We start from the raw sequence: 101,968 nt of genomic DNA, 5'->3' as shown, positions 1-101,968 counted from the left end.
GCATTCTTACCAGTTCTACAAGTCTGCAGACCACATGTGGTAGGCCATAGCCTGGGGATCTCTCCCATCTTCTCCCACACATCCAGCTACCTGGTGGTGACCCAACACCTGTTGGGTAGAGGGATTCCTCTTCTCAGGCTCCATGAACTCAAGCTGGAGTTGGGCTCCTGGGTCAGCTGTGGCCAGTCATTCAGCAAATACTGAGCACTAATTGAGAACCAGATGGAGAGCTGCCCCCAGGCAGCTGGTCTATTGGGGCAAGGTGGTGTCAGTTATAGCTGCTTATTGAGGGCTGCAAAAGCTAATAAGGGCTGGGGGTGTGGCTGAATGACAGCCTTTGCCTAGCATATGTGAGACGCTGGATTCCATCCCCGGCACCACAAAAAGGGAAAAATGGATACCAAGAGGAGCCAGGGGCTGCTGTGGAGTGTACTTCAGTAGGCCGAGGGACTGGCAAAGTCTCAGAGGCAATAGCAGAGCTGAGGCTGCTGTGAAACGCCATCCTGTTTCCCATCTTTGAGTTGGGTGTGACACTGGTGGGCGTAACCCAGGTGTTTGTTTATGGGGGCTGGCCAGAGCCCCAAGCACAGGTGTACCTCTCCGCAGCCAAAAATTCAGAAGACAGGACCTTGGGGCTTAGTTCTACACACCCTGTCACCCAAGTCACCTCTCCATTGAGTTCAGTAACCTGGAGGTTTGCCCGTGAGGGCATGGACTTTACCCTCAGGCAAGAAAGGAGAGAGGCCTCCAAACGCTGTTCGCGTGTGCAGGTACATAGGGTGCAAGGTCAGTCTCTGAGACAACTGGGCACAGACACTCCAAGCTCTGCAAAGGGAGGAGTAGGGTAGGGTGAAGGGCAGCCTTGAGTAGGAGTTACTGGCACCTGCCTTAAGAGGTAAGAACATGGGCTTAGGCTCAATGGCAGAGCACTTGCTCAGTGTGCCCAAGGCTCTGGGTTAGATCCTCAGCCTGGAAAGGGAGGTGAGAACTTAGGGTCCATCTGGCAGACAGCAGACAGGCCTGTGGAGTGTCTGCACTGCTAGAATTGGGAAAGTAGCCCTGGGAAAGCTGAACTTCACCCCATGCACAATGGGCACCTGGGGAGGGACGCTGAATCAGACTGGTAGCCTTGCTTAGACACCTTGGCTCTGGTTGGCACAAGGCCAGTGGGCAGCATGGAGAAGGGGCCCTGGCTGTCCAGGGGAGGGGCTGTGGGCTTCTTGGAGGCAAGACTCAGGCAGACACATCTCTCCATGCTATTTCCAATAGCCACAAGTACTCCACATGGGCAAGAACCTCAGACCAGTTGGAGGGAGTTACAGAAACAGGACTGCCTAATTTTCCTGACCTCAAACTGTGGCCCTCCATGTTCTGGTTCTCCCTACTTCATATCCCCCTGCCCAGCCCCCTCCAGCTGTTCAGAACCTTCCCACAGCCAGTTAGCTCCCTGCTTCCTCCCTCACAGCTGCCTCTGAAACCCACACTCCACCTTTCCCACTTTCCTCCCTCAGCCTCTCTGGCTTCCTTCCAGATGATCAGCTCCACGCTGGAACCCTCACTCTGCCTGCCAGGAACACTTCCCCGAACTGGCCTCACCTGGACCTTCTGATTTCAGCATCTGCTTCTTAAATCGTTTGCCTCCCACCTCTTTCCCCTGCTGGAAGGACCCAACCCATGTTTGCCTGCATTCAGACAGGCCCCAATCAAAACTTCATAACTGGACACGTTTAAATTTGTGGCCACTGAACACTCAAATCCAAGTGCACTGGTTGAGGGGATTCCTCAGTGCAACACAGGCGATGCTCGCTTGATCCTGGAATGGGGGTGGGGATGGTCTGAGGTATATGGGGCGTTAAAAAGGACCCCTTAGGACTGGGAATGGAGCTCAGTGGTAGGGCCTTTGTTAAGTATGCTTGAGGCCCTGGTCCCATTCCCAGTATCGCAAAAGTAACAAAACAACAAAAGGACCCCCTTCCAGGTCAAGATTGGGACGCCAGTGTTGGGACAAAGATGGCAGAAGTGCACCTCACCCCAGCTCAACTGATAGACGCCTGGAGAATGAATTCCCTTAGAACGAAGTGGCCGCCCCGGGATCTCTAGGACTCTGTCCCTGAACTCAGAGCAGAAATGTCTCGAAGTGCTGTGTTCCAGCCTTTGATAAAAGGGAAACTAAGGCTGGACAGCCGGGACTGCCCAGGGTCAGACCGGGGTGGGGGGTTCAGAGACCGACGGGCGAAGGGGCGGGGTAGCCGCAGGGGGCGGGGCTCCGGAGGCTCCCCGGGAAAGCGCTGCCTGCCCCGGACGCTGCGGGGGGCGACCTTTGTGCAGGGCGGGTCCCTGGCAACCCCTGGCCTAGACGCGCTGCCACTGAGGAGCCGAGCGCCCTGGAGGATACGCCAGGACCGACCCGGGTCCCGGCGCCGCCGCCATGGACATCCCGCCGCTGGCCGGCAAGATTGCGGCTCTGTCGCTCGGCGCCCTCCCGGTGTCCTACGTGCTCAACCACGTCTCAGCGCTCTCGCAGTGCGTGCGGGGAGTGCCTCCCGGGGAACACCGGGCGGAAGCGGGCGAGGAGAACCGGAGGGGGCTGGGGGGAGGATGCGCGGGCCGCGGGCTTGGCTCCCCCAGCCCCGCGCCCCGTTGCAGCTCGGAACCGGGAGTGATGGGGGCTGGGCCAGAATTACCCCCTCCAACCGGAAGTTCCCTTCCCTCCTTGCTGGAGGCTGGAGTGGGGACTCTCTGGGATGTTTGGGGTCTGAGGAGAAGGGATACCAAAGATCCGAACCCCACACACGGCAGGGTTTTGAAAGGTTTCTGGGGGTATTTCCAGCACCTAGCACAGGTTCTAAAGTCGCCAAGGGTCAAAGTATTGCCCCAGATAAGCTGATGACCCAGCTTTTGCTGCCACACACACCTGCTCCATGCCTCAGTGCAGGCCAAAGACTTTCTTTTTGTTCATGTCCTGCGCATCCTGACCTTAGACTGACATGCAGAGACTCTGTCTCTGAGGGTCCAGCAAGCCTTTCACACTCCCAAACCCAGTTCATCACAAACCGTGGGATAGATAGAATCTTGAGGATGGGTCTGACTCCCTGGGTACAAGTAATCTGTCTCTATCTCCTGGCACCCTGGGTGAAACAACTTGCCTTGCGGAACTTAGTTTTTTCATCTCTGTGATGGCATAATCTTAGATCTCACCCCATTGTTGTGGGTAGAGATTGCAAGTTGTGTGCAAAGACCCTGTTGTGGTCTCATCCAATTACTATAGTTGTCATTGTTAATAGATAGGGTCAGGAGATCCTAGGAGATAGAGGGGTTCATAAGAAGATAGGGACCTGGATGGTGTAGGGAATTGATGTTCAGAGTTTTGCTGTGTGACCCTGGACAGATCTCTCACCATCTCTGGACCTTGGTTTGCCCAGAGACCTGCCTTATCACTGCCTTATCACTCGCCTTGGGCAGATCTGGGCAGGGATAGAGTGGAATGAATGGAGGCATTTGGACTTCAACTGGGAGGGGTTGGAGTCTTCAGCTGAGAGGTCTGAGCCTGGCCACAGAGAGGCTTGGTGTTGTTGAATGATTGACTGAACAAATTGAATTGAACACACATCCATAAATGATGGAATAAATTGTACAGACAAAAGGGATTGGTGGATATCCCCTCTGTTCCTAGTTCAAGTTGGACAGTGATCCTTTCTTGGGAGTCAGGGAGGACTTCCTGGAGAAGGAGCAATTTAGACTGACCGTGAAGAATGAGAAGGAGTTTGCCAAGCAGAAAAGTGACATCAGGCCAGACTTGGTGGTACAGGCCTGTAATCTCAGTTACTCGGGAGACTGAGGCAAGAAGGTCCCAAGTTTGAGGCCAACATCAGGGAGGGAGGGGAAGAGAAAGAGAGAGAAGATTCTTCAGGAAGCAGTTTCTATGAGGGGGGAACAGCCCGAGCAAGAGTCTGCTGATGCAGGTGCTTCAGTCTCATCACCTGGTACTTCCTGGAGTCTACCTTTTCCCCACTGGGGAGGGTGGGGTGAGGCCTCAGCAATGAGCCTGGCTTCCCTGACTCGGTTTCCCTCTCAGCCCCCTGTGGGTGGCATTGATGAGCGCCTTGATCCTGGGTCTGCTCTTTGTGGCCATCTACGTCTTGTCTGGAGGCGAGATCTCCTATGATCCACTCTATGCTGGTGAGTCCCTGGGTGATTGTGAAGGAGAGAACTCTCTGGACCAGGGCCTCCATCCTCAGACTTGGGGCCATTGAAGGACCTCTTCCATCACCCTGGAGGCCTTTGATGGGCTCCCAATAGACTGGTGACCTCAAAAACACTAGGAAACCTTCATTAGATTGGTGAACCTCAAAAAGCTTCCTCCTTCAGATTTGGAACTCCTGAGAGAAGGGATTGTCTCTCCCCCATCAGATTGGGAGCCCCTGAAGTTCTGTGCCTCCCCATCATTCCTAGATCTCCTGAGGGCAGGGATGCTGCAGCTCCCATAAAATTGGGGACCCCCAAAGGTGGGGCTGTGTCTCTGTCCGACATGCAGAATGAGGCAGGCTTGTGGTCCAGCACCTGTGGTCCGGGAACAGGAACTGGGCCGGAGCCCCTGACTGGAACCTCATTCCTGACCTGCTACTTCCAGCCCCTATTTTATTCCTGACCTGAACCAGCCCATGCCCAAACCTATTGGCCCTAGCCCCGCTCACACGTGACATTGACCACGCCCATTATAAATCCCCACCCACACTGGCCCCGCCCACTCACTCTCCCCGCAGTCTTTGCAATCTTTGCCTTCACCTCCGTGGTGGACCTCATCATCGCTCTCCAGGAAGATGGCTATGTGGTGGGCTTCATGGAGTTCTATACAAAGGAGGTACGTGGAGGGTGGCCAGGGGTGTCCCATGCCTCACCTCTTGTTTGAGCCTCTCACTTGCCCCCACAGGGTGAGCCATACCTGCGCACATCGCATGGAATCTTCATCTGCTACTGGGATGGCACGGTTCACTACCTCCTCTACCTGGCCATGGCAGGTGCCATCCATAAAAGGTGCAGGGGGCAGGCTGGGTGGTTCCTGGGCCCTGAGAGAGAAACTGTGTGCTCAGGTAGGGTCCCAAGTCAGGGTGGAACCAGAAGTTCCTCTGGAGTGGGAATCAGAAGCCTCTCTAGGGCTGCAGCCAGGGATGGGGAAGAGAAGGTTCCAGAGAATGTCATCAGGTGTGAGTGGTGGTGGTGATTCTTGCCTTGTATCCACCTTGCCCCTTTGACAGAGTGGCTGACAGTTCAGTCCCCTATTCAACTCCCTGTTGTTCCTTCTATTCTGGGCAAAACAGAGAGACCTGGAGTTGGGAAGCCCAGAATGGTCTCTGGACCCTGACTGAGGCTCTGAAACCAGTGACCAGGTACCCACTACTCACTCCCACTCCTTCCCAGAAAGAGATACCGGAATCTTGGACTCTACTGGCTGGGTTCCTTCGCCATGAGCATCCTGGTGTTCCTCCCAGGAAACATTCTTGGTAAGGACTCAGTTTGGGGGAATTACAAAATTTGGCTGGGTTAGTGCCCTTCACCTGGAAGCCCCTGTGTTGGATCCTCCACCACTTCCCAGTGTTCACAGAGGCCCCTTCCTTCCTTATGCCTGTCCGTAGAAGAGCCTCAACCAGCAGCCTACCAGATTCCACTTGGAGCCCAAATTAATTCTGCTTCCTCCCCAGGCTACTGGTCCCTGACCTCCAGACTCCAGGGGTTTGGGCAGAATGCTTTGACACAGAAAGGGAATTTTTAGGGTGACAGAGTGACAGAGTGGAAGCTTTGTAAGTAGATCTTGAGATGTAGAGCGGAGATGATAGTCCAGATGTTGGTATGGCCTGACAAAGACCCAGCAAGGACAACACCCAAGGTGTATTCATGGGAAGGAAAGGATGGTTGGAATGTAGGATCTGTATCCAGAGGGTAAACGGAGGCAGGCCAGGCTGAGGAAAGGGGACATCATCTGATGGATGCAAGGAATCATGGAGGGTGTTGGAGCTAGAGTGAGATTAGCATTTGTGAACCAAGAAGTCCATCCAGAGCCGGGTTCAGTGGCACATGCCTGTAATCCCAGTGGCTCGGGAGGCTGAGACAGGAGGATCATGAGTTCAAAGCCAGCCTCAGCAAAAGCAAGGCACTGAGCAACTTAGTGAGACCCTGTCTCTAAATCAAATACAAAATAGGGCTGGTATGCGGCTCAGTGGCCCAGTGCCCTGAGTTCAGTCCCAGTTACCCCCCCCACACACACACACACACAGAAGTCCATCCAGGGCTCTGGCATGGCTCAACTAATGGGCCCAGCCAGGTCTGGGAGACCCTTGCTGACTGGCTTCCTCTCTCCTCCACCGTGGCAGGCAAATACAGCTCAGAGCTTAGACCCGCCTTCTTCCTTGCCATCCTCTACCTGCTGGTGCCGTGCTGGGCTGGGAGGAGGGTCTTCAGCCAGTCTCAGGCACCAACCTGCTGTACACCCAACATGGTGAGCGCCTCGCTCCCAGGCAGGCCTTGTCCCAGCCTGCCTGAAGGTCTCCACATGTGAATTCCTTTTAATCAAAGACTGTGTCTCCTTGAAAGGATCACCTTCTTTCATGCTGTCTCCAATTCTCTCCCCCGGGGCAGGTGCAGGAAGAGCAAAGAAAGGGCCTTCTGCAGCGCCCTGCTGACCTGGCCCTCGTCATATATCTCTTCCTTGCTGCATTTTTCACCCTTTTTCGGGGCTTGGTGAGTTTGCCCTGGCCAGCCTCCCCATTTCCTGCCTCTGGCCTCCCTTCCTGGTTCACCTCTCTCATATGTGTTCCTTTACTGGTGCAGAAAAACTATTGCTATTCTGTCCAATTATCCAAGGAAGTTCTTCTTCAAGTCTGACCTGAGTGTTCACTCCTCTTTCCTCTGGGAGAGAGCCAGAGCTAGGGATATGGACCCTGCTTGAGCGTTGTTGGTGTGGGAGGCTTCCAGCTTGAGGGACGCTTGAGGTCGGTGGATGGTTCCTCTGTCTGCCCTAGGTGGTGCTTGACTGCCCCACGGATGCCTGCTTTGTTTACATCTACCAGTATGAGCCATACCTGCGGGATCCTGTGGCCTATCCAAAGGTGCAGGTGAGAGGGCAGGTGGGAGGAGAGGGCCATTATCCTGCCTGAATCTCTTGGAATCCAGAGCCAGAAGCACAAGTTAAATTGACAGACACACATATGGGATGTGTTGTCTTATCAAAAAAGTAACAGATATGGTTTTCAGGTATGGCTGGATCCAGGAACTCAAGGATAACTGTCTCCAGGCTCTGCTTCCCTGGCATGGCTCTCTGTGGGGTGTCACAGGCAGCTCTAGGCTTCCATCCACCCTAGTCAGCCACCCCAGAGGAATATGATCCATTATTACCCCAAAACTTAAGTGCAAGTCTCAGGCAGGCTGTGATATGCCCACCCCTTATGAATCATTATAACCATTTGACTGGAGTGTTAGGATTGGCCAGGATCACTTGCCACTTTTGGAGACAGAGGAGTATATATAGGTGGTGGGGGAAAGAAGATCACTTTGCACAGGAGTGGGGGGTACAGGGAGCCCCATCCTGGGTGGGATCTGAGGCTGTCCAGACCTCTCTTCAGATGCCCCGTGTCTGGGGTCTCAGGAGACCAAGCTTATCTCATAGTCTGTGCCCTGTTACCCCCAGATGCTGATGTATATGTTCTACGTTCTGCCCTTCTACGGCCTGGCCACCTATGCCCTCACCTTCCCCGGTTGCTCCTGGCTGCCTGACTGGGCCTTGGTGTTTGCTGGAGCCATTGGCCAGGTGAGGGGGAGGTGGGTGATGGGTGGGGGCTGGTGGACAGGCATGCAGGGAAGGCGGTTTCTGCTTACCCATCAGCTGCTTCTGTGCTCAACCTGGGCAACATGATTATGGGCACCAAGAGGTCCCCGGCCCAGTACCTAGGAATTCACTAGTCTGGGGGAGAAAGAGCCAAAACACAGATACTCCCGGCCCCCTGGGGTCAGAGCTAGAGAGGAGGAAGGACAGGGACTGAGAGGGATTGGAAGGAAAGCACAGGAGCTGGGCTTTGATGAAAGAGAACAGGTTTCCAGGAAGGGAAGTGCATTTCAGGAATGGGAGCAACATAAGGACAGGTACAGAGGAGGACAATAATTTAGCAGGGCCATCATGTAGGTAAAGGCAGAAGCAAGAGAAACTGGCAGATAGATGCTGAAGACTGAACTCTGGCTTTGGGAACTGGTGCTGAGGATGACTGGGAGCCATGGGAGGTGTTTGAGCAATGGAGGGCCTAATCAGAATGGGGCCCTAGTTCTGAAAAGAAATACCTGGCCCCAGGCCAGGGCAGGAAGACCCAAGAAGATTTCCACGGGGGTAGAATTGACAAGATTTGGGTCAAAAGCAGCTGTCAAGGGTAGGGAAGACTAGGAGGAGGAGCTGGACTGGATCAGCTGTCAACAACATGAGGACAGGGACCCTCTGGGCTCTGCCTGACTATCTTCTGTAAGCATGCTGGGACTTCTGTCCCCTTCTGGTCCCTGACATCCATCCTTCCTGTCTGGTCACCAGGCACAGTTCTCACACATGGGCGCTTCCATGCACCTGCGCACACCCTTCACCTACCGTGTGCCAGAGGATGCCTGGGTCTGCGTCTTCCTGTGCAATCTACTGTATGCTCTGGGCCCTCACCTGCTGGCCTACCGCTGCCTGCGCTGGCCAGCCTTCTTCTTGCACCCACCACCCCCAGATGCCCTGGCCCACAAGAAGCAGCAATGAGAGGGCTGCGGGGCTCCCCGAGACTCTGTTTACATGCACAGCCAGCCCTGCCCTGGGAAGGGTGGGTTACCGGTTTTTACCAGCAGGAGACACACCTCTGGGGATCTTCAGAACTAGCTATGGTGGTTTCAGGCCAGGGGGTGGGATGGGAGACTAACAGCCAGGTGTTCTTACAAAGAGAACCTCACTCAACCATCAATCACTGTTCTCCCAGAGGAGCCTTCTGCTGTCCCAGAATTTACCCATCACCCCACCCGATGAGTCCTTTTAATAAAAACTCTTTTGGTGTCTAAAACATCACTGTCTGAGTGTTTCAGGGTGCCAGGGCAAGGAGCCCTTTTCTTGGATCCCACAGGGAACTCAATCCTCACTGCCATTGTGGCTGTCCAAAACCTAAGGCAGCAGGACAACAGAAGTCTGCCTCTGGTTGGTGCACAGCTCCAACTTCCAGATGGGGAAAACTGAGGCTCACAATGGATAAGAGACCTTCCTGATTTCACGATCAGGAGAAAATTCACTGCTCTGCCAATAAATTACAATATGAGTTATAATGTGGCACCATTAATAAGTACCAACTGTATACCATATCAAGTATCACATGCTGGATTTCACCCATATTCCAGATGGGGAAACAGAGGCTGTAGGAAGTGAAGGTCCTTGTCCTAGGTCATATGTCTTGGGCACAGCTGAGCTGGGGACTGAGCCCCACCAGGTGAGACCACAGAATCTATAATTGCTTCTATATAGTAGGTTTGGTCTCATTTTAGGGGAAATAGATCAGAGAGGCAGCCAAGAGGTTGCAGGGAGGACTTACCATTTCTTGGTTGTCATTTTTTAAATTGGGTTAAGGGCCAGGCTTAGGCCTCTGACTTAAACTCAAGGGAATCAGGGACTTGATCAGAGTCCCTTGCTCCTTGCCCCCTACCTGTACTACCAGGTGTGTAGAGCTATTGGATCTTTAAAGAACTAAATTGCCATTTCCCAGAGATGGAAACAGCTCAGAGAGGCCAAGGTCTCCTCCATGGTCCCACAGTGAGGAGCAGAGTTGGACTTGAACCTGTCGCTCAAGGTCCCTCTTCTAGTGTGTGATTATTGTGGGGCCTTCACCACTCCAGGGTGATCACCTAAAGGGCAGATGGGCAAACTGAGGCCTGTAGGTCAAGCCCCTTAACCAAGTCACTCACCAACTCTTGCCAAGGCATGGATCCCGGACTTCCTTGGGGTCCCATTCCACTTTAAAGATGATTAAACAGAAAGAAGCTCAAGAGTTTGAGGGACGGGGCAGGGACGTGGCTACGCACTCATTACGAAGAGCCAGTCCTTCCTCAGCCAGTGCCCAGGCCCACTTTTCCACCAAGCCGCGCAGATGCGTCGCCTTTAACAACCCCCCCCCCCCCGCCGGCCTCCCTCCTCCCCTTGCAGGCAGACTCCGGGATTGCGCCGCTCTGCGGGACTTGCCCAGTCCTTCCCTGGTGTGCGGGGAGCGCGCAGACCGGACGCGCGGGGGCCGCTCGGCTGGGGCCGCGCGGGCAGGATGGTGAGTGCGGCCACCGGAGCAGGTCCCAGGCTGGTAGTGTGTCCCTGATCCCCCGGTTTCTGGGCTTCTGTGTCCGATTCTGTCCCTTCAGTATTTCTCTTCCCAGTCTCTCTGTTCTCTTTCACCCTCTTGGATCTGTCCCTTTTTCTGCTCCCCTCTGTGCCTCCTTCTACCTTTCTCTCCCCTTTTTCCGGGGTGGGTGGTGATGTTCTCCCTGTCTCTTTTTCTGTCTCTCCCCCACCCTTGTCTCTCGTTCCTCATCTCTGTCTCTGCGCCTCTCGTGGTCTCTTCTCTTTTTCTTCCTCCATATCTGCCTCCGTCTCTCTCTCGGTTCTTTCTGTCCCTGTTCTCCCCAGCCCCCAGCCCCGTGTCGTTCCCTGTGTCTCCAGCCACCCCACCCCCGCGCTCCGGTCCCGGCCCCGTTTGCTGCAGTCTCCTGGCGCACGGATAACCTTGCTACCGCGGCTCCAGCTCCTCCCCTCCCCACTCCAGAGCCCGGCCCCAGAGAGGAGGAGGCGGGGCTCCGAGCCACCTGAGTTGGGGTAGGGGGTCAGGCGGGGTGCTGGGGCAGGTCTAAGGGAGATGAGTCCAGGGACTTGGACCTGGCTTAGCTCAGGAGCCAGGGTGCAGGGGAGGGGGCCTCCCAACACTCCCCTTGGGGGAGTCCTCTGGGACCCTGGCCGGAGTAGGAGCCTGGGCATTTGAGAAGTCCTCGCGGGGATGGCAGACAGTCCTCTAAAAGGCAAAGGCTGCTCGAAGCTGGCTTGAGCACCTTGTGTCCCCAGGTGTGCGCTCCGGCGGCCCTTGGGCGGGGCGTGCTCCCGGCCGCGGTTTGGGGGATACTGCTGCTAACCGCCTCGGTGGAGGCACAGCGCGGCCGGAAGAAGGTCGTGCACGTGCTGGGTGAGTCCGGGCCGCGGAAGCGGGTCTTGCCCCTGAGGAGCTATGGCTAAGTGTGATCACCGGCTGCGCAGACGCGGCCGCAGGGTAGCGCGTTGCTGACAGCCACGGTACCCCCATCCCCCCACCTGAGCCCCTGCCCCCTCCCTGAGCCCCTTTACCTTTCTGATCCCCTGACGCTCACCCAAGTCTTCTTCCTACACCCCCCCGCCCCGCTCCTAGACCCCTCCTCTCTGAACCTTGCTTGGTTGCCCTACAGAGGGTGAGTCGGGCTCAGTGGTGGTGCAGACGGCACCTGGGCAAGTGGTAAGCCACCGGGGTGGCACCATCGTCTTGCCCTGCCGCTATCACTACGAGGCAGCTGCTCACGGCCACGATGGCGTCCGCCTCAAGTGGACAAAGGTGGTGGATCCTTTAGCCTTCGCCGACGTCTTCGTGGCACTGGGTCCTCAGCACCGGGCCTTTGGCAGCTACCGCGGGCGCGCAGAGCTGCAGAACGACGGGCCGGGGGATGCCTCCCTGGTCCTCCGAAATGTCACCCTGCAGGACTATGGGCGCTACGAGTGCGAGGTCACCAATGAGCTGGAAGACGACGCTGGCATGGTCAAGCTGGACCTGGAAGGTGACCAGCACATGGACAGGATGGAGCTTACTACTAAGGGAGGAGAGAATGGGAGACTGCAAGGGATAGAATTCAAATCAAGTTGACTTGAAGAAATTTAGAGATTTTGTTGGGTTAGAGCAATGGTTCTGATGAGGGGGATTTGAGACATTTTAGGTTGCTATACTTGGAATGGGAGTGATACTGACAGCTAGTGGGGAGAAGCCAGGGACGCTACCTGACACAAGAGTTCCCCCAGAAAGGATAATTCAGTTAAAAAGTGTCAATAGGGAGGACACTGAGAATCCTGGGATAGTTAAGGTTCAGGTACAGTGAGATCCAAGTATTGGTACTAAGTCAGAAATTCATCTCATCTCTGCTTCCTGCATGGGCTTTGCTGGGTAGTTTTCCTGTTATGAAACCCAAAGGAACCCCAATCCTAATGCCAGGCTTCTACCCTCACCGCTTAGCAAGGGATTTCCTGGAAGACTCAGCTAGAGTCTCAGAGTTGTTTCTCATTGGACCGCCTTGAATCATGTGCCTATCTGTGAGCCAATCTCTGTGTCTAAGAGATGGGCCGCTCTGATTGGCTGACCATGGAGCTGAGAGATAGAGTTTATATCTGAAGAATTCCCCCACACACACCTGTTTACCTGATTCAGACCACTAGATTCTAGGAGAGATTTCAGGGACCCCGTACTTGCAGAACTTTCTAACAATAACAAATCCCAGCAGTAGCAGCAGCTCTCCTTTATTAGGCATTCTATGTGCCAGCCATTTAGTTGAAGAGCTCTCTGGAGTCTCTCATTTAATTTTCCCCAAACCCCAAGGGTGACAGCTATTACCAGCAGATGGGCCATCGGCTCAGCTAGGTTAGATAGAGCCTTGCCCAGGGCACATGCTTATGAGCGGCAGAGTCCAGATTCAATCTCTTGTCAGGCTCCAGGTCTTCTCTCTGGCCCCTGTCTGCCCTCTGGGTTTGCTTAAAGTATTCAACTCAACCAAGACCGAGCAAACACAAAGCACTTTTGAGCTGCATTGATTGTGAGTCCAATGAGGAACCGGTTCATAAGAACTGAAGGGGGAAGGGAAATTAATGGGTACTGTCTTGGACAACGCTGGTGAATCAAATGGGGGTTTCACCCTGAGTCAATCTTCCAGGCGCTCCCAGTCTTAGGGAATCCTGCAGTGGATACAGACATTCCTAGATCTGTGGGCTTGGGACTAGACCAGTGGGAAGGACTCAGTGCCTATGGGATGTCAGAGACATATAAGACCCAATAGAGGAGGGTTTGGGAGTTGGCTTTTGACCGAAGACTATGAGTCTGACAGGTGGAAAAGGGCGTTAAAATCATGAGAAACGGTCTCCAGCGGTGGGAGAGGGACAGACACAATTAAGTACGTTCGGGGGAGGGTTAAATAAATCCAAAATTTAAGGTTAAAGGAGCCATAATGGATGTGAGCTGGGGAAAGGTGTGGTGGGATCCGATCTGAGGCTAGAGAGGAGTGAACTTGAAGGTTCAGGTAAAATAGTCGGTCACAGGGCATCTGAGATGTCAGGTGGATGGGGCCTGCCAGGGGACCCTGGCTGAATCCCTGTGCCCTCCCCTAGGCGTGGTCTTCCCCTATCACCCCCGTGGAGGCCGCTACAAGCTGACTTTCGTGGAGGCACAGCGCGCGTGTGCAGAGCAGGACGGTATCCTGGCGTCTGCCGAGCAGCTGCACGCGGCCTGGCGCGATGGCCTGGACTGGTGCAACGCAGGCTGGTTGCGCGACGGCTCTGTGCAGTACCCGGTGAGCCAGCCTCGGGAACCCTGCGGCGGCCTGAACGGGGCCGGAAACGCCGGGGCGGGTGGCGGAGCCAACGGCGGCGGCGTGCGCAACTACGGTTATCGGCATAACGCTGAGGAACGCTATGACGCCTTCTGCTTCACGTCCAACCTCCCGGGTGCGTAGGCTCCGCCCCAAGCAATCTCGTCACTATCCAGCCCTCCGCTGTGGCAACTAGAGTACTCCTGTCCCGCGACAGTCAAAGGCCACCTGGCACCAACATTGCCCAGGCGGAGGCTGGGGTCCCTGGATACAGGGAATGTCCCTGGAGTCCCTCAGCTGCAGGAGGGTGGGATCCTGAACCCCAGGCGAGGACCCTGGAACCGTCCTAACATTGCACCTCCTATGTCACCCCCACAGGACGCGTGTTCTTCCTGAAGCCGTTGCGGCCTGTGCCTTTCGCCGGAGCAGCGCGTGCATGTGCGGCGCGCGGTGCATCAGTGGCCAAGGTGGGCCAGCTGTTCGCTGCGTGGAAGCTGCAATTGCTGGACCGCTGCACCGCGGGCTGGCTGGCCGACGGCAGCGCGCGCTACCCCATCGTGAACCCTCGTGCGCGCTGCGGAGGTCTCCGGCCTGGCGTGCGCAGCCTAGGCTTCCCAGATGCCTCCCGACGCCTCTTTGGCGTTTACTGCTACCGCGCACCGGGCGCACCGGATCCCGCTCCCGGGGGCTGGGGCTGGGGCTGGGCCGGCGGCGGTGGCTGGGCTGGAGGCGCACGCGACCCAGCTGCCTGGACCCCGCTGCGCGTCTAGGACCCAGGAGAGGGACGATTGGGGGGACTTGGCGAATGGCCGAGTGCCCTGATGTCCCCCGGACACTGGAGACGCCCCTGAAGTCCCTGAAGATGGGTTTTCCCCCTTGAGGTCCCTGAGATGGACCACACCCCCTTGAGGTTCCCTGGACAGTGGAGACAGCCCTGCAGTTCCCTGCAGTCTGACCAGGCCTCTTCCGGTCCTTGGACGTTAACCACACCCCTTGAGGTCTCCTGGAGACTGGCCACATTCCCTGTGGTCTCTTCTAACCACGCCCCTCAGGCCCCTTGAGACTGGCCAGTCCTCCGGAGATTAGCCAAACACTGCTTTCCTGGACAGTGGATTTTCCCTTTCCCCAACTTACATCAGGAGAAGTGCCACACTCCCTGAGGAAACTGGGAGGCCAACAGAACCCACGGTTTCCTGGAGACTGGCCATCCCTCTTTGGCCTCCTGAAAACAAACGGATGGCCCCCTTGGTTGCCTGGAGGCTGGACCCCCAGGATTATCTGAAGACTGGCCACACATTCTCAGCATTTCCCTGGAGACTGAAAACTGGTCCTTTGAGGTCATCTGTATACCAGATCCCCCCTCCCTCACCTGGAGAGAAAACAGAAACCTCAGGGTTCCCCAGGTGACCATGCTCCAGTGGACACATGGGCACTATGGGCTCAGGCATTTCCTCTCCCTGACTGTGACTCTGAGATTGGATATTTCCATTCTCTCCTTGTCCCCTGAGAACCCCCTAAAGTTTCTAGGGTAAACAGGCCATGTTCCTAGGTTACTGTGGAGGACAGTCCCACCTCTCCAGTGTCATGGGAGAACACTCTCATCTGTCATCACTATGACTGTCAATATATCCTGAGTGGTGGCCATGCCCCATCCCTCAGATATTTCTCTGGAGGGAGACCAAACCCATCTCAAAACCCACCCCAGACCCCTAATGGGCTGTCACCAAAGATTCTTGTCATTTTTTATGGAAACCAACTGTCTAAGTTCCCACTGTCACCAAGCAGATCCATCAGTCCAACTTATACCTGTCATCTAAAGTCACACCTCAGTCACTTACACCTATGGAGATGGTGCCTCCCTCCTCCAGCTGTAACCATGGATACAACACATTTCTCATCTCACTGGCCTGCACCCCAGAGACCTACAATTCTACTTCAGACTGTACTCACTCTGACCAACCACCATGGAGACCACCTCCCCCTAGTTGTCGCTGGGCTGTCGCAAATTTGGTTCTCTAGCTCTCACCATAGAAACAGGCTGCCCCTTTCCCAGGCTGCACCCTGCTCCTTATGGCCTTCTGAGCTCCACTCCAAGGCAGCTTGGACCTCACAGCTGTTGTCATGGAGACCAAACTCTGGTGTCTGAGGTAACAGAACACCTGTCCCCCTAGGCTTTCCCTCCACAACAGGGTTCTGCCCCACCAAGCTGTCACCCTAGAGACTGTCAATGTGGTCTCTATGACAACTGACCTCCCACCTCTCAGGAACTTCTCACCTTGGATGGGATGCCCTGGGTTCCTCCCACTGAGGCTCCTCCCATGTTCCAACAGGGGCCCCATGATTGCCCCTTCACCAGATAGGCCCAGGCCCAGAGAGGGCTGAACTTCTGGAATTGCTGTTCACCCTCCGTTCCCACGCTAACTATATGCCAGGCAGCAGCTGTGCATGAGACACCCTTGCAACACTGGGCTTTTGATTTCCGCCGTACAGAGGAGGAAACTGAGGCTGTGGAATGCCCTGGCCCTTTGAGCTGTGCAAGCACTGAGCTACCCTTTTGTTCTGAGACTCCATCACCATTCTCACCCAGTTTGCACTCCTTCCTGACCCCTGCCCACATTTCCCTCCTTAGAGATCCAGGAGGGTGGAATGTTTCTTAAACCTCAAAATCCACCAGGTTCTAAGGGGTGATTTGTGCTAAGAGATCAGCCAGACTCCCCAGTGCTGAGATCCAGGTCCTGGAGACGATCCATGGACAAGACCACCCCATTGTGGGATACTCCAGCTCTGAGCCTGCCTGGAATGACCCTGGCATCCCACCTGGAGGGCTTCTTACTGTCACTTCCATCTCTAGGAAACCCATCTCTGAGTTTTGGAGCCAGGTGGACTTGTGGTCGAATCCCACATCATCTTCTTGTTCACTGTGTGACCAAGTGACAAAACCCCTCGGAGCCTGTTTCCTTCTCTATACCAGGGTTGTTCTAAAATCCCTCCAGTGCAAAGCATACAGCAGGGGTTCAATAAATCTGTTTCTTTTGATGAATGAGAAAATGAAGCAGCTGGTGAGTAATTGCTTCAGAAATGCTCTTTGATCATCAAAATGTTTCCAGGCTGGAGAGGCTTGGTTTTCAGCTCTGGCACTGGGTTCAGGCACTGGGTTTGATCCATGTGGCAGAAGACATCTCTCCCTTCCCTTCCCTTCCCTGTCCACATGCTCTTCCTCTTCCTCGAGCCACCCTACACAGGGCTGCTGCTTCTTAACTGCCCTGATGGTCTTTGATAATACCCAGGACATTAAATGTTGAAGCTGATTTAAGTTCCTGTCCCAGGAAGGCAATAAAGTTGCAAAGTTTCCCAGGCATGGGAGTAGGGGGCAGGGAAGGGCTCAGAGAAGCCTGGAAATTTTCTAGGGCAAAGGCAAAGCCAGAAGTAAAACAAAAGTGTAAAAATCCTGATGTGGTTGTAAAATTGGGGTGGTCCATCTAACACATCCTTCAGACCTTCCAGAGACGCAGACCCCTCATCTTAGAATGAATAAATATATATATATATTTTAGTTGTAGATGGACACGATATGTTTATTTTATTTGTGTAAGGGGTGCTGAGGATCAAACCCAGAGCCTCACACCTGCTAGGCAAGCACTCTACCACTGAGCCCCAGCCCCACCCCAACCACTCTTAAGTAAGGGTCCAGCAACTTGATTATGTGGCTAGGGGTTCCAGCTGGGTCTTAGCTTCCTACAGTTGGGTAATGGTAAGGGACACGCTTCCAAAGATGATTACATGGGTTTGGTCTGCTTTTATGCCTCATTACTATTGGTGTCCCTTCTCCCATTCACACGTTGGAGCTTCCTCGTTTTCCCTTGAGTATGTAAATTTCCTTCTCATTCCAAGAAAGTTGCAAGTGGTTGACTTCATTTCCTTTGGGCTTGGCCTATGAATGGTATGACTCATCATTTGGGCAACCCTGATTGGTCTAGGAGTGGGGGCATGGACCTGTGCAAGCAAAAACTTAGTCCTGGGGAATTTTTTTTTTAATTTCTTAAATTTATTTTTTAGTTTTCCGGTGGACACAACATCTTTGTTTGTTTGTGGTGCTGAGGATTGAACCCGGGTCACACGCATGCCAGGCGAGCGCGCTACTGCTTGAGCCATATCCCCAGCCCCCGGGAAAATTTTTTAAAATATTTTTTTAGTTGTTTATGAACTTTTTATTTTATTTGCTTATTTATATGTGGTGCTAGGAATCGAACCCAGTGCCTTACACATATGAGGCAAGCACTCTACCACTGAGCTACAACTCCAGCCCCCGGGGGGATTTTGTTTTTTAATATTTTGTTTTAATTGTAGTTGGACACAATACCTTTATTATAATGTTATGTGGTGCTGAGGATCAAACCCAGTGCCCTGCACATGCTAGGTGAGCACTCTACTGCTGAGCCACAACCCCAACCCCAGTCCCAGGGATTTTGATGGACTGAATGGGCACAGGGAACCTTCCTTCTGCAGGGGTTTCTACGATGTTAAGGCACAGGTCTCAAGACTCCTCTAAGAAATGGCAGCCTGAATAGAAACCTTCCCGAAACCAGATATTGAGAAATACCTCTCTGTTGAGAGCCACAACTGAAGGGGCCCCAACAAACTTTCAGAATGCCAGCTGATGATTGGCTCACAGCGCCCAGCAACTTCTAGCTGATTGGCTCCTCTGCGGTGATGCTCATTGGGCTGTTTCCCCCGCCCTTTCAGACTAGGAGCTGCTCATTGGGGGACTTTTTTTGGCTCCACCCACACAACCCAGCCAATCAGGCCTCAAGAGCAGGAGGAGTGGGGGAGGTGGAGAGGCTTGTGGGAAGCCGGTGGTGGCAGTTGGGCTCTGAAGGTTTTCCTGAGGAGCTGTTTTGTTTGGCGTGTGTGGTTCTAAAAATAAAGTTTGTTTCTTTTGACAAGTGGCTCCTGAATTGTGCCCAGCCAGACTGCGGCATCTCTCTCCTGTTCTCTACTTCCCAGGTCATATCCTACAGACATCTGAAGTTTCTTGCATGTCCTTGCCAAATGTTTGTGCTCATTCCAGCAATCAAACAACCATGCATACACAGCCAACCCTTGGTATTCTCAGGGGATTGGTTCCAGGACTCCCTATGGATCCCAAAATCTGAAGACACTCAAGTTCTTTATACGAAATAGCATAATTTGCATAGAACCTACATAGTCTCTCATATAATTTAAAAACAGCTCTACATGACTTATAATACTGAGTACAATGTAAATTATATGAAAATAGTTATACTGAGTTTTTAGAGAACCATGACAAAAATAAAGTTGGGGCTCAGAGGTAGAGCACTAGCATGCAATGAGGCACTGGGTTCGAGCCTTAGCACCACATAAAGAATAAAATAAAGATATTGTGTCCACCTATAACTAAAAAATAATAAATATTTTTTTAAAAGTCTATACATACTTAGTATGATACAATTTGGGGGGGTATGGGTGATTGAACTCAGGGACCACATCCTACTGGGCCACATTCCAGCCCTATTTTGTATTTTATTTAGAGACGGTGTCTTCCTGAGTTGCGTAGTGTCTCACCATTGCTGAGACTGGCTTTGAACTTAAGATTCTCCTGCCTCTGCCTCGCGAGCCTCTGAGATTACAGGAGTGCGTCTATGACACAATTTTTGCCACAAATATTTTCTTTTTTTCCCCTTTTTGATACTGGGAATTGAACCCAGGGGCACTTAACCACTGAACCACATCCCCAGCCCATTTTTAAACTGTATTCTACTTATTTATTTTTATGTATGAATGAATGTATGTATTTTTATGGTGCTGAGGATTGAATCCAGTGCCTCACATGTGGTAGGCAAGCACTGGACCACTAAACTACAAACCCAGCACCCCCAGCAATTTTTATATTGTATTTGGAGACAGGGTGTTGCTAAGTTTCTTAGGGCCTCGCTAAATTGCTGAGGCTGGCTTTGAACTTGCAATCCTCCTGTCTCAGTCTCTAGAGCCACTGGGATTATAGGTGTGCACCACCATATTCGGCTGCTCCAAATATTTTCAGTCTACAGTTAGTTGAATCTTTGGGTATTGAGAGCTGACTGTGTCATTTCTTTTCCCCATTTTTACATGTGATAGTGTGCAACACATACTTTCTTCTATCGTGGCAAAATATACATAAAACTCACCATTTTAACAGAAAAACATAGCAACATAAAATTACATTAATATAACGACATAAAACATCAATACAAAACCACAAAATTATGTTGATATAATAAAATGACATAAGAACATAATATAAAGTTAATCATTTTAATCCAGGAGTGGTAATGCATGCCTATAATCTCAGCTCTGAGGGTGGAGGACTAAAGAAAGAGGATTATGAATTCAAGGTCAGCAACAGAGGGAGACTCTGTCTCAAGTTTTTTAAAAAAATAAATCAATAACATTTTAAAGTGAACAATTCAGGGATTGGCAATGTGGCTCAGTGACAGATTGCTTGCCTAGCCTGTTCAAGGCTCTGGGTTCCATCCCCAAAACTGGAAAAAAAATTGAAGTGATTGATTGACAAGCAGTTAGGATGTTTATGTATTGTGCAGCCATCTATTTCTACCTAGATCCAAGATATTTTCAAAGAAACCCCCTTACCCATTAAGCAGCTTCTCCTCATTCCTCCACCACATTGGCAACTGCTCATCTGCTCTCTGTCTCCATGGTCTGCCTATTCAGGATATCTCCTATTAATGGAATCATGCAACATATGGTCTTTTGTTTCTGGCTCCTTTCATTCTGCATAATATTTTCAAGGTTGGTCCACATGCTAGCACAGATCAACACTTCATTTCTCCTTATGAGTAATGTTTCCTGGTATGTGCTATGGTTGGATATATCCCACAAGGCCCATGTGCCTGGTCCCCAGCCTGTGACCTTGTGGGGAGGTGCTGGGACATTGAGGAGGTATGTCACATCTCATGACTAAACACTTTGGGTCACTCCAGGTGAATTGGGATGCATGAAATAATCACACAGAGACAGAGAAATACCTTTTACTTTGGGTCTTGTGACCCATCCCCCACCGACCTTAGGAGTCTGCAGAAAGAGAGAGAGCCACTGGAATTCTTTATTCTTACACAGGGAACACACAGGGGAGGTTCCAAGGAGCATTGTATTCCAAAAAGGGCAAAGGGGTAGGATTACAAAGTGACAGATGAGTGTAGCTCAACCCCTCTGGGTGTCACCTTCTCCTAGGGCCACGCCTTGTTAGTCTTGGGAAAAGGCTAATCCGAGGGAGAGAAAAGAAGGATCATGGCACTATGGCGCCAGACTGCAGTGATTTTTCAGGTCCCTGTGGTGCATCAGGACTTAAAGGTGCATGCATTTGGAGTGGCTCCCCACAGAGGTAGGGACCTAGTGGAAGGAAGTCAGGTCTTTGGGGGCCATGCTCTGGCAGGAGACAGGCTCTGGCCCCTCCTGTCTCTCGGTTTCCAAACCACTGGGAGGTGAGTGACCTCTTCCACCTTGCCATGATGTACTTACTGTGCCTCCACAAGCCCAAACACAAGGGCCAGGAGACTATCGGCTTGAAGGCACCAGTCAAAATAATTTTTTTCCCCATAAGTTGATTATTTCAGGTATTTTGAAACCGGAACCCAAAGCCAACACAGTTTATATATTCCGTGTGTGTGTGTGTGTGTGTGTGTGTGTGTGTGTGTTGAGGTTCAAACCCAGGGCTTCACACATGCTAGGCAAGCACTTTTACCATTGAGTCACATCCTGGACCCCTGTAGGTAGCACATGCTATTTATTCATTTGTTGATGGATATTTGAAATGTTCCCACTTTGGGCTATTGTGAATAATGCTGCTATGACCATAATGTGCTCTCTCTCTCTCTCTCTCTCTCTCTCTCTCTCTCTCACACACACACACACACACACACACACACACAAAACCAGGGACACTTTACCATAGAGCTACATCCCCAGTCCTTTGGTTTTTATTTCAAGACAGTGCTGGGTTGCTTAAGGCCTTGCTAAGTTGCTGAGGCTAGCCTTGAACTTGTGATCCTTTTGCCTCAGCCTTCTAAATTGCTGGGATTATAGGCATGCCTCATAGTGCTTGGCCCAATATATAATTTGTTTTTAAAATATTTTATTTTGGGCTGGGGATGTGGCTCAAGCGGTAGGGCGCTCGCCTGGCATGCGTGCAGCCCGGGTTCGATCCTCAGCACCACATACCAACAAAGATGTTGTGTCCGCCGAAAACTAAAAAATAAATATTAAAATCTCTCTCTCTCTCTCTCCTCTCTCACTCTCTCTTTAAAAAAAATATTTTATTTTTAAACATTTTTTATAACTTTATTTATTTATTAAATAGTGCTGAGGATCGAACCCAGTATCTCACATGTGCTAGGCAAGTGCTCTACCACTGAGCCACAACTCCCGCCCTACAAATTTTTGAGATAGTTTCCTGTCAACATATAAAGACCTCCTTCTTCCTTCCTTCCTTCCTTCCTTCCTTTCTCTCTCTCTCTCTCTCTCTCTCTCTCTCTCTCTCTCTCTCTCTTTCTTTCTTTCATGCTGGGGATGGAACCCACGGCCTTGGGCATACCAGGCAAGTGCTCTACCACTCAGCTACACCACCTGCTCTTATTTTATTTTGAGACCGAGTCTCACTGAGTTGCCCAGGCTGGCCTCAAACTTGCAATCTTCCTGCCTCAGACTCCTGGGCAGCTAGTATTACAGATGTGTACCACCACTTCTTTTGTTGTTGTTGTTAGTAATGAGCATTCACATCATCTCACACAAAGGCTGGAAGATCATCTCAGGAGTTGTTTGCTCAAGAGATCAAAGTTGTGTTTTTATATTGGTCTCTACTTCTTAAAAGATAGGATTAGTTGATGTTGTGCCATCAATGGACACTCACCTGTTTCACACATCCTTGCCAGCATTGTGTGTTGTCACTTTTTTTTTTTCTTGGAGACATGATCTGGTTATGTTGCTCAAGTGATCCTGGAATTCTGGGGCTTAAGTGATCCTCCTGCCTTGGCCTCCTGAGTAGCTTGAATTTCAGGCACACATCATTGTGCCTGGCTCTATTTTCACTTTTGACCTTGGCCAGTCTGTGAGGTGAAGATGATCTCTCAAATGTTGTCACTTGAGATTTTTCATGGGGAAACTATACATCCCACTACCACCCCTGATCTTGACCTTCAGTGCAGGCTATTGAGCAAATCATAAATGCTCAGCTTGGGCACACTGTTGTCACTGATCTATGCAAGGCCCTCTGGTTAGATTTGTTTATTCCTTTTTATTTATATGCCCTTTCTTTTATGTTTTGAAAAATGAGCATTATTTTGTGGAGCATTTGTTGTAGCTGAAGAGCTGGTATTTCCTGTTCTGTGAACTATTTGCTTATATATTTTGCCTGTTTGACTATTGGATTTTTGGTCTTTGCTTATTGATCTTTAGGTGCTCTATAAAGAAGGCAGTAAGACCTTTACCTCCGATTTGCAAAATTGTTTTCCAGGTTTTTCATTTGTCTTCTGACCTTGCTTATGGTGGATTTAAATTTATTTTTTCTTGCCACTATTGCCTTTATTTTTTAAGTTACTTTTAATAATTTTTTTGGTACCAGGAGTTGAAACCAGGGGCACTTAGTCACACAGCCACATCTCCAGCCCTCCCTATTTTAATATTTTTTTCCACAATATATTTATTCTATTTAGTTATTTTTATATGGTGCTGAGGATCCAACCAGGGACCTCACACATGCTACCACTGAACAATGGCCCCAGGCCTCTCCAGCCCTATTTTAAGATAGATACAATACTTTATTTTTATTTTATTTATTTATTTTTATGTGGTGCTGAGGATTGAACCCAGTGCCTCTCATATGCAAGACATGCACTCTACCACTGAGCTATAACCCCAACCCCTCTCCAGCCCTTTTTATATCTTATTTTGAAAGAGGGACTCACTGAGTTACTTAGCACCTCACTGTTGCTGAGGCTGGCTTTGAACTGGTGATCCTCCTGCCTCAGCCTCCTGGGTTACTGGGATCACAGACGTGCACCATCACATCCGACACCATTATTGCTTTTATAATTAAAGCCCAAATTCCTTCACATGACCCTGAATGGCTGACCCTTTGCCTCTGACCCTCTGACCTCTCTCTCTTCACTCTCTGCCTCTTTAACTCTGCTTCAGCCCTTATAAAAGCTCACTGCTGTTTTTCAGATGAGTTATGAACCCTTTTGTGCATTATATTATAAATATTAACTCCTATTAATTGTATACATTGAGTCTCACTGTGACGGTCCCATACATGCATATATCCTATCCATCCCACCACTGCCTTCTATGGCCCTTCCCTCTCCCCATCTCCGTGTCTCCTTTCCCTTCCCTAATGGTTTCTATCTATGAACATTTAAAAAATATATATTTACTTTTTAATTATAGGTGGACCCAATACCTTTATTTTATTTTTTTATGGGGTGCTGAGGATCGAACCCAGTGCCTTATGCATGCTAGGAAAGTGCTCTACCACTTGAGCCATATCCCTAGCCCCTATGAATATTTTTTAAAAGGGATTTTTGTCTTTATTCTTCCCTCTGATGAAATTCTCTTCCTTTTCTCCCCTCCTGGTCTAATTAATGCTACTCTTCCTTTAGATTCCGTCTATTTCCTCTAGGAAGCATTCCCCGATACCCACCCAGGGATCATATCTCTCCTATTTAGCACTATCTCCCCAGTACCTAGCACAGTACATGGCTCATAATAGCTGCTCAGCAAACACATGCTGAGTGAATGAATCAATTAAAGTGTCAGGAAATGAAAGGCAGGCTGAACTGTTAAAAAACTTTTATTAAAATGTCCAAGAAGTACATTAATGTCCACAGTGTCAGATATCACAGACCCACAGAACACTGTAGCTCACAGCAAAACCAGCAGAACCAAAGCTAGTCACACGCACACACATTCACACGTATGCCACGCATGTGGCACACGCAAACACACACGCACATCCCAAAGGTAAAGAGCAAAAGACAAGCCTTCCACTTTAGAAAAGACCAGAGCCCCCTTCCACCATGGAGCTGGGGGTGCAGAGGGCAAAGAGGCCCAAGGGTAGGGAGTACCAACGAGACCCCCAAGAAGTTGCATCCCCAGTCTCCCCAAACATAGGATAATTCTGTTGTGATGGGGGTGGCTGAAGATGTGTTGTTATTATTATTATAATCTTTTTTAAAACAAGAAGTGTTATTAAAGTAAGAAGACAAACTAGAGCTTTCTCAACAATAACGTTAAGAGGGAACAGTGACTAATGTCTGTAGCAGAGAAGGTTAGACTGTGGTCAAGGGTAAGGTCCAAATTATACTTCTCAACCATTTCTTAAATCTGAGTGTGTGTATGTGTGTGTGTGTAAACAGAGAGACAGCCAGGTGTGGTGATGCACACCTGTAATCCCAGTGGCTCAGGAGGCTGAGGCAGGAGGTTCATGAGTTCAAAGCCAGCCTCAGCAACTTAACGAGGCCTTAAGCAACTCAGCAAGAACTTGTCTCTAAATAAAATATTTAAAAAGGGCTGGCTCAGTGGTTAAGTGCCCCTGAGTTCAATCCCCAGTTCAGAGACAGAGAGACAGAGAATGTTTTCACTGTCTTTCCCCAAAGTAGAGAGCAGTATTTGAAGTCAGACAGAAGCAGGCTAAACCATTCTTTTGGTCTTGGCCATGACTTCAATTGTGTGCCTTTCCCTTGTATATAAGAACCTCAGTTTTGTCACATAAAATGAGAAAATAATGGTTTCTAAGTCACTGAGCTGTTGAGAAGAGTCAAGATAGTGTGTAAGTCCTTAGCATGGTTGCTCTTCCACAGCTGTCAACTCTGCTTATTACTTCCCAGGAGGGATATAGGCTCAGTTAACACATTTTATTTCTACTGAGCCCCTATGTAGACGATGCATTTTCTTATATTTCTTCCTTGAACAAGGCCCTTTTCCAATACATTAATCTGCAGATTTTTATCCAGACTGAAGGAATTGAAAGTGGACAATGGACATGGAGAAAAGTTGCAATCTTTCCTGCCAGAGATCAGGGAGCTGGGTCTTGCATCTGGCTTGGTGAGGCCTTTAAGAGGTTATGGATCTGAGGCCAGAAGGCTAGGTGAGTTCTTTCCCACTTAAAAAAAAAAAAATTAAAACTATGAGAGAAAAATGTGAGTATGTGTGTGTTTGTGTGTGTATGTGTGTTTCGGTCTTAACACCGTGCATCTCTCTACAATATGACTGTAGGTAGGTGTTAATACTTCAAGTTTTAAGCATTTCTATTCCACCAGGCAATGGATGGATATGGGGAAGAGGTCGGGAGGGTTGGGATCCAGGGCAGGGATACTACCAATGTCTGCTTGAGGGAAGGGTATTTGTGGGCACTGGGTTAGAAAACTTGGCACCTTCCTGGTCCAGGAAGGAGGTTCTTTGTCTCCCTGAGAGATGGAGGTGGAAGAAATCCGGGCTTATCTAGCCCTAAACATCCTCTCATTTGTGTGTGTGAGAGAAAGATTCATCACACATGCAAAACCACCAAATCTCAGCCCTGGACTAGACCTGGGAGGGTAAGCAATACACTTTCCCTCTGGCTCTACATATTGCTGTGAATATCCTCCCCCAAAACTCTGAGGGCATGGAGGGCGGTTTTTCTAAAAATACTTTTAAAGTTCAATACATGGGAATTCCACACTATGTTTACACACCAACACCAAAGACCGAACTTGGGCTGAAGTCCAAGGTGAAGGAAGAACAGTCATCCAGTTCAAGCAGTGTGCTTCTGTTTAGCCTTCTACTCCTAAAGCTGGTGACCTTAAGCAAAGGCCTCCCCCTGGATTTAGGACAACCAACCATTTACTAAGCCTGAATCTCTGGTGTGAAAAGCAATCCTTGAGCTCGAATCCAAACATACATTCTTGCACTCTCATCAAAGCCTTATTTCAACAACTGGCAATCAGCCCAACAAACAAAAGACTGAACCAAGGCAAAGAATGATCTTTGCCGATTACACTTCCCTCAGCTGGGAGATGCTCCCAGATTTCAGTCTGACAAAAATGGACTCTTCAGACACATGGCTACACCTGCCAAGAGGACCTTGTGTATGTACGAAAGAGGAGAGAGGAGCTTTTTACAAAGGATAATGTGTGGGGGGTGTGGCTTGGGGCTCAGGGACTTCCAGACCCTCTTGTTTCTCTCTGGGCTCTGTCTCCCCAGGTGAAGCTCCAGAGCAGGTGTGGGAAAGGGGGCTGTGCTTTCTTTTGCCTGGTTCTTCAGCAGAAATTCCCTTCATCCTTTTCCCAGTCCTCCGCTGGGTGTTTCTTGTGTTTTCTGCGCTCCTTGCGTGATTTGTGGTGGTGATGCTGGTGGTGATGCTGGTGGTGGTGATGGTGCCTCCGCATCCGATGTGACCGTCTGGCTGCAAGAGAGTGAAACAGAAATGGAAAAGAGCAAAAGCTGATGACAGCAGGGTGGCTGGAGGCAGTGGGTCTCCCAGATGGAGGACACGTTAGGTGGGCTGGTAAATTCCCACTTATCGGCAAGGCTATATTACCAGGCAGACATTACACCAGATCAGTGTGGGTAATAATGGGATGTTTTAATCCGACAACACAAACAGTTGTAAATCCATGTTGGGGGGGGGGGTCTCTGGAGGCAGCTACTTACGTTTGGTGCAGACAATCTGGGGCCGGTCCCACTTGCCATTGCTCCGACACCGGATGGTAGCCACATGGTGCTGGGCAAATCCTTCATCACACTGATAGCGTACAATGGCATGGACATTGTACTTGGCCTTGCGGGCACCCACAAGCGAGGCATTCTCCACTGCTGGAGGGGGACCGCACAGCACTGGGGACAGAGGAACCTCCAGTTAGGGAAGTGGCCAAGACTGGGGCTAACCTAGTTTTATGTGTTGTTGGGATTAATATTCCCCTCAGTGGGTCAACAGCTGTGATCTCACAGGGCTAGAAGGTGCCATGCCTGTCTCTGTCTCTTCCACCCCACCAGGAGCTCCTTAGGGGAGTTCATGATGAACCCTGCTCCCATTCTGATGCCAAGGACAGAGCATGACAGTAATGAAAGAGATGGAGACAGAATAATTATCTGAAACCAGGCATGGGGGCACATGCCTGTGATCCTAGCAGCTTGGAAGCCTGAGGCAGGAGGATTGTGAGGTCAAAGCCAGCCTCAGCAACTTCGTGAGGCCCTAAGCAACTTAGTGAGACTCTGTCTCAAAATAAAAAATAAACAAGGGGCGGCACGGGGGGTGGGGGGTGGGGGTGCGGGTATAGTGGCGGTAGAGTGCTCGCCTAGCACGTGCGAGGAGGCACTGGGTTCCAGCCTCAGCACCACATAAAAATAAATAAGTAAATAAATAAAGATTTTTTAAAAAGCAGGGGCTGGGGTGGTGGCTCATCGGTGGAGTGTTCGATTAACACATGTGGGGTGCTGGATTCGATCCTCAGCACCACATAAAAATAAAATAAAGGTATTGTGTCCAACTACAAGTAAAACAGAATATTTTTAAAAAGAGGGGGAACTGGTGCTGTGGCTCAGTGGTAGCACACTTGCCTGGCATGTGTGAGGCACTGGGTTTGATTCTCAGCACCGCGTATAAATAAATAAAATAAAAAGGTCTTGAACAACTAAAAAAAAAAAATATATATATATATATATATATATATATATATATAAATTTTTTTAAAGGACTGGGGGATGTAGCTCAGCAGTGAAGTGCCCCTGGGTTCAATCCCTTATACAAAAAAAATAAAAGATTTATTTGGTGCTGTACTGCTCAGTTGGCCTAGCACACATGAGTTCCTGGGTTTAACACCCAGTACTGGAAGAAAAAAAAAGAATAATTATCTGAGCAAATGAAAGAGGAAAAAGGACATGAAAACTGGCAAAGAAATGAAAGCAAGAAGAAACAAAAATATAAGAGAAAAGAAAAGAGAAGAATGTGTGCAAATGATTTCCTACATGTGTAAAGAGTTCTTAAAAACTGGGGCTGGGGTCGTGACTCAGTGGTAGAGTGCTCATCTAGCTCGGGTGAGGCACTGGGTTCGATCCTCAGCACCACATAAAAATAAATAAAATAAAGGCATTGTGTCCAACTAAAAAGACGTTTTTTGTTAGTTTAAACATTGTGTACAATTAAAAAAATTTTAATGTTCTTAAAAATCAATAAAACTGGGCTATGGATACAGCTCAGTGGTAGAGTGCTTGTGTAGTATGCATGAGATCCTGGATTCAATCCCCAGCATTGAAGAGAAAAGGAAAAAAGTGGAAAAAAAAAATCAAGGAAACCAACAAGCAACAGAAAATTAAGCAAAGGAGATGAACTGGCATTTGACAGGAAAAAAACACACAGAAATAACTTGTCAACATGCAAACAGTGGGTAATTCTCATCCTTAAAGATGCGCAAGGGGCTAGGGTCCTAGCTCAGTGTAGAAGAACATGTGCTTAGCAAGCAGGAGGCCCTGGATTCCATCCCCAGTGCCTCCCAAAAAAGACATGCAAACTGAGATAACAATGAGATACTATGTTTTACCACTTTGGTGAATAAAGAACAAAACATTTGAAAATGGGCAGAATCGGTGAAGATGGGAGGAAACAGGACTCCTCTCACTGCTGGCTCGTGAGAAGGGCGGGGGGGGGGCTGACATTCACTAACTTGAATAAAACAATAAACCAATGAGCACATGGGTGGAAGGAAGAGGGGGCGAGGTGTCAGGTACCTGTGCCTTTCTTGCAGACATAAGGGAGGTTATAGTTGCAGGGAACGTCATTCCAGCGACCACTCTCATGCGCCACCATCACCACACAGTCCTCGCCACCCGCGAAGAAGTTGTCTGGCTGATTCTCACGCCAGTTCTCATATTGCTTCAGGAAGAGGGAGCAGGGAATCGTTCAGTGTCCTGTGTCCCAGCTCAGGCTCCTGAAAGATTCCCTTGGCCAGACTCCTCAGACTTGCAGGGACTCAATGGTCTCATCTCTACAATGGGCCTTCCCCTGCCTATTGAGAGGGTGGCTGTCACTGTGACGTGAGCCACATCCCTCTGCTGAGAGCCTGCAGCGTCTCCCACTCTGATCTTCCGGCCTCCTGTTCACTGGCCCCTTCCCCTGCTTTCTCCATGAGTCACGGTTAGCTAAGTAGCTGAACAAAAGATGACCTCAGCCTGGAAGTCCAGGAGGGATTTTGAGGAGGCAACAGGAAAAGGGAAGACTCAAAGATGTAAAGAATCCAAATGGGGAAGGGTGTCCCAAACAAAGGGAACAACAACTGCAAAGGCTCAGAGGCAGAAACAGAATCGAGGCAGGGGGTGGGGGGGGGGCTGCATGCTGGAGTTAGGCTCTGGCCAGAGAATGGTAGTAGGGAGGAGGTGGACTTTTTAAGAAAACCACAATCTATATATAAAACTTACCATTCTAAACACTCTTACTTTTTAAGTTCATTGGCATTAATTACATTCACAATTTTGTGTAACTATCACCACCATCTATTACCAGACCTTTTTAATCACAACAAAGCAAAATTCTGCACCAGTTAAGGAAAAACATTTCCCTTGCCCCTAGCTGCTGGCAAACATGAACCTACTTTTTGTCTCTATAACTTTACCTCCTCTGGATGTCACCTAAAGGGAATCATGCAATACGTGGCCTTTTATATCAGGCTTATTTCACTTACTTATTACATATATATACACACACATATATGTGTGTGTGTGTGTGTGTGTGTGTGTATGTATGTGTGTGTGTGTGCCCAGGGGCACTTTACCACTGAGTTACACCCCCAGCCCTTTTTGAGACAGGGCCTCCCTAAGTTGCTGAGGGTCTTGTGAAGTTGCTGAGACTGGCCTTGAACTTAAAATTCACCTGTGCCCAGCTTCTCTGAAGTTTTTCAGGTTCATTCATGTTATAGTAAGTATCAGGAGTTTATTCTTCTTTATAGTTGAATACTATTCCATTATGTGGATGGACCCCATTTTATTTATGCATTCATTGGTTGATAGGCATTTGGGCTGTTCTCACTTGTTGGCTGCTGTGATGAGGGACACGGTGAACGTTCAGGTACCGGTGTGGATTTGAACATCTGTCTTTCAATTGTTTTCATCTTTGCATTGCTGGGGATGGAACCCAGGACCTTATGCTGGCTAAGCAAGTAATCTACCGCTGAGCCACACCCCCATCCCTGAAGTGTGATTCTTTAAAGGTTCCTGTGTGCAGGGTTTCCTTCTAGGGTGATGAATATGTTCTGGAACTAGATGGAGGTGGTGGTTATGATATTATGAATGTTACTAAAATGCCACTTTAACATGATCAGTTTTTTAAAAAAATTTTTAGTTGTTAATGGCCTTTATTTTATTTATCCATATGCAGTGCTGAGAATTGAACCCAGTGCCTTACACATGCTAGGCAAGTGCTCTACCACTGAGCTAAAACCCCAGCCCCCTAGTTCTTTGGTTTATAAATTTCACCTCAATTTTTTTTTTAAGGCTGCAGCCAGATATGCTTGCTTCACCTGGGTCCCAGCTACTCAGGAGGCCGAGGGGATCACCTGAGCCCAGGAATTCCAGACCAGTCTGGGCAATATAATGAGACCCGTCTTAAAACAAAAACCCAAAACAAAAAAGTTTGTTTTCCAGACTGCGGGGAGGGGCAGGTAGCAAATGGCTACGGAGACCGCTGCAGGGATCCAGGTTAGAGATTTTTCAAATTTTCCAAGGGAGAGGGATGTGGATAAAAGGTACTTTTTGAGTGACAACTGCTAGCAGACCAGGTTGAGAGACCAAGAGAAGAGAGACCCGGGTTTGCAGTTTCAGCAACTTGCGGGGGCGGGCCATTTCCTGGCTGGGGAAGTCTCGGTGAAGACGCGGGCTTCACTGAAGCCGCTTCGCCATTGCCAGCTTCTTAGAGTCCCTGGGGACCTTGGACGAACACTAGCAGTTACTTTGCCCAAGAGGGTAAACGGAGGGCACCGCCCAGGCTGCTCAGCCGCCGGAGGACAGGGACCGCCACTCACCAGCCCCGTGTTGTCCGTCCACTGGAAATCCCGTTCCACGATCCGGTCGTTCAGGCCGATCCACGTGTTTTCATGCCCAAAGCCTGCGTGGGGGTGGGTGTCGTGAGGGCTGGGGCGCGGAAAAGGACTTATGCCCTTCCCGGCCTGGAGGGGGCTGGACATGCAGGGGAAAGGGGATGGAGGTGGGGATGGTGGAGGCGCGAGTACAGGATCCAGGGGACCCAGGGGGACCCAGGGGGACCCGGGGCTCCTCCTTCAGCCTCCTCTGTGAGGGAGGGAAGGACCTCGCCTGGAGGTGCTGGTTCCCGGAGGTGAGCTGGACTTGAGTGGGGAAAAAGCGGAGAGAAGTGGGAGCTTATAGGGTGCAGGGAGTCCAGAGCCCCGCCCCCAGATCGGGGAGCGGGAGGGTCAGGACCCCCTCTCCGGCCTGGCTGTGGGCCAGAGGCGGCGTCCCCACCTCACTCTTAGCAGCCGCCCCTGGCTGCCCATGTACCCTGGGGTGGGGGCGGGGCACTCAAAGGGCTCTGATTAGGTTCCAGTTTGTTTTTTTTTTAGTACAGGGGCTTGAGCTCAAGGCACTCGACCACTGAGCCACATCCCCAGCCCTTTTTAAAAATTTTATTTAGAGACAAGGTCTTTTGTTGAGTTGCTTAGCGCCTCGCTTTTGCTGAGGCTGGCTTTGAACTTTCCATCCTCCTGCCTCAGCCTCCCGAGCCTCTGGGATTACAGGCGTGCGCCACCGCGCCCGGTTTAGGTTCCAGCTTTGTCACGATTTGTGGCATAAACAAGCAGGTCGAAGGCGGAATAAACACAGCACTGCCCCGTCTTTGCCGGGAGAGAGTGAGGAATAGGAGCCACCCTGAAGGAGGCAGCGCTGGACCCCGCCAGCGAGAAAGAGCAAGGCGGGGCCGCGGTGGATGAGCAGCTTGGCGCACAGGGAGGCCGGGGAGGAAGAGAGAGGGGCGGACCAGAGAATGAGCAATGTAAGAATCAACCCCGGACCGGAGGCGCGGAAATGTGAAGAAACAACGTGAAGGAACGGATGGATGAACAAATGGCAGAAGGGATAATGAATAAATCAATACGTGCCAAGCTTAATTAATGCAAAACTCTCTTCTCTCGGTCTCTGCAGAAATGGGTCCTCATTTCATCAGAGATGCACCCTCACGGTCCTCTATTACTTGGCCCTGTTATATTTATCTGTAGGACCCATTAAATTATAGCATAATAAATAGTGTAGAATATAATATAATAAAACATGGAGTGCTTAAATAAGTATGAAATTATATAATTTTATCTAATTAGATATTTACTTGTTCATCTCTACCTCACCCCCAAGAGCATCCTTCCCTGAAGACAGAATAGTGTCTCACTCACCGCTGGGCTGCACTGCCTGAACGGGTGCCCGGCACATAGCGCACGCTCCATGAATACGTGGCGAATGACAAAAGTGAGTTATGAATCCACAAATGAATCAGCAGGCGTGCGTATTAAGAGTGTTCCGGGTTTGCACTGATGATCACAGCTTTGGAGAAGTGATCTTTGGGACCCTGGGAGGATGCCCCGGCAAAGGGATAGGTGCCACCCCTGCTCATCATGATGGTGGGGGATCCCTCTCCCATTGTCCTTACTGTTAATGAAACTGTGCTCCTCAGCTGAGTGGACGCTGGTCAAGTGGCCAGCCCGCCGGCGGCAGTCCCTCTCTGCATCCTCCCATGCCCGCCGATGGGCAAAATAGCGGTAGCAGTGGCCCTGGAACTTGTGCCATCCACGGTCACAGCCTTCTGTATCTAGGAGGTGGGAAAGGAGTGTGAGGGGGACCTGGCCTTGGTCCAAGGTCTACCATCCATGAGCACAGCCCCCTCACACCAAGATAGGGCCCAACCTAAGGTCCCTGTGGGGCTAGATCATCCCTTACCCTTAAGGACAGGCCCCTCTTTACCCTTTCACCTCCCCACTTTCATAGTCATTTTTCTTTTGGCTCAGGTGTGACTCAGTGGTAGAGCGCTTGCCTAGCATGCCAGAGGCCCTGGGTTCCATCCCCAGCTCCATATACACAAAAAGGTTCTTTGGAAGACATTCAACTGAGAAATCATTGCACCCCCACCCCTTCTGGGGTCAAGGCTGACATCTCTTTTTCTAATTGTCAGGGTCACTCCCCCTGTGAACATGTGGACTCAGAAATGGTCCTGGGAAGGCCTAAAATTGCCCTTCTGGTGAAGGGCTTGAGCAGAATTTCTTCAAAAAAGATAAACAAATGGCCCACAAGCACATGAAAAGATGCTCAGCATCATTAGTCATTATGAAATGCAAATCAAAATCACAATGGCATACCACTTCATACCCATTAGGCTGACATCATAACAAAAAAAAAAAAAGGAAAAAGAAAATGTTGGGTGAACAACCAATAAAAAAAAAAAACTTTAAAAAAAAATGTTGGCAAGGCTGGATCCCTTATACATTGCTGGTAGGAATGTAAAATAGCACAGCTGCTGTGGAAAATAGTTAGCAGATCCAAATGTTAAATATAGAGTTACCACAGGACCCAGGAATTTCATTTCTGATCATATACCCAAAGAAAGGGAAAAACCAAGAATGGAAAATAGGTATCCAAGCAAAAACTTGCACATGTTCACAGCATTATTATTCACATTCGCTGTAAGGAGGCAGCAACCAAAGTATCCATCAAATAAGAAACATACAAACAAATTGTGGTATGTCCATAAATGGAGTATTATTCAGTCTTAAAAAGGAATGCAGAGGGGCTGGAGTTGTGGCTCAGTGGTAGAGTACTTGCCTAGCATGTGTGAGGCACTGGGTTCGATCCTCAGCACCACATAAAAAATAAACATAAGGGGCTGGGAATGTGGCTCAGGCGGTAGCGCACTCGCCTGGCATGCGTGCGGCCCGGGTTCGATCCTCAGCACCACATACCAACAAAGATGTTGTGTCCGCCGAGAACTAAGAAATAAATATTAAAAATTCTCTCTCTCTCTCTCTCTCTCTCTCTCTCTCTCTCTCTCTCTCTCTCACTCTCTCTTTAAAAAAATAAAAATAAAAAAATAAATAAACATAAAATAAAGGTATTGTGTCCATCTATAATGAAAAATATTTTTAAAAAATAGGAATGAAGAGTAGGGAAGGCAAAGAGGAATTACATTGGCCAAATTAGATTGTTACAATGTGGGCATGTAACAATGAATCCCACCATTAGGTATAGTCAAAAAAGGTCAATAAAAACATGGAATAAAACCTTAAAATTCAGATAAAAAAGGAATGAATACCTGATTTATGTTACAATGTGGATAAATCTTGAAAACATTATGGTAAGTTAAAGAAGCTAAACACAAAAAGACATGTATTGTATGATTTCTTTTACATGAAATGTCCATAACAGGCAAATCACAGAGACAGAAAGTAGATTAGTTGGGGATAGGATATGAGGAATGACTGCTAATAGGGACAGGGTTTCCTTTGGAGATATTGAAAGATTCTGGAACTAGACAGAGATAATGATTGCACAGCACTGTCAATGTACTCAATCCCACTGAATTAGACACTTTAAAATGTATGATTCTGGGCTGGGATTGTGGCTCAGCGGTAGAGCACTCATCTAGCACGCGTGAAGCCCTGGGTTTGATCCTCAGCACCATATAAAAATAAATAAAATAAAGGTATTGTGTCCAACTACTTCTAAAAAATAAATGTTTAAAAAAATGTCTGATTGGGGCTGGGGATGTGGCTCAAGCGGTAGCGCGCTCGCCTGGCAGGCGTGCGGCCCGGGTTCGATCCTCAGCACCACATACCAACAAAGATGTTGTGTCCACTGAGAACTAAAAAATAAATATTAAAAATTCTCTCTCTCTCTCTCTCTCTCTCCTCTCTCACTCTCTCTTTAAAAAAAAAAATGTCTGATTCTAACATGAATTGTAATGCATTCCGCTGTCATTTATTTAAAAAAATCAATAAAAATTCTGATTCTAAATTATGCAAATTTTATCTCAGGAAACCAATTAACAACCTGTGGGACTCAGCCATGGAAGCAGAGGCAGAGACCTGAAGCATGTGGGGGAAGCCTGTGACCAAGCACCAAACCCCACTGCTGGAAATATTTCCTGGTGCAAACTCACCTTTCTCACAGAGGCTGCCCCCATAGCTGGGGAGGCAAAGGCAGACAAAACCATTGACCTCATCGATACAGGTGCCTCCATTCTCACAGGGGCTGCAGATGCAGTCATCAATGTCTGGCAGGGAGAGAGAGGGGACCAGTCACAGTCAACATATCCTGGGCTCAGAGCCCCCATAGCAAACCAGGAAAAAGATGGATTCATAATTGTGCTGTCCATCCTAGGCCTGAGGCTCCACAGAAGGCCTGAGTCTCCACTCTGCAGCCTAGGGAGTGGAGCCTCACATAATTAACATAAATTGGCATTTATGAGAGAAGATGCCACTGTGTCAGCTGAATCAGGCCAAGATGTGAAGAACATTCCCTCTAACCCCAGAGGAGTAAAGGTTATACTCTTGCATTCAAGCCCAGCTGAAATTCAGCTGGAGCTAGAGTTTAGACATTTGCAAGGACTTGCAGAATCACAAAGCCATTTGCAGTAGAAGTAAATATTCACTTGACCTCCTCTTCTACCAATCTCTGCAGAGACAGTGCTTGAGGCATACAGGGCACTGGGAAAGTCACTTCCCATCTCTGAGATTGTTTCTCTTTTTTTCAGAGCAATAAAAATAATGGCACCTTCTTAGGGGTGTTCTAAATGAACAGCTAATGAAGCAGTTTAAGAAATTGTACCATTGATATTTATTGTTATGATTTTATACTTAGTAGTAATGTGAAGTTAAGGAGATGAGTTATAGAGCTCAAGAAATTATATCATTTACATTTATTGTTTTAAAAATGTTCATAATTTGTAGTATTTCCTTTGTTGGACTTGGGAATAACATCTAACGTTTCCAGTAGTGGTGCCTATATGCCTGCCCACCCTGGACAGGGTAAGATCCCCAAGGGCCCTTTGCTCAGAGGAATCTGCCAGAACCACACTCCCAGGATGAGGACCCAGCTGTATGAACTGGAGTCAGAGAGTAGGGAATGGAAAGGGGCTTTTTTTTTTTAGTGATCTCTTTTTGTGTGAGTCTCGAGGATGTGGCCACAGGGATAGACCCCCAGCCTCTGAGTCAAACAAATCCAGGTTCAACTGCTGCTCCTGGAGCACTCACCAATCTCACAGTTCTCCCCGGCGAATCCCTGGTCACAGCTACAGCCATACATGGTGCTGTTGGCGTTACACGTCCCCCCATGCAGGCAAGGGTTGTTTTCACATGGATCTGAGGGAGGTGCAGGATGGATGGGCAGTGTGAGGAGGGACTGGGCCACTAGGTCACAGAATTCCTGGAATTCCAGACCTCAGGTCCCTAAAGCCCTCCTCATCAAACTGTGAAGTACCCCCAGTAACCTCCCCAGCAGGTAGTCACCAACTTGGCCTTGTACACCCCCGGGATGAAGAGCTTACTCTTTTCAGGAACTGCCCCCCAAAGGCATCTGTGGGCTGCTCTACCTGTGGCAAATTCCCTCAGATGGAACTCACATGGGACACTCAGTGACCACTTCCATGAGATTATCTTTTGAAGTCTCCCAAAACATGGGTTTAAGTGCCCTCCTGGACTTGTCCCCCTCTTTTGGACATGCCCTGCTCATAACTGTGCTTCTCAAAATGGGCCACAGTGGACATAAGGTTCCAGATGGGGTGTGAATAGCACCAGAAATAATGAAGGAAGTTGAGGGCCACGCATGCAACTCCAGCTACTCAGGAGGCAGAGGCAGGAGGATGGCAAGTTCAACATCAGCCTTAGCAACTTAGCGAGACCTTGTCTCAATATAAATTTAAAAATGGGTGGAGATGTAGCTCAGAGGTAGAGTGCTTGTCTACCATGTGTGAAGCTCTGGGTTACATTCCCAGGACCAAAGAAGAAGAAGAAGAAGGCATTCTCTCCTACCTTCTGTTGGCTCACCCTGTTTAACTAAAAAAAAAAAAAATATATATATATATATATATATATATATATATATATATATATATTTTAGTTGTTGTTGGACACAATACCTTTATTTCACTTATTTACTTTTATGTGGTACTGAGGATCAAATCCAGGGTCTCGCACTTGCGAGGCGAGTGCTCTACTGCTGAGCCACAAACCCAGCCTAGCTCACCCTCTTTTGATGCCACCTTAGTGGTTATAATGTGGAGAGATGGTGGATTCTAGTGGTTATCACCACAGCCTGCAGAGTCTAAATCTGCCACTCACTAGGGAATCCTGAGCAAGTCACTTCTCTGGATTTCAGTTGCCTCATCTATAAAATGGAAATAACAGTAGCTCACATCTTTCTGCCAGCCCTGATCCAAATGCCATGTCCAGCTCTTTTGATATCAGTCTGGGGACTCTTGAGGGGATGTTTCAGCATTGCCCACAAGTGGGACTGGGGACCCAAGGGACATCCATGAGTGTGTCCCTATAGCCCTCCCCCATCACTTCCCTGGAGTTGGATTTCCCTGGAGGTAGGAGGGTCCCCTCTCCATCTCCAGGGTTCCCTGGTAGGCAGTCTCCACCAACTTACAAACTCTCCTCCCCTGAAGGCTGGGAAGGCCTAGGTGCTAAGCAACTCAGTGAGTTGCTTAGCACCTAGCTTTCACTGAGGCTGTCTTTCAACTCCTCCTGCCTCAGCCTCCTGAGCTGCTGGGATTACAGGTGTGTGTGGCAGTGACCGACTATTCCTCTTTTTTTTTTTTTTTTTAATAGTGTACTTATTTGTGTATTTGAAGTGCTGGGGATGGAGCCCAGGGCCTCACACATGCTAGGCGAGCACTCTCCCGCTGAGCCACATCCCCTGCCCTCTATTTTATCCTTATCACTTTTTAGTCTCTAATATAATGTACACTTTTATTATGATTGTTTCTTGTGCATCTTTCTCCCTAGAGCAGTGCTGCTCCATATGGCAGCCGTATAGAGCCATTCATGCTTAAATTAATTAAAATGAAATGAAAGTAAAAAATGCAATTCCTCAGTTATATTAGCCACATGCCAATCAGCACACCGAGAGAACATTTCCACCCTTGGAAAAGGTCTACAGTGTTGCTCTAGAATGTCAGCTTTCAAGGGACAGAGGATTTGGTCTCCGCTTAGGGCTCAGAACACAGCAGGCACACAATAATTGGAAGCTAACTGGAGGAAGGCAGCAGGTGGTCATCTTGCAATGTCTGAGACCTATTCCTGGGGTGGTGGTATGGGTCTCAAAGACCAGGGAAAGGGAAGGAGGATGGAGCCTGGGGTTGCATGATGGCCCTAGAGTGGCCCCAGCACGTGTGAGCACACGCGTGGAGCTTCTGGGTGGCAGAACGCGTGAGCCCCGCCAGGTGCCCTGTGCTGCCGCCGACACCTGCCCACGGACTGGCGGTGACTCAGTCCATCACTGATGCTGCATTTATTTTTGGCCTCATTAGCATCTCTGCTACAAGCTGAGGGTGGCAAGGCGCCTGGGTCTCCCCTGGCACTGCCCACCTCCCTCCACCTGACTGCAGCTGGCTTTAGTCTGAGGCCAAAATTCCAGCAAAGTTCAAGGCAGCCCAAGCCCCAGGTCCAAGATCAGTTCCAAACACGATTTCCTTAGCACCTCTATGTGGCCGCTTTCTACCTCTCTAAGGACTAGCTCTCTAGCTCCCTTGGCACTGAGACTTTTTCCACCTTCAAAGAAAGACCTCCCCTAGCCTATTCTTCTCAGCTCCCTCGCTGGGTAAGCTCATGGCCTCCCCAGGACTTCATGGATTTTGTTTTTAATCTCAGTGAACTTGGTATTGCATCTTTCAGCCTAGGAGTTGAGACAGAGACCCTGTTTTCAGATGGACTGGATGCAAACTCCAGCCTAACCACTCCCTTGCTGCATAACTACACAAATCTCTTGACCTCCTTGTGCCTCAGCCTCCTCATCTGTAAAGTGAGAATCACACTAGAATTTGTCCATAAGGAGGTTGTAAGGATTAACCAAGATAATTCCAGTTGGGTGCTTAGAACACAGAAAGATAATGTTAGGCATCAGCTTTATGTCCTGAGTCTGCCTGTCTCCTGCAAATCTAAGGAGAGAGAGGATTTGACCCCTGACACAGCCCAGAGGTGACAGCATGGGCATCTGCTATTTCCATCAAGACACTGCCTTCAAAAAAAGGGGAAGGAAGTTAAAAAACAATTGTGTTAATAACAATGTCTTGCAACTCAGGAAAAAAAAATTGCTTTTTAATTAGCTCCTGGGTTTTTTTTTAAAGCTCATTTGGCCAAAAAAAAAAAAAAAAAAGCTTAATTGAAAAAATACAAATAAAGCTCAATGTGACAGTATTTAGTATTTTTCAAAAGGGGCCAGAATATGTAGGCTCAGCCGGGGGCTAATGTGGCTTCAGGGAGGAGAGGTCAATGGCTTGCTCTGGGCTCTGCTGGGCAGAGAAGCTGAGACTTGGGTGGCCGTGGGCTCCAGTTGAGGTGTGGCCACTAATTGGCCAGGTAGTGACAAGCCACGTGTGTTGAATGGAGTGATGCCACCGCACCTGTCCTGTGACTCAAGGCCCCCACGATCCACATTACTCCATTCCAGCTCCAATTCCTATTTGTATGCCCTCCCTGCCATGCCCCATCCCTCTGGCCCCACCTGGGAGGCACCTGTGCCCAGCTCTGTCTTCCCCAGACTTGAGGAATCCTTGAGGACCAGCGTCCTCGGCTTTGTCCAGCTCAAAGTAAACACGGCAGGGACTGTAAACTAAACTCATGCCCCACGTCACATCTCCCCCAAGCTTCGTCATTCCCACCTTTGGTTCTCCACCTGCTGAGCTCCTGTCTGACATCATCCTCTGCTCCCAGACCCCCAGGGACAACCCACCCTCCTTGCTCTGGGCTCCTCCAGTCCTTAGATACCAAGCGCTGACCACCCTGGCCTGGAAGGATCCATGGACTTGAGACTTACCCCCCTCAGCACTCCCATTTGCAGGGGTCCCTGGCAGGGCTGGCTCTTCTCCGCTTGCTGCTTCCTCCCAGAAACCCTCCACACCTGGGCTCCCTGCCAGGATCTGCAGATCAGCCTCCTCTGTGCCCAGGGAGATGGGCAGCAGGGTGCTCAGGGAGTCCCACGGTGCGGCAGGTTCCCCCGAGGCAGCAGAAGCAGCTTCTTCCAGGCCAGCCACAGTGGTTGTCCACGGGGGAAGGGCTGGCTCTCTGGGGGGACTGCCCTGAGGCGGAGGAGCTGAAGGCCCCACCATTCCCTGGTCCACCATCTGGTCCTCTGGCTCTGGGTAGGGCTGGGAACTTGAGGAGGACAGTGTGGACATATCCAGGACCCCAACCTTGGCTCCCTGGTCCGGGGATGTAAGGGACGTTGCTGTGCTGGTATCCATGGCCACCAAAGGGCTCAAGGTGGGGCTTTCAGCTCCTTCAACCACGTGGGATCCAGACTCCCAAATTCCTCCACTGGAGGCCGGTACGACTGTGGAATCTCTGGGACCTCCAGTGGCTCTTCCACTTGCAGCTGCCCAAGGCTCCAAACCAGGGATGACTTCAGACACCGAGAAGATGCCACGGCCCACTGAAGGTGCGGATGGGGAGCTGGTGTCCAGCGGAGAGGGCCAGGATCCCAGCACCTCATGACCAGAGGTGTGCAAGCTGGACGTGGGGCTTTCTGCAGTGTTGATGAAGACCCCAACTTCAGATCCTGAGATACCTCTGACATCTGTGGGCTCACCGGCCGTCTCGGTGACGAAATCCACCGTCACATTCCTGTCCACAGATGCCCATGGGCTGGACCTGGGGTACTCAGCTTGGCTGAGCTCAGTGAGGCTGATCGCTTCCATGTCTCCAAAGTCTGTCCCAGGGGAGTCAGGGCTGGCTCCAGCTTGTGTGACCACCGCTGCCGTCGAGGGGGCAATGGGACTTCCTTCTCCGTGGCTGCTGAGTGTCATGGCTGTGGCCTCTCCACCCTGACCTGTTGGGCTCAAAGAGGGGGGCAGGGAGTACACTTTGGTCTCCGAGGCTGCAGAGGGTGGGACAGTGGTCATGGCCTCACCATGGCCCTTGACCTCAGTGGCTTCAGAGGACACAGGAGTAGAGTGTGACACGAGCCACAGGTTGGGGGCACGCAGCATGGCCATGACAGGGAGGTCTGGGGAGGTGGCTGTGGGGGATGCCTCCCAATGGGCCGCGGGGGAGCCTTCTGAGGGGCTGGAGGTTGGGACAGTGGGCTCCGAGGGAGACCATGACAGGGCGGAGGTGGCTGGCTTCATGCTGGGGGCCTTGGCTCCCTCTAGCTTCAGGTCAGGGGTCCCGCTGGGGCCTGGGATGCTGGGTTGGATCACAGTTGGGGGCCACAACCAGGGCTCTGGGGGGCTCCTGCCACCAAAGGAACCTGCAAAAGAGCAAGAGTGACTATGACTCATCGGCTGAGGAGCATGTCCCTGACCCTGGTCTACTAGGGGCTCCTGAGGCTGGGCGAGGTCAGGGGACCCATCTGGGACTCAGGCCATCCTCCCCTGTCCTGAGGATAGGTCCACCCTCCCGGCCTTCAGGTACCCAACCACGTCCCAGCTCCCACCCCACCCCCAGACTCACCTGCTCCAGGCATGTCCACCTCGTTGGTCAGAATGGCCCAAGGAGTCTGGCTCTGGCCACTTCCCGAGGCCTCTGTGACCAAGGGTGGCTCCACATGATTCCCAGCTGGGGTGAAGGGCTGGGCACCGTCCTTGAGCTCCCCCTCCAGCCCTCGCTCTGGTTCCTGCTGCTGGAAGTGGCGTCCATTCAACCCTTTGAAACGCCCTCTCCTCCTGGGTGTGGGGACTGTCGAGGCCACCTCCGTGTGGAAAGCCTCTGCAGTGGCTGCCCCCATTCTGCTGGGGCTGGGAGCCACAGTGCTTGGCCACACTGCCTCGGTGGGCCATGAGGCCAGTGCAGAGTCACCCGGGGTAGAGCTGGGGGTCTCTTGAGACTTCTGATTCTCTGCCAAGAATAAGGGCTCTTCTTCTTCCCCACTGGAGACCAGAGGCTCTTGAAAGTCAGGAGGGACCCCCTCCTCTTCCTCCCCCAGTTTGGGCTCCAGCTCTCCGGCTGGAGGCCCCTCTGCTGACAGAATCTCCCCCTCATCCCCAGATGAGGGGGTCTCTGGGTCTCCATGTTGTGGAGTGGGATGATGAGCTATGGGAGAAAACAGAATACATATGCTAGGCCCAGGAGCTGCCAGGGAAGTTCTGCTTGAATTCTACCCACATTCCCACATGCTTTGACACAGACCATCTGTGCAGCTCTGGGTGGTTTCTGAGCTTCTCCAGCATGATAGAGGGAGGCATAAAGTTATCACCTCCACTATTCAGGCTGGGCCAGACCCAACCCACTGTCAAGGTCAGGGTCTACTGGTCACAAGGAGGATTCAGTAGACAGTTTGGTTCATGGGAGAAGCTCAGGCAATGTCCAGCTTTCTGAGATCTTATAAGCCTGGGAAGTGATTCAACTAAGGATCTTTCTTTGGGGATGGGAGGTGTCCAGTGGGTGTGACCCTCTCAACAAGGGTACTATTTTTCCATCTAGGACTGGTGACAGCTTACACAAAGGACTTGGTCTCTGGGGGTTGAAGTTTGCACCTTCTGAGGCTGTGGCCTCACAACAAAGGCAGGTGTCATCCGCCCCTGCTGCGACACTCCCCAGGGCGAGCAGCCGGCTAATCAAGGCATCACCCCTAACGCTATGGTTTATACCCATGGGTGTGGCTCCAGGTGGGATGTGCTCCACCCAGGAGCGTGTTTTATAGGGGTATTGAGGAGGACAGTGTGGACATATCCAGGACCCCAACCCCTTCCGGACTTAAGAAAATATATATAACCCTTTGGGGAAAATGTGACTCCTCTCCTAGAGGTAGGTTCTCTTAAGGGACATGTCCTTACAGGACAGCCAAGTTCCTAAGGAGAAACCTGTCTTGGGGGGCGTGGCCGTCTGCCGGGGCGTGGCTTATCCCCAGCACTTGGCCTCCGCAACCCAGTGAAGCTGCTAGGGGTGTGGCCTTCACCAAGTACACACCCTCCGGTGCCTGGCCACTGGGGACACACTGGGGCGTGTCCCGTGGGCGGGGCCTCGCACGCACCTCGGAAACAGTAGGCGTCAAAGCGCGCAGCCGGCGCCGGGAAGCCGGTGCGATTGGCGAAGCGGTAGACGGTGCGCACGCCGGGGGTGGGTCCCCCGCAGCGCCGTCGCGGCGTCTGGATGGGGTAGCGCACGCTGCCGTCGGCCAGCCAGCCTGGGTCGCACTGGTCCAGACCCTCGTGCCAGGCCAGGTGCAGCTGTCCCACCGAAGCCAGCGCTGCGCCCTGGCGGCGGCACTGGGCGCGCGCGCCGGCCAGCGTCAGGCGGCGGGCGGGGCCCACGTAGAAGACCTCGCCTGTGGGGGGGGGGGGCGGACTGAGGTCGGGGGGACCTTTCCCTGAGTCCGGGAAGGAGGTCCCCATCCAGGTATCCCGTCCTGGCCCGGTCTGGGTGGTGGTTAAGCCAAGGGGGCACAATCGCGGCTCTTCCTGGTTAGTTTGGTACTAACCAGAGAAAGCTTTAGCTTCTTTTTACAAATGATGTAATCTGGTCCTTGAGCAAAATGGGCTTCAAGGAGAGGGAGGAACTCAGTGAGGGGGTTTCAGAGAAAGGGAAAGGGACAAGCACTCAGAGGATCAGAGAGAGAGAGAGTGGCTGAGAGGGAGAGGGGCTCAAGGAGGGATGGAAAGTTCTAGAATAGTCCAGGTCTTGGTGCAGGTTTTGAGAGCTACATCCCGACTTAGGGAGAGATGGGGATTTGGGAGAGAAACAGATTCAGGAAGAGGTGCGGGTAGGGCCCTCCCACTCCCAGGCTTACCTCCCAGCTCTCGGGCGAAGCAGTACACATCATAGAGTTCCTGTGGGTCTCGCCTCCCGTAACTCCTAACTCCTGGAAGGCTGCTACGGTCCCCATAGCAACCGGGACGGGACTGGGTGATGGGATACCTGACAACACCAAGAGTAGGGATCCCTTCTCAGATGTGTGTTCCCGGAGCGCCCCAAGAGCCTCTTTCTCCAGGGGCTAGCTCTCCATCTCCCCACCCTGTACCCCCTCACCGAACAGTGCGGTCAGAGAGCCAGCCAGCATCACAGTTGTCAAAGCCATCCTCGAAGGCAGCCTGCAGGTGCCGAGGGGCTGCAATGGTGGCTGAGCTGAGACGGCAGGCCTCCTGGGCTGCAGCGAAGGTCAGCGCATAACGATCCCGGGCTGCCCGGTAGTGGAACACAACACCTGCGGGGAACATCCAGGATGGGCTGGGGGAGACTTATGCCAGAATCTTCAAGAACACACCTCCCTTTTGCAGAATGACGCCCGTCCCCACCCCCAGCTGGAATGAACGGACCTGCGGCCCCTCCAGTGCCTGGTATCACAGCTCTGTGCCTGGCACAGAGCTAGGGTGATGGTGGAGAGTCAGACCACTGACTCCATTTTACAGATTAGGAAACGGATAACAATGGCCAGAAAGGGCTCAAACTTGTCAACTGTCTTCTGGGTGAAAAGCTTTTGTAAACAACACCTCACTGAACTCTCAACAACAATCCTAGGATTATTCCAGAAGAAGAAACTAAGGCTCAAAAAAATTTCCATGCCCTGGGCTTCGTGGCAAGTATGAGGCAGAACCAAAATTCAAACCAGGAAGATCTGACTCCAAAGATAGCATTCTTCATGCCTGGGGTTAGGCCCTGGAGATGGCAGGAGGCACTGAGGAGGTGAAGAGAGATTTTTGTACATATGCTAATAGAAGAAGTATAGGCCAAGTGTGATTCTTCTTGCCCTGCCTGGGAATGGGTCATGGAAGTCTTCCTGGAGGAGGTGACAAGTAAATCAGGAAGTGAAGCACCAATAACAGGATCTGTGGAACTCAAATTCTGATTTAGAGATGAAAGAAATGTGGCTGAGTGAAGACACTGAACATTTTGCCCCATCTTAACAGACTGAGACCTCCTAGAGGGAGCTGTGACATCAGCATAGGTTGGAAAGTAGGTGCTCAATAAAAGTTTGGCTAAATGAATGAAACCCAACAAACCCAGAGGTACAATTCACTTCCTTCTCCACTAATTAGTGGGCTCCCCCCCAAGGTTTATCAGTTTTGAGAAGTGAGTCTGTGAAAGGAGTGATTGGTAGACCCCATAACATATTCAGTCATTACACAGTAGGGTGGCTTCAGCGAGCAATAATGCATTGTATATTCAAAATAGCAGAGAGGATTTTGAATATTCTCACCACGAGAAATGATAAATGCTCAAGATGATGGATGGGAGAGTTACCCTGATTTGATCAAAATACAATGTATAAATATGTACAAAATACAATGTGTAAATATGTGTGATTCAAAACTAAGAATAAAGTAAGGAAAAAATATATGGCAAGACACTGTGTCCTGATTTCAGTTTGGGGGGCAGACTAAGCCCCAGGACAGGGGATTCAGGGACTTACTTGTCCAAGGTCAATGTAAGATAAGGGAAATAGATTTCTTGGTAGGAGTCAACAAATTGTTTTTTTTTCCTTTCTATGTCCCCGCAACTCTGGCATTGGGGATTGAACCCGAGGGTGCTCTACCACCAACCTACTTCCTCAGCCCCTTTATATTTTTTAATTTTGAGACAGGCATCTTACTAAGTGGCTGAGGCTGGCCAAAAAACTTTCGATCCTCCTGCCTCAGCTTCTTGAGCAGCTGGGATTATAGGTGTGCACCACAGCACCTGCCTCAACTGGTGGTTCCTTGTTTAATAATCCATTCATCGAGTCACACTTAAAACATTTCTTGAGCATGTACTATAATACACCAGACCCTGTTCTAGACTTTGCCTTAATCATTCATCTTTTCCCCTCCTTAATCAGTTAGGAAAACAGAAACTACACTGGATATTTCAACAGAAAGAATTTAATAAAGGAATTGTTTAAACAGGTATTTTTGAACAGTTATTTACTTAATATATATATTTTTATTGACTTACTTCTTAAGAATAATCTGATTTTTAAAAAATTTAAACAAACTTATTTTTTAAAAATTTGTATATTATTATTATTATTATTATTATTATTTGTAATACTGGGGATTGAACCCAGGGCCTTGTGCACGGGAGGCAAGCACTCTACCAATGGAGCTATATCCCCAGCCCCTGTATTTGATTTTAAAATAGAAAACCAATATCCTTTGTCTTATGTAAAATTGGATAACAATAAAAGAGACTAAAGGGACTTAAAACAAAAGCTGGATTAGGCCAGGCATGGTGACACCTGCCTGTAATTCCAGGGAGGCTGAGGCAGGAGGACTGCAAGTGCAAAGACTGCAAGTTCAAGGCCAGCCTCAGCAATTTAGTGAGTCCCTAGACAACTTAGTGAGGCCCTGTCTCAAAATAAAAATGAAAATGGGCCTGGGATGTGGCTCAGTGATAAAATGTCCCTGGGTTCAATCCCTTGTACCAGAAAAAAAAAAAAAAAAAAAAAGCAGGATGAGGACATCCTTGCCCAGATAGTGTAACCCACTGGTGACTGACAGTGTGGCTGCTCCCTCTTGGCTAAGAGACAGAGGTGTTAGAGACAAGATAGGGCTGGGTACAGTGGCGCAAGCTTGTAGTCCCAGCAGCTTGGGAGGCTAAGGCAGGGGGATCACGAGTTCAAAGCCAGCCTCATCAAAAAGTGAGGCACTAAGCAACTGAATGAGACCGTGTCTCTAAATAAATAAAATACTGGCTGTATGAAGACACGAGTGGTATGAATATACTTTGTATACAAGTAGAGGTGGGAAAATTGTGCTCTATATGTGTAATATGAATTATAATGCATTCTGCTGTTATATATAACAAATTAGAGTTTAAAAATTTAGAATAAAATAAATAAACAAAATACAAAATAGGGCTGGGGATGTGGCTCAGTTCAATCCCTGTTAACCCCCTGGCCCCTCGAAAAAAAGATCAAGGTAGGACCTATGGAGACCTCCTTCATGATGTTATCCCAGTTGAAAGGGAAGCCCTCCCTACACAGGGAGTGATTTCTAAGGTGACTCTCAGTGGCAGGCTTCAGGTTCTGCCCCTCCCGACCTCAGTCCCTCCCCTGCCCCCAACTGACCCGTCACCTCCAGGGGCACCAGGTCCTGCTCATCCTCGATGCCCCTCACCACCTGGCAACGGTAGAGCCCGGAGTCGCTGGCCCTCAGTGGCCCCAGGAGCAGCGTGGCATTGGCTCGGCGCCGGGGATAGGAGGGCAGTGACACTCGGCCCTGCCATCCCTTGGCCACTCGCACCACGTTGTCCTTGGCCACCAAGATGGGCAAGTCCTGTCGCTGGCCCGATGCCGTCCGCACCTTGGTCCACTTGATCCGAGGGATGTCTCGGGCTGCACCCGGCCGTGGCTGCAGGGTAAAGAGACAGGGCAGGGCCACCAGCTCTGCCAGCACAGCCCGCACCGACCCAGACCCCACCTTCTGCATGTGGAGCCCTTTCTCAACGGCAGCAGCGGTGGCCTCCTGTGTGCCTGGGATGGAGAAGGCAGAGAGAGGGCATGCCTCAGGGGCAAGGACCAGCAGGGCACCACCACTCCCCTCCTTTACAGGTGGGAAGGGGGAGGCCAGAGAGCCTAGGGTGGCCACACAGTGTCACAGCGCACATGGGGGCCCGCTCCGTGAGGTTTAGTGGGCAGAAGGGGAGAGGGAGGGTTCAATCCCCTTGCGGTTCTGTCCCACTGAAATGTAGACTCCAGGGTGGGGGGTGCAGCTCAGGGGCAGGGCACTCGCAGGCCAGATGCCAGGCCCTGGGTTCAGTACCAAGTACAGCAAAACAAACAAATGAATTCTAGAGGCCTCTTCTTATAGAGATGGGGATTTTTTTTCTTTTAGCTTTTTGTACATGATTCCTTTATTTTGTTTTTTAATTTATTTTATGTGGTGCTAGGATCGAACCCAGTGCCTCACATGTGCTAGGTAAGCACTCTACCAGTGAGCCCCAGCCCCAGCCAAGGGATGGGGATTTGACTTCCAGTATTACTGATTATGTGGCCATGGGAAAGTCACTTTCCTTCTCTGAGACTTGTTTTTCTCAAAAGTTAAGCAAGGGGCCGGGGTTGTGGCTCAGTGGTAGAGTGCTTGCACGAGGCACTGGGTTTGATTCCCAGGCACTACATTAAAAAAAAATAAATGAACAAATAAATAAAAGTATATAAAAAAAAGTTAAGCAAGAGGAAGTCATTAGAAGGAAAAGGTCGTTTGTGGAGTGCCTTTATAACAGGCACTTTATAGGAATTAGCTTATTGATTTTCTTTTTCTTTTTTCTATTCTTTTTTTTTTTTTTGTACTGGGATTAAACCCAGGGGCCCTTAACCACGGAGCCACATCCTCAGCCCTTTTTTGTCTTTCATTTAGAGACAGGGTCTCCCTGAGTCGCTGAGGCTGGCTTTGAACTCGAGATCCTCCTGCCTCAGCCTCCTGAGCTGCTGGGATTATGGGTGTGCACCACCGCGCCCCGCTTCATTTTCATAATCATCTTCAGAGAGTGTGATGTCTGGTCTTCTTTTTGGAGAGTTGAGGAAATTAAGACTCAAAGATCATATATTTGCCTAAGGCCACTGAGCAGATCACTGATGGATTTCTAAAGCCTGGGCTCTTGGTCACCTTTGGGGAGATGCCAAGAGAAGCACACACACCTTTATCTCCATTGCCCTCTTATGGCAGACATCACCAATCAATCTCTGCACGATTCGCAATGCTGTTCTTTCTCTCTTTTCAGTTCATTTCAGCAAAACGGTGAGAGGCGGGAACCTCCAGCTTCTGCTGGTAATGACTAAAAATAGCCTCTCAGGTAACTTGTTCTCTTTTGACTGTTCAAAGACCTTTTTTCATCTATTCTTGTTTTATTCTTTAGATCAAGCCAGAGGGCCAGCAGGAGAAGGCTCTGGAATGTAACAGCCCCATCTCATCAATCCCCCAGATCCCTGGCTGTGGCTGCAAAGTGAAAAGATTCTCTCCCCACAAGTCAACTCACCCTGATTCCCGGTCACAAACAGCAGCATCTGCAGCATCAGGAGGCCTGAGACCCAGACAGATGTGGCCCCCATCCTGAATCTAGAAGGAAATGCAGAGGAAGGGAGGGATGAGTCATAGCACTGTCCTCCCAGACATGCCACATGGAAGGAGCAAATCCCCCCTACTCTACAGACCAGGAACTGGAGCCCAGAGAGACCAGTGTGTCACTCAAGGTCACAGAGTGAGCAAACAAGAGCTGAGCCAGGATTCAAACCCAGGGCCACTTGGCCTCAGAATCCTAGCACCAAAGCCTCATGGCCAGAAACATGGGTGGTGGAGTGAATCAGACCAGGGGGTTGACCGTCTGTCTGTTCCTTGCTGTGTGACCTTGGGCAAGTAGCTTAACTTTTCTGTACTTTCTCTCTTTTTGTGGGTCAGATGGGGATAACATCAGATGGTTGGAAGGAATAGTCAATATATATAAAATGCTTAGAATCTGCCTGGCACGAAGGAGTACATTTTAGCTGTTGCTAATATTATTGAGAATAACACGGGCAAAACTGAAGTCCTATTTTTAAAGTCAACCTCCCCTATCAGACTGGGAGCTCCTAGAGGGCAGCAGCCAGTCCTGGTCCTCTCAGGTCCCCTGACCAGGCAGCAGGCGAGCCTCCAAGCCAGCCTTTAATCTGGGTTTGCTGACTGACACGATTCTCAGCTTCAATTCCAGGATTTGGTTGTCACCAAGAGTCTATTCTTGGTTTCTGGGATATTTGAGGAGCTGCCAAGTCCCAGCTGGAGGAAGGGGCCTCACCCCTGCCCACCCCAGCCTCCCCCTGACTTCACACAGTCTGGTGAAGAAGCTTCTGCGGCTTGCAGAGAAATTGCAGTGTGGGCCCAGCTCTCTGTAAGGGCTGTGGTCCAGAGGCCTGAGCCATTACTCAAAATCTACTGTCATCAAAGTCCATCCCAGGTGCTGGACACAGCTGGGTCCTTTCAGATGGTACATTCTCCCAGGGAGGTGGCTCCTCCCCAAAGCCTCCCACCCCTCTGGAACCCCACCCTTCAGTGGGGCTGGAGAAGGTGGGAGCAGATGGAAAATTAGAATGTCACATGCAAACCACACCCCTATAAAAGAATAGCCCTGAAGACCTAGTTGTGGGTAGAGTCTAGAATGAGAGGCCATGGGGGGACCAGCTGTTCTTCTCAGCTCTCCTTCCCAGTTCCCAGAGGTCCCTGCTGGGAGCTGGTGAGGGACCTGTCCGTGGTGCTGAACTCTGAGGTGATAATGCAGCAGCACTGCCCACCACGTGGGTCCCTGCCTCCAGCCTACTCACATGGTGCCTCGGGGCCCAGAGGAGGCTAGCAGTTTGCTTCAGAATGCACAGCATAGCACATGTCAAGGCCAAGGCCCTGGGCCAGTGACCACAACTACCAATCTCTAAACCTCAGCAACCTCTGCCTCCATCCCAAGCTGCCCTCATTTCTCCTGCTTGGAACCCCTAAGCAAGCATGGGGTATCCCAATGGTTGTGCCTGCCTCAGCAGGGCTGGGGGTGGGGTGGGGACAAAGCCAGAAAGTACCCTCTTTCTCTCACACACACAAACACACACACGTGCAGATGCACGCATACACATCATATGGTTCAGAGCTCAGATTACATCCAAATGACCTCACTTCAAACCCTGTCTTAATTCCTTACACACTGTGCTGTATGATCTTGGACAAGTTGCTCCATCTCTCTGTGCCTCAGTTTCTCCATCTTTAAAATAAGGATCATCCAGCACACACCTCATCAGGCTATCTTGAGGAGGAAATGAGCTAAGATTGTAAAGTCCTGGACATGTTAAATTTAAAGACAGTTCCTTGTACACAAAGCCTCATGTACACACTAAAAATATCCTGAGGTGATCCAATATGGTGACAGTTTCAGGTGCACATTGCCCTCCTCACCCTCCCACTGCCTTCCACTTACACCCTCACACCCACACCCTTCTCTTAAAATACCTCCTCCCCAGGGCCACCAGAGGTGAGCATTTACACAGCTGTCTGGGGCCCGTCCCCTCATGAATGATGCATGAGCCTCATGCATATGCAAGTAGGGGCCTGCAGGGCGCTGGGGGAGGGGTGGTCTGGAGAGTGTGTGTCTCCCCTCTCTCACTCCCACCTCCAGTCTTGCTGAGCACCGAGTGAGGGTGAATTTGTTAGCAGGCATTTCTGTGGGTGACCGAGTGTGCATCTAGGGTGCCAGGCAAGGGTGTACATGCAGATTCACCCTGTGGGGTGTGGACAGCCTGTGTGGGAGCCCCAGCAGCCTCATGCACTAGGTGGATGGAGAGGACCCAGTGTCATTTCTGGATGTGTGGATCCGAGTGCCCCTCAGCAGGGGCAATGCACACACGCGTGTGTTGCTGGCCTAAGAACTGGGTGTATTTACACACAGGGGTTTGAATAAGGAAATCCTTGCAGGAGAAAGATAGCCAGGCATCCAGGGCTGCCCCTAGGGGACCTCAACCTCTGCCTACCCTCTCCCAGGGTTAGCTCCCCAACTCTGCACACAGATCTCATCCCACACCCCCATTCTCAGGGTCCACACTGCCAATCACATGGAGAGGACCCCTGCCACACACATGCAGTCACACATCCCAGACACAGACCCTGGAGACACACACTCACAGATTCACAGTGACATTAACAAAGAGAGGCAATATGGGCACTCACAAGGCGGGTGGCACGTCTTCCACACAAAGACTCAGCCCTCAGTCTCAGCCCCCCCACGGAGACCCCTCAATGAATCGAACACCATCAGACACGTTCCCCATCACACACGCTGCCATACCAGACCCTGGCACAGACCAGGGTGGATTAATGTGGCCTTGGTGACTGTGGGCACACATCAGTTGGCCACCTGGTGATGTGGCCCCCCGGCACAAGTTTCCTGACAAAGACACCCACCACAGTCCTATCAGATTCTTGGAGACCCTAGACCCCTGGGGCACACCCCCTCCTCACTGCCTAGAGCAGACACACACACAAAGCCACCACCTCCTGCGGTGGGGGACCTTCCATTTGGGAATGTCCAGGGGCCACTGAGGCTCCTGGGTTTGGGGGTCCCACAGTGCATCCACCCCTCTCTCCCTGCCCCATCTCCGTGTCCCTGGCTTGGGCCCAGTGCCAAGCCTCTCCTCAGCCTGGCTGTTTCCCACTGATGCTGCTGAAAGGAACAAAGCGGAAGGATGGGGGTCACTCCCAGTCAGTCTGGCCTGGGGTCCCAGCCCCCTACTTGCCAGCGCTTATGTCCCCCAAACCAAAGCAGGGTTTCCACAGGCATTGGTATGAACCGAAGGGGGTGAGGCAAGGGTCTGTCCCTCTGTGAGGATTCGGACAGATGCTGAAGTGCTGGGGACAGTCCCTGTCTTGGGGTTAGTGCCCTCGTAGTCCCGGGGATCCAGAACTGGGAGCTCTTGCCCTCCACCCAGCATTCATTTGGGACACTCAGAGAACTACCCTCCCTGGGAGAAAGGACAACACCCCAACTCCAGATCCGTGGGAAAACAGGGGCCACCTTGGGATGGGGCACCCCAGAACCTCCTCTCCGAGTCAGGATGTGACAGAACCTAACCCAAAATGACAGGGACACGACTGGCTCCCTTTCCCAGTGTCCATTCACTCTCAGGGCAAGACCCCCTTCCAACGGACTCAGGCTGATCTGGGGGGGGGGGGGACCCACACTACTGCAGTCCAACCCGGAATCCTCCATTCATCTGGAAATTGGGAATCCCCACTTAAAATCCTGGGGTGTCAGCTCAGACGCAGGGGTGCCTGTTCCGGAGTCCCCCATTCAGTCACTGGGCGTCTCTTCTCTCCAAACTCGGGGTGCCCCTCCCCTAGCCCTGGTTCCCAGCGCCTCCTCCCTAATCCTGAGACCCACCCCCAGCCCCGGACCCCTCCCCACCGCGGGATTGTCTCCGCATTCCCCGGCAACCTTCCCCCCAGGCAGAGCCCCTGGACACCCCTGGGTCCCCTTCTAACCAGCGCTTCCTCTCCACCCCAGGGGTCCCCTCCCCCATCCGCCCCCCTCCCCAATCTGGGGGCTTCTCCCTGATCCCAGGCCCCCTCCCCAAAACCCGGCTCTGTCTCCAATCCTGAGGTCTTTCCACGAACGCGGCCCGCTCCCCACGACGACGAACACCCCCACACCTGGCTCCTAGCTCGGACGCATCCCGGGGCGGCAGCCCGGCACAAAGGACGCTCCAGCTCAGCTCGCCCAGCGCTCGGTCCAGCCCCTGCGCCCTGCGCTCCGCTCGCCCCAGCGCCGCCTCAGCGCTTATAAAGGGGCCGCGGGGCTGCTCTGCGCATGCGCCACCGCCAGCCGGCGGCCTCCAGCTGCACGAGTGTGGGGGCTCCCTCTGCTTAAAATTCCCCATGCATTTTTTTTTAAGAGAGAGGAGAGAGAGAGAGAGAGAGAATTTTTAATATTTATTTCTTAGTTCTCGGCGGACACAACATCTTTGTTTGTATGTGGTGCTGAGGATCGAACCCAGGCGCACGCATGCCAGGCGAGCGCGCTACCGCTTGAGCCACATCCCCAGCCCCCCCATGCATTTTCTAACACTCACCCCACCTGGGGGAAGACTGCACCTGACTTCCCCCCATTCTTTTTGCCTCAGGACCCCCCTCATGTGACCCCAGCCAAACCCCGTGATGGGACGTGCCCCATTTTACAGGTGGGGAAACTGAGCCCCAGGGAGGTAAAGTTGCTTCCCAAGGTCACACAGAGAGGAAGGACAGAGTTGGAATTTGAATCTTGGTCAGCCTAACTCACGGCGGCTCATGCTAGAAGCAGTTTTGGCTATAAATCTGTTTTGCACATTTATAGAGAGGAAGCAAGGCTCAGAGAGGAGGGGGAGACTAGTTGGTCTTGCAGCTGATAGAGACCTGGCATGGTTAGAGCCTGGATGTATCACACCTCAGAGTTGCTCTAGCCAAACTGTACCGTTCATTCTTCATTTACCTTTAACCAGTCAGCATCTATATAGCAAATACTATGAATGTTGCTAGCACAGAAATCTTTATGCTTAGGGAAGGGGCAAATGGGTGCCCTTGACAGAAGAACTCTAATCTTTAAAAACTTAGATCCAAGACTGGGTGTAGCTCAGTAGTGGAGCATTTGCTTAGCACATGGGAGGCCCTAGATTCTATCCCCAGCACTGTCAAAAAATGAAAATAAAGCTTAGATCTAAACAATGGAATATTACTCAGTCATAAAAAAGAATGAATCTCTGAACCATGTCACAATGTGGATGAACCTTGATTGCACAATAATGTAAATGTATTTAATCCTACTGAGTCATACATTATTTATTTATTTGTTGTGTGGTACTGGGGATTGAACCTAGGGAAAGGTTCAATTAAGCTACATTCCCAGACCTTTTTTTTTAAATATTTTTTTCCTGGTTGTCGATGGACCTTTATTTTACTTATTTATATGTGCTGCTGTGAATTGAACCCAGTGCCGCACACATGCTAGGCAAGCTGTCTACCACTGAGCTACAGCCCTTTTTTTTTTTTTTTTTACCTTTTTATTTTTTTCAGAGACAGGGTCTTGCTTAGTTACTGAGGCTGGCCTCTAACTTTCAGACCTCCTGTCTCAGCCTCTTGTGTAGCCACCATGTCCAGTTGAATTGTAGTTTAAAATGATAAATTTGACCTGGGGAGTGTAGCTCAATGGTAGAGTATCGGCTCAGCGTGAGTGATACTGTGGGTTCAATCCTCAGCACCAAAAACAAACAAACAAACAAATAAAAAGTAAATGTTATGTAAATTTTACCACAATAAAAAGCAGATGGGGAGGAGGCACCTGCCCTGCCTTCCTTCCCGGAGGTCCTTGTGTTTCAGCTGTGATAGGCTGTGCTGGTGGAGCCTCCTGGTCCTCTGTCCCCTGTCCTACCTACATCTGTGTGTGTATCTTTGAGCATTTCTCAGAGTCTCAGACAGAAAAAGGGGCAAAATCATTTCCTCCGGATTATCAAAGAGGGGAATGGAACATTTGAGAGATGAGGGAAGAGCCCAGGTGAGCAAGGGGCAGCCCCGAAGGCCAAGGCGACACACCAAGGAGCGGCTATGTCACAGAGGAGAGATGGAGGTTAGGGATCATAGCTGATGTGAATGTCTGTGGGTGACAGCAGTGTCACCAGCACCCAAATGGCATGTGCTGCCTAGTTGGGGAGGCCAGTGAGAGGGAGGAGGCTGTGGCTGGCGCTGTGGGGCTGAGAGCCACGTGTCCTGTATGGGAACTAAGTGAGCTCAACCTCCCCAAGTCCAGGTTCAAGCCCCCTCCCTGTGGCTGGTAAGAGTGAGATCCTGGGCAAGCCATCGCTTCGTTCTGTGCCTCAGTTTCCCCACCTAAATTGGGAATGATTGACAGTTCTAATCTTCTGGGTCGCTAGGAGACAGAAATGGGAAGGAAATGCCTGCGCAGAGGCTGCTGTCTTGTTGCTGTTCATTTTGGAGGCTGCTGGGGAAACTGAGGCTCAGGGAGACAAAATCATGTGCCTGAGGTTGGACAGCGTGGGTAGGGACCAGGTGGGAGCCCAGATCCATGGCCACTGTGCTAAGCTGACCCGCGCTGCTCCTGTACTCCCCCTCCCACCCCCACCCCCGCTGGTGCCAGGGCGCCAGGGCTGAGCCCAGAGAGGCTGGCCTGGGGCCCAGGGTGCCTGTTGCTGGGGTCTTGAATGAAGCAACCTTGCCTGGGAACCTGCTGGGCTCAAAGAGCTATTTATAGGCCTGTTCTGGGATTGGCCAAGTGCCCCCCACCCCCATCTCTGAGTGCCTTCTCTGCCCCCCTGCCCCTCCCCAGTGGGGCTCTGGGCCAGGGGCCGCTGCCAATGAGATGAGGTGGGGGAGGGGACTGGGTGGGCTAAAGCAGAGTCTGGGAAGGAGGCTGGACCCTCCTGGAGAGCTGGTCTCAGGAGTGACCAGCATCCCGCAAAGTGCTTCCGAACATCCCCAAGGTGACACAGGGACAAGTCACAGACAATGTCACCAACCTCCACTGACACACAGTCACACCAACAGCAAATCAGTTCACATACAATTTCACTTGGCAACAGCCACACACAACCACCCTTGTACACACACAGGTCACAGATGTGAGCCCGGGGACCGAGAGTCCCTTTGCACCTGGACCACACTGCTCATATCGGGCCATGTTTACAGCCACGGGCCCACCCACAGGCGGCTAGCCCATGACCATGTTCACTTTGCACCAACGTCACCAACACCATGATCCAGAGTCCTCCCAGGTGTTGTCTCACACGCAGACCCAGGTTCCTTCACATCCAACCACTCCTTCTCCCACTGTCATTATGTCCCTTTCCCAGGGGGAACCAAGGTTTGGAACCATCCGAGGGCCTTTCCTGCCCTGCTCCAGGATGACAGACTCATGGAGAGTGGGACCTGTTTCCTAGTGGGTCCTCAGTGCCTCCTCAGAAGCAGTGACACAGATAGAGCCCTGCCGACCCAAATTTGCTGTGTGACTTCAGCAAATCCCCGACCCTCTCGGAGCTTCAATTCCTCTCCTGTAAAATGCAGAACTCAGTCCACTAGAGGGAACTCCAGAGTCAGACTGGGGATTGTCTCCCCGGATGATCTTGGCCAAATAACTTTGCTTTTTGGTGACTCAGTTTCCCTTAGAGAGCCAGAGGAGCAGGACCGGGCTCCCCTAGCACTCTCCCGGCCTCATCCTCTGGGGTGGGAGGAGTGGGGAGGGAGCTCTTAGTCGGTCTCACTAAGGCGAATGAATGGACCACTTTTGGCTGTCTTGCTGGAAACTCAGAGCTGCTAATTCCCTAGAGGAACAGGAGGCTCTTTCATGCTTAGGCGCCAGTGGGGTGAGGAGGCGGGAAGAGAGTAAGGAGCTGGCCTCATCCCAGTGGCCAAGGTGGCTCTACGCCAAGCCCAGGAGTGATATGGAGGGCCCTGGGGCCATGCATATCCTCACAGGGGAATCTTGGTCAAGTTGCTGTGTCCCCTGCTATAAAATGAGAGTGACACAGATCAACCAATTGCGGTTTAATGAGCCAATGGGTGGACACGAAAAACACAGTGGGGTCTCACCAAGTGTCATCCACTGTTGTTATATGTCAACCCAAGGATTCTACTGTATCCTCCAATAGGCCTATGAACAGAATTTTCCCCCTTCACAGATGAGGGAACTGAGGCTCAGAGAGGTAGAGATGCTTGTCTAAGGTCACATAGCTAGTGAATAGTCCAGCCAAGATTTTAAGTAGATCTGGGCTCTCTAGGGTCCAAGATCTTCCTAATTTCTGATGAGAGTGGGATGTTTCCTGCCATCTCCAACCTCAGCCCTGAGAACAGCAAAGCTGGGTCTGGCACCAGACCATAACAGAATGCAGGAAGTCCTGGCGGTCAGGAACTGATGGGACAGCCCTTCCGCTGCTGACCCAGTTTCCCTGCCAGCCCCGGCTCCTGAGATGTGCTTGGGAGACGCTAGTAGGATGCCAGGGGACCATCCCCCACTCCCTTGAAGAAAGGGGCTGGATCCCAGACCATTCAGCTAAAGCTAGGGACAAGAGTCCCCTGCCAGTGGCTGCCCTGTCTTGGAAACCTCCATTTGTGTAGACTGGGTAGAGTCATGCCCTTTCCCAAACACTGCTCCAGGCCCAGCAGGATATGGCTCCACATTTTTATTCAAATCCTTGGTCTTTAATCCAACTAGGCCTTTCCTTGTGCTTTTCCCCCTCCCTGAAACACTCTCTCCATCCCAGATCCCCCCTCCCGGGAAGCTTCCTTCAGGTGGACTCCCTGTTTCCCCACCTCTGTCCCTTCCTGTGTCTCAGCCCTGACAGCATAGGTGTTTTGCCCAGGTGGGGGCTCTTTAGGGATGAGGCTAAAGCTGAGGCCTCTCATCATCTCCAGCATCACCCAGGACAGGGGTGGGCACAGGAATGGCAGTATATGGTGACAGGAGTTATCTAGTGAATCAGTGAACCAAATTTTTGGCCTAGTATCTGAGGCTTTGTGTAATCTGACCTAGCAAACTCCTATTTATCCTTCAAAACCCGCCTTACATGACCATTTCTTCAAGAAGCCTTCCTCAGAAGCATTTGCCGGAAAGACAGATTTGGAGGCCAGGTCTCTTGCATCTCAGGGCACATGGGGTTGATGGGAACGACTGATGCTCCCAACATCATAGTCTCTTCCTCAACTCTTCCATTAGCCTCTCTGAGTCAGTGAGATGCAGGGGTTCCCAGCCTGTATTGGAGGTTAGCAGACTCCCCCAGTAGGAAGACATGATTATAGGAAGTTTGTGGGATTTGAAAAACCAATACTTTATAGCCGGCATTTTCACCAAGAAATGGTGCCAGGTGACACACAACTTGCATTCTTCCAAATCCAAGGGGAACCTCAACCACAGGGCGAGAGCCCTTTAAAAGGCGGTCACGAAGGGGCCAGCGTCCAGCCCCGCCCCGCCCCAGGAGCAGTGGCTGGGCGGAGCCCAAGTCACATTGCGCATGCGCTATGCCCACGCGGTTCCTGGTCCCTGTCTCTGGTTCCCAAAGCTGCTTACCGGGAAAGTGAGGCTCAGGCGGGAAGGGGCGCCCCCCAAACCCCGGGGGAACCTGTTTCCTTTCCTTGGATCCGCTGTGAAAGGCCGGGTCCCCGGCCATCGGCATCTTCCCTGAGTCTCCAATTTTTCCAGCAAGGGGGTGATCGAGGCGACTTTTAGGACTTAGGCGTGAGAGAGTGGCTGTTCTTGGTCCCTAGTTACATGAGGACCTGCAAACTAGGGGTGTAGCCTAGGTGACGCCGCCTTGGCTGAGGTGGTGCCGGGATTTGGACCCGAGTCCAGCAGAGTCCAGCCTTGGGTTTCGCGAGGCCCTGGAGAACCAAGATGATCCACTCTTTGGTTTGTCCGGAGACAGTGAGCAGGTGAGAGCCGGAGAGCCCTGGTGGCGAGTCCAGGGGTAGTGGGCACTGGGGTGGCGGAAGGACCTGTGGCGGGGAGGGGGTGGGCTCGGGCTCCGTGGGGGGGGGCGGTGGCGCCCAGAACTGGGCTTAACCTTTCATCGTCCTGGTGCCTCCGAGGGTGAGTTCGGTGCTGAATCGCAACAGCCGGCAGTTTGGAAAGAAGTATCTTTTTGACCAAGACGAAGAGACGTGCTGGAACTCGGACCAGGTGAGGTGCGGAGGTCCAGAGTGCCTTGAGAACTTGGGGGAACCCGAGGTGGGCAGGGAAGGACTATGTGCTGACTTTCCCGTCTCCCCACTGTGCGAGTCAGGCATAACCACGCTCCCATCGAGGAGTGATCGCTCCCATCGAGGAGTGATCGTGGGCCTCAGTTTTCCCTTCTGTTTTTAGGGCCCCTGCCAGTGGGTGACACTGGAATTTCCCCAGCGCATCTGTGTCTCCCAGCTGCAGATCCAGTTCCAGGGGGGCTTCTCCAGTCGCCGGGCCCGCCTGGAAGGTACTGGAAGGTCCTGGGAGGCGAGGGTTCCAGGGGGGATATCCTGTACTCACTGTATGCACCTTTCTCTGCTGCAGGGTCACAGGGGAGTGAGGCCCTCCACAACATTGTGGACTTCTACCCCGAGGACAACAACTCCCTTCAGATATCCTGCCCTGGCCTCTGGGGTGGGAGGATCCGTGCCTCTAAAAGCTTCGAGCCCACCTAGACCTGAGTGGGAAACTTGCCATGATATTTTGAAAAGTGACCTCCGGGTCTGCACTGCATAATCTGGAAAATGGGTCTGCTCTGTGTGATGCTCAGAGGGGTTCACACCTTGCTAGGGTCACCTAGCACACTAATGGGGTCTGAGCTGGGTTTGGGAAAGGTAGGGAATGGAGAGTGGAAAACAAAGCACCCCATTTCCCTTGACTGCTTGTGCTCAAACATTCTCTGTGCCGGCTGCTGAGGTGGACCGCTTGAAGGTGACATTTGAAGACACCACTGACTTTTTTGGCCGTGTAGTCATCTACCACTTGAGAGTGCTGGGGGAGAAGAAGGTCTGAGACCTCTGGGGATGGGGGCACACCTCTCAAGGAAGCCCTCAGGGAATCACAGCAAAGTCCTTTAATTTCTGCACAGAAGGTTTATTGGTTCCTCTTGGGAAGGGTCCCCTCCCACTGCCTGTCCAGGAGCTGCCTTTGAAGCCAGTTCTGGGTTCTCCCAGCTCTGGGTCGACCATTTGGTTCCCTGAGTGTCTGCGTCCCCACCAGGCAGCCTTCACTCTGGGTCAGTGGGCCCCAGGTTGCTGTGGAACAGTTTGAGGATGTGGTTCTCGATTACCTGTTGCACTGGAGACGGGTGGGGAAAAGGTAGCCATTGGAAAGGAAGCTGCAGAGTCAACAGGCACCATCCCAACCTGCACCGTTGCCCTGGGGATGAACCAGGGCTTTACAGCACTGGGGCCTGGATGGAAGACCCCCTATACAGACAACAGGATCCGTGCCCCTCCCAGAAACCTCAGCTTCCCCTGAGTTTGTAAAAATTCCCTTCCTTTCTTCCTTCCTCCCTTCTCTTTCTTTGTTTAGTGCTGGGGATGAAACTCAGGGCCTCACGGGACAGGCAAGTGCTCTACCACGGAGCCTCACTCCTGGCCTTAGAAATGCATTCCCTGCCCCCTTGTGGTACCAGGAATCAGACCCAGGGGCACTCTGAGCTCTAGCCCCATCCCTTCTTATTTTTGAGACAGGGTCTCACTAAGTTGCCCAGGCTCGCCTTGTAATGCATTTCTTGAGCCTTTTGGAGTTATAAAAGACTTCTTACCAAACAAAATGGGTGAGTGTGATTTTTATGAAAATAATATAGGGTCTGTGAGGGATGATTTCCGTCTCATAGAATAAAACTCTCCAAAGGGAGGTAGGATATTTCCTGAGCCCATCCTCCACCAACCAAGAGGATGGGTGGTCAGGATGTTCCCATGTCAAACTTGGGTTTGCTTATGGCCCCTGCTCATACCTACCTCCTGCCACGGACAGGATCGGGCTCCATGGCCCCATGCACTGTGGCCCAGCCCAATTCCCTCTTGGTGTTCTGGCCCTGGTAAGCTTCTGTATCCTTCACTTATTTGGACACAGTGCAGTCCTTCTAAAGTCCCCCAGAAGCCCACCCTGACCACCTTGCTGTTTGGTGCGTGGCCTGTGTGCACAAGTGCACCCACATGCACAGGCATGTGTGCATAAGCTGAAACTTGGGATCTGCTGTCTCTAGTCCCAATGCAGTGGTGTTGGGAGGTGGGGCCTACTAGGAGGTATTTGGGTTGTGGGGGCAGAACCTTCATGAATGGATCAATGCCTTTCTCACTATCATGGGACTGGGTTGTTTACTGTGAGAACAGGTTGTTTTAAATTTTAAAGCAAGGCTGTCCTTCATGTTTTGCTTCTTATACACACACACACACACACACACACGCTGCCCTTCTACTTTCCACTGAGGCACAGCAATATGAGGCCCTCACCAGATGTGGGCACCCAACCTTGGGTTTTCCAACCTCCAGATCCATGAGCCAGAATAAGTCTCTTTTCTTTATATTGTATATTACCCAGTCTCAGATATTCTGTTATAGCAAAAGAAAATGGACTAAGATACATTAAGATAGATGCCCATCAAGGATGGGTTGGGGCCTCCTTTGGGCTTCTCGGTGCCTAGGCTCCCCTCATGGCTCTGGTCACTGATATGCACTGGTGTGTCTATCCTCTCAGGTGACAGCACCGAGAGCCAGGATGTGGTCGGGCCAGGGACACAGTGGTGCTCCGTGTCTGCTAACATGAACACACTTGCTGCCGGCATCTAACAAGTGAGGGAGATGTCCCATGTATCCATTTGTGGTCACCCACCTACGAGTCCTCACCACTACCCCATGTCTCAGGCCTACCTTTCCGGTATCCCAGAGCCACGGCGAGGTCCATAGGGGTGTAGCCAGAGTCTGCCTCAGTGGTGAGATCAGCACCCCGGGCTGCAAAGCAGAGCAGACATTGGGGTGGGGCTGGGCCTGGGGCTAGAAGCCCAGAATGGGACTTGGGGACTCAAGAGGGCCAGTGGAGATGCCTCATGGTACAGCCATGCGTTTGCCCATTGCCTGCATGACCTTGGACAAGGGTCTGGCCTCTTCAAGCTTCAGTCTCCTCCAAAGATTATGGCTCTGGAGTCCCTGAGACTTAGAGAGCAGGGGCTCGACTCAGCCAGACCCAGACCCCCGTGCTCTCCTACCACCTCCTGCTCCAAATCCACCTCCAAGTAAAGCAGGTCGTGACAAGCCATTCAAGAGCTCAGGGTTCCCACAGGGCCAGATGGGGGCCTGGGGCCTCCTGGGCTGGTCTCTTACTTACCCAACAAGGCCTCAACACACTTTACGTGGTTCCCACGCACAGCGTACAGCAGTGGTGTCCCTCCATTCTGTTGGGGGGTGAAGGCATGGAGAAACTAATGCTCTATCTTTTTCCACTCCTCACCATGCCTCAAAATCTCTGGCTTCCAATTGAATATGGTACCTCTTCCTGCTCATCACCTCACCCATCTTTCTCCTTCTCTGTTTCTCAACTTAGATGTCCCTTCCTCCATGAAGCCCTCCCTGACCCACCTTGGCCACCTTTGGGTTCCTGGGGCTGCCTGTGCGCCTGCCTTCACAGTACTATTCATTATCTCTCCATTGTTTATGTGTCTGTCTTCCCCAGACTGGGAGCTATACAAGATGTGAGAGTGAGTCTGTTTTGTGTTCCTAGCACCCAGAACAGGCCCAGAACCTTCCAGATGCTCCATAAATATTAGAGGGCAGAAATGGAGGTCAAGCAGCCCTGAGGGGCCTGGGTGGGTGGCACCTCACCCAGTCATAGATGTTGATGTCCACGTCACGCTCCAGCAACAGCCCCACAATGTCCGTGTAGCCACCCATGCTGGCCAGTGACAGGGCGCTCTCCCGCTCCTTGGCAAGGATGTGGGGGTCGGCACCCTGGGGGGGGAGCAGAGTGGGTAGTGATGGGAGACATGGGGACATTCCCTGGGATCCTAGAGTCCCCCAACAGAGCAGCCCCATGTCATGGACAGGGAACCAGAAGAAGCTGAAACTTCAGCCAGCCCTCAGGTCCCCAGGAAGCCCCCAACTAGGCTGAGACGCACCCACTCGAGCAAGAAGCGGACGGTCTCGATCTCTCCAAAGGCAGAAGCCCAGATGAGGGGAGTGAAGCCACGCTCATCCGGCTTGTTGATGAGGTTGTCACCTGGCAGGTGGGAGTGGTATCACCGGATTGCACCCCTGCCCTCTCTCCCCAATGTCACCAGAGTAGGGATAAGACAGGGCCTGGGGTTGGACGTGGCAGGGAGTTAAACACATGTGGATGCACGCACATGACATACTCACATGCACGTGTGGACACAGGCACACGTGCGGGCACTCACGGCCATCATCACTGTGAGTGGGCATGCAGAGCCCATGTGCACGCACCAGACAGGCCAGCACATGTGTGTGGACACGCACCTTTCCTCAGGTGTTCCTTCAGTTGGCTCAGCTCCCCCTGGGCAGCAAGCTGGTGGATGGACAGGGCTGGGGGCCAGAAAGAGGCAGAGTCCTCTCTTAATCCGTGGCCTCTCAGCGCCTCAGCTTACCCATTCAAAATGGCTCCTCTCAGCGCCTCCCACCATCCTAAGGCCCTACTCACAGTCTAGGGTGGCTGGCAGGGCCGAGACCTCATTCCCTCGCTGCCGGTTGGTGAGGGTCGTAGAGTGCTTCAGGGAGCTGCCTGTCGGGAGAGAGGAAGGGTCTCAGGTTCCCCTTGGTACATGTCACTGGGGCTTCCAGACAGATCCTCGAGGCTCAGATCTACCAAAGTTTGTGCCTGAGACTCTACGGGTTCCTCACTCCACCCGCTTGGGCACCCAGGTTCATTTTTGTTCTCCAGGCCTGGTGATGTTCTCAGCTCACAAAACAAAGTCCCTGCATTCGATGAGCCCACAGGCAAATGCATCAGACATAGAGAAGTAGAATAAATGGAACAGAATAAAGCCGCAAGTTGAAATAAATTATCAGAAGAAATAAAAAGTCAATAAAAGGAGCTAGAAAGGAGGAGGCAGGAGGTGGGTCCATTTCAGACAAAATGGTTGAGGGTGGTGGCTCTGGGTTGATGCCAAGTCACATCCTGGCAAGTCCAAGAAACTAGCATTAGGCGAATGTTGGGGAAAGCATTCCTACACAAAGATCCTGGGATGAGAAAAATTAGATACTTTCAAGGACTTTACTCAAAAAGTAACCCTCAGTTTCTCAATAAGTTAAACAGGGTCACCATTTGACCCCAAATTCCATGCTTACATATCCATGCCAAAGAGCTGAAAACAGGTGTTCAAACAAGCACTGGTACACCAACATAACAGAAGGATTCACAGTAGTCAAAAGGGGAACAACCCAGGTGTCAACCAATGGATGATGGATAAACAAAAGGTGGCCCACAGGCGCAGTGGTGCACACCAGCAATCCCAGCAACTCAGGAGGCTTGAGGTCAGAGAATAGTAATGGAGTAGTATTCAGCCATGAACAGGAATCAAGGCCTGATCCTGTGATCCATGTTACAACACAATGAATCCTGAGTACATGATGAATGAAAGAAACCACACACAAAAGTCCATCTAGTGTACAATTTCATTGATAAAGACAATCAGAACAGGCAAATCCATAGAGATAGAAAGCAGATAATTGATTGTCAGGGGCTGAGGGAGGGGAAATAAGGAGTGACTGGTCATGATAACAGGGTTTCCTATTGGGGTGATGAAAATATTCTGGAACTAGATAGAGATGATGGTTGCACAACATTGTGAATGTGCTAAATGTCATTGAATTGTATTGCAATTCTGATTCTAACAGTAAATTTCAGGTTATGTATATTTTTGCCACAATAACAAAATGTAAGAGCTGGGCACACACCTGCAATCTGGCTACTTGGGAGGCTAAGGCAGGAAGAGCAAAGTCTGAAGCCCGCCTGGGCAACTTGGTAAGACCCTGTCTCAAAATAAATAATAAAAAGGAATGGGCATGTAGCTCAGTGGTGGAGCACCCCTGGATTTAATTCTCAGTACCCAAACAAAAACAAAACTCCAGAAAACAAAGTTGTAAAAAACAAATAAACCACTCTTGGAGGGTGGAGGGAAGAGAGAAGATGTCCTAAGTAGTGGGTCACAAAGAAAGAAGTTTCATCTGGGGCTCAACATCCCACCATCATCAAATCCCAGGGAGCCAATTCCAGAGGTGCTATCTTACCCTGTAGTGAACAGACACTGGCATCTGCTTCAGGCTCTGGGGTGCAGGGGAAGAGGCTAAGGACTACAGTGTCTGAGCCATCCGGGGTTTCAACACCATGGTCTTCAGGGTCCCCAAGTTCTGGGGTGGGAGACTGCTGGGTCAGAATGAGGTCCTCTGCAGGCTGGGTGGGATCCATAGGGAAAGCTGGTGGAACCACTAGAAGGGAATAGATAATTAGCAGCAACTTTAATTAAGTAGTCACTTATGGGGTGGCTAAACTGAGATTCAGGATAATGGCCAGTGTTTGGATTTTAAAATCAGAGTCCAGCTACTTTACAGGTTCACTCTTCCCCACCATCAAGACACCTGCAACATCCATGCTTTAATGCCTGGGCTCTGAAATCAGCTGTCAGGGCTCTAATCCACCCCCCCCCCGCCTTATTGACTGAAAACTAGGGCATGTGATTTAACCTTGCTGAGCCTCAGTTTCCTCCTCAATAAAAGGAAGGAATGAGGCCTAAAAGAAATCATGCCCATAGTAGAATCATGCACAGTAGAACGCCTAATGCAGCTAGAGCTCAATAAACATTCCCTCTGGTTGTTTGGTAGGGGTACCCCCGAAATGAGTTAGGGCTCAACAAAAGATGCGATTGTTTCCAGTCCCACCGGTGCCTCTCAAACCGATCCGGAAGGTCCACTCACCTCTTACTCACCTCTTCTGTCCCCCAGCGCAGTAAGCACGGGTCCCCCAAAACTTGGGGACCCAATTCATAAACTTTCCTTCAATGGATGTAGCGGGGAGCAGGTTGGAGTCTGGACCCTCAACACTCGGGTTTTCTCTGTCCGGACAGTGCGCAACTTGATACGCGACTGCTACCCCAACCTCAATACTCCCCCACTGCGCCTGCGCACCCCCGCCCCCCAAAAGTGCGAAAGAGCCGGAGCAGCAGGATAAGCTTCTAGCCCTTTAAGACTTGGGGGAGGGGCGTGGCTTCCGCCGGTGCCTAACCGGCGCAGTTGCGCCTGCGCGTTCTCTGCACAGCAGTTTGACTGGGCGCGGAGGGCGGGGCCTCAGAGATCTCTGAAAAATTCATTGCGCTTGTGCTTCCTCATTCCCAGCTCCGCCCACAGATTTTTCACAAGAAACCAATCGGCTCCAGTAGGAGTCGACAGGCGGAGCTTTCTCAAGACGGAGGGGTGGGGAGAAGAGGGCGGGGCGTCTGAAATTTAAAGGGACGACTTAGATCTGTTGTCCCCTTTCATAACACAGTCCTTTCTGTATTACTAGGAACTTATGAACTTGTGCAGGGAGGGACTTAGTGGCAGTGGGGGGGGGGGAAGGAGGGCATTTTTACGTCCTAAGTGGGCGATGCGTGGTGTTTTTCTTCCTACTCGACTGCTGAGGGCAAAGGGGGTTTGGGAATTGAGAGTTCTTGCCTCTCCACCTGGTGTCTCAGGGGTATCTCTTCCCCCTCAACCGCCCTCAGGGCACCTCTTTCCCCTTAATCTCTCACTTTAAGCCCCTCTCCTGTCCCTGGAGGAGGAGGAGCAGGCAGGGCAAGCAGGAACTGGAGGCCTGCCGCGTCCGGTTTCCGCAGGGAAAGTTTAAGCAGAAGTCCCAGCCTCTGGACTTCCTGTTCCTGTTCTCTGGTTCTGCTAGCTGCCGTCGCTATGGAGGAACCAGAGATGCAGCTCAAGGGGAAGAAAGGTGGGGCAGGGCCCCGGACAGGATGGAGGGGTACAGAAACTCTTGGAGACTCGAATTGAGAAAGGGCCGACATGGCAGAGGCACGGAGGGAGTGTGTGGTGGTGGGCAGTGACTGAACTGTCATGGAATGCCAGCTCGCCCACTGACTAGTTTTGAAACCTTTAAAATCTCTGTGCTTCGTTTTGATATCTGTAGATGGGGGGGGGGTATATTTCCTCGTAGGATTGTTGTGGTGTGTCAATAACCGGATATTGGTAATAAAATGGAAGAATGTTAGGGGCGTGGTAATCGTTGTGCGGTTAGTGTCCTTAAATCGTATAGTTGGAGTGCCACGAGCTACTTTTATTTTTATCTTATTTTTTTTATTGGCGGGGGGTACCAGGGATTGAACTCAGGGGCACTCAACCACTGAGCCACACCCCCAGCCCTATTTTGTATTTTATTAAGAGACAGGGTCTCACTGAGTTGCTTAGCATCTCCTCCTTATCCAGGCTGATTCTGACCTCGAGATCTTCCTGTCTCAGCCTCCCGAGCTGCTGGGATCACAGGCGTGTGCCACTGCGCCCGGCTTACATTTATTTTTGAAAAAAAAATATTTAAAAAATGTTTGGTGCTAGGTATCGAAGTTGAGGTTTCAAATATTAGGCAAGCACTCTACCGCCGAGCTACACCCTCAGCCCTCACAAGCTTTTAAAATTATAAACGTTATTTCACAAGGTACTTCTAATTATTTAGAAGACACAAGTACATTTAATTCTCTTTTCTCATTAAAAATACGTTATGAATTACTACTATGCTAATTTTCAATCCAGGAGGACAAAAGGGAAAAAGTTACCCTCTTTTTCCCTGGGGCCAAGCTGAAGAAAAAGTATGCATTGCCCACTTGGGATTGTATAAGCGACCTCCTTTTGTCCCCCCTGCTACCATCATGTCCTTGCACATGCTCATAAGAGTTTGGAACAACAGAAGGGACATTGTTATGGAAGGACCAGGCCAGTCACCCTTTAAATTCCTTTTCCCCCTCTTCTCCCTCCATTCAGGACACAGTGGTGAGCTAGACCAACCCACATAGATCAGAGTCCTGTGTGGCTTCCCTTGACTCAGACACTTAAGTTCTCACCATGACAGTCACAGTGGGCAACAGCAGTGGATCTACCTCTGTAGCAAACTGTGATGGGCACTATTATTTAATTTTTACAGATGAGGAAACAGACTTAGGCCCCTGCCTCATGAATTCAAGCTTTGTTTTTTCTTTTGAACATGTAAAGTAATAAATCACAATAGATATAAGAGAAATGAACAACAGGGTGAGGTCCTGAATGAGGGAGAGGGTACAGCTGATTGAAAGTTGATGTTGGGCTGGGGATGTGGCTCAAGTGGTAGCGTGCTCGCCTGGCATGCGTGCGGCCCGGGTTCGAACCTCAGCACCACATACAAACAAAGATGTTGTGTTCGCCTGCCAAGAACTAAAATAAATAAATATTAAAAAAAAAAGTTGATGTTAGGGGGCTGGGATTGTGGCTCAGCAGTAGAGCACTCACCTAGCATGGGCAGGACCTGGGTTCGATCCTCAGCACCACATAAAAATAAAGGCATTGTGTTGTGTCCATCTACACCTAAAAAAATAAAATATTAAAAAAAAGAAAGTTGGTGTTAGGGAGAACCTTGCCCAGGGTATGACATTTGAGCTGAGACTTTGAGGGATAAATAGGAGCTAATAGGGAAAGGATGTCTCAAAGTAGGAAATAGGTGCAAAGGCCCGGTGGTGGCAACTTGTTCAGAGCTGGGCTGTGATATAGTAACTGTTGGTCTCATGTGAGTATTTAAATTTGAAGTGATTAGAATTAGGTAAAATTGAAAATTGAGTTCCTCAGCCACACTTGTCACATTTCAGGTGGTCAGTAGCCACATTAGCTAGTGGCCACCATTTTGGACAGTATTAATTACAGTATGTTTCCACTATCTTTTCAAACTTTTGAAAACTGCTGAAGGTACAGGGCAGGGAGGTTAACATCACCCAGAAGCAGAACATTTGGGGCCTTATGAGCCATGATAAGAGAAACAGATTTTATTCTCTGACTAGTAGGAGCCATGGGGAGGGTTTTAAGCAAGGAAAGACATGTGATATGTGCCTTTGGTGTTCACTTCATCTGCTACATGAAGATTGAACTTGGCAGGAGGAGAAGTAGGGGAGACCACTGAGGAAGAGGGTCTAGCATCCAGGCAGGGAACTGTCATGCCTGGTCACTCACTGGGGTCTATGATGTGATTAGAGCACTTGCCTAGAATGCACCAGGCCCTGGGTTCTCCCCTGTACTGCATAGAAAAAGAGTCGGGTGAGACATGGGCTTTGTTTTGTGGTAAAACTAGCAGATTCATGATGGGATAGGAAGAATAGAAATTACTGGCTGTCTAGGAATGCCTTATGTTGAAGCAGACCTGGGAGAAGATGTGTGTGCCATTAATTACCAGGAGGAATGTGCAAGGGAGAAGGGGAAACAGGATGGGGTTAAGGGTGACCTCAGGTAAAATCCACAGAGGGAGATCTCTGCCTGGTCCTTCAGGGGGGCTTATAAGGATATATATGCCTCCAAGTTGTCCCAGCACTCACTGAGGGACAGACACAGGCTTGCATATGCTGCACTGGTCAGTCATGACTAAGGGCCATACAGGGATGGAGGCTTCCAGACCCTTTGGGTCCTGCAGACATTATCAGGCTTCTCATTGAGTTAAGGGGAGTTTGAGGGGATCTGAGTGGGCAGATAAACTACAAGGTTGTTTGGAAGGGAAAAGACCAAATTCATAGTATGACAGTCCTGCTCTGTCTCCTGCCCATCCCTGTGGCTTCAGGTGACACAGCTGCTGGGGTAATACTAGGTGCTCCTCTCTGTTCTAACTGGGCTCACAGTTGAGCAAACAGAAGCCTAATGTTTTGTCCTCTTGTCCCTTCCCCCTCCCTATTGACTATTGACCCTGGACCCAGTCACGGACAAGTTCACTGAGAGCGTCTATGTCCTGGCCAACGAGCCATCTGTGGCCCTGTACCGGCTGCAGGAGCATGTGCGCCGCTCTTTGCCTGAGCTGGCCCAGCACAAGGTAAGCCCCCACCAGCCTCTCTCTGCAATGGGCCTCTTTTGGTGCCTGCTGTGTGGAACAGGGGCTGTTAGGGCAGGAATTAATTCGGGGCACCAGCAAGGAGGTATGTGGTAGCTGAGTCAGGTCAAACCATTGGTGGATAGATCTGGGGCAGGTTTTCAAGGAGACGTCACAGTCTGCATTAGTTATAACCTGAATAATAACTGAAAACCCCAGGGAAGGGTGTGCCAGGTGAAGGGAACAGCCATAGCAAAGGTCCTGAGGTGTGGTGTCCAGTTGTTCCAGAACATCCATGGAGAAAACGGAGTTTCAGGATGAAAAGTCTCTGGTCACTGGGGGTGTGGCTCAGTGGTAGAGTGCTGGCCTAGCATGCTTGAGGGCCTGGGCTCTACTCCACACACCACTAAAGGAAAGTAGAGAAACAACTGGGAGGAGCCCTCTGGGAGGTAACTTCCCCTACTAACAGTTCCCCTCAACTCCCTCAGGCGGACATGCAGCGGTGGGAAGAGCAGAGCCAGGGAGCCATTTACACTGTAGAGTACGCCTGCAGGTGAGCCACAGTCCCTGTTACCTGGCCAGCCAGCACTACTCTGGCCTCTGGGCATTCAGGGGCATTCCCAGCCTGCTACCCCATGAGCTCTGCCCTGCCCAATTCACCCTAATGGAGATGTGGTTGCTGCATCATGACTTACCTGGCCACCTGGTGGATTCCAGCCAGACCTGTGCACACTGAACCCCTGTCTTTCCCAGGTCAGAGTGATAAAAGGAAACTGGGAAGGGCCCCCAGCATTTTCCACTCCCAGCCAGGCTAGAGAGTGAATGACAGCTGGGGGTGGGCCAAAAACACAAATAAGGCTCTTTAGCTTTTTATTTAGCTTTCTCTAAATCTCCAGGTTACATTTGTAGTAAATGGAAAATTCCACAGATTCATTGCATGGACAAACCAAATTTTGCTAGGAAGGCAAGAAATTAAAATTCCTGAGTCAATTTATTATTTTTGTTTTATTTATTTATTTATTTTTAAATAATTTTTTTAGTTGTCAATGGACCTTTATTTTATTTATTTTTTTTTTATTTTGAGAGAGAGAATTTTTTAATATTTATTTTTTAGTTTTCGGCGGACACAACATCTTTGTATGTGGTACTGAGGATCGAACCCGGGCTGCACGCATGCCAGGCGAGCGTGCTACCACTTGAGCCACATCCCCAGCCCTATTTTTGTTGCTGGGAGTGGAACTCAGGGCTTGAGAATGCTAATGAACAGATACTTTATCACTGAGCCACATCCTCAGCTCCTAATTTTTTTTTTCATTTTTTTTGGTGCTGGTGATAGAACCCAGGGCCTCCTACATGCTAGGCACGTGCCCTACCCACTGAGCTACACCCCTAGCATGTCCCATATCTTTTGTTTCAAATAGATCAGCAGTATTAAATGGTTGGTATAAAATTGAAAGATGTTAAAAAATGGTCTAGAAATTCAGGAAAATGGTTCAGTGGTGAACTTGTATTAGCAAGATGTTTATCAAGATGGGCAATCAAACACAAGAAAAGCTGACTTCATTTGGTGACATTAAGATGAGTGAATTAAGCTAGGCCCAGTGGCACGTACTATAATTCCAGTGGTTCAGGAGTTTGAGCCCAACCTTGACAATTTAACAAGCAGGGCTGGGGCTGTAGCTTAGTGGTAGAACACTTCTGGGTTCAATCCCTAGTACCATTAAAAAAAAAAAAAAAGTGAATTAAGGGTTGGAATTATAGTTTCATGGTAGAGCACTTGCCTATCATGTGAGAGAGCCTGGATTTCATTCTCAGCATCACTGTTTTAGTCAGCTTCTTAACCACTGTGACTGAAAGTCCTGACAAAAACAAAGTAGTGTAGGAACAGTTTATTTGGAGCTCATGGTATCAAGCCATAGAGGGCTGACTCCATTGCTCTGGGCTCTAGGTCAGGCAGAATATCATGGCAGGAAGGTGGGAGGAGGAAAGCAGCCCAGTACATGGCAACCAGAAAGGGGAGAGAGAACTCTCCTCACCAGGGACGAAATATAAACCCCAAAAGGCATGCCCCAGTGACCCACTGCCTCCAGCCACACCCTTCATGCTTATAGTTAATCCTGCCCAGTTAATCCTTTCAAGTGTATCACTGAACTGATTTGGTTAAGGTTCTCATAACCTGATCTTTTCTCTTCTGAACTTTTTTGCATTGTTTCATTCATGAGCTTTTGGGGGACACTTCACATCTAAAGCATAACAGCCACAAAACAAAACAAGAAAAGATGAGCCAGTTAAGATTCACCTTTTACCACCATCTTACAACTTTGGCCCACAAGCCAGCCTATTTAGCATAAGCATAATCAGGGGTAACAACCAGCACCTCAATTTCATTTGCCATTTTCACGCATGTTCTTGACTGATAATAAATGGGAGTGATCTTTTTTATCTCAGTAGTGGTGCTAGGGATCGACCCCAGGGCCTTGTGCATGAAAGGATTCCAGCCAGACCTGTGCACACTGAGCCCCTCTCTTTCACAGGTCAAAGTGATCCCCGGCCCTCTTTTTTGTTTTGTTTTGTTTTTTAATAGGAGAAATTTAAAATGACTCTTTGGGGCTGGGAGTGTAGCTCAGTGGTAGAGTGCTTGCCTCACATGCACAAGGCCCTGGGTTCCATCCCCAACACCACAGAAATAAAAATAAAATGACACTTTTGTTTTTTTCTGCAGATGATGCCACTCAAGCAACTTTTTGGCACAGCAAGACACTGAACAACTTTGTAAATGTTTTTCTCTGGTGGCCTTTGGAAGGGTGTTCATTTATCAGTTGTGACACCAATGCCAGAACTTAGTGAAGCTTTGTAGTCAGTATCCCTAATTGATGGTGGCTTATTGTGATTCAGTCTAAACTCACCTTTATATCTTCTCCCTGATGAGCTGATAAGTGTCCTTCAAAGGCAGGAGCATGTTTCTTTTTTTCTTTTTTTTTTAATTTTTTTTTTTAGAGAATCTTAATATTTATTTTTTAGTTTTCAGCGAACACAACATCTTTGTTTGTATGTGGTGCTGAGGATCGAACCCGGGCCGCATGCATGCCAGGCGAGCGTGCTACCGCTTGAGCCACATCCCCAGCCCAGGAGCATGTTTCTTAAAAAGAAAATGATGTCTTTTGTCATTGTTTTCTATGGTGCTAGGGATGCCTCAGGCATTCTAGGCATGAGCTCTATCTACCATTGAGCTGCAGCCCTCAGCCCTACTGGGATATTTTTGAGGCCATCTTTACATGTTTATACCACCTTTAAAACTTTAGTTTTACAGGTAAAATGAAAGTTGTGTCTTGCCATTATGTGCTCTGTCACAGTGTTATTCATGTGTAGCACAGAAATCCAACATCTGAATCCTGAGGGAGGTCCAGGGAATCACCAAGGTACCCACTGAGCTCTGGATCCACCCAGGGCCTCCTCCGAGCACATGGCAGTGGCCTTCTCCAGTGTTGGGGCATGTGGGACACTGGCATGCATGCAGAGCTGATCAGGCTTGTCTTCCCATTTCAGTGCCGTCAAGAACCTGGTTGACAGCAGTGTCTACTTCCGTAGTGTCGAAGGTCTGCTCAAACAAGCCATCAGCATCCGAGACCACATGAATGCCACTGCCCAGGGCCACAGGTAGCTCCTGGGACCACCTACCTAGTTGCCACCCTCAGCCTCATCTCTATAAGAACCATCTGCCAGCTCAGCCAGGAACTGCCACTTCTTGCTCTTTTATAAAACTCCCTTTCCTTATCTCACCATGTCTGGGACTTCTGCTTGTACTTTGGCATCTGTAGCACCTACATCTTGAGCTTTGCTATGTGCCCAGTTCAGAGCTGGGTACTAAGGACACAGTGGTGACCAAGACAGGTGGACTCACAGCAACCAAGTATACACATAATGGATGAGAGCATTCCTCAGTGCTTTGAAGGAAGCAAAGGGACGTGGGGCTCAGGAGGAGGTGGACTGGGTAACACAAGCAGAAGTGACTGGGGGATGGTGGTGTGGGGAGTGGGGAGTGCGAAGACCTTGGAACTGGGCATGATAGGGAAACATCGAAGAGGCAGGGGGCTGGAATAAGTGAGCAAGGTAGAGAGGTGGGCAGGGGCCTCCTCCTATCCAGGCTATAGTCAAGCAGAGGGAGCCTTTGAGCTGAGGCCCAGACAGTCTAAAATGAAAAGCACAGTCCTTGAATACTGGGGGAGTTTTTGGAGCTGAAAGTAGCTCTTTTTGTTTTTGATGTTCATTATAACTTAATAAATACACATTTGAACACATGTGCCTGGGCCATAAGCTGGACTTCGACCTTGGGATGCATTTGGCTTCTGCAGGTTGGAGATTGATATACTTACGCCCCCACACATACCAGGCATTTAGAAAGAAAAAAAAAATCTGCTGTTTCTCATAACTAAGACATGAGAATTGTTGAGAACAAAAAGCCTTGTGCCCGTATGTCGTGGGTGTGCCCCCTTCCTCCCTTCAAGGGTGGAGGAGAGGGACGGAGCTGGCTCTTCAGCAAAGATCAGGTTGGGTTGGTGTTGGAAATTGGAACTAGAGTTCACTCAAAAGCCAAAACCAGCTGCTGGATTTCAAATGCTTTCCGGTACCCCACTTGTGTTGCTTTACGAAAGTGCTTGTGCTTCTGAAAGACGTGGTAAGGTGCTGTTCACACCTCTCTCTGCAAGTGCTAAGTGTGACGCACCCAGTCCCCCATGGGTGAGTCCAGCCTTTGCTTCTGAAGTGGGCAATGGTCCCATGTATGCCCTGAGGGCCCAGGCCAGGAGTCTTGAGGGACCAGAGTGTGATGTAAACTTAAACCCCAGCCCAGCTAAGCAGCCTCATGGCCTCTGACTTGGGCCTCACATGTTTTATTCCAGCCCCGAGGAACTGCCCCCGCCCTCCTCAGCCTGATCCTGGAAGAATCCTGAAGGCCCCTGTCCTCCCCCAACCCAGGTCAGTGCCAAGGGTGGCTTTGAGCTTTTCTGCTCTAAACTAACCTGACCACTTGGCATCTGAGCAGGGACCTGCTTGTCTAACCCCCTGGGCCTTCTCACTGGGCTTGTTGGGTGGCTTCAGGGAGTGGGGAGGAGACATTTGCAGACCCAGAGTGTCTGCAGGGTCTCTGCTATTCAGGGACCTTCTTAGTTCATCTTCCTCTCTCTGCCATCTTCCTGCCTCTTATCCAGGCCTTGTCCCGACCTTAGAGGTCCCCCCACTCTAAAGCTCAGAAGGGACCCCACATTTCCTCTCTCCTGCCAGGGCCCGGTGATTGCTTTACATACCCATTCTCAGGCTGAGCCCTGTTGGGCCGATATCTACAGCTCTGAATCCTTCCTGCACCACCTGCCTGCTGTTCCCTCCCTCCCTGATCTTTATTTTTTCCTTCTATAAAGGTTACCTATTAGGTGACTACAAGGGCACAGGCTACAACAGGTGAGTGTTGTAGCACTTAGCTATTGTACATGACAAACAATCCCCAAACTTAATACTCTGTAAAACTGGTAGTAAAAACATAGTTACAGAAACATGCTATTCTGTTATTTGGCTGAGCAGTTCTGCTGGCCACTTCCTGGGGACACTCATTAGAGTTTAACTGCAGTCAGATAGTCAGGTGGCCTCACTTGACTGGAGTGTTGGCTGTGGGGTCCAGGCTCCCTGTGGCCTCTCTCTGGGCTCCTGGTGACCAAGTACTAGGCAGGCAGCACTCATCCCACCACCCTGTGCTTCACAGTTGTGGTATCCCACTGCTCAGTGATGTGAGCAGGCCCAGGGTCTTGTAGGGAGGGCTGCATAGGTAATGGTGGATCTTGGAAGATGAAGCAACCTTGCATGGAGAGTATCCCTGAGGAAGACCAATGTGTTCTGTGCCCACGGAGGGCAGACATGGCAGATTCAAGGCATCCAGAGGACCTGTTGGCCAGGTGCTGGGATTATCCTCTGTGCCATGAGGCCCTCTTAAAGGCTAAGGGAAAGCAAGTTGAGACAGGCCCCACACCCTCAGCTGCAGCACCCAGAGCCAAGAGACCATGGAGGTCACCTGTGTCCAGAGAGCACTCCCTGGGCACCACACTCCGCACTTATTGGGCACTTTAGTCAGCCAGTGAGTCCTTACTAAGTGCTTGCTCATAGGCTTGGCTGTTGGCCAGGGAACAATGAGGAATCATGGATTGGGGGTTGCCTAGGGGCCATCTGGGAAGGCCTGAAGCAGGAAAGGCTGCCTGAAGGGTTAGCAGCTGCCCCAGTGCCCCCAACAGCATTACGTGCCAGCCCTAGGCCACACCCATCCTCTACCTCCCACCTCCAACCCTCCACTCCCATCACCCCCATCACATCCCCACCCACGGTTTCCTCCCTCTCCCTTGATAAAGGACACTGTCCTGTTGCCCTTCCTTTTCCTGTATCATCTCCTGTTTCCTTTGCTACTGAAATCCCACTGTGTGCAAGGCTTCTGATCTCACCTTTGTCCCTTCAGACCTCTTTTTCCTTCTCCACCCGCTCCCTTCTCTCAGAGCCTTCCACCTCCACTTTTCCATAAAGCTGCTCCTGCCAGGATCTTCAAAGACCTTTACAGATCAACCATCCCCTGCTTCTCCTGTCCCATGACCCTCAATATCATCTCATTTTACAGAAGAGAAAACCGAGGCTCAGAGAAGCGAGACAGCCCAGGGTCGAGGCCCATGCCCGGAAGCACCAAAATTCACACCCAGACCCTCTGACCCCTCCACATGGTCCTTGGCCCAGGCGCCTCATGGGACAACTCTACACCTCTCAGACTCCTTCCTCACTGCCTAACCTGACCAGAGCTGGGCCCCTGGGTACCACCTTGTGCAACCCAGAGGGATTAAAGACCAAGCCAGTAGGGCCAACACAGACCTGTTCCTGCTGAAACCTCCAGGCCCAGCTAAAATCATCCCAAGACATGCCTTTTCTTCCTACACTCTTATCTGCTCTTGGATCAATAATTGCCCCCATGATAATCCTGATTATGTGTCCACTGTGTGTGGTATGCTCCTCATGAGTTGTATCCTTTCATTCTCAGACAACCTCTTGAGGCAGGTAGCACTCCAAAATAAAGATGGGAAATGACAGGCTCCAAGAGATGGTGTGACTTGTGTCAGGTCATGCAGTTTGAGAGCAGACCTGGGCTCTTAAGCCTCCTAGTTTGGTCTTAGCCCTGCCTCTGACATGCTGGGTGATGTGGGGCCTGGTGCTGGCCCTCTCTAGTTCTCCCTTTCTCCATCTGGACAAGGAAAGCTGTACTGAGCATGTTCTATAGGCTGAGAGAGGGAAGAAGAGGAGAATGGAAAGCAGGAAATAAATGTGACCTAATTGGAGGGCTTCTTGGAATTTTACTGGAAGCTTAGGAAGGACCTGTGCTTATTCTACCAGGATAGGTAGATGGAGGGAGGGACATCTAAGAATATTTCATGGGGCCCTGGATCCAGCTGTACCTGAAGTTAACACATTTCAATTCTTCAATTACCCTTTTGCCAAAATTACTTCGACATATTCCTGCAGCTAAGTCCAGAAGAGCCAGTGCTGAGTCCTATGAATTCCAGTGTCACATGTCCTCACTATGTACACCTCCAAGGCCAATTGTGTGCAAATGTTAGCCCCTAAATTATTTGTTCCAATAAAATGTATCAGGAAGATCAGAATAAATTGTTGGGGTAGCCAGGCTGCATCTCAAGCACACTCCTCAGCTTGGCAGTGAGGGGGAGGGGTGATGAGGCCCAGAGGCTCCCAAGGAGAGAATGGGTCCTACTGGGACACTGGGCCTTATGAAGGGGATCTGGAATACAGAAGTATGGAGAAATGAGTCTCCCACCGCCAGGAAGCAGGGCTCAGCCCTCCCTCTGCCCTCCTAGTGTGTACCGGGAGGCTTCTGTGCTGCCATTGTAAATTACTCTATGGGGGAGAGAAGAGTCTCAGGTCCACCAAATTTGGGGCCCTGCCTGCTGTGGGGTCTGTACAGTCAGTCATTTGCTTGGCCTGAAGGTATCTCATGTCGTCCAACTGTCTTTTCATCTGTCCTCCACACACCCATTTATCCAGCAAACATTATCCCCACTCCATGAGCCCGGGGATGCTCCAGAGCTAGGCAGGCCAACACGGACAGCAAGATCACAACCCATGGGACAGGAGACAGCTGAGATAACTGCACATATCCCAGACTGGGGGAGCAGTCATGGAGTGTTCTAGACTCTCCTAGGGCACCATGTCACTTACAGCCCCCGACTTCAGCCAGCAGCTAAGAGTTTGCTCCTTTCAAGGGGGTTCTGAGAGCCTGTGGGAGTCCTGCTTAATATGCATCTCATTCACACTTCGGCCTCTCCTCTGGGGGCGCCCCCGTTCGCCGCCAGGGGGCGCAAAAGATAAGACCTAGGCCAGGAGCTTGGCCTCTAAACACATTATCTGCAGCCCTGACTGGTATTGGGGACACTGTGACCATTCTCCCTTTTTCATCTTCTATACTCTGGCTCCTGTTTCTCAAGAGAGTACACTGAGTTTCCAAGGAACTGGATTACCCAGCAGGGCCTCATCTGGTCCTGCACCATCAAGAACAAGAACAGCCTCTTGTCCCGGGCCCTGCTCAGTAGAACTTGCCCCCAGATGGCTCAGAAATGGATGGGCAGCTGGAAGAGAGGGAAGGAGCCCCGTGCCATGGGGCATTCAAGCAGAAACCTAGTGGTCACCAGATTAGAAAGGACCTAGAAGGGATTCCAGGAAGTTAAGTGTGGCGCCCTGCCAAGCTCCTTCAGATATGTAGATGGGCTGAAAGGAGACCCAAAGAAGGCAGCACCTGTCCCTAGCTGCTGTGGTCAGGAAGAGAATCAGACTTCTCTTCAGCTGTCTTTTTGGCCTTAGCACCTGGTCCAAGTCCTGGTTTTGACTTCAGACCTGCTCTGCCATAGACCCCTGGGAAGCCCCTTCCTAGCCCTGTTGTCTGCCCCAACATGGCCCCCAAGCTTGCTTCCCATCCTCACCCCTACCCCTCAGACCTTCTCTGGGGCTCTGCAGTACTTCAGGAGACCCGTGAAGACCTACCTTCGGGGCCGCCATGCATCGGCTTGGCCCTGAGGAGCCGGCACACTGAGGGAGACAGAGTTGAATGTGTAGCCCCACCCTGCGCCTGCCCTGTCCCTGCCCCCTGCCCCTGCCCAGTACTAGGACTCTCTTCCCTGTCCCTGCCCCCTCCTCCCCCACCTTGCCCCTGGACTAGGTGAGAGTGTGGGGGTGGAGAACCCCAGACTGAGGAAGCACAGGGATGGCTTTTGGAGGAGGGGACTTTGTAGGTGGACCCTGAAATGTTTGGCTCCTCCAGGAGGAAGGGTGGCTATGGTCTACACTTTTTACATGAGCAAAAAAGCTCATAGGGGTGAAGTGACTGATCTGAAGTCACACAGCAGGTACACAGCAAAGCTGGAACAGGGAGGCAGGGTTCTCTAACCCCAGCGCCTTCCCACAATGTCCTTGTCATGGAAAGTCCTTCAAAGTCTTCCTGTGCTGACATTCTGGAAGAGGATCTGGGAAAGGGGGCATGGCTCTCCATTTCCCCTAGCCTCCTCCTTCACCCAGGCGGCCCCCCTCATCTCCCAGGATCCCCTCCCTGGACCTCCGCGCTGGCCCTTCTCTCCCTTCTCCTCCAACTTCATACTCAGACAACTCAGGGTGTCCGTCATCTAAGAAGGCTGAAGTGGAGACTCAGTGCCTTGCTTGTGGACAGAGTAGTGATGAGAGAAGGGACTGGGCGGGAATAAGGGTAAAGGCAGTAAGGAGGGACCATTGTGGGAGAAAGATCGTGAATGATGGGATAAAAAACTGACCAGAATAGGAAGGGGGGCGTGGGAGCCTGAATAGTGGGAGGGGGCAAGGTGGGGGAGGAGGGGGCAGGGACAGGGAAGGGAGTCCTTGTACTGGGCAGTGGCAGGGGGCAGGGGCAGGGGCAGGGCGAAGGGGAGCAGCTCCAACCAGCTGGCCTCAGCTCCACCACCAGCCCTTTCTACCACGCCCCGGCTGCTCCCAGAGCTGCTCCAGCTGCCACCCTCACGTAACCAGAGCCTGCCTGTTGCATCAGAGGCAGGCGGGCAGCCACGGGTAAACAGAGCATTCCTTGGGGGGCCTGGGGCTCCCCAGCCACCTCCATGCTCCCCAAGCCTTGTTCTGTACCTTGAAGCTGAGGCTGAAGCCCCCAGCCTGACCTGAGCCCTGATGTATATTCGGGACACCTGAGGGTGTAGTATTGTGTACTGGGTGGGAGCAAGGGACCCACTTACGGCACAGCATGAATCCTAGTTTTTATGTCCAAAGAGAAGTTTGTGACCAGTCCAAACTTCCCATGTCACAGACAGGTAAACTGAGATGTGAGGAGAGGCACGAGCCTCCCAAGTCCCTCTGTTCCCTGCCTCAGTGTTCCCCACACCCGGGCATCTTCCATATGCTTCTCCCTGAGTCCACGTGTTCAGCCACATCTCATTGTCTCCTGAGAAGGTGGACACTAGGCAGCCATTGGAATCTGCTCTCCCCTGGTATCTACCCCCAAGTGGATCCCCTCCTCTTCACTTCCAAGCCCCTGCCTGGGTTCCACCCCCACCTGTTCCTACTGCTTCATCTCTCTCCTCTCACCCTGACCCTTGACCCTGTCAAAGAATGTTCTGTGCTCTTCCTCTGCACCTTTGCAAGTGCTGTTTTCTCTTGAAAACTCCTTTGCCCAGTGCATGCTCCTACTCATACCTGAAAGCCCTGTATAAATACCCCATGTTCTGGAAAGCCATCCTTGACCCCTCTGGCACAGTCCTTGCCCCTAACTCTCATCTGTCCCAGTGTCCCAACTCTTCCTATGGGAAAAGTTGACCCCACAGGGACGGGGAAGTAGGCACTCTGTCTTCCTCAGACTGGGGACTTCCCCAGAATTCTCCTGTCTAGAACTATCTTCATCCCTGACCCTGGACTCTGTAATTCTTTCCACTTCAATTCACTCACCAACCCCCCTCCATTCTCTAGGTCTGGCCCTGTGGTCCTGGGCCCCCAGGGGAAGGTTGAGAGGTCTGGGCTAGGGTCCAGTTTTACAAGGCCCACCAGAGCTGACTTTTGAAGTGGAAACAGCAGGCAGAGGGGAGTGGGAAGGACAGGAATATGGATGGTGGAAGAAATAGGATATTCTTGGGACTGTGGGAAGAAAGGAGACGTGGGATCATGGGATCAGCAGCAGAGGGTCTGTCACCGTCCTGTGGAGGCACCCAGACTCAAAGTCTGGAGGCAGGAGGCACAACTGGGTTAGGCCACATAGGTGACTCCACAGCCCCTTGATGCAGTTCCTGTATCTGTATGAGAGGGAGTCAGCTGGGTCCCTGGGAACAACAGGATCCGGCATCCAAGTTATATTTCATCCCAGATGGAACGAGTCCAAGCTTGTCTGAGTTAGGGAAAGGGTCCAAATCAAGGTTAGGTTAGGATCAGGGGTCTACAGTAAGGTCAGAGGCACCCAGCAAGGGCCAGGGAGGCCTGGCAGGTCTCGCTAGTCTTCTGCGCTAGCGCGCGCGCGCGCGCGCGCGCGCTCATGCGTGTGTGTGTGTGTGTGTGTGTGTGTGTGTGTGTGTGTGTGTTGCTGGGGTGGAACCCAGGGCCATACGCAGGCTAAGCAACAGTCTGTCACTGAACTACACTTCCAGTCCTCTCTTTCCCCTCTTAATTTGCCAGCGAACTTGGAGCCTTCCGATTCCCCGCCTTAGAACTCTCGGGGCGGGGCCACGCCCAAATGTCCGCCCACCGCAGCACCACGGTGACGCCCTCTATGCAAATATTTTTTCCCCGCCCAATCATCTCCCAGGGGCGGGGCCGCCCGCTGGGAAGGCACCTGTGGCCGCCGGCGCCTGGATCTGTGTGTGGCAGCAGCGGGTCTGGGAGCCGATTCCTGGGACAGAGCAGGTGGGTGTCGGGTCGCGTCTGATCCGGTCAAGACTCGCGCGCAGTCCTTTGAATGGCTTCTGTGCTCTGGGCTGGGTTTGGAGGTCGGGTGTGCTGCTGAGCCTCCGAAGGTTTGCGTATGTGTGTGTTTGTTCAAGGAGTTCACTCAGAGAGGGTATGAATCCCTGAGCACAGGTCTGAAGGTTGTTTCTGAGTTGTGTGCCTGAGAGGTTGTGTTTCTGAGAGTTTGTGTGTCCAAGGGGCATGTGTCAGGTTTTGATGTGAGTTGGGGAGATTTGAACTGTGGGCAAACTGTGACGGCCTGAGTCCCTGTTATATGTCTATGAGTCTACATCTGAGATGCACTGTGCCCCTCTCTGGGTGTGCACATTTGGTATCAGCAAGACCCCTTTGCATAACTGCCCACTGTTGTACTCTCCTGTGTCACAGTGAGAACATGGGCACAGAGCCCTAGAACGTGGGACCACAGCTGCCTGTGGGCCATCCTCTTCCCTGTGCTTCAAGACAATGGTACAGGAAGAAGAGTCACAGCCTTCTGAGGTTGTCAGCACATGACAAGCTGGTGGCAGCATTACTTCACAGTCATGGTCTCCCCTCACTGCCTCTTTCAGGGTTCGGGGCTGCAGATGTTGGCAACCCAGGTCCCTGGCCACCCCAGGCCCAGCCAGACTGGAGAAGGCAGACATAACTGAGGCCTCATGCCTGGCCTCACAGAGAATCCTCTCTGAGGACAGTCAGGACCTGTGGACCCTGAGCATATGGGGACAAGACTCTTGGAGTGAAGGAACTTGGGTTCAAAAAGTACTTAAACTTTGAAGGACCAGTGTTTGAGGTTTGATTCCAGAGGTCAGAGGGCTTCCTGAAATGGCAGCCTTGTTCTCCTGACCCAGGCCTGTCACTTGCTGCTTATATGAAGTGTGGAGCCAAATTTGGCCTCCATAGAACAGAATTTGGGGCGGCTTTAGAGATTTCACCTTCAAGAGCTGGAAGCTAGTGTTTTGGTTTTTTGGTTTTTTTTTTTTTGTTTTGTTTTTTTTTTTTTGAGGTGGGGGACTCAAACAGGTAGATATACCCAGGCCTCTTGGAGAAAGGATTGGGCTCAGCCTACTCCTTGGCCCTCTGAAAGCATAAAACCAAGGGTGAGGGACCCTGAATTTGGCTTCCCATCTTCAACTAGTGATTTATTTGCTTAAATCATAACCAACCAGTGGACATCTGGAAAATGAAAATTAAGAGAAGAAAAGGAATTAAAATAATTGGAGGCAATGAATATAGACAAGTTGGGAAGGGAGTCAGTCTTCTGGAAGATTTGAAGCATTTATGTACCTGGAGATAGATAGATCCCTTTAGGGGGTTTGGGAGCTCACTCTGCCCTAGCTTGTGAATCCTCACAGAGATTCTCATTTCTCTGCCCCACAAAACGACCTCCCTGTGTCTGTGTCTCTAAGACCTGTGCAAATGTCCTGATACCCCTGAGGTGTAAAAATGAGTGTCTAGGCACCCCCATGGTGATTCTGGGTTGAACATTCAGTTCTGCTTCCAAGACTGTGCAGGGGCTATGAGTTGGGGTGTGGCAGTTTGGCCCTTGGGCCCAGGCTTGATTGTGGACCTTGGGGTCTTGCCATTTGGCGCCAGAAAAAATGCTCACCTTCTCTGGTATAAAGAAGGGGCACTGGCTTCTCTTCACTGGGCCATTTGTGGGTCAGGTAGGTCCCGTGTGTAAATGAGGTGGAGTATGGGCCTGCGCCTAGAGTAGGCACTCAATCATAGGAGGTGCCATCTGATCTGTGACCAAGCAGAGGTGCCTAAGAGCACCATCCAGGCCTATCCTCACCCCATCCTTTGCTAGGGGCTGTTCTCCTCCAGGTCTAAGTTCACCCAAAATCAAGGTAGAGGCCTGAGAAGGGAGCAATTTCAGTGGGGTGAAATCAGGAGTCCCCATTGCTGTTGACACAGGCACACCTCATCCACTTCTTTGGTCCGCAGCCTGCCTGGCCCCACCATCTGCTGGATGCTATCCTGACCTCCTCCCCATGACAGCCATGAGGTCTTCGGAAAATCTTGAATCAGACCACAGCCCTCACCTGCTCACACACCTTCCATAACTCCCTATTGCTGCCAGATGCGGTGGGGCATGCCTGTCATCCCAGTGACTTGGGAAGCTGAGGCAGGAGGATCACAAGTTCAAACCCAGCCTCAGCAACTTAGTAAGGCCTTAAGCAACTCAGCGAAACCCTGTCTCTAAATAAATTATAAAAAAGGGCTGGAGATGTGACTCCTTGGTTAAGTGCCCCTGGGTTCGATTCCTGGTACACCGCCCCCCCAAAAAAAGAAAACTCCTTGTTGTTCCGTAGTGCTCTCCATCACCCTGCCCCCACCTTCCCCCAGCCTCTGTCTCCAGCTGTCTCAGCTTCACCTCACCCCGGACAAACCAACCTCGCCTGCTCCTGAAACCTGCCCAGCACATTCCCACCTTAGGGCCTTTGCAGTGCGATGATTCTATCAGCCAGGCAGGTTGTCCCCATATCCCTACATGGTAAGGCCACTTCTCCTCAGAAAGGCCCTTCTGGACCCTCTGTCCAAAGCAGCTCCCTTCCCTGCCACTTGCCACAGCCCCTGCCTTTTGAATTTCTCCTGGGCCAGCCATCCCCCAGGCACGGTTATATATCTGTCATTGCCTCCCCTACCATTCCAGCTAATGGGGAGCCCAGGCTCTGTCCACTCCCTGTTCCTGTGTCCATGACATTTCTGGGGGTAGACAGTAGGGACTGGGGATACCCCAAAGTCACATCCCAGGGTTCCAGCTGGCTACATCTTAGGGCTGCCAGGCTGTGGGCAGGATCCCTTCCGCCTAGCCCAGCACTGACAGATGTGCTAATTTCCCAAGCAGGGAGGCCTGGGCCTCTGGGGATGAATTTCTGGGGCCCCACAGGGAGATCTTTCTCTGGAACAAAGAGAGGGAAATCTTGGGCTGTCCCTGCAGCCGCCACTGAGGCTCAGGGGACATTGCTGGGGGCCTTTGGTGGCTCGGCTGTGGGACAGCAGGGTCAGGCTAAGTGTGGTGTCTCTCCTGGATCCTCAGGAAGGTAAGATGGGGTGGGAGGATCCTCAGTTTTCAGTGACCTTGATGAAGGACAGGCCTTCTTGGCAGGTGAGCATGCCTGTGGCAGGCCAGGTTTGTGTTGGGAGACCTGCGGATGTGGTTTCCACTCAAGCTAAGTAGTGGGACCTCCAGAGGGTCGGTTGCTTGGCCCATCTAGTTGGCTGTTGTACTGTGAAAACTTTTCAGAGCAGGGGTCTCAAACTTGTGGCCCACAGGCCATATGGGGCCTTCAGTTTGTTTTGTGGGCCATGAGGTGTTTAAAAGAAAACTGAGCAGCTTGGGAGGCTGAGGCAGGAGGGTCACGAGTTCAGAACCAGCCTCAGAAATTTATCTGAGCAACTCAGTGAGACCCTGTCTCTAAATAAAATATAAAAAGGGCTGGGGATGTGGCTCAGTGGTTAAGCGCCCCTGGGTTCAATCCCTGGTGAAAGAAAGAAAGAAAGAAAGAAAGAAAGAAAGGAAGGAAGGAAGGAAGGAAGGAAGGAAGGAAGGAAGGAAGGAAGGAAGAAGAGAAAGAAAGAAAAAAAGGAGGGAGGGAGGGAGGGAGGGAGGGAAGGAAGGAAGGAAGAAAACTGAGGACTAGGGGTGCAGCTCAGTAGTAGAGCTCTTGCCTAGCAAGGCCCTGGGGTCCATCCCCAGCACCACAAAAGCTGAACAAGTTACCAGTGTTTCTTCCATTTGTTAAACAGTTGTTGCTCATTCATTCCAAGAAGGGTGATGGGGAAACTACAGTGGGCCAGGGATTGGGGAGGCTCCATCCCGCCCTCACAGAGTAGGACATGCTAGTGTGGCCAGATGCTGGTCAAAGAAAGCAGCAAGGAATAAAAAAAAAATGATCAGACGTATAATCCCAGCTACTCAGGAGGATGAGGCAGGAGGATCACAAGTTTGACACCAGCCTGGGCAACTGAGCCAGACCCTGTCTCAAAATAAAATAAAAAGGGCTGGGCATATTGCATATGCTTGCCTAGCATATTCAAGGCCCTGGATTCCATCCCCAGCACCACGGGGTGTGGGGACGGGAAGTCCTGTAGGGTGAGGTGCTGCAGGTTTAGTTGAATCCCACCTGGGGAAGAGGGTGCTTTTAGGAGGAGGGATTTCTGCAGGTCATGTGGCTGTGCCTGGGGAGGGCTGAAAATGGTGTTGAGAGACCTGGGCAAAGGGAAAGTGATGGGAATGTGGCAGGTCTATTTGGGGCCGGTGTGTCATGTGCCCCAAAAGGGGCAGAAGGTCAGCTGAGGTTGGGGGAGAGGTGGATGGGTGCTTGGGAAGTGTGCAGGGGCCTAGTGTACACATGGGGAAACCAAGGCTCCAAAAGAATAAAAAAAAAATGAGCATATGGTAAAATCAGGATTGGAACCTTGGGCTAGGGTTGTGTTCTGCATGCAAGAGATCCTGGGTTTGGTCCCCAGCACAGGGCTAGAGCCATAGCTTAGTGGTAGAGTGCTTGCCTAGCCTGCACATGATCCTGGGTTCCATTCCCACCACCATAGATAGATAGATAGATAAATCCTCTACACAGAAGGGGAAAAAAAAGAGTTTGAAAGCTGTACTGACTGGCCCCACAGCCCCAGCTGTGACTTCTCAGTGCATGGCCACACTGGGCTCCTGGGGCACAGTGTAAGTCCTGCTTACTGAGGGTTCCTGCCCCTCCAGCAAGAGTGGTCCAGGGAAGGGGTCTTGGGTATCTCCAACTGGGTCTAAGTTTTCCTATGAGTACATCTGTGCTCCAGGGTCCCATGGCCTTCTCTAGCTTGAACATTCTTGGATTTTGGGGTTCAGAACCCCTACCCTCAGACCTCAGCCCCCTGCTTAAAGAAGAGGTGGGAAGGCCCACCTGTGTCCATGTCCTAGGGGACCAGCATGGATTTTAGGGGTCTGTGTTCGGGAGAGTCTGAATATGTCTTGGCCTCTGCATGTTGTGGGGGGATCTGTATGAATCAGGTGTCTACATGCATTTAGGGAGCTCTTTATATCTGGGGGTCTGTTGTATTTGGGGGATTGACTTGTTGGGGGGGCCTATGTATGTCTGGGGTCTGCATGAACAAAGGGATCTGATTATGTTTTGGGGATTTGTGTTTGGATAACTATGTGGGTTGTTTGGGGGGGTGGTCTGTGTGTAGTGTGAGCTGTGTTTTGAGGATTTTTTTTTTTTTTTTGTAATGGGGATTTAACCCAGAGCCATTCTACCACTGAGCTACACCCCAGCCCTTTTAAATTCTGTTTTTTTTTTTTTTGCGGGGGGGCCTAGGGACAGGATCTATAGACAGGGTCTACAGACAGGGTCTCACTGAGTTGCTTAGCACCTCACTTTTGCTGAGGCTGGCTTTGAACTTGCCATCCTCCTGCCTCAGCCTCCGAAGCCCAGTGCACCACTGATCCTGGCCTTTAATTTTTATTCTGAGACAGAATCTTGTTAAGTTTCCCAGGCTGGCAACTTACAGTCAGATTTGCCACCCTCCTGCCCTAGCCTCCCGAGTCTCTCTTGAGTGGCTAGGATTAAAGGTGAGAGTAACCACCCCTGGCTTGAGGTCTTCTGTAGGCAGAGATCCTTATGTGTTTGGGAATAAAAGTGTTTGGTGGATCCATCGTTTAGAGCCTCTGTATATTCTGAGGGGCTCTGCGTGTTTGGGGTCTCATTTTGTCAGGGAATCTCCCCCCATTCTGTCCACACTGAGGGATAATCTTAATCTCTCTTCCCTCAACCCCACCGCCTAGAACTGCTTGAGGGCTTCACTCTGCTCTGGACCCTGGAGGGCTGAGGAAGAGTAACCCAAAGCCTCCTGGAAAAAATCACACCCAGAGACCTCAAGATAGCCCAGAGTCTCCCCATCTTCTGGGGAGAAAACTGAGGCTTCAGGGAAAGCGCTGGTTGAGCCCACACTCTCCCCAAGGGCACCTGCGGGGGGCCATAAGGACCCAGTGGGCTGATCCAGGCCCCCGGGTCACCCCGGTGCTCCCCAACGCACCTGGGCATCATGTCCCCAGATTCCCAGGGGAGAAGGCGGGTCCAAGGCTCTGGCTGGGGAGGCAGGGTCGCCGCCAGCAGCTGGGGTCGGAGCTGCTCTGGCCCCCAAGAGAGGGGAGGGGGGGTCCTGGCTTTCCAAGGGGCTCTTCCTGTCACCCGTAATGAGGTACTTGGGGAGCAGGTGATGAAACCGCTGCTGGGGTTGCGTGAGGCGGGGCCTCCGGCCTGATTCGTCGCGGCCGCTGGAGCAGCGCCCCCTCCCCGCTCCGCCGCGTCCCGCGGGCCCGCGCCTCCCCCCGCCACCCACCTGCCTCTCACTTCTCCTTTCCCGGCCTGGGTCCCCCGCCGATCTGCGGTCTCCTCGCGGGCTCAAGGGTCTGGCAGACTGACTCTGCCATTCGTCCCCCCACTAAATGCCCACTGGGAGCCGAGAAGGGGAACTCGTTCCTGATCTGTGCTCTCAAACCCTCGCTGCAAAGCCTCTGAGGTCACGATCCTGTGACCCATTTTATGGGGGAGGAAGTGGGGGATTGATGCAGCGAAGGCTGTCACCGTGGCCTTGCGAGACAGCACGCTGACTCAGCGTCCCAAGTTCCAAAACTGGCTTCTGGGAAGGAAAGAGACAAGGTCAAGAGACCTGTCCCTCCGCCCCACCTCCTCCCAGCTGATGGGAGAAGGATTCGCAGGCTCATTTACAGGTGAGAATCCCGAGCCCTCCAGCGAGGAGAGGCCCAAGGCGAAGGGTCAGTGGCAGGGTGGGATGCCTTCCAGTGCCCCTCAGTCTCCATCACCTGGGACAGATGCCTGGCCAACCTGGGAAGGTGACAGTCTATGACCTGAAGAAGCTCAGGGTGTTTGTGGATTGATTTAGTAACCACAGACACTACCACAGAGAATTTATGATGTTCAGGTGTTCCTGAGGTCCTCCTTCATCTCCCACCCCCACCCACAACAGTGCTCAGCTCTGGACCCTGACTCTTCTCTCCTACCCAGGCATGTGCTTCCAGCTCTTCCTTTGGTCAACAAACAATTAGTCCATTATTGCCCACTTACCGACCCTACTTCCGTCCAGACTGCGTGTTTCCCACAAGGACCCCTGCCCAGCCTTTCCCTGTCACCTCACTCCTGCCTGGACAGACACTGGTCCCTGTGGTAGCCATGAGCAGGAGCAGTGGGCTTTAAATGTGTGTGTGTGTGTGTGTGTGTGTTTTACGTGGGCTTCAAGCATGGTAGGCAGGTGCTGTACAACTGCACTACATCCCCAACTCTTAAAAAACCAAAAACAAACAAAAAAATTTTTAGTTAAGATAAATCACACTAAACAAAATGTACACATTCACTGAAGTAAAGCTCAAAATATTTGCACGACTGGACACATCTGCATACTGACCCCAGATCAGGAAGCAGCACATTCCTAGCCCCCAGGATTTCCACATTGGGTGGATTTGGACTGTTTAGGAACTTGGTGTAAATGGCATCTCAGCACACATCCCCTCCGTATTGTCAGCACAGTCGGTTCGGATTCACTTTCATGAAGCTAGAGCGTGCGCTTTTTCTATCTACAATGTCACGGTCCATTGTAGACTCTACCAGAAAATATTTACTGATTCTCCTGTTGAGGGCATTTGGGTCATTTCCAGTTTGGGGCTGTGATGCATAAAATTGCTGATTCTTGTCCTATGTCCTCTGGTACAATACGGGCCCATTTCTCTTGGGTGAATACTAAGGAGAGGGTCATCACAGAGGCATCTGTTCAGATTAAATGTACGCCTGACAGGTTTCCAAGTAGTTTTACCTCTTTCCACTCCCAGTGAATGAGAGCCAGAGGAACTTCTTTTCCCCCTTGAAGGAACTTTTTAAAACCATACAAAGCATTGAGGCATAGCTCTGTGGGAGAGCATGTGTTTAGTATGAGGTCCTGGGTTCACCCCACAACTAAAAGAAAAAAGAAAGAAAAACACAAAACTCCCCTTCTCCCAAACTCTATGGCTCTCCATTGCCCTCAGAGTAAAGCCCCCTCTCCTCCCGGCGGCCCATGGGCCCTATGTGTTGTGACCACTGCAAATCTTGTCACACCACCCCCCTCCATTCTTCCTATCTCTCACATCACCTTCTTTGACTTACTCATTATCACCTCCAGGTCCTTTTCTTTGCAGTTTATTTTGCGGGACTTTATTTTGTGGGATCTTTCCCCAGATCCCATGACTGTTTACCCCGTTCTTGGTTGTCTCTTTCTCATGCTTGTGTCTCAGTTCAGGTGGTGCCTTCTGCTGCCCCTGGCAAATGTAACCCCTATCATGGCCAATACTTTTCTTTTTAGACTTACTCAGGTTTTTTTTTTTTTAATATTTATTTTTTAGTTCTCGGCGGACACAACATCTTTGTTGGTATGTGGTGCTGAGGATCGAACCCCGGCCGCACGCATGCCAGGCGAGCGCGCTACCGCTTGAGCCACATCCCCAGCCCCCTTACTCAGGTTTAAACATAAAGGAATTTCATAGTTTCATAAAACGACTTTAACAGCTCCCATCTATTTCAAAAGTCTGAATTAGTTTAAATAACACTGGGCTCATCTGTGCATTGAGGTTCAATGAAAATAATTGTAAAACCATCGGAGCCTGGTGCTTTTTTTTTTTTTTTTTTTAAGATGGAGTTTCTCAGCGGGCAAGGTGGCTCACACCTGTAATCCCAGAAGCTTGGGAGGCTGAGGCAGGAGGATCATGAGCTCAAAGCCAGCCTCAGCAACCCAGTGAGGCACTAAGCAACTTAGTGAGACCCTGTCTGTAAATAAAATACAAAATAGGGCTGGGGATGTGGCTCAGAGGTCGAGTGCCCCTGAGTTTAATCCCTGGTACCAAAGAGAGAGAGCGAGAGAGAGCCAGAGAATGATTGATTCTCCATATTATCCAGGCTGTTCTCAAACTCCTGGGCTCAATCCATCCTTCATCTTCAGCCTCAGGAATAGTTGAGACTGCAGGCATGTGCCACCATACCTGGCTGATTTTTTTTTTTTTTTTTTTTTTTTTGGTGGCACTGGGGATTGAACTCAGGGCCTTGCACACAGCTGATGCTTTTTTTTAACGAGTGATCTCAAGTCACTTTTTGTATCTTCCATGATTGTTGTTCTACTTCTTTTAAAAAAGGGTCGGCCTAGGGCTGGGGCTGGGGCTCAGTGGTAGAGCGCTCGCCTTGCACATGTGAGGCACCACATAAAAATAAATAAGTAATATAGAAGTATTAGTTGTGTTCAACTAAACTACAACTAAAAAAAAGAAAAAAAAGAGAAAGGGTCAGCCTAGCTCGTGGTTAGTATGGAGTGATACTCAGTGCCAAGTATGGGGGTTCAAAGAAAGGGGTGGCTTCCCCTGTTCATCTGCTCAGGCCCCTGTCTAGCCTCTGCCTCAGGCACAGTTACCTGCTTCCTCCCCTGAGATGCCCCTGTACTCTGTCGTTTCTTCCCTACTTGATCCCCAGGTCAATGGCTTCACTCCCTGCCTCTGTGCCAGGCAGAAGCCCCCAGCTCTCTGCCTTCTGGCTGGATGAGAGGGGGAGGGTGTGCATGTGCAGAAGAGGCCTCCCCAACATCAGCTTCCCTCCTCGTGCCCGGCACACTCAGCATGTGCCACCACCTCCCCCCAGAAGTTCCGATCACACCAACATCTGGAGAATGGGCCACCAGGGTCTGTCTGCGGCTCAGGGTGGGGATTTGCATGTGAGTACAAATATATATGCACACCCTAGGCCCTCCGCCTCCGCGTTCCTCTGCTGGCCCTTCACACCTGGACCCTAGACAGGTCCATGCTGAGTGACTGGATTTGCATGCGCGTGTATTTCTGGGCAGGGTATCAGCTGGGGGACTCTAAGAGGAAGTTGTTGAGGGAAACTGGGTATGTGTAGGGGGTGAACAGTCATGTTTCTCTTGACCTGCTCCAACCACCAAATCTTTTTATTTTTTCTTTTAAAGCATTCTTTTTTTTTCAAACCTTTATTTAATTTCTTTATTTTTATGTGGTGCTGAGGATCAAACCCAGTGCCTCACACATGCTAAGTAAGTGCTCTACCACTGAGCCACATCCCCAGCCCCTCATGAAATCTTCTTGATCACTCATGGGCCTGATCCAGAGGGGTTGCTGCTCTGGGAGAGATAAAGCTGAATAGGCCTACCCCCAGCACAACGGGATCAGAACTGGAGGGGAAGGATGTGCACTGTGGAAGTCCAGAATGGCAAAGAAGTCTTCCTGGAGAAATGGGTTTTGGAGGGGGGCTGGGTTTTGAAGTATGAATAGGAGTTGCCCAGGTGAAGAAGAGACAAAAGAGCCTTTTAAGCAGAGATACTTATTGAAGGGAGAGTGAGTTGGGCAGGGGCCTTGAATATCAGGCTGAATGCTGAACTTGCTCATGAGGACAGTGTGGACTTACGGAGCTGTGAGCATGATCGGAGCTGTTTTGGGTAGATCCCTCAGGGACCAAAGTGAGTTGGCTCTTGGGTGATTGGGGGGAGTACCAGGATCAGTGGGAGCCAGGAGAATTAAACTCATGCATGAGCCCAGTGCACCTGTCAGGCCTGGCTCTGGAGAAGGCAGAAAACCCACTGGACCCTGGAGTACAATGACTTAAGGCACAAAGCATTGAAGGAATCCCACCCCCAGACAGGTGCACCTCTGTCCTCCCCTCCACCCTCGAATCATCTCCATCCCTGCCCCCAGCAGTTCTGATCCCCATGACAGCCAAGGGCTGAGTCTTAAAATGATAAATCAAGCCAGGTACAGTGGCATGTGCCTGTAGTCCCAGTTTCTTAGGAGACTGAGGCAGGAGGTTCACATTGAGCCCAAGAGTGTGAAGCCAGGCTGAACAACATAATGAGACCTTCTTTCAAAAACTAAAGGAAAATATCGGAGTCAGTGATACGTGCCTGGAGTCCCAGTGACCCGGGAGCCTAAGGCAGGGGGATTTCAAGTTCCAGACCAGCTTCAGCAACTTAGCAAGACCCTATCTCAAAAATAAATTTAAAAAAAATTAAAAAGGCCTGGGGATTAAGCTCAATGATAAAGTGCCCCTGAGTTCAATCCCAGTACCAATAAATAAATAAATAAATAAATAAGAAAGCCACGCCTATCCTGTCTTTGAACAAAGTCTCTCTCGTAGTTCTCAATGGCTCCTAGATCAGAACCCAGGGTCCTGGTCTAGGAGACCCATAGTGGCCCAGCCCTGGAGGTCCCCTCTGCCTCCCTCCAGCCTCAGGCTGTGTCTCATTCCTCTTTAGGCCCTGCACCTGCTGTCCCTTCTGCCTGGATCTCACTTCCTGTCTTTGCTCTAGGGTCTCTGTTCACAGAGACTCCCCAACTTCCTGGCTTTGGGGCTCCTTTGTCATTGAACTTCACCCTAGCCATGGTGTCTGTGTCTTAATGACAAACTGAGAAGGATTTGGAGTCAGGTCTTTCAGGCCCAAGTGGCTCAGATCCAAGCCCCAGTCTGGCCCCTGCTCTCATGGGACCCCGGGTGTAGGGGGCATTTCCGGAGTCATCTTGGCACTGGAACCTCCGGGCCAGTGCCCCCCTTCAGCCTCCAGGGACCTTCTAGGGTTGGGGCAACACATCCCAGCCGTGGGAACGCGCCTGATTCCGGCCGGGGATTAAAATTAGCCTTGGTGCTTAAATTTAGCAAGTAAAACTGGAGCTGGAGGGGCCCGACTGCCAGCCCCAGCTCTACACAGATGTAAAGGCCCAGAGACCCGGCTCAGAGGGCAGAGGATGCTGTGTTCCTGGGGTCACTCAGGGGGCCACACATCCAGCTGAAGTGTCCTACCCTTATGGCCGCTGGATACCCAGGTCAGACTGTGGCCATTCCCAAAGGATCTGAAAAATTTTTTTTTCTTTCTTTCTTTCTTTCTTTCTTTCTTTTTTTTTTTTTTGAGATGGGGTCTCACTATCTCACTATGTTGCCCAGGCTGGTCTTGAACTGGGCTCCAGTGATCCTCCTGCTTCAGCCTCCCAACTACCTAGGACTATAGATGTGTACCACTGCACTGGGCCAGAATCTGATTTTGCTGGGGGAGGGGAACTAGCAATGGAACCCAGGACCTATGCATGCTGGGTAAGCCTCTTCCACTGAGCTACATCCCCAGCCTAGGATCTGAATTTTGTGGGGGAGGTGGAGGAAATACTAGGGATTGAACTCGGGGGTGCTCTACCACAGAGCTACATCCCCAGCCCTTTTAACCATTTTAAATTTTGGGTCAGGGTCTCACTACGTTGCTGAGGCTGGCCTTCCTCCTGCTTTAGCCTCCCAAGTCGCTGGAATTACAGGTGTGCATCACTGTGTCTGGTTGGGATCTGAATTTCTTAAGAGCTCATCACCAGGCCTAGAGGTGGGCACTCAGCATCTTATGCCCGCCCCAGGGGACTGTTACTGGCTCCATTTACAGAATAGTCTGAGACCTAGGGAAAGCCTCCCATACTGAGGGCCCCACCAAGTGACGGAGGCCAGCTGAGAGCTATGTGCAGGCCTGCATGACCCTGGGGAGACCACTTGCCTGAAGCCTCCTGTCACAGACACCTGTAACATGGGAGAGGCTGGGAAGTAGAGCAGGGTCACATTGATAGCAGAAGGGGCTGTCCCCTTGGGAACTTGGGGGCTTAGGGCGGTTGTCTGTCCAGCAGAGTGCGTAACTAATTATGTGTGAGCAACGTGATTCCTTTGTTCTACCAAGTTCTGCATGAGGGTCGCTGGGGCAGGCAGACTCCCTCACACTGTGTCCTTGTGGCCCAGCACCTGTGCCTTTCAGGCCAAGAGCTCCATGAGGGAGATCCAGGCTTCTCCTCTGTTCCTAAGTAGACAGTCCCCAGGCCAAGATCACAGTCTGAAGACTCCAGGCCAGAAGCAGGAGTGCTTTTTCACTGAGTTACACCCCCAATCCTTTTCAATTTTTATTTTTGAGACAGGATCTTGCCAAGGTGCTGAGGCTGGCCTCAAACTTGTGAGCCTCCTACCTCAGCCTCCTAAGTAGGTTGAATGAGAGGCATGTGCCACTGAACCTGGCTCTGTTATTCTTTTTTTTTTTTTTTTCCCCACTGAGCTCTAGCCGTTTTATAATATTTTAAGACAGGGTCTCACTAAGTTGCTGAGGGCCTGGCTAAGTTGCTAAGGCTGGCCTTGAACTTGTGATTCTCCTGTCTCAGCCTCCCAAGTCACTGGGGTTACAGGTATATGCCACCAGCTCTGTTATTCTCAGAAAATTTTCATGCATGAGGTGCTAGGTTACTCCCCAGCACACACACACACACACACAGAGCATACACACATACACACACACACACAGAGCACACACACACATTTTCCTTTAAAAAAAACTAATCATGGAGCTGCGGTTGTGGCTCAGTGGTAGAGCACTTGCTTAGCCTGTGTGAGGCACTGGGTTCCATTATCAGCACCACATATAAAAAAATAAACTAAATAAAGGCCCACCAACGTCTAAAAAAGTATTTTTAAAAAATAATGAATCAAAGGCGAGAGTGCCTCAGCAATGGCGAGGCCCTAAGCAACTCAGTGAAACCCCATCTCTAAATAAAATACAAAATAGGGCTGGGATGTGGCTCAGTGGTCAAGTGCCCCTGAGTTCAATCTTTGGTACCAAAAAATAAATCAATAAAATAAAAAAGGCTGGGAATGTAGCTCAGTGGTAGAGCACTTGCCTAACATGAGAAAAGCCCTGGGTTCCATACCCAGCACCTCAAAAAAAAAAAAAAAAAAGCAAACAAATAATATATAAATGAATATGTTTTCTTGTAAATACAGCCCTGGCTCTTGCATGTGGGCATGCCGTTGTGAGATTGAATATGAGGCTATCCACTGCGTGGCCCAGGCCCCTCTGGGTGTCTGCTTAGTGTGCACGAGGTCCTGTAGTTCTGCTTTCTCAGTTTCAGCAGCTTGAGTCTAGATTCTATGGTTGTTTGCTACATGCTGCTGGGTGCTGGCATTGGATGTCCCTCCAGCGTGGCTGGCAGGACCTTTTGGCTATTGCTATTATTCATAATAGCAGCTTGTATGCAGCACCTGCTCTGTGCCAGGCACATCTTACCACCTCACATGGCTTAACTCATATTATCTCTCAGCAACACCCAGCCACGCACACCACTGCACAATGCATGGCTGGGGAGACTGAGGCCCAGGGAGGTCAGGTTCATCAGTGTGTCATTCTTAACCTCAGTATTGGGACCTCTGTACTTGCTTTTCCACCCTTGGTTGGTCTTCTCCTCATGGGTTTGAATGTGTTTATTGAGCATCTGCTACATTCTGGGGCTGCTCCCAGGCAGAGGGGATGCAGCCTGCCTTAATTTTCCTCCTCATCTTTCCCTTAGCACCTGGCAGGGTCAGGCAGAGGACAGGAGGGAGGCTGGGCTTCCCCTCCCCATTTTCCATCCACCCACTCTGTTCTCTCCCCCTTTTCCCCCAGATCAAGTTCACTCTGCTCAGCCTGGGGCCATGGGGAGGAAAAAAATTCAGATCTCGCGCATTCTGGACCAGAGGAATCGGCAGGTAAGTTCACTGGCTTGGAGTCGTGGCTGAGGGAAAGGCGTTCCTGGAAGGGGGCACAATCTGGGCACAGGCCTGGCGATCTGGGAGAACTGCAAGGGGGTGAGGAGGCCTCAGGGGCCTTGAGTCACCCTCAGGAGTCTGAGATGGAGTATTTGCTCAATTTTATGACCATGTCTTTCTTTGTTCTCCCTAACGACTGGAGCCCGGTCACACAGGGGATGGAGCTGGGCACAGACACACTAACTCAGAGGGCAGCCGGGAGAAAAAGTGTGGGCTCTGTTTGGGAGGCCAAGGAAAGCTTACCAAAGAGGAGGGGCTATTTGGGTTGAATTGCCAAATCAGAGGGAGCAGCTCAACCAGAAGGAGCACCCGGTGCCAGGCCTGGGGCGCACACCTGCACGCCCAGCCACTTGGGAGGCTGAGGCAGGAGGATTGCAAGTTCAATGTCAGCTTGGAAAAAAACTTAGCAAGACTCTGTCTCAAAATAAAACAGAAAGGGCTGGAGATGTGGCTCAGTAATAGACAGCCCCTGGCTTCAATCCCAGGGGCGGCGGGTGGGGAAAACCCACGGAAAAGCACGGACTCTCCAAGCATCTTCAAGGACCCATCAGGTCCCTGCCCTCCCTCCGCACTGCTCCACATCCTGATCCTTTCCCACTCTCCCCTGCTCCGGTGGGTCCTGGGTCCAGGTGACTTTCACCAAGCGCAAGTTTGGGCTGATGAAGAAGGCCTATGAGCTGAGCGTGCTCTGTGACTGCGAGATCGCCCTCATCATCTTCAACAGCGCCAACCGCCTCTTCCAGTATGCCAGCACTGACATGGACCGCGTGCTGCTGAAGTACACTGAGTACAGCGAGCCCCACGAGAGCCGCACCAACACTGACATCCTCGAGGTACCTCCGGGGCCCTCTTCCCTGGCCCCAACAAGCCCAGCACACTCTGCCCAGGGACTCTGGGTTTGCACAAAAGACAAGATTGCAATCTGGCCTTGTGGCTGATAAAACCAGCTACGGGGTAATGAAGGACGCCTCCTAGGGGTAGCTGCCTGGACAGCAGAAAGAAAGAGCACTCTGCGCATGGTGGCGCACGCCTGTGATTCCAGCTACTTGGAGGCTGAGGTGGGAGGATCATGAGATTAAGGCCAGTCTCAGCAACCTGGTGCACACCTGTAATCCCAAGGGCTCGGGAGGCTGAGACAGGAGGATTGCGAGTTCAAAGCCAGCCTCAGCGATGGCGAGGCCCTAAGCAACTCAGTGAAACCCCATCTCTAAATAAAATACAAAATGGGGCTGGGGATGCGGCTCAGTGGTCAAGTGCCCCTGAGTTCATCCCCGGTACCAAAAAATAAATGAATAAAATAAAAAGGGCTGGGAATGTAGCTCAGTGGTAGAGTGCTTGTCTAGCATGCACGAGGTCCTGGGTTCGATTTTGGTCTGGGCTGCTGTGTCCTCAGAAGAAAGAGACCACAGCAGCTTTTCCAGAGTTGGCTCGACCCCACACCTACCAGCCAGGGTAGGCAAGGGGAGCTAAAGCCCCAGGGCTGGAGGGAGCAGTAGACTGCCCTGCAACTGGGAGTCCCCAGTGTTCCAGGAGGGGGCAAAGCTGGCAAAAAAGAAGCAGGGCCAAGAGTGTATAGTTCTTTGGCCCCGGGGGAGACCAGCTCGGTTAAGCCCATACTGTCCTCAGAGTTCAATTCCTCACATGTATTAAACCCCACTGCATGTGGGGACAGAATGGAAGTAGCCATGGCGAGTGCAGGACTAAATCAGGACAGCACCAGCAAGCCTGGGTGATCTCAGCTCTGCTGTGTGATCTAGGTGGGTCCTTGACCTCTCTGGGTCCTTCCTGAAACACAGTTGGAACTTACTAAATGGTGACTCCCTGAGGTTTTAATCAATGGGGTTGGGCTGGAGTGGGCCGTATGGGCGTTCTTTCTACCCTCAGAGCTGAGTGGGGAAGGCCTGTCCTCTCTCCATAGAACTATTTTTTCTTCCTTGGGTAGGAGGTAAAGGTCCATCCCATTGTCTCCTGTCCCCATAGACACTGAAGCGGAGGGGTGTGGGCCTTGATGGGCCAGAGCTGGAGATAGATGAGGGGCCTGAGGGACCAGGAGAAAAGCTGCGGCGGTTGGCAGGTGATGGAGGTGACCCAGCCTTGCCCCGGCCCCGGCTCTATGTAAGTAGCCCCCTGCCCCACTGGACACGGGCCCTTCCCCACCCAGGCTCAAGCCGTTGAGGCTGAGATAGAGAAAGGGACCTCGGGCCAGGGAACCTAAAGTTTGGAGCCAGGTCTCTGCCTAGGAAGGGGAGACTTCCTCAAAGAAGGAGCACTGTAGCTGGGGCTTTGAAGGATGAGCAAGAGTTCAAAAGGCAAAGAGTTCCTTCCTTCTTCATTTCTTTGATTCATTACATACCCTCTCTGTGCCAACTCAAGGCTGAGTGAGGGGCCTCAGCTCTGCACCTAGTGGTTGAAGAGAAACTAAGCCAGATGCAGGCTCCTCCCCTGAGGGTTTAGGCCAGGGGAGGGCAGGTGGGGGGACTGAGGAGGGAGCCAGAAGGGGAGGCTTCCTGAAGGTGGAGTGGCCTTGGCACCCGCATCCATGCCCTCCTTCCACCCATCCCACCTCTCTGCCCATAGCCAGCAGCACCCACTATGCCCGGCCCAGACGTGGTGTATGGGGCCCTGCCCCCACCAGGCTGTGATGCCACTGGGCTTGGGGAAGCCCTACCTGCCCAGAGCCGCCCGTCTCCCTTCCGACCAGCAGCCCCCAAAGCTGGGCCCCCAGGTGAGCATGGGACGTAGGCCCGGAGGGGGGAGTTCCAGGAGGTTGGGGGGCTGGATCTTGGCTCTGGCTGAGTGTGTCACCTCTAAGCCTCAGACTTAGCTGATGGCATGGCCCACCCACCCTCTCTCTGGGCGGTCCTCCTTCCCAGGTCTGGCACACCCTCTCTTCTCACCAAGCCACCTCACTAGCAAGACACCACCCCCACTGTACCTGGCAGCAGATGGGCGGAGGCCAGACCTGCCCGGTGGCCTGGCTGGGTCCCGAGGGGGTCTTAGCACCTCGGTGAGTGAGGGAAGGAAGGCAGGGGGTTGATGAGGGTGGGCAGGGTGGCCTGTATGTGGGCCTCAGTGTCCCCTTCACCTTCTCTCCCCACAGAGAAGCCTCTATGGTAGTCTACAGAGCCCCAGCACCACCTCGGCCCCGGGACCCCCTCTGAGCAGCTTCCCTTTTCTCCCTGCAGGCCCCCCAGGTACCTCCCCCCACTCCTTGTCTGGGAAATGTCCACACACCTACCGGCTGTGGGTTCCCCCAGGGGCAACCCACCCAAACAGAAAACTGGCTTGTGGGGTCAGCCTGGCTTGGGCAACCAGCTCAGAGAGGTCTCCTCTTTCAGGCTACCCCTCCTGCCCACCAGAATATAGCCTGGGAGACCCCCCGCCGCCCCCTGGCTTGCTGCAGCCCCCCACCCTGACTCCTTGGCAGTCCTCAAGAGGGGATGGACCCCCAGCCACCCCCGCCCAGTCCAAGTAAGTACCCCGATCTCTCCTCCAGATTTGGGTTTCGTGGTGGGGCCCTTCCAGGTCCTCCAAAGCCTCTAGACACTGCTGACCCCTGGTGGCTATCCCTTGTACTGCGTCCAGTTCACGGTGGGCGGCTGTTTCGGAGGTCCCAAGAGGGATGGCCACCCCCTTCTTTCCCAGGGTCCTCCTGCCCATCCTTGGCCCACGCCGTGCCACCTCCCTGGCTTCCCTTCCTTCCTTGATGAATTCAGGCTTCCCTTTTCTCTCTCCCTTCCTGCAGCGGGGGCCGCAGCCTGGGCGAGGAGGGTCCTCCCCCCCGAGGCGCCTCTTCTCCAGTCCCCGCAGTCAGCATCAAGTCCGAGCGCCTCTCGCCGGCCCCCGGGGGCCCGGGCGACTTTCCCAAGACCTTCCCCTACCCTCTGCTCCTCGCTCGGCCCCTGGCAGAGCCCCTGCGGCCCGGGCCTTCCCTGCGACGGCTGTCTTCCGCGGACAGCTGGCCCCGGTAATGGGCCGGAGGGTGGCACTGGCCCAGTTCCCTCGCCCAGCAGGACGAGGGCACGTGGAGACCAAGTCTCCCTTCCGGCCTCCGCAGATAAAATCCAGCAATCACTGGCCTCCGTCGTGGGGGCGTGGAGAGGGACGCCGGGGTTCAGATTCACGTCTAGGATCTCCTCCTGGCCCCTTCCTGTTTGTGATCCACCAATAAAACCACGTGGTGTCCGTAGAGGAGACTGTGCTGTTTCCACTCAGAATCCCACCCCTCCCCAGCGCCCGGGGGGCTTTCCTACCCGCTCCCCAGGGGTCCCATTCCTGCCTTATCGTGGGTTGGGGTGTCTCCTGCGGGAGAGGGAGAATCAAGGGCCCACGGTGTACCCTCAAGGAAGAGTAGGAGGAGAGCTGGGGACAAGAGCACACGGGAGCCCTGCAGGGGGTGCCACCATCAGGTGACGCTGTGGGTAGCAGATGCCCAGATTCCCAGGCTGAGCTCTTTACCCTCAGCTTCTCCACAGTCATAAGCCAAGGGCTGCTTCTGGAGATGTTGGGTTATGGGCTCAGAAAGAAGCTCCAGACAGGGTTGCAATAACCTACAGCAAG

At 51.3% G+C, this 101,968-nt stretch overlaps 7 protein-coding genes across 16 annotated transcripts; 5 read left to right on the top strand and 2 right to left on the bottom strand.

Moving 5' to 3' along the window:
• The first annotated feature begins 2,286 nt into the window (after nt 1–2,286).
• TM6SF2 (transmembrane 6 superfamily member 2) lies at nt 2,287–9,045 on the top strand. The gene is made up of 10 exons (XM_081284743.1): nt 2,287–2,523; nt 4,076–4,179; nt 4,764–4,861; nt 4,931–5,034; nt 5,419–5,501; nt 6,369–6,493; nt 6,634–6,735; nt 7,017–7,109; nt 7,682–7,801; nt 8,567–9,045. Exons 1-10 carry the CDS (start codon nt 2,429–2,431, stop codon nt 8,771–8,773), a joined length of 1,131 nt encoding a protein of 376 aa, XP_081140869.1. The 5' UTR covers nt 2,287–2,428; the 3' UTR covers nt 8,774–9,045.
• A 749-nt stretch (nt 9,046–9,794) lies between these two features.
• HAPLN4 (hyaluronan and proteoglycan link protein 4) lies at nt 9,795–14,562 on the top strand (the record flags this gene model as incomplete). Its single annotated transcript, XM_081283207.1, has 6 exons — nt 9,795–9,805; nt 10,196–10,310; nt 11,096–11,213; nt 11,470–11,832; nt 13,424–13,759; nt 14,002–14,562. 6 exons carry the CDS (start codon nt 9,795–9,797, stop codon nt 14,391–14,393), a joined length of 1,335 nt encoding a protein of 444 aa, XP_081139333.1. The 3' UTR covers nt 14,394–14,562.
• A 12,368-nt stretch (nt 14,563–26,930) lies between these two features.
• On the bottom strand, nt 26,931–49,833 carry NCAN (neurocan; the record flags this gene model as incomplete). Its single annotated transcript, XM_081287404.1, has 14 exons — nt 26,931–27,076; nt 27,325–27,507; nt 29,398–29,542; nt 31,683–31,765; nt 33,314–33,472; nt 35,813–35,926; nt 36,906–37,061; nt 40,702–42,120; nt 42,324–42,902; nt 43,843–44,136; nt 44,599–44,726; nt 44,838–45,012; nt 47,854–48,258; nt 49,761–49,833. 14 exons carry the CDS (start codon nt 49,831–49,833, stop codon nt 26,931–26,933), a joined length of 4,059 nt encoding a protein of 1,352 aa, XP_081143530.1.
• A 9,462-nt stretch (nt 49,834–59,295) lies between these two features.
• On the top strand, nt 59,296–61,483 carry NR2C2AP (nuclear receptor 2C2 associated protein). Of its 2 annotated transcripts, XM_081285944.1 has the most exons (6): nt 59,296–59,695; nt 59,852–59,942; nt 60,126–60,231; nt 60,309–60,377; nt 60,658–60,695; nt 61,299–61,483. In XM_081285944.1, the coding sequence occupies exons 1-6, from the start codon at nt 59,658–59,660 to the stop codon at nt 61,308–61,310; spliced, it is 354 nt and encodes a 117-aa protein (XP_081142070.1). In that variant the 5' UTR covers nt 59,296–59,657; the 3' UTR covers nt 61,311–61,483. The 2 variants fall into 2 exon arrangements, with proteins under 2 accessions (XP_081142070.1, XP_081142069.1); XM_081285943.1 differs by lacking the exon at nt 61,299–61,483 and having other exon boundaries at nt 60,658–60,796.
• RFXANK (regulatory factor X associated ankyrin containing protein) lies at nt 60,837–66,923 on the bottom strand. Of its 5 annotated transcripts, none has more exons than XM_081285940.1 (9): nt 66,695–66,918; nt 66,011–66,208; nt 64,422–64,502; nt 64,241–64,306; nt 63,883–63,983; nt 63,590–63,715; nt 63,096–63,162; nt 62,642–62,722; nt 60,837–61,142 (listed from the first exon to the last, which is right to left on the bottom strand). In XM_081285940.1, the coding sequence occupies exons 2-9, from the start codon at nt 66,186–66,188 to the stop codon at nt 60,991–60,993; spliced, it is 852 nt and encodes a 283-aa protein (XP_081142066.1). In that variant the 5' UTR covers nt 66,189–66,208; nt 66,695–66,918; the 3' UTR covers nt 60,837–60,990. The 5 variants fall into 5 exon arrangements, with proteins under 5 accessions (XP_081142066.1, XP_081142068.1, XP_081142064.1 ...); XM_081285942.1 differs by having other exon boundaries at nt 60,837–61,061; nt 66,695–66,916; XM_081285938.1 differs by lacking the exon at nt 60,837–61,142 and adding an exon at nt 62,203–62,525 and having other exon boundaries at nt 66,695–66,923.
• A 582-nt stretch (nt 66,924–67,505) lies between these two features.
• On the top strand, nt 67,506–78,148 carry BORCS8 (BLOC-1 related complex subunit 8). Of its 3 annotated transcripts, none has more exons than XR_014020976.1 (7): nt 67,506–67,700; nt 70,684–70,796; nt 71,282–71,346; nt 74,340–74,450; nt 75,692–75,767; nt 76,208–76,247; nt 77,443–78,148. XR_014020976.1 is itself a non-coding variant. In XM_081285395.1 (6 exons), exons 1-5 carry the CDS (start codon nt 67,664–67,666, stop codon nt 75,723–75,725), a joined length of 360 nt encoding a protein of 119 aa, XP_081141521.1. In that variant the 5' UTR covers nt 67,508–67,663; the 3' UTR covers nt 75,726–75,767; nt 77,443–78,148. The 3 variants fall into 3 exon arrangements, 1 of the variants encoding a protein (XP_081141521.1); XR_014020977.1 differs by lacking the exon at nt 77,443–78,148 and adding an exon at nt 77,324–77,394; XM_081285395.1 differs by lacking the exon at nt 76,208–76,247 and having other exon boundaries at nt 67,508–67,700.
• Nucleotides 76,208–101,588, top strand: LOC308644363 (myocyte-specific enhancer factor 2B-like). 3 transcript variants are annotated; one of them, XM_081285393.1, is made up of 11 exons: nt 76,208–76,247; nt 82,515–82,742; nt 97,266–97,348; nt 98,038–98,241; nt 99,389–99,523; nt 99,986–100,133; nt 100,282–100,415; nt 100,509–100,602; nt 100,747–100,879; nt 101,154–101,375; nt 101,466–101,588. In XM_081285393.1, exons 3-11 carry the CDS (start codon nt 97,295–97,297, stop codon nt 101,467–101,469), a joined length of 1,128 nt encoding a protein of 375 aa, XP_081141519.1. In that variant the 5' UTR covers nt 76,208–76,247; nt 82,515–82,742; nt 97,266–97,294; the 3' UTR covers nt 101,470–101,588. The 3 variants fall into 3 exon arrangements, with proteins under 3 accessions (XP_081141519.1, XP_081141520.1, XP_081141518.1); XM_081285394.1 differs by having other exon boundaries at nt 100,768–100,879; nt 101,154–101,496; XM_081285392.1 differs by having other exon boundaries at nt 101,154–101,496.
• The last annotated feature ends 380 nt before the right edge of the window (nt 101,589–101,968 follow it).

This window comes from Spermophilus citellus (assembly GCF_964194105.1).
Source record: "Spermophilus citellus genome assembly, chromosome: 3".
In the NCBI taxonomy this organism is placed as follows: Eukaryota; Metazoa; Chordata; class Mammalia; order Rodentia; family Sciuridae; genus Spermophilus; species Spermophilus citellus.
The sequence above is the reverse complement of the archived record's forward strand: the minus strand, read 5'-3'. Positions and strand labels throughout refer to the sequence as shown.

What these genes read in the sequence shown, in the direction of transcription:
- RFXANK (XM_081285938.1), bottom strand. Translation starts at nt 66,188, where the DNA reads ATGGATCCCACCCAGCCTGCAGAGGACCTCATTCTGACCCAGCAGTCT. An exon ending in CAGTGTCTGTTCACTACAGG is followed by an intron (nt 64,503 to 66,010) that starts GTAAGATAGCAC and finishes CTCTCCCGACAG; the next exon opens with GCAGCTCCCTGAAGCACTCT. An exon ending in CCTGCCAGCCACCCTAGACT is followed by an intron (nt 64,307 to 64,421) that starts GTGAGTAGGGCC and finishes TCTGGCCCCCAG; the next exon opens with CCCTGTCCATCCACCAGCTT.
- BORCS8 (XM_081285395.1), top strand. Translation starts at nt 67,664, where the DNA reads ATGGAGGAACCAGAGATGCAGCTCAAGGGGAAGAAAG. An exon ending in GCAGCTCAAGGGGAAGAAAG is followed by an intron (nt 67,701 to 70,683) that starts GTGGGGCAGGGC and finishes CCCTGGACCCAG; the next exon opens with TCACGGACAAGTTCACTGAG. An exon ending in ACTGTAGAGTACGCCTGCAG is followed by an intron (nt 71,347 to 74,339) that starts GTGAGCCACAGT and finishes TTCCCATTTCAG; the next exon opens with TGCCGTCAAGAACCTGGTTG.
- NR2C2AP (XM_081285943.1), top strand. Translation starts at nt 59,658, where the DNA reads ATGATCCACTCTTTGGTTTGTCCGGAGACAGTGAGCAG. An exon ending in TGTCCGGAGACAGTGAGCAG is followed by an intron (nt 59,696 to 59,851) that starts GTGAGAGCCGGA and finishes GGTGCCTCCGAG; the next exon opens with GGTGAGTTCGGTGCTGAATC. An exon ending in GGACAACAACTCCCTTCAGA is followed by an intron (nt 60,378 to 60,657) that starts TATCCTGCCCTG and finishes CTTGTGCTCAAA; the next exon opens with CATTCTCTGTGCCGGCTGCT.
- TM6SF2 (XM_081284743.1), top strand. Translation starts at nt 2,429, where the DNA reads ATGGACATCCCGCCGCTGGCCGGCAAGATTGCGGCTCTGTCGCTCGGC. An exon ending in CCTGCTGTACACCCAACATG is followed by an intron (nt 6,494 to 6,633) that starts GTGAGCGCCTCG and finishes CCCCCGGGGCAG; the next exon opens with GTGCAGGAAGAGCAAAGAAA. An exon ending in TGGCCTATCCAAAGGTGCAG is followed by an intron (nt 7,110 to 7,681) that starts GTGAGAGGGCAG and finishes TGTTACCCCCAG; the next exon opens with ATGCTGATGTATATGTTCTA.
- LOC308644363 (XM_081285393.1), top strand. Translation starts at nt 97,295, where the DNA reads ATGGGGAGGAAAAAAATTCAGATCTCGCGCATTCTGGACCAGAGGAAT. An exon ending in CCAACACTGACATCCTCGAG is followed by an intron (nt 98,242 to 99,388) that starts GTACCTCCGGGG and finishes CTGTCCCCATAG; the next exon opens with ACACTGAAGCGGAGGGGTGT. An exon ending in GCCACCCCCGCCCAGTCCAA is followed by an intron (nt 100,880 to 101,153) that starts GTAAGTACCCCG and finishes CCCTTCCTGCAG; the next exon opens with CGGGGGCCGCAGCCTGGGCG.